This window comes from Rattus norvegicus, chromosome 4 (assembly GCF_021556685.1).
Source record: "Rattus norvegicus strain SHRSP/BbbUtx chromosome 4, alternate assembly SHRSP_T2T, whole genome shotgun sequence".
Lineage (NCBI taxonomy): Eukaryota > Metazoa > Chordata > Mammalia > Rodentia > Muridae > Rattus > Rattus norvegicus.
The window spans coordinates 8221931-8366109 of record NC_141537.1 but is presented as its reverse complement, the minus strand read 5'-3'; the positions used below and the strand labels follow the sequence as shown (position 1 = coordinate 8366109).

General features: G+C 47.0%; 2 protein-coding genes and 1 pseudogene across 9 annotated transcripts in view; 1 reads left to right on the top strand and 2 right to left on the bottom strand.

Annotated features, from left to right (window-relative positions):
* Dpp6 (dipeptidyl peptidase like 6) overlaps positions 1-45497 on the top strand; it is a 906096-nt gene extending 860599 nt beyond the window's left edge. For 5 of the 6 annotated variants that reach the window (XM_087656307.1, XM_087656309.1, XM_087656310.1 and 2 more), the window contains exons 17-26: positions 16439-16486; positions 29015-29113; positions 32586-32655; positions 34102-34296; positions 35356-35410; positions 38868-38979; positions 40487-40545; positions 41167-41239; positions 41335-41408; positions 43690-45497. In XM_087656307.1, the coding sequence (XP_087512433.1) occupies positions 16439-16486; positions 29015-29113; positions 32586-32655; positions 34102-34296; positions 35356-35410; positions 38868-38979; positions 40487-40545; positions 41167-41239; positions 41335-41408; positions 43690-43836 (932 nt within the window). In that variant the 3' untranslated portion in view covers positions 43837-45497. 6 annotated transcript variants of the gene reach the window in all.
* Positions 45498-58198: 12701 nt separating this feature from the next.
* On the bottom strand, positions 58199-109760 carry Paxip1 (PAX interacting protein 1). Of its 3 annotated transcripts, none has more exons than XR_015685509.1 (21): positions 109544-109760; positions 106928-107062; positions 101851-101894; positions 99585-99648; positions 93982-94095; positions 90397-91020; positions 84038-84770; positions 83588-83682; positions 80944-81039; positions 79912-80049; positions 79079-79200; positions 78128-78312; positions 77140-77183; positions 74375-74442; positions 72521-72623; positions 69948-70116; positions 68637-68737; positions 61127-61261; positions 60966-61041; positions 60071-60885; positions 58199-60021 (listed from the first exon to the last, which is right to left on the bottom strand). XR_015685509.1 is itself a non-coding variant. In NM_001107844.2 (21 exons), exons 1-21 carry the CDS (start codon positions 109622-109624, stop codon positions 58617-58619), a joined length of 3204 nt encoding a protein of 1067 aa, NP_001101314.2. In that variant the 5' UTR covers positions 109625-109738; the 3' UTR covers positions 58199-58616. The 3 variants fall into 3 exon arrangements, 2 of the variants coding, with proteins under 2 accessions (NP_001101314.2, XP_087513232.1); NM_001107844.2 differs by having other exon boundaries at positions 58199-58632; positions 60825-60885; positions 109544-109738; XM_087657106.1 differs by lacking the exon at positions 109544-109760 and adding an exon at positions 109288-109468 and having other exon boundaries at positions 58199-58632; positions 60825-60885.
* Positions 109761-112859: 3099 nt separating this feature from the next.
* LOC147994664 (high mobility group protein B1 pseudogene) lies at positions 112860-114973 on the bottom strand (annotated as a pseudogene).
* Between the last annotated feature and the right edge of the window lie 29206 nt (positions 114974-144179).

The following is a 144179-nucleotide window of genomic DNA, read 5'->3' as shown; positions in this document are numbered from 1 at the left end:
AATTTCCATAATTGTGGGGGTGTTGGCATCCCAACAGAGGGATGTAATCTCAGGCATGCAGTGACCTTCGAGAGGGTTTCTCCTGAGGCTCCTGAACTGTTGGCCCTGTTCTGACCCACAAAGCATGCCATGCCCAGTGTCTTGGTGCCACTTCTAGAACCACCTCTAGCCTGGTGCCTCTTCCTTGGTTCCCTTGTATAGAAAGGAGCCCTAGCAAGGGCCTTGCTGCCTTTGATCGACTCCTCACCCACACTGGCCTGTTCCATGCACCCTCAGACCTCACGAGGAGCTGAACCTCCAGACAACTGTCATGTGCTCTGAAAGAGCTGGTGTTTCAAAGAAACATCTGTTCTGTCACACTTTAACAACATGGTTATTAAAGCAAGAGGGAATTAATTACCATTGTCACTGTGTGTTCAGACCACACCGGTGCTTCCTCTCCACGGGACACTCACATGTGTGTTGTAAAATACTTGCCCGCCGTTACACACTGCTGGTTTTGCTCGAATCATCCCTAATTTCTCACTATTGTGATCAAATGGGGAGGATTGCAGGAAATGGAGATTTTAACTGCAGAAAAGAAAAACCGAAGGATAAATTTAAGGAGTGAGGCCTAGGCCAGCATTGGTGTACACATGCACATGTGTGTAGTTGCACATGTGCATGCCTACACACTCACCCCGATGCACGAGTATGCACGTGCATATCCTTGCCTGTATTTGTAAGAACGGTTATACTTGTTTCTTTGTCCTTTCTCCCTGGTCTTGGTGAGGTTTCTGTTTCTTTCTTTCTCTGTTTCATGTGCACATGTGGTGTGCACATGTGGTGTGCACCCGCGTGTGGTTGTTCGCATGCATGTAAACTTACTGAACTAGGAAGTGCAGTAGAGGGTGAATAAGGAGGTCTCCTATTACTCTATGTCTTAGTTAGGGTTTCATTGCTGTGAAGAGACACCATGACCAATGCAAGTCTTATAAAGGCAAACACTTCATTGGGGCTGGCTTACAGTTTCAGAGGTTCAGTCCATTATCATCATGGGGGAAGCATGGCAGTGTGCAGGGAAACTTGGTGCTGGAGAAGCCAGACATTCTACATCTTGATCTGAAGGCAGCTAAGAGAAAACCGGCAGCTAAGAGTTTCATACCGGGCAAGACTTGAGTGTGTGTGTGTGTGTGTGTGTGTGTGTGTGTGTGTGTGTGTGTGTGTGTATATATCAAAGCCCACCTCCAAGTGACACACTTCATTTAAGAAGGCCACACCTCCTCTAATAATGCCACTCCCCATGGGCCAAGCATTCAAACACATGAGTCTATGGGGACCATATTTATTCAAAGGACCCATACTCTATAATGAAGCATGGAGTCCGAGAGCTCTGCTAACAGCGCAGAGTGTTCAGGCAGGGTGTAAAAGCCACTGTGGCCCCTATAATTCTACACCTCCATTTATTCACAGAATATGAATATGAAGCACATGTAATTCCCACTTTGTAGGCTCCCTTTAAGGAGTAAATGACCTGCTATGTGCAAATGATCAGAGCAGTGAGTGGCACGCAGGGCACACAGGAATTCAAGGCACGGCAGTCAGTGCCTGTCCCTGTTGTCATTGTTTCTATGGCCGCAGCAAAGGAAGTACAGTCAGAATCTTACAGAGGAGGCTGGAGCAAATATTGAGGGCACTGGAGGGTCCACAGGAGAAGAGGGAAGGGAACTCTGGGTGGGAAAGGAAGATATCAACACGTTAAACACACAGCCCTTGCCAGAAGAGAGCCCGTGTGAGATATTTGTGAGCTATGGAAGCATCCAGAACCCTAATCAGAAGAGGCTATGTTACAACTGCAGAAGTCCTTAGGTGGGAGAAACGTGGCAGAGAGAGGATGTGACCATGGAGATGGGAAGCTTTCAGCAGGTAAAAGAGAGAAGGTGTGTGGAATCCAGCATGAGGAAGAGCGTGGAGGGCCGGCTGCCTTTCTCTCTAACGTGTTCCATCTGCAGCCCTGGGCTGTGTGCGACCAAGGGAAGGTATGATTGTGACTCCACACAAAATCAGAAGCTCCCTCAAAACATTATGAAGTTCTTTGTCAAATATTTTTTGTAACTAGTGTGCGGTTTGTGAGTGTGGACTCTAGTCGTCAACATCACATCGTAACCTTGAAAAGGACATGCCTGGATGATGTGGTTTGGTGTTAGGGTTGGGATTTAGTTTTTCAGAGACTGCATCCTGCTCCTCTTAGGCTGGCCCTTAGGGATAACCTTGAGCTCCTGACTCTCTTGTATCCATCTCCAGCGTGTGAAGATTACAGCCATGCTCCACCATGCTCCATCTATGTGGTGCTGAGAATGGAGCCCATTCTGTGTGCTGGGAAAGTGTCCTGCCAGCCACACACCCCGGGCCCATGATACACTTCTTCTCATCCCTTTGATGCTGGAAGGAAAAGTGCATGTCCAGTCATTTCTGTCAAATGCAGAGGTTTCTGGGGGTCAGAGTACCACCTTTCCTGAAGCCAAGTATGTTCCTGCCACTGCCGTGGGGACACCCAGTAAGCGGCCCAGGCAGGGTCCTAGTGACACACTGTGAAGACCTGGATTTATCCAGGCAGAAAACTTCAGAAATGATGCCCTTGCTGGGCCATGAGACTGAAGCATAGCACATGACCAGCTTCACAGGCTTGCATTCTCCCACTGGCTGAAGCCGGTCAAGGACTGATCCTCTTTGAGAGTAAAGAAATCATTGATTACCCACACTGGGTGAGCGGCCTGAGAGGCTCGCCTGTTGTAACTGGTTCACCCAAGTGAGCACTCCTCTCAGGATGCTGCTGACATTCCCACAAGGAGGGGAGCTGTCAGAATCCCTCTAAACCCACCATCCTGCCCAGGCCCGGGAAGAATGCACAGCCCTTTCCCCTTGAACTTAGTGATTGACAGGGTTACTTGTGGATTCTTGTCACAGCGTGGCCATTACCAAAGACAGACAGGATCTAGGATCTTTCGTGGCATGGAGGCACGTGGCTGGAAGCTGGGAGGCTAGTGAAGAGTCACCACAGCCACTAAGATGACTTGACCATGTGATCATTCCTGGGGAACACACACCACGGATGCCTCGGATGATCATTTATTTAACCGGATGCCATTGACCGGTGACGTACTGTAGAGGTCCTGAACATTTTTTCACGTGGAGAACAGTAGGCTGTGCTGTGCTCACAGCTGCAATCCCAACACTTGGGAGACTGTAAATTTAAAACCAGATGGGGTACAGAGAGACCCCCATCTCAATGATGAGGAGGAGGAGGAGAATGATGATGTTGCAAAGTTCCAATAATGATTGATGACCCAATGATGATAAATATATCATTGGGAATCAAATTAAGATGCAATTGTCTGACTGAAAATCAGCACTGAGCTAGAATACAAACTCTTCCTTTCTACAGTCAGGATCCCAGGATCTGTGAGACGTGAGTCAAGTAGCGAGCATTGTGAGCCTTCAGGGCCTAGAGGCCCCAGTCCAGATTTTAGTCCCAGCTCTTTAGGGGACAAATCAGACAGTGTGTATGCATTGGAGCACTGTCCTCTTCCGTTTGCCTCATCACAAAACTAAAAACTGAGTTCCGCCATCACACCCTGAATTCCATGTAATCCCTAAATATGTCACTGGGACCGACCAGGTAATGCATAGTTGATGTCTCAGCATGGAGGAGTTGGAGGTGGGAGGGTAAGTAGCCCAAAGGTATCCTCTGCTACATAGTGAGTTCAAGGCCAGCCTGGGCTACATAAGACCTTCTCTCAGTAAACAAAGATTTAATTTTGTTTCAATAAGTCTGTCAGGGTGACACGGTTTAAGCTCCAAGACTTAAATGCAGGGGATAAATGCAGGGGAGTCTCGAGTCTGGAAGCCTTTGTGAATCAGATTCCTGTAGGAAGCATTGAGACCCCAGAGTCTGCCGAGGCCCCTCCCTCTTAAAAACTTATTATTATTATTATTATTATTATTATTATTATTATTATTATTATTATTGTCTCAGTCGCTGGGAAGGCTTGCCTCACACGTAATTTTTGTACCAAGAGGCCACGTGCGGTGAGAATCAGTCAGCTTGGTGTAGCCTCTCCGTCATCCATGTGAAACAGCCCACCCACCCACCTCTGCACCCCCACTGAGCAGTACCTTCAGACTCTGTTTGCAAAACGGAATCACTTTCAAGTTCCCTGGACAGAAAATTGAACTGAAGCAAAGCTAAACGCTGTGGGGTACACGCAGGGGGGCTGGGGGTGGGTAGGGGTGGGGCTGGCACTAAATCCCGGGTTTGATGTCACTGATAACAAGACTTCAAAGTCAGACAGCAACAAAGCCCGTCTGTAGTGTTGACTGGGAAATACCGACTTAGGAACAAACATTTTAATTATCTGCCGTCATCTGGGTAGCCCGCTCGCTCCCTGTTCGTTAGGACGATCATATCACCTGGGTGTATACATTCTCTGCACCAACCATACATGATTCATGAGCTGGTAAATAAAGAGATCTGAAGTCTGCACACGGCAGGGCCCTTGCCAATTATCCCCAGCGGCCAGAACCTGCCTCCTTCGCCTGCGTGCAGCTGATCTTTGAATGCATTCATCAGCGCCAGCAGCACGCATGGGGTCACCTGGGATGCGAGAATCTCTATTGTTTACACAGTAGGAGGTTAGCGTCTGCGGAGTGATGTGTCAGAGCATCCCGGGTGCAGACGAGAGTGAGAGAGGAAGATGAGCTCTGTCTCTGTGCATGGATTGATTCCGATGGCTTCCCCTTAAGGTTCCGCGCCCTTCTCAGTCAAACCGTTTCTCACCTCTCCACCCCACCGGACAGGTCGCAAGCCGGTGCGCTCGACCACATGGGGCTGGAGTTCGGTAACACAAAGAATAGGTATTTTCTCTTTGCAAGTCTGTTGTATGACTCTGAATTTCACTTTAAATGGAGTCCAAATGCGTGACCTTCTGTCCATTAGCCAACATAATCTACCGCAGCATGGTGGTCATAAATTCACCTACATATTTGTCCCTTTTTGGAGCAATAGCAATCTGTAAGTCAAACATTTAACTTTCGCTAAAATAAGCTGTGGCTCTAACTAAAATTTTTGAAAGGTCAATTTTTCCTGTTCTCCTCTTCATAAGCAATGCTTAGAAAATACAATTTATCTCCTGATGTTGGTAACAAACGGTTTTGTTTGTTTGTTTTTTGAAGATTTATTTTATGTATGTTCTACCTGCATGAGTGTGAATGCAGTAAACTCAGAGGCCAGAAGAGGGAGCCACATCCCTGAAACTGGAGTTAATAGGTGGTTCTGAGCCACCATGGGGTTGCTGGAATTTGAACCCTGGGTCCTCTGGAAGAGCAGCCAATACTCTTAACCACTGAGCCATCTCTCCAGCTCCATTTGTGTTCTTGCTCCAAGGGGCACTGTCGATAAGGCAAGCTGAATTATCAAAGATGTAAGAAATGTTAGCATAGGGTTGAAAGAATCTTAGGTTCACACATGCTTGTACACGTGAGTTTATGACTGTGTACATACGGAGGCATACACGTGAGACTGTGTACAAATAGAACCCTCACATAGGAAAGACCTGGCCTCATGGACAGAGGGACTTGTAGAGAAATATAATTGTGTGTTTTTAGCCTCAAAATGGATGAAAGTATACAGTAGCAAGAAGATAGGCCAAGGAGGAGTGGAATGAAGCCCAGCCTCTCCCTCTGCCTCCATTGTCCCTCCAACTGAGGATTTCTCCTTCTTTACTTTTGTGTATTGTGTGAAGTATGTGTGTGTGTGTGTCTGTGTGTCTGTGTGTGTGTCTGTGTGTGTATATGTGTGTGAATGGTATGTGTGTGTGTATGTGTTGGGGTGTGGGTGGTGTGTGTGTCTGTGTGTGTGTATGTGACTGGTGGGTGTGCATGTGTGTATATGTTGGGATGGGTGTGAATGGTGTATGTGTGTGAATGGTGTATGTACAGAGGTGAGAGTAATGGTTTGTGTGTGTGTGTGTAGAGGTGGGTGTGGTATGTGTGTGAATGGTGTGTATGTATGTGTGTGTGATGTGTGTGTGGATGGTGAGTGTATGTGTATGTGGATGGTGTGTGTGTGTGTGTGTGAATGGTATGGGGGTGGTCTATGTGTGTGTGTATGCGTGTCAGTGGTGTGTGTGTGAATAGTGTGTGTGGATGAAGTATTGTGTGTATGGATGGTATGTTTGTGTGTGTGAATGGTGTATGTGTGTGTATGTGAATGGCATGTGTGAATGGCATGTATATGTGTGTGTGGATGGGGTGTGTGTGTGTGTGTGGATGGTGTGTGTATGTATATGTGGATGGTGTGTGTGTGTGTGTGTGTGGATGGGGTGTGTGTATGTATATGTGGATGGTGTGTGTGTGTGGATGGGGTGTGTGTATGTGTGTGTGTGAATGGTGTGTGTATGTGTGTGTGTGGATGATGTGTGTGTAAGTGTGTGTGTGTGTGGATGGTGTGTGTGTAAGTGTGTGTGTGGATGGTGTGTGTGTAAGTGTGTGTGTGGATGGTGTGTGTGTATATGGTGTGTGTGTGTATATAATGTGTGTGTGAAAGGTGTGTGTGTAAGTACACATGCACTGAGTGTACTGTACAAAGAGCCCCAGTTTTGGCACCCAATTCCTCCTGCAGTCACTCTCTCTCTACCTTACGTATCGAGGCAGGGTCAGAGCTTGCTGCTTCGGCTCCCTTAGCTATCAGCTTACTCCAGGGATCTCCTGCCTCTGCCTGCTGAGAGCCAGGATTGCAGGTGATCTGCCACTGCTGCCCCAGCACTTCATACACAGCTGTGCTGAGGTGTCTCCCCAGACTCTGGGCCTCCTCCTCCACCCCCATCAGGCTTGCCCATTGCTGTAGCCAGTTTGTATTTTAGAGGGAGATTCTCAATGTGGAACTGTTGGCCTTTGGCCAGAGCTGTGTGACACTGAGAAGATACCCTTGAGCACACATCGCAGCTTCATTAGTAACCCCCTCGTTGTGAGAGATGAGCTTAGGGTATGTTATAGGCTTCCTCCAAAATTGTTTGCATACAATGTTTTTACCATGTTCTTTCATCTCTTAGGGACGCAATAACACAGGTCTGGTCAAAGGACCAATTTGGGAGTCTTCTACTTGGTCATTATTTCTTAGGAGGAAATTCTTTATTTGAATGTTTTCCTAAAAGTCCACCAATTTTCAGAAGCCTACCGTGGTGATTTAAATGAAAATATCCCCCATTATCGCAGGCGTTTGAGCACGTGGTCCCCAGTAGGTGGCGCTGTTGGTTAGGTTTACAAGGTACAACCTTTACAGCAGGAGTACCTCATGTCGTCAGATCAGGCCTTGAGGTCTAAAGCCCAGCCCTGGGCTCCAAATCTGATGCCCTCTTCTGGTATGGGTCTTCTCTCTCTCTCTCTCTCTCTCTCTCTCTCTCTCTCTCTCTCTCTCTCTCTCTCTCTCTCTCATCTTTACTTAAGGTGTGCACGTTCTGCTTCCTGTGGCTTATGATGTGAGCTCGCCTCTCCATCATGAGGGACTCTCACCCCTCTGGAACCATTAGCCCAAATAAAGTCTTCTATAAATGGCCTTGGTTGTGGTGCTTGTATCACAGCAACAGAAAAGTAATGAATGTGCCTCCTACTCACCACGGAGTGGTGAAGTGGGCACTGACATAATCCACGGACAGCAAAGAGTGTAGCCCACTGATCTTCTGCAGGGAAGTTCAATGGCACTGTGGCCTAGATAGCCACAGAATGAGGGAACCTGACCACTCTGGGAGGAGCTGACCTCAGGCCATGTTATGGCCTACATATAGATATGTCACTCCTTCCTGGGTTAAAAAGCTTGGCTCCTAAGAGGTGATTGGACTATGGTGGCTCTGATATCAGCAAGTTCCTATTAATGGGTTTCCATGGAGGGAGATCTGCTTGGGAAAAGTGGGTCACTGGAGGGCCTCGAAGGGTAGGCCCTGTCCCTGGTCTCTCTGGTCTCCTGTTCTGCCTTTTCCTCTCCTCCTCTTTCCCTCTTTCTCTCCCCCTTTTTCCCTCTCTCCCTCTCTTTCTCTTATCTACCATGCGGTAAGCCAATCTGCTCTACCACACATTCCCCACTGAGGCCTCGGCATGACCCAGAAACAATGGAACCAATGAACTATGGGCTGAAACCACAACCCACAATAAACCTTCCTCCCCTGAGTGGTTTCCTCCAGTGTTTTATTACAGCAACAGTAAGTGATGAGCATAGGGCTGGAGAGATGGCTCAGTGGTTCAGAGCACTGACTGCTCTTCCAGAGGTCCTGAGTTCAATTCCCAGCAACCACATGGTGGCTCACAACCATCTGTAATGGGATCTGGTGCCCTTTTTCTGGTGTGTCTGAAGACAGCTACAGTGTACTCATATACATAAAACAAGTAAATAAATAATTTAAAGAGTGATGAGTATGGGTCAGGAGTCTGCAGGGGATGGAGAGGACCAGGTTGTAATCTATAGACATAGAAGGGAGGCCTTTAAATGTCATCTGTGTCTCCTTAATACAGTTTTAATTGTACTTGACTTGACCAGCCTAGGAAGCATACTACAGAATGACAATGACCCTGCTGTGACATGGGTCTCAGATCTGTAAATTAAGTCAGTGATTGGTGGCAGTTAGTGAGATTTGGGGGTACAGAACCACCATGACCTAAATTAAAAACAGGGCACAGAAAACAGTCTTTCAGACTTTTCATTGGCCCAATTTAAAGTTTGTACCTTGATATGTCGCGGCCAAGATGGCAGTTAGCAGACCATTCATTCATGCTAATTTGTTCAGCAGACTTTACATGTGCATTGCCCAGTGGCCTTCTGGGATGGGAAGTAAAGGAGGCATAGAACTGTGCCTGCGGTGGGGGTGGGGCTCAGTGCATGTGTCCTTTTGTTTATGTGATGTGGATATCACTTTTGAAAGTTATAGCTCAGCCTAGGTATTTACACACACACACACACACACACACACACACACACACACACACACATGTGCTGGCAGTACTTAAGAAGAACACAAGAGAAATACCCACAGCCAGGGGACAAAGAGCTAACTTCCGAGGTGGCAGTAAATTAGCAGCAGTGCTGTTGAAATGAGACTAAGGATAAGAAGCACATGAAGTCCACAAGGCATGTGACCCTGACATGTGCTATATAACAGTACAGAAGGCACACTGTCCTATTGATCTTCAGAGATACAACACAGTTCTAGTATCCTCTGTCTGTGCTGCATGACGGACTCTTGAGTGTACTTCTCTTGTCTGTCTAGGGGAAACTTTGTATCCTTTGACCAGCATTTCCTCCCACGCTCCCAACCCCTTGTTCACCAACATTCTCCTCCTCTGCGTCTCTGAGAATGTTTTCGTCTTCCTGTGTCTCTCTTATTTTCCTGAGCGTAATGTCCTAGCGGTGAGTCCAAGCCATCATGAATTACAGGAGTTTTAGGGAATAAACAGTGCTCCCATGGGACTATGCTGTTTTCTTTGTTCAATTCTTTAGTGATGGCCACTTGGTCTCTAGGTGTCTTGACTTATGTTGACAATGCTTTCATGATACAAGGATGCAAGTCTCTTTTCAGCTTTCTGACTGGGTGTCCTTAGTGTGCACACCCAGTAGTAGGATACCTGGGCCAGCTGACTGTTTTCTTTGTAAGCTTGAATGCGTGCTGGTGCTGTTTTTCACGGTCATTGTACTAATTTACAGTCTCACCCACAGTGTACAAGAGCTCTCTCTCCACATCCTCCACAGTGTGCTATCTGTGATTGCACCAATCTAGAAGGTGTGAGATGGTGTCTCGTTGTGGTTTTAATTAGATTTCCACAATCGATTTTCTTTTTAGTATTTTTTATGAAATAAAAAATCTGTCTGTCTTCTTTCAAGATATACTCCTGTGAGGACTAGAGAGTTGGCTCAGCAGTTAAGAGCGCCTGCTCCCCTTCCAGAGGACCTGAGTTCAGTTCTGAGCACCTATGTCTCCAGCTCACAACCTCCTGTAACTCCAGCTCCAGGGGATCGGTACCTTCTTCTGGCCTCTGCTCACAATCCCCACACATACACATAAAAGTAAAATATTTAGGAAGAAAGAGAGAAAGAAGGGAAGGAAAGGAAAAGAAAAGATAGGAAGGAAGGAAACAAGGAAGTAAGGAAGGAAGGAAGTCCTATGCCAAGGCTTGGAGGGTCATTTTTTTTCTATTCAAATCTTTTTTTAATTGGATATTTTTTTATTCACATTTCAAATGTTATCCCCTTTCCCAGTTTTCCGTTCATAACCCCCATCCCACCCTCCATCCCCCTTCTATGAGGACATTCGCTCACCCACCCACCCACCCCTTCCTGCCTCCCCACCCTGACATTCCCCTACACTGGATGGGGGGGTCCAGCCTTGGCAGAACCAAGGGCTTCTGAGAGTCATTTTTAAAATGTCTTTAACATATCTATATGATGTATGTACCCACATATGAAGGTCAGACATCAGTGTTTGGCATTTGCCTTGATTGTTTTCACCTTAATCTTTTCAAACAAGGTCTCCAAAGAAGCTGGAGCCTCATCAATTAGCTCACCTTCAAGTCTCCAGGACATCACTGCACACGGTCCACAGTGCTGGGGTTAGAGGCACTGCCACCACAACCAGGTTTTAATGGGTCTTGGCAATCCGCACTCAGTCCTCATGCTTGCACAGCCAAAGCTACCCAGCGAGTATCTCTCCAGCCCTTCCCTGTGTTTCCACTGAGAGTTTTGTGCCAATTGACGATACACAGGAAACCCCAAATCCATCTGTTTTCTCATGTTTTAAGCAAGGAGGGCAAGCCCAGTTCGCTATTAAGATTCAGTGGCATTTACAGGCATATATCCACATATTTTTGTGTTATTTTTATCTGTGCATTTAACACATTGGGCTGCAGAGATGGCTGTGTGGTTAAGAGCACTTGCTGTTCTTCCAGAGGCCCTGAGTCCGGTTCCCAGTACCCACACCAGGCAGCATCTGTAACACCAGCTCCGGGGATCTGACGCCCCTGGCCTTCCTGGGCACCTGCATGCATGTGCACACACTAACATACAGACAAACATGCCTACTTATAAGTAAAATAAAAAATAAAGCTGGGGTTTGTGGCACACATTGTTAATCCTAGCACTTGGGAGGCAGAGACAGGAGGATCTCTGTGAACCTGAGGTCAGCCTGGTCTACATAGCAAGTTCCAAGGTAGCCAGGACTACCTCAAGAGATCCTGTCTTAATAAAACAAAATAATAATAATAATAATAATGGAAAGTTGGCTCCACAGTTAAGAGCATTGGTTGCTCTTCCAGAGGACCCAGGTTCAATTCCCAGCACCTACATGAAGTCTCACAACTTTCTGTAACTCCAGTTCCAGAGGACACAAGGGCCTCTTCTGGCCTCTGAGGGCATGGCATGTACATTGTGCAAAGGTATATAAGCAAGCAAAAAACTCCATAAACTTACAGAAAAGAATTTTAACTTAAAAACTATGTATACATATCATACATATCATATGCATGTCCATAAACATAATAAACCCAGTGTGATGGCCCATCCTCCAGATTCTCAGGAGAATCTTTGCAATTTCAAGGCCAGCCTGGCCTACAAAGCTATTCCCAAGATAGCCAGGGCTAACTATATAGTGAGACCCAGTCTCGGAAACAGGTATAATAAATCTTTAAAAATATTTGCTTAAAATATTTTCATACTTTATAACATGTTTATAAGAGGAAATATGAAGCTTTTCTAGTTCCAGGTTTGTCATGGAGTTTTCATGTTTAGTGGTGGATAACTGTAAACCTGATAGTGAACGTGTAAAATCCCATGTGAAGCTCTTTAGCTTCGTGTCAAAGACTGCTCTAATGGTCTAGAAGTTTGTACAGTCGTGCAGAGTTTGGGTCTCCTTAATTTTGCATGTAATTTTTTATTTGCAACCTTTTTGTTTATATGTAAATGCAGCATTTACATATAAATGTGACAGATACACACTAGGGTATTCTAGAAGGTTCTAGGCTATTTCTGGGGGAGGGATGAACAGGTCCTTAGCTGTCACTCAGTCCCCCTCTTTACTATTTAAATTTCTGTTTAGAGACATGTATTAAAAGTCACCATTTAGAAAATGACACCTTGTCCAAGCTCTGTGACTTTCTCGCTGCATAAATGAGACAAAAGACTTAAAGCTTTCTCTACCGCTGTTCTCGTCTGAGAAGCGTCTGAAGTGCTGTGAAGATTGGAGTTGAAATTATTCATAGGAAAGAGTTACCAGGGTGCCGCTTACATGGTAGGCACTGAATAAATAATAATTGTTTTCATTATTAATAAGAGCGTGGGGCGTGCTATGTTTGCAGATGTTCTCTCTGTGCGTGGCTAACTCTTTATCTCTCAACGGCTGCCTTGCTCTCCGAATGGGCTCTGCAGGAAGGGATCTTGGAAGCACACAGTGTGCCTCAATGTCGAACCTGGCAGTCAGTGCTTACCTGCCTGTCAGGGGACAGACTCATGTTCCAGCAGCTTCTTTCTTTTAGGTAGGTGGTGCCAGAGGTAGTGAATAGAAGCACTGGCTACCTAGCTACATGTCAATTTTTGGCAAACAACAAATCATTTTTGTCAGCACCACAGGGACGTACGTATCTGTAGTGAAAAAGCCATCAATCGGTTCTCTGAAATTCACAGGCAACCAAGATGCCTTCGTTTTTTTCTGACCTGCCCATCTCTGGATAAGGAAGAGGCACAGCACAGGAGTGGGTAGAGAAGGGTCCCAAGAATTAAGAACAGCCATGTGGAAATTGGTCTGGAGGTTCCAGGACTGCAGTCAGCTGTGCAGGTCCTAGAAGGAATCACAGGGAGAACACTGCAGGCACCTATGTTTGTCAGAGCGCTCCATAGTGGCTGAGGCAGCCAAGGTGCCTACTGGTGAGTGGGTAAAGAGAATGTAGCATGCATAAGAGAGGGAAGCATTCTTCAGCCATTAAGAAGAAGGGAAGTCCATCACTTTCAAGGAATACGAAGACTGAGGTCATTAAGCAGTATAAGCCAGAACCAGAATGGCAAATACCACCACTTTTGCCATATGCAAAATCTAGGTTTTATTTATTTATTTGTCTCTTTTACTTACTCTTTGACAGTTTTAAATTTATTTGCAACATGCCTTATAAACATATCAACCCCAACTCCACCTCCTACTTCTCCAAGACATCCCCTAAGATATCCCCCTCCCACTCCTGGATTGTTTTCATCTTTGTGTGCGTGTGTGCATGTGTGCATGTGGGGGGAGGTATGCACATGTGAGTACAGGTTTCTCAGAGGGTCATAGGCATCAGATCCCCCTGGAGCTAGAGTGACAGAGCCAGGGTGAGCTACCCATCTTGGGTACTGGGAACCAAACTCAGACTCTCGGCAAGAGCAGTATACACTCTTTTTTTTTTTTTTTTTGGAGGGTGCAGCAAACTTTATTGATGGTATTCAAGAGAGAAGGGCGGGCTCCCTAGGCCCCTCCTGTTATGGGGTCTGGGATGGAATTGTGAGGGAGATGTTCAGTGTTGGGGGCTGAGTTGGGATGGGGACTCCTCAGCAACTGAGGGCCTCTCTCTTGCTCTCAGTATCCTTGCTGGGCTGGGGTGGGTGGTCCAGGGTTTCTTACTCCTTGGAGGCCATGTAGGCCATGAGGTCCACCACCCTGTTGCTGTAGCCATATTCATTGTCATACCAGGAAATGAGCTTTACAAAGTTGTCATTGAGAGCAATGCCAGCCCCAGCATCAAAGGTGGAAGAGTGGGAGTTGCTGTTGACGTTGCAGGAGACAACCTGGTCCTCAGTGTAGCCCAGGATGCCCTTTAGTAGGCTCTCAGACGCCTGCTTCACCACCTTCTTGATGTCATCATTCTTGGCAGGTTTCTCCAGGCTGCAGGTCCGATCCACAACGGATATATTGGGGGTAGGCACACGGAAGGCCATGCCAGTGAGCTTCCCGTTCAGCTCTGGGATGACCTTGCCCACAGCCTTGGCAGCACCAGTGGATGCAGGGATGATGTTATGGGCTGCCTCATGGCCATCATGCCACAGCTTTCCAGAGGGGCCATCCACAATCTTCTGAGTTACAGTGATGGCATGGACTGTAGTCATGAGCCCTTCCACGATGCCAAAGTTGTCATGGATGACCTTGGCCAGGGGGGCCAAGCAGTTGATGGTACAGGATGCATTGCTGACAATCTTGAGGGAGTTGTCATATTTCTCGTGGTTCATACCCATCACAAACATGGGGGCATCAGCGGAAGGGGTGGAGATGATGACCCTTTTGGCCCCACCCTTCAAGTGAGCCCCAGCCTTCTCCATGGTGGTGAAGATGCCAGCAGACTCCACGACATACTCAGCACCAGCGTCACCCATTTGATGTTAGCGGGATCTCGCTCCTAGAAGATGGTGATGGCCTTCCCGGTGATGACAAGCTTCCCATTCTCAGCCTTGACTGTGCTGTTGAACTTGCCATGGAACATGTAGACCATGTAGTTGAGGTCAATGAAGGGGTTGTTGATGGCAACAATCTGCACTTTGTCAGAAGAGAAGGCAGCCCTGGTAACCAGGCGCCCAATACGGCCAAATCCATTCACACCGACCTTCTTGTCTATGAGACGAGGCTGGCACTGCACAAGAAGATGCGGCTGTCTCTGGAACAGGGAGGAGCAGAGAGCAGCAGTATACACTCGTAACAACCGAGCCATCTTCTCAGCATCCTTCTTGGGCCTGGACTGCAAAGTCAACTCTCCAGATGAGGTCTCTGAGCCACACAAGGACCCGTGGGCAGATCCCTGGCCCTCCATGCCATGTAGACCCTGGAAGTAGGCAGAGTGCTGACAGAGACCCTGTGGATCCAAAGCCCCAACACTGTCGTTCCTAAATATGCATCCTATAACATTGATGTCACACACATGTACATGCACACACACACACACACACACACCCGAGGGGAGGGATGAGAACTAGCATGCCAGTAATGTCCAAGGCCGTGACATCACAGCCTGAATCCTGGTACCCTGTAAGAGAAGGCAAGCGAGTGAGTGAGTGATTGAGTGAGGGAGGGACTGACTGACTGACTGACTGACTGACTGACTGACTGACTGACCAGCCCTATGGTTGTGGGCGGGTGCACTTTCAGACTCGGTAGTTGAAGGCTTTCCACCAGAAAAGAGAAAGAGCGGCCATCTGATACCTGGGGCCAGGGAGAGCAACCAACCCCTGGGGACAGCTCAGCCTCCAGCAGGCACAAGAGTTGAGACAGCAGCAGAAGCAAGAGGGTATTGGAAAAGAGCTCCCCAGACAGCAAGCTAAAAATACATGCATCTAACCTGGGTCCTGCTTTTGCTGCAGGCAGCAGAGCAGTGAACCATTGGGTGGCTGAGCCAGCTGCTGTCCTAGGAGCTTTCTCCTAACTCCTGCACCCTGAATAGCCCTGGAGCTGAGCAGCTGCCAGTCGAAGGGGCTTCGTGAACAGATTCACATGTTCAAAACCCATTCCCACGTCCTGGAGAGTTTAGGAGAGTCTGGCAGGAAGTCAGAGACTATGGTGGCTTCCTTCCAGTGCTCTGGTGGCCTGCTTTTCAAGCTTGAGACTTGAGTAATATATACAGATTCCAGGAAGGCATTGTGGGGCTGCAGCTCAGTCGTGGAAATGAGGTTACAGGCCTTTAACCCAAATTCAATATTTTGCAAACTGGTGGCTTATGCCATGTGGTGATCTGGAAATGTGTACAAGAGTGATCAGTGGTGTCGGTCAGAATCAAGTGTTGCCAGGTTTTTGGTGTCTTGTTCAAAGAATCCAAGAAGCAAAAAGAAAGATGGAGTAGCCAAACCTTGATTGAAATGCTAGCATGCCAAGCAGGGACCGATTGCACACCCTGAAGAGGACACCACCATAACCTGGATTCTTTTCACTTTCCATGTTTACATGCACTTGTGTATATGAGTGTGTGTACACATGCATGTAGGGCCTGGGGTCGGTGTCAATTGTTCCTCCTTCTCCATTGAAGCAGAGACTTTCATTCAAAGCCAGAGTGTGCAGTATTGTTTATCTCCTCGTTCTGGGGACCCTTTGTGTCTCATCTGAGACAGGAATCATAGGCAGGACACCAAGCCCACAGGACCTTCATGTGGACTCCAGGGATCCAATATCTGGTCCTCAGTTCTGTGTAGCAAAAGTATCTTCCACACCTGTCAAATACCCATGTAGCCACCATGTGTCCCATCAAGAGGATCCTGGTAATGCACCTAGATGTGATGTTAGAGAGCCACGTCTTCTGGCTGCATTAGCCTCAGGACCCAGACAAACCTCATGTCATAAGAAAAGATTAGTTTCTTCTTGCACTCTAAACTAATGACCTGTTTTGTTTTTTCTCCTGTGATCTCTCTGCTCTTTGGACCCAGGCCCTGGCGTACCCACTGTTACTGTGCACAATACCACGGATAAGAGAAGTAAGTGTTGTTCCTCTTAAATCTTTCTGAGCTTCAGGAATGAAAACCAAGGTTTGTGAGGCAGTCTACCCCACCCCAGCTCAGGCCCCTCTGGGGGCCTGTTCTGGCTAAATAAAATGGTCATAAGGACCAATGTGACCCAGTTGAAGCTCTGGGTCCCTGAAAATATCAGGATCCAGAACAGCCTGTGAGCACTGAGGCTGGGTGGCCATTCCCTGGGTACCCCCCAGATCATGGCTGAAATCTTCTGGGTCAGCAGCCCATGACCCGCTGGATCTGAACGTTAGTCAGGAGGAGGCTTCGCTCTAGCCTCTTCTAAGGCCTGCTCTGAGAACAGGGCTTCATGGGTACTCAGAGGTCATCTGCCTGCAGGTCAGAGGGTCATGTCCATGATATGGAAGAATCATACTACAGGATGATTAAGACAGGGTTACATGGGCTAAACTATTAAGGTAAGGTTATTGCCAAAGTAATAAGAGTCACCTGAAGATCGTTAGAACCTTTGGGAAACCTGAGGGAGGGCCAGGATGGTGGCTATGACATAAGGGAGATGACGCAGCAAGGGCACAGAGGACATGGAGATCACTGCGAGTAGACAGTGGCAGGAACTCTTGCTGATGCTGTGGCCAAGCTAGGGAGATGGACATCAGTGTTAAGGATAAGGAGGTGGTCAGAAAGGCCAGGGGAATCAGAAGATTCTCACAAAATGGATCCAGCAGGAGGCTCACTGAGACTGCCAGGGCCCAAGGTCAAGACCCAGGTAAAAAGAGCTTGAAGAAATCTGAGTCAAATAGGTCTTCCAGAGCACGTGACTTCCGGAATTTTCAGCCTACAAAGGAACTTACAGGTTTTTACCAGACAGCACCTAGTGCAGGCTGCCACATGCACTGTGTTTGGGAAATCGGAATGCTAGATATGATGGATGATAAAGGAACTGTGCCCTTGGCCCCTGCTTTTCCCTGTCCCCAGGTGGCCCCATCTCTCCTCTGCCACCAAGAACCTCAGTTCTATATCCTGCCCTGGAATAAAATCAAACATACATGTAGCTTCAGGTCCAAACATTTGAAGCTGGGTAAAATAGATGCAGTTAAAGAGACAACACGTCAAATCGTGGGAGCAGTCTGCCAGGCCTGAGATGTGTTTAGAGATTCAGAATTCCAGCATGAGTAGTAAAGCCAGAAGTAAATAGGTGATAAGATTCTTTAAATGCAAAGGAAGTTGGTAGAATGTTCTCCCGGCATTCACGAAGCCCTGGCTTCAGTCCCCAGAACCTAAACTGGGTACGGTGGCACACACTTGTCACCCACACACTAGACAGGAGGAGCCATAATTTAAAGTTATCCTTTTCTACAGAGCAAACTCAAGGGCAGGGGATTGAGGCCAGCATGAACTCCATGAGGCCCTGTCTCAAAGAGAGAGATGGAGGGAGGGAGGGAGGGAGGGAGGGAGGGAGGGAGGGAGGGAGGGAGGGAGGGAGGGAAGGAAAAGTCTGAATGTTCTTGTTAGCATGGATGGGGGCAAGAGCTGAGAGGTGGCCGCGATGCTTGTGGGAGTTGACAGTCTTTCTGCCCCAGCCCACACCAGGAGCGGTGGGTTTAGAGTGAAGAGATCCTGCCCCCAGGCCTCAGCTCCAGCCTTACCTGGGGTTGTTCAAAGAGTCTGGGAGGTTTCAAGTCCTGGAGGTTCTTCGGTCCATGTCCCCTGCAATCTCTGGTGTAACTGCTTGTTGTCACCATCTACCAAGATGCTGCCCACCCCAACGGGCACACATCAGGGAAGAGACCTGGCTTTAGGGATGAGCTACAGCATCCAACACAAGTGGCCTCCGTGGATTCAACAACACAAGAAGTTGCTTCTGCTTAGCCCTTCCCTGATGTCGTCACTTAAGATCAGGCCACCGCCCTGAGTCTCTGAAGTGCCTTCCTTAAGAAAGCATGTGCAGGAGCAGGCCATGATGCTGCCGGCCTTTAATCCCATCCCAACCCAGGCAGAGGCCCGTGGATCTCGGAGAGTTCAAGGTCAACCTAACCTAATCTACATACTGAGTTCCAGAGCAGCCAGACCTACATAATAAAGAGACCGTGTCCCCTCTCCCTTCAAAAAACAAAAACAAAACAAAACCCTGCTAGAAGCCAAGTGTGGTGGTGAATGAACATCTTTAATCCCAGCACTCAGGAGGCAGAGGCAGGCCAGGTCTACAGGAAGGGAGAGTCCCAGGACAACCAGAAATACAAGAAAAACCTTATCTAGAAAATAAGAGAAGGGAGGAGAAAGAGAAGAGGAAGGGGGAGGGGGAGAAGGAAGAGGAAGAGGAAGGGAATGAGGAAGGGAGGGGGCAAAAGAAGGGGGAGGAGGGAGAGGAGGAGGAAGGAATGAGGAAGGGGAGAGAAGGAGGAGGAGAATGAGGAGGGGAAGGGGGAAGGAGAGAGGAGAAGAGGAGGAAGAGAATGAGGAAGGGGAGGGGAGAAGGGGGAAGAGGAGGAAGGGAATGAGGAAGGGGGGAGAGAAGGAGGAAACACTGTTGATTGTATTAAGTATTTGCTGAAATGTTGAAGGGGAAGAGGATGAGAAAGAGGAGAATGAGGAGGGGGAGAGGAAGAGGAGGGAGAGAGGAGAGGAGGAAGAGAATGAGGAAGAGAGGGGGTGGGAGAAGGGGGAGGAGGAGGAAGCAGTGCTGCTTGTATTAAGTATTTGCTGACATTTACGAGTTCGTGGGTAACTCCCTGATATTCTTTGAAGCACTCTCCCTCCTCACAGTCTGATGTTCTGCTGCAACCTGAGCGAAATAAGTGCTGTGGCTGCATAGCCTCGCCATGCCCCCTGCCTGGCTGAGCCACACACTGCACTAGTTACCTGAGACACCAGCCACTTCACCTGTGTGTGGCATCATCTGTGTCTACTTCCCCTTAGAGTCCACCTTAGTGACCTCACCTAAACACTGATCCTCTTTGCAATTAAGGCCACCTTACAGGTACCAAGAGTTAGGCTTCCTTGCCTAGCAACCGCAAGGCCCTGGGTTCGGTCCCCAGCCCCGAAAAAAAAAAAAGACAAAAAAAAAAAAAAAAAAAAAGAGTTAGGCTTCAACCCACCCACGTAAGACAACACAACACCTTCTCTGTGCAGCCCAGTTCCTACGCTGTTGGATGCTCCTAGACATGAAAACCACCCTACAGGAGTCCAGGAAAGAGAGCTTGTGGGCTGAGTGTGTGTGGTGTCACCAGTCTGTGCCAGTTGCACTGGCTAGAACCCTGTCAGGGGATGCTCTGGCATTCTGTAACTCACAACCATCTCTAACTCCATTTTCAGGGGATTCGGCGCCCTCTTCTGGCCTCTATGGGCACTGTACACATGTGGTGTACAGGCATACATGCAGACAGAACCCTCATACACATAAAAGAAAAATAAATAAATCTTCCTTCTTAAAACAAGTTTAAATCCAATCTGGGCTGTATTACAAGACCTTGTCTTTTAAAAAATGCAAACTGGTGGATGACAAGCACTATCTGTGTCTTGTCACAGGGTCCTCTTTCCTCCCTCCATGAGGGCAATGAGACAGGCAGGGTCTGCTCCATTTCACTGAGGAACTTGAGGAGGAGTTTGCAAAGAATCCTGCCAGCTAAGAAGTCATTTCTCCTAGAAGCTGCCTGTTCAGGAGCAAATAGTTCAATGGGAGAAGAAAGGAAGGAAAAGAGAACCAGAGGGCAGGGAGAAGGGAGGGGAGACTCAGAGACAGCCCCTAGCAAGCCACAGCAAACACTCCAGGGAACTCTCACGGCTTAGTGTAAAGTTTACATGTCTGAATGTAGTCTATTGAATGCATCAGTCTCAGGCACACAAAATGCAAATGGCTTACAAATAATTGTCTGAGTGATAGCCCAGAGCCCTGGCCCCAAGTGCCAGCCTGCCATCCATTCTATCAGATTCACCTGCAAGAGAAAACTGAGCCATGGGCCCCATCAAGTTTCAGAGCCAGCGCTGTGTCTAGTCTCCAGGTATCTGTGGGAGAGTGACTTTCTCCTAGCATGTGGAACTTGTAATGTGGCTGCTGCTGCTACAGCAAGCCACAGCCCAGCAAAACAGCACTTAAAAGGATAACCTTGAAAGTAATGCCCTGTGCTTGTCTCTTGTCTGTCAAACTAGTAACTTCTGGGTAAGGCCACACATAACTACTAGCCCTGGTCCCCTGGGCCAGGTCATAGCATCTTGTCCATGCCATGGTCACAGCCTCTTGGCAGTCTTTGTGCTGAGTGAACGATCTGCAGCACACCATGGATGTATGCCTCAGACAGGCAGAAAAACCCAGCCTTAGGGCTAGGTAGGGCTCAGATCAGTCACTTCCTTCCCCAAATTCCCAGAACACAGAACAGAAGAAGTGGAAGGTGAGGACCCGTGGGTGAGGATGTCCTCTGACCTCCACACATGAACTATGGTATGCACATACCCATGCTTATAGATGAACATATGGAGAGAGAAAAGGACAGTCATGAAAAATAATTATGATTAATAATAATGATGATGATGATGATGATGATAATGATAATAATAATAATAATAATAATAATAATAATAATAATAATAGCAGCAGCTCCAGGAGCAGTGTAAAGATGTGCATGAAACAGACTAGCACACAGACGACCTCACCAGCCTGGGTTCTATACAGTGAGGACCTACAGAAGCCCACAGAGAGCCACGTAGCAGCTGGATGCTCTGCTCACCCTCCAGATCATCTAGCTGGCGTCCTGTGGTCAGGGCCCCGCAGCCAGCAGCTTTGCAGCATGTGTCATGGACCATGTCCACCTGTGTGCATTCCTGGACTTCTCAGCAACAGTTAGGAGAATGGAGGCATGAACCTAGGTGGATTTCCCCAGTGCCCTAGGGGCAGGCTGCATTTCCGGTCAAATCAGTGTGATTCGTCAGAGTACTTTTCCTTTACAGGCCAGGAAAGTGTCCCCAACCCAAAACTCTAAAATCCAAACACTCCAAGGTCGAGGACTTGTTGAATCTGAACATGTTGGCATGTGATCGGCTGCAGTCACAGTATGGGGCCACTGGTAATACATCTGAAGTTGCCTTCAGGCCAAGTGGTTACCACGTCCACGAAACAAAAAGGAATCTAGTGTTCAGACTTGCGTCTCATGCCCAGAAATACTTTGGAACATGCAGAGGCCCTAAAATATAAAAGAAGAAATCTGACGCTTCCTTGTCCCTGCCCCACACTCCAGTGGTCTAGTTCCATAGCTGCTGTCTGCTTAGCGGAAGGGACCCAGGACCTCAGACCCTCATCACTGAGGAAAAGAGTAGCCTGGGAGACACCTTTGGCAATCTCTCTGCACGCCATCAGCTGAGGGAAGTTGAGTCCTTGGCTCCTGCACCTTCTACTGCTAGGCCAGGGTGTACAAAGCCCACTGGACTCCTTCCCTGTTGAGCATTCACCTCTGAGTTGCCCTAGAGCTTCTTTGAGGAAAGTCGCAGTCCAGAGCATTCAGAGGGGCAGAGTACAGATCATCAGGAGCAAGGACAGGTGGGTGTAAGCAAACTGCACGGTGCCTTCCCTTGAGCAGCCTGTGTGTCAGGAGCACAGTAAGGGGGCGGGCCCATCAGGAGGGCTATGATTGGATGACAGTGGGGCTCATCAATCTGTTTTAACCCAGCCCTGTTAGGAAAGTTGGAATTACTGTTACAGAGAGCTTGGTCCTCCCTAGCCTAGCCTCCCTGAGGATACTTGACTCTTCCCCCTTTAGAAAATCCTATCTCCAAACAGAACCTGTGGTGTGCTCACAGATGTGATGCTGAATAATTTAAAAGCTGCATCCTTAAGAATGTCATTATTGTGAGCACCAAAGGCCATTCATGTGTCTGTCACCATGTGGAGATGGAGAGAACAGCAGCAAAGCCACATCTGTCTGCCCCTGGTTCTAGTGTTCACATAGATGGCGGCACAAGACTATGGGCCCACGTGGGAAAGAGCTGGGATTACACTGTCCACACACCATGTCACATCTTCTGAGAGAAGATGAATGGGCTGAGGACATCACATGAGCCATGTGTGTGGACACCCACTCCTGCCTACCCATCCTGAAAGCCAGGTCAGGAGCCTCGTTAGGCTTCCCAGCTTCACGACTCAATCCCACAAAGACATCTTTCCTCCTTCCCCACATTTGATGCAGTCTATTTGGAGTTTGGTTGGTTGATTGGGGGGACATTCGTTGTTGTATTTGTTTGTTGCACATGCTTCTAAAAAATGTCCTACTCCCCCAGCCCTGCCAATTGTTTTTTTATAAAGGTTAGACCCATCCCAGCTGACATCTGGCAGTTGTCTCACTGTTCCTCTGAGCATACTGAGGCCATACCCACCTTCCCTACCCAGTATCGAGTACCACCCACTAGGCACAAACCACTCAAGAATGTGGAATACAGTTTTAAAGTGTCACTTGTCAGACTCCCCTCCAAGGAGACTTCTGGGCAATAGGGATAGGAAGGTCATATGGTAAAGAGGGCCCAAGGTCACTGCTAGTAAGGGGAGAGAGGGCAGGGAGGAGAGGAGGGGGTTTAAGAGCCACCTTGTGTGCTGGGGACCTGCTCAGTCCTGCTTGCCTATCATGCACAGAACTCTGAGTTTGGTCCTATCACCAGCATAGCATTATACTAGAAAGTCCAGCACACAGGGGGGTAGGGGCAGGAAGATCAAAAGTTCAAGGCTATTTTCAAGTTTATAGCAAGTTGAGGCTAGCCTGAGTTACTCGGGACCCCGTCTCTAAACAATGAAACAGAACCACCTTGCCCCTTAAAGTCCATGCTGACCATGGAAGAGGGTCGTGCGGATTTTCTGTAGCCCTTGGCTCTCAGAAACCTGGCCCCAGCAGAGCAGGGTGATGGCCTGCAGTAGATCTCCTTTGGCACAGAAGTGACCAGCCAAGTGGACACTCGACTGCCATGGCACCTGTCCCGAGACAGTGCCAGACACTTCCAGGCTGTGGTTACAGGATGAAGCCTGCTCTCGGGAAGCTGAGCCAGGTCTCAGTTGAGAGCCTGTCCAGTCACAGCCATGGAGAACTCTGATAGCAGGACATGTGTACAATGCACAAACACAGAGGCGGGCATCCCCTCTGTCTCCTGGTGCCTGATTTAGCCCAGCTCTTACAGCACACAGAGCAAGTTTGTATCTAATAGCTACAGTTTTCAAATATCTAAGGAGCGATTTGGTGGCCAGGAGAAAAAAGACAGCCAGGGGTGATGGTGCACTCCTTTAATCCCAGGCCTGGAGTCAAGGACAGAGGCAGGTGGATCTCTATGAGTTTAGGCCAGTGTGGTCTACATAGTGAGTTCCAGGCCAGGCAAGACTACTTGCTTAGAGACATCCCATTTAGATGTAAACTGATTTGTTAGATCAGTGGTTCTCAACCTTCTCAATGCTATAATACAGTTTCTCATGTTGTGGTGACCCCCAACCATAAAATTTTCATTGCTACTTCATAACTGTAATTTTCCACTGTTATGAATTGTAGTGTACATATCTGATACACAAGATATCTGATACATGACTTCTGTGAAAGGCCATTTGACCCACAGGTTGAGAACCACTGTCTTATGGTTCCCTCATATGTTTGAGTTGTTTTCTGAGAGCTTTTCCTGAAGAGAGAGCTGCATGGGGCTGGGGTGTGCCTCAGTGGGAGAACTTTGCCTAGCCTGCACACAGCCCTGGGTTCCAACCTAGGCACCAAACACAAAACCTGGGCCAACGATATTTTCACTGGGACACTCATGCCGTGATCCTGTGGAATCTGAGTTCACTCCTACTCTCATCTCTTCCAATGGATTTAAAACGCTTCTTCTTTAGCAGTCAAATCTTTGCATCCTTCCTTTTACCGTGTAAACTAATGCTGGCATTTGCCCCGCCCCCTTCCAGCCCAGCACAGTCTATGCCAAGGTCCTACAGGCATGAAATCATCTGAAGCGTTTTACAGTCCCTGTGTCTATAAGGTCACACTGAACTGTCACATGCCCACAGAAAGCAGCAGAACACACCACATACTGCCACCACCATTCGGTATAAGAGGGGTGATCTCCTCCAGCAGTGCAGCTGTGGTGTATGAATGGGCACCCCTTCCTAATCCCTGAACAGTGGTGAGAGGGTGTGCACATTCTCCTGCTTCTGTGTTAACTGGGCCCTCTAGGTTTTGAGGGTATCCTAAAACATTGGAATAGACAGATGAGAAGAGCTATAATAACTCCACTGCTTATTTTTATTTTGTTGTCTGTGTGGATGCGTGTGTGTGCATGCATGCATTTATTCTGCATATGAATCCGCACCTCACTTGGATGCTTGGTGCCTTCAGAGGCCAGAAGAGGGCACTGGATCACTGGCTCCGCTGGAGTAGGAGTTATACTTGTGAGCCCTGTGTGGGTGCTGAGAATCCTCTGGAAGAGCAGCCACTGCTCTTAACCTTTGAGCCATCTCTCCAGCTCCCTCTATTTTTTTTTAACTCCTTCCAGGTTATACACCAAAACAATGGCAGTTGTTATCTAAGGATAACAATCAGAGGTGTATTTATTTCAAGCTTAGTCGGGTCCATTGGCTGCTTTGTTGGCCAAAGGGCTAGACACCTTCTATGTTGGCAGGGAGTCCTTGCCCATCACCATGAATTGTCTAGGTTAACCCAGACTTGGTGGCTCCAAGTCCTCAGTGTGGAGCCCACCGGCTGGCAAGGGGGCCAAGAAGAGATAAGGCACTCAGAAGTCTGTTATCCTGTGTGTGAAGTCTTGATGGGAAATGGTGTGGGAACAAACACGCTGGCCAGAGACCTCCAAATCAACGCCACAAAACCTTCTGTTGGCTGTGAAAAGTCTTCTGAACCACAGAGGTGCACATGGCAACCTTCTGGGAAGGGGAAATGGCCAGCTTTGTGTGAGGTCTTAGCATAGAATCTTAGCTAGACAAATTGGCACATAACATACACCAAATGGAGAATAAGCCAGGTGATGGTACTCATACCCTCAGGGATGCCTACAGAGAGAGTCAGGAGAGACCTCACTTCCTGCAAACACCTCTCAGAGGGCATGGAGCACCAGCAGCTGACCAGTGTGCCAAACACAGTATCACCCTCCATGAACATAGTACCCCTAGTTGTTAGACACACACAGCCCTCATCATGATGTCCAGCATGCTGCTGGAGTCTGGAGATAAGACCACTCATCTGACCCTGCCTTCTAGATGCTCAGTGTCTAGCCAGAGAATCGAGGAGAGGAGATATGGCCCAAAAGAACAATCACCCTGCACCACAAACTGTCAAGCTGGATGTAACAAGGAAAAAGGACTCAGAGTAAAGAGAGGTCTAACTGAGATGTCTTTATACTTCTGGGTCTGTTCTTTGAGTTAACCGAGGGATGTAGCCCCACAGTTGATGGATGGTCTCTGCCACAAAGAGCAAGCACAAGGAAGAATAATGCATGGGAAAGCAATAAAAAAAAAGCCAGTGGGGGAGGAAACGGTACTGCCTGACCATCGGATGCCCACACAGCACAGAGCTACTAGAGAACAGTGTGGACATCTGTTCACACAGCCTGGAGTGTCAAACGTCCACAGGAAAGAAACCGAACCTAAGGGCCAGGAAGCCCTTTCCCCTCTAGGTCAGTTGCTTATGGTTTCCACTGCAATTTGCCCATAATTTCCAATGACTCGGCAGAGCCAGCGATTGCTCCAAGCCCCAGAGCCACATGGGAACAGCCTGCAGGCCACACAGCCAGGGGAGTGGCTTCCTGAGTCGGCATTTGTCTCTGTGGGCTCTCTGTGTCCAGATCTGATAACAGCTAATTCCACCAAATATTAGAGGGGCTCACATTTAATTAAGGAGTGGACATGTGTGTGCTGCAGCCTGGAGGTCCCTGCTGCCCCGAAGTCAAAAGCAGAGTCCTCAGGGAACATACCGATCTTTTCTTATATCTCCTCTGAGCTCCTGCCCTCTTTGAATGCAATTAGGGGAACAAATAAACTAGCTTAACTCAACTCCCCTGTGAGACCGCCAGTTCTCTGCTGATAAACCCAGTTGTGTGGGCAATCATTAAATGAGAAATCTAATATTTAACTAAATTTAATAGTCTGTTGCTTTGGTGCTCTTCTGCAGAAGGTGGGATTTCAATAGAGAGGAGCAAGCTATTCAAAGGCAGCCTGAATAGTCGCTGAGCGATTAGAAGTTGCTACGCCCCACACAAGGCCAGACTGACAGGGCTAGATGTGGGTGATGGGCATTTAGCTAGCTCTGCACTCGCTCTAGGAAAGCCTGGCTGGGTGGGCAACCACGCATATTTGTGATTCCCAGTTTGATCCGCTCCCTCCAGAATAGCGTGTAAGATTGCAGAGCGGCATTTAGAGCCAGCTCATGTGAATTACATTCAAGGAGAGTTGAGCCAATTGCAAGAGGCTCCGGGCACCGACCCACTCACACAGAGGAAGTTCCATAGGGCCCTGGTGGCACAAGCTGAGTGAGGTCGATGCACTCCTCTTTGCCGATTGCGCTGATACCCCTGAGCTCCCACGTTTGCAGCCATGTCACCTCCATCCGCTGAACACAGCCAGGTCCCTTCCCCACGCTGCACTTAGAACAATCACACACTCAGGCAGCGTGCTAACCATGGAAGGTTCCTCCCTGGTTGTCTTAGCTGGAACTGTGATGAAATGCCGTGACCAAAAGCAGCTCGGGGAGGAGAGGGCTTATTTCATCTTATAGCTCATCTACGTTAGCCCAGGCAGGAACCTGCAGGGAAAGACTGAGGCAGAGGCCAGGGGCCGGGGGGTGCTTACTGGCTTGCTCCTCACGAAGTACTCAGCCTACTTTCTACAGAACCCAGTACCACCAGCCAAGGGATGGCACCACCCACAAGGAGTTGGGCCCTCCCATACCAATGATCGATCACGAAAATGCACTGCGGACCTACAGAAGGCCAGTTTTATAAAGGCATTCTCTCAACTGAGGCTCCCTATTCCCACGTGATGCTGACTTGTATCAAGTTGCCATAAACCCAGACAGCACAAGGGTTATATGGGACCTCCATGAGCTGAAGCGTTGAGATGACATCTGAAGTTAGGATTCTTACACTAAGCTTGGATCTGGGACTATCAGTGAACCAAGTCAGAATCCCAGCATTCACCGAACGTTAGCTTCCATGTGCAATTAGTCTTTCAAGTGCCAAAGACTCTACGATCAATTTGTTGGATATTTGTTTTCCATTGTATTGTTGAAGTCACACATGGGACAGGGAATGGTTAACAGCCACCCCTCGGTTTTCTCAAATACCTCACAGAGCATTGGATTCCTGAAACCCCTGGAGTGCCTCTCAGTCCTGATCCATCTGTGACTGTCTTGGGAGGATAGCAAAAGGACACACAGGGAACCAGGGGTTGGAGGAGCTTCAGGCAGGAGCCAGGTTGGCTAATGTCTAAGTGAAAGCTGGAGCTGGATGACCATGTGTAACCATGGCAACTAAGTTGGTAGCTTGCCAATCATTTTCAGCTGCTTATCAGCGCATCACAGGCACAGGATCTCCCCCACCCCACCCTTCCAGAAGTACACCATCCCCGCTCCCACAGATGGTGGAGATCCTGGAGTCACACAATGCTGCGTTACCCACAGCAGCCATGGGTTAACCTCTGATGCCTTCAAGAAACATGACTGTGTGATGGTTTTGTTTTCAAGGGCTCATGAAAGACCCTAGCATTCTTCATAGCACCATGACTTTAAAACATTTTCCAATCCTAGCCTTCCAGGGAATTGGACAAGCTAAAGGCAGAGTCCCTTGAAAACAGTTCGCTTTTCCAACCCTATATGAAACCTTAAAGAAAGAAAAGGAAGTCCTGTGTATTTATTATTTATGAGATGATGAAATGGGGTCGCACAGCCATTTCAGCAGGTGAGCAAAATGGGCTTCCTCCCTTCCAGCGAACCAATTTCTGAGGTGGTATTTGTGTGTCGTAACCTGAAAATGAAGAACCATGCAGAGAAGCCACAACACAGTCACCCTAAGCACCTGCACGAGGGAGGGTAGGCCCTTGAAGTGCAAAACATTGCTCTTGGGACATTGCTATCTGTGACCATGGTCACCAACTCCAATCTCTAAAGACCAGATAACTTATAGGTTAAAGTAAGAAATCTGGGGATGGTGGTGAGGCTACAGTCTGGTGTCCTCTCTGCTGACGTTGACTTGTCATTGTGGCTCTCTCCTCCTCCAGATAAGTGGTATTGCTTTTCTTGAACCCAACAGACTTATAATGGATCACACCAGCGCCACACTGAAAACAGACGTGTATGGCAAAGGAGGTAGACAGATGGGGCGTAGAGATCTCTGACAAGCCCGTGTTCCTGATTTGATTTTAGGGCCCCAGGTCTTGAATGAGCTGTTGATATCTCCTCTTATCGATCTGTACAGCAGCAAGCAACCCACAGAGCTGCTTCTGGGAAGCAGTGTAGGAGGCCTGTGAGGACTCCCAAGCCCATCTAGACCCCAGAATCCAACGTGTTCTTTCCCCATTTCTAGGAATGTTTGACTTGGAAGCAAATGAGCAAGTGCAGAAAGCCATCAACGATCGGCAGATGCCTAAAATTGAATACCGGAAAATTGAAGTGGAAGATTACAGTAAGTTCTGCTTTTCTGCCCTTTGAAAGGTCAACCGTGGAGGCTCCAGCTCTACCCAGTGCCTCCCTACCTGGTAACCACCCTACCTCAGCTCACTATGCCCAACCTCAAGATGATCCGGTGACAGCAAAAAACAGAGTTCATGATTCCTCTCCTGTAGAGGGCAGGACAGAACCTCTCTTCTGATCACCATGTATGGGAGAACACCTCTGTCCTCTGTACTGTGCTGTCTTCCATGCCCAGTATCCTACCTCTGTGCTTGCTGTGGGCTGATGGGAAGTGTCCTTGTAACTGGAGAAATGTATCCTGAGGGTGTCAGCACTGTCCGAGGCTCCCTGACACTGACCTCCTCCTGCCTCTCTTCTTTCACACTCCAGCCACTGCCTCAGTTCAGGACGGCTGCCTCTGCACCAGACCGAGATCCAGCCTGTTTGCTGAAACGGGCTTGCAGCAGCTAGGAAGTTACCAAAACCTCATGTGCAACCCAGTTCAATGTGGCTGACCCTGGCATCGTAGCTGCCCACTGTCCTTAACCTTAGAAAAAGTCCAGTGTCCAGGAAGCCTCATCTCCTTTCTTCTCCTGTCTAGGTTCTCTAGCAAATGGGCACAGCATTGCTTAGTTCTTAGATCCCCAGAGTTCAGAGGTACCTAACATCCTGCATTCATATCCCTCTTGGCATCATTTCTGCAGTCATGGGCAGGCTTCAGTTCCTGGGAGGACTCTGTCTGATCCATAGTCACTGGAAAAGCTCTGTTTCCAGAGGCAAGGGTGGCCAGGCTTAGGGAAAGCAGACAAGACTCACTGGCTGTATGCCTTATGAGTGCCTTCTAGAGCCATCTCCAAGATTCCTGCATCTGCTGTGCTTGTAGGTAGTCTGGGCACTGGACTGTTGGCATGTATATATACCCTTCTGCTCTGCAGCCTAGAGATGATGCAGCCACCTGCAGGCTGTGCACTTCCAGGAGCAGGAAGCAAGGACCCCCCAAGTGGCACAGTGGGACCACACAGTAGGACCACACAGTGAACACAGTGGGACAATTCATTTACAACAGAAAGCAAATGGTGTGGGTGTTCAGAGAACAGAGAATGAGCCAAGTTGTGTAGGAAGGGTGCCTGCACGGAATCATGGGTTATAAACTGTCCCTTCTGTGGGCCTGGGGTTGACTTAGACATCAGAGCACCATCCAGAACACAGCTTAGGCAAGAATGAGCATGCTTTAGGGAGGCCACTGTGGACTCCCCTCTCACAGGACCTAAGTGAGACAGGACGCAACAGCAATGCACCAACACATATGATCCACCCCAGACACTCTCCAAAGCACCCCAGGTCCCTATCAAATTATGTGCGATCGCACTATGTCCACATATGCTTGTGTTGTCCCTGATGGCCAGCTCCATCCACCTCTGGAGTCAGTCACATGTGGAAACAGGCTGGGCTGTGAGTTCACCTCCCTCCAACCCACCCCAGATCAGAGGCCTCCTCTTGTCACTGCTCTGAGAAGGGACCAAGGGAAGAAATGAAGGAGGGTCTCGGGAGAGAGAAGAGTTTTAAAAATTGTTGCCTGAGAACGTCACAATCTACTCTGACCAAGAACTGCGTTTATGCTCTGAATATTGTCTCCAACATGCCACGGTGCCCTGCTGAAACATGTCCGTGCTCTAGGCTTTTGCAGCCGGGTGCCAGGGTGACTCACCTCCCTGTGAGGGTTCCTGTTCTTTGCAGCTCCCAAAACCCCCAACTCCTCATTACTCTGCCTACTGCTGTCACCCCATCTCCTTCACCTTCCTTAGGAAAGCCACAAAGGGCCCACAGGACATCACTAACACCCAGCCCTGCTCCCAGGCCTCCCCAGCACTGTAACAGGAGAGGGAACCAGGGAAGGCCACCATATCTGCCAAGGCAGGACGCTGGGAAGCCAGCCTTTGGAGCAAATGTTGACCCCTTCTGGAGACCCGTTGACAGTTTTGATTTTTATTTGTGCTGCTAGACAAGCCTTCTGAGAAAGTAGGTGGTGGTCAGAACAGCTCTCTCAGTGCATTCTTTAGACTTGCAGCTTCTTCTCAAGGTCCACCCTGCAGTGTAACCACATCATGCATTGTAGATATCTCTGTGATACCCTGCAATGCCTGCCTCTCTGCCAGTCCCTGGGCCACAGATTCAATTTGCAAGCCATTAGCAATCGGGCTGGGTCAATAATGAAAGGTTGTTTCAGAGCCGGCTGCCAGGGCTGGGGTGAGTCTTCAGAGGGCTGGGGGGACTGGGGTGAGTCTTCAGAGGGCTGCCAGGGCTGGGGTGAGTCTTCAGAGGGCTGCCAGGGCTGGGGTGAGTCTTCAGAGGGCTGCCAGGGCTGGGGTGAGTCTTCAGAGGGCTGGGGGGACTGGGGTGAGTCTTCAGAGGGCTGGGGGGACTGGGGTGAGTCTTCAGAGGGCTGCCAGGGCTGGGGTGAGTCTTCAGAGGGCTGGGGGGACTGGGGTGAGTCTTCAGAGGGCTGCCAGGGCTGGGGTGAGTCTTCAGAGGGCTGCTGGAACTGGGGTGAGTCTTCAGAGGGCTGCCAGGGCTGGGGTGAGTCTTCAGAGGGATGCTGGAACTGGGGTGAGTCTTCAGAGGGCTGCCAGGGCTGGGGTGTGTCTACAGTCACTGCACTAGAAAGCCACTAATTCCCATTTAATTGCCAGGCCTCTGGTAATCTGGCGTGCAGTTACTCTCAATAAACACATTCCCGCGGCAGCAGGAAGGCTTGCTGTAGAGATGGGATGAACAAAGAAAGAGCTGTGGGGTAATTTCCTGAGGTTTGATTCTTACCATCCCTGCCCATCCATCTCATGACACCAATGACCAAACCTCAGTGGCCATAGGAGCACAGCTATCCTGACTCCTCCCCTAGGGTTCTGTCCTTGAGGGTCTAGCAGGTCAGTTGAGTATGCTCTCACCTGAGCATGTCACCCACTTGGGTTGTGGAGCTGGCTCGGCAGTTAAAAGCACTGACTCTCTCCCAGAAGATCCAGGTTCAATTACCAACACCACAGGGCAGTTCACAGCTGTAAGTTTCAGAGGTTCCAACCTCTGAACGCCCTTTTCCGGCCTCTGTAGGCACCAGGCATCTATGCAAGCGAAACACCTACCCATACACATAAGATGAAAGGTAAACCTATCCACCCCAGTACATGGTGAAGCTGGCCTTTAGTGGCTTTCTATGTGGAATTCTGCCATCAGCAGGTACCTATGGGACCTGAGGAGATTCACACTCTTCTTGTGTAAGGTGAAGTTTGAGCTCCAGTCCAGAGATAGCCACAAAGCCGGTGACATGCCCAAAGGCCCACAAGAAGTTATTGTATACGCTCCCTCTGTAGACTTCCTACCTTTCCCTCCCACACGGCATCCACAGAAATGAAGAAACAGAACCAGGGCACACACTCGTCAGTCTCCTGCCCCAGCTGCCCCTGACCTGCCTATATTTTCCCTTTCCCCAGGCTTGCCAATGCAAATCTTGAAGCCGGCCACCTTCACTGACACAGCCCACTACCCTTTATTGCTCGTGGTGTAAGTATGACTGTCTCTCTCTCTTCTTTCCTTCCTTCCTTCTTTTCTTCCTTCCTTCCTTTCTTTTTCTCTCCCTCTCTCCCCCTCTCTTTCTCTCTTCCTTCCTTTCTCCTTCCCTCTTTCTCTCTCTCTCTCTCCTCTCTCTCTCTGTCTTCTCTCTCTCTTGTCTCTGTCTCTGTCTCTGTCTCTGTCTCTGTCTCTGTCTCTGTCTCTCTCTCTCTCTCTCTCTCTCTCTCTCTCTCCACATGCCTTCTTAAGACTCATCAGTACAAGAAGAGGGAACTTCTTCTTTCTTAGGGGGAGAAGTAGGGTAGATGATGTTATCTGTTTAGTTCTTAAGACAGATTGGCTTGTCAGCAAAGGACAGACTTTCCCTGTAGTTGCTGAAGACCCCTAGAGGTAGCAGCACAGTGGGGGGCCCCAGATACCAGTGGTGTGTTTTTATCATTGTAGAGAGATTGTGAGAACATTTCTGGCCTTAACAAGTATATAAAATCATGGCCCCATAAGATCGTATCATCTAGTGACATCTTCATATAGCTCAGTTTGATATTTACACACCAGCGTGTCCCAAAGGTGCAGTTCTCCGAACACACCCTCGCCCTTAACTGATACATAATAGTGACACAAGAGTGCCTCCCCCCGCCCCCACACACCCGTCTGTCCTGAACCTGTCCACAGCATGGGCTGCTTCCCATGGTGTAAATTCCCACTGGAAGGGCTTCGAAGCCACAGCATGGTGTCCTTAGAGGAGAAGGAAAGAGCCAAGTCCAGTGCCCCTCCCCCACAGTGAGAGCTCCCGGAGAAAGTGGGGAAGTCACTGGGCCAGCCTGGGTGTTGTTTCTTCCAACTTAACCATAAAGAAACTTTCTAAACCAAGGAGCAGCTGGAGGAATCCCGCATCTTGGGCACTCAGGTGACAGGCATTGGAGTGGGAGCAGATCAAACCCCAAGCAAGCAGGAAGAGCTTCACCATGTTGGAAATGCTCACCAAAGTTCAGGGGACATAGCTAAAGTGCTTGATACACCAATCAAGGGCCTGAGTTCCATCCCCAGAAATTATATTTTTAAAATGTAAGGTATGGTGACATGCTGCATAATCCCAGGCCTCAGGAAGAGAGTGGGATTGTCCCTGGACCTCTCAGCTAGGCCAGCCTAGCCCATGTGCTTGAGTTCCTGGCCAGTGAAAGACCCCAAGAGCACAAAACAAGTCATGTAGTGCCCGAGGAATAACACCAGAGTTGGCCTCTGGCCTACATGCATGTGGTGCCATAGGATTTGCTGAGGGGTATGAGCAGCTCACCCACCCTAGACAGCAGAACCAGAGGCTCAGGAGCAAACACAGGGCACCAGGGGAAGAGAAAGACACAGCTGCCCATGAGAAAGCTCCTCAGATGCGCTGTTTGCCAGCCACCATGCCGCACACTGAGAACCTACCTCTTCTAGGGATGGTACTCCAGGGAGTCAGAGCGTGTCAGAGAGGTTTGAAGTGACCTGGGAGACAGTGTTGGTGAGCAGCCATGGAGCAGTGGTGGTCAAGTGTGACGGCCGAGGCAGCGGCTTTCAGGGAACCAAGCTCTTGCACGAAGTACGGAGGCGGCTAGGCTTCCTGGAGGAGAAGGACCAGATGGAAGCTGTGAGGTGAGCAGCCATGCTGGCTGGGCAGGGGTGGGGCAGGGAAGGTGGAGAGGATGCTGTGTCTCAGCGGGGGCTGCACCTGGGGCAGGCTGGCTGCTGCTGCTGTCCACACATATCTCGTGCTTGCACTCACAAAGCCCTGTTCCCTTCCCTGTCTTCTGCTCTTACCTCATCCCATCTGACAGTGAGGCCCACTGACTCCTCCCTGTCATGGAGAAGCCAGGGAAAACATCCCAAGTTCTTTGGATGGAACCCATGAGCATGTAGTCCCTGGAGCCCCTTCCTCGGAGCTCAGGGATAAAAAAATAAGGGCTGTTTTTCTCTCATTCTCTAAAAGCAAGGAGTGAGCTCTCCAGCTGAGCAAAGACAACAGCAAACATGTTCTAGAAAAACATCATTGATGTCACTTCTCAACCCAGGAGCTCAGAGAGCAAGAGCCCAGCAATAGTTCTAAGGCTTGGCACCATCAGATCTAAGGGCAGATTTTCTTTGTGGAAGGAGAAGGTTGACACCAGCCCATCTCAGTAAATCCCTGAAGCTCTCTAGCTCTGAATGTCCTCTGCTTGCTCATATACTCTTGGAGCCCATGTGATGGGTGTAAAGTCCCCTGCATAAGGACAGTCACATAACCCAGCACCATATTGTAGAAGAGAAGATGGCAGGGAATGCAAGGGACGAGTCAAAAGGACTCTGGTGCTTCCGATGTTTCAGCTATCACCTGGCAGTTTCTCCAGAAGCCTCACAAGGGTGCTATACATTCAGAGTGTAAATACACAGTGAGCACCACATAAATAAAATCAATAAGCAACTGCATATAGAATCCCAAGATGGTTGGGGATTTGGCTCAGTGGTAGAGCGCTTGCCTAGCAAGCGCAAGGCCCTGGGTTCGGTCCCCAGCTCCAAAAAAAAAAAAAAAAAAAAAAAAAAAAATAGAATCCCAAGATCCTTCCTAATTTGAAGAAGTTCTTCACGCATGCTAGCGATCATCAATATAGCTCTGTAGACCACGGGCTACAGAGGAGGCTCACAGAAGCTCTCTTCCTTTCTCCCCTCTCCCTGCAGAACCATGCTGAAGGAGCAGTACATTGACAAGACTCGGGTAGCTGTGTTTGGGAAGGTGAGTCATGCTGTCTCCAGCCTGGGCATATGAGTCCCCGAGCACAGAGCCATGTAAGCCTCCTTGTGAGCCTTTTGAGATCACCTGTGGCCTTGGGGGAGGGAGAGAAAAGAGGAAGGGTTAGTGACTGTGGCTTTGTGGGGAGAGCTTATCTTCTGTCTTCGTCACATTGCCTGAAAGGAGGAAATAGGCCAGGATCTTGTCAGAGAGCTCCACTGAACTCTTCACTAATTCCCTGTGGAGCCTGGCAAGCTCTGATGGATACTCCGGGAGAGGAAGGAACAGGACCCAGGGTGTGGAGCTCTGTCTGTGTACAGCCACACTAATCCTCATGTTTTCTCTGATGGAAGGAAGGCTGTGGGTTCCCCACGGCTGAAGCACAGCCGTTTCCAACCCGGCAGTTCATCATGTGGCTTGGGCTGGCCCCTATGGGCTGTCATGGAGGCCCAATGATTGGAATCAGGTCTCCAAGGGCCACTTGTGTGGCCTAGTAGACCACCCTCCCCTCTTTATACAACCTAGACTGGAAACCCCTCCTGCACCTCCTGGCCCCTCCCCCTGGCCCCCAGCACAGCCCCTTCAGGGGAACCCAGCAGTCAGCATCAGAATACATACTACAGACTAGGGAGCATTGTATACTGGGGCCTGACAGCATTGCATGGGAGACTCCAGAAATAAGCCCAACAGAGCCCACCACTACTGAATTACTTTGTTCCTGGCTTTCACCAAACAAAACTACCTGACAAAAAGCAGCTTGAGGGAGAAATGATTTCTGTTGGTTTCTATGTTGGGGAAGCCATGGCAGCCATGGTAGTGAGAGCTAGAGTTATATGTCTGGAGTAAGGGTCAGGAAGAAGAGAAAACAGAGAGACTGAGGCCAGAAGGTTGGCTGTGGCTTTGCATCTAAACTGTGCTAGGACCCCAGGATCCCTTCTTCTTTAAAGAAGATACTCATGGCCCAGTGCCTGCCAGTTAGACTCATGTCTAAAAGGTTCCATGGTATCCCAGAAGAGTATTACTAGTTGGGGGCTGATGCTTAAAACATGAGCTTTAGAGTCATTTTATCTGAACCTGCAGAAGTGAGGCCACCGAGAGAGGCTCCAGTGGACTCTCTTCTTGGCTCAGAGATAGAACAGAGCCTGGAGATTGCCCCAAGGCTTGTTCTAGACACTCAATGCCTGTGTGGAGCCCAGAGCCAGCTGAATCACTGATAAACTTATTTGAGGGTCAATACCCACCACACCCCTTAGCCCTCACACACTGACTCCCCAACACCCTGGTGGTAGAAGTGAGGGAGTCAGAACCTGTGTCTTTATTAAGCTTCACTTTGTCCAAACACACACTAGTGTCCAGCTCGAAGGTGAGCTAGCCTGGCCTTTTTCCTCTGCCTCAGACAGTCCTGCTCACTGGGACCATGTCACTGTCTCTGGCCACAGGGTCATCTAGATGTCAGTGGGCTTTACCAGAGTGTAGCCCACTGAGTACACAGGCAGCCAAGCATGTCATGTGGAGAGGCACCATGTACCTACCGATGCCATCCATCCCCCACCCCGCCCCATCCCCAGCCTTGAATCTATCCTTCCCAGCTCTGTTGAGTGAGGCCACACTTCACTGAGTAGCCTGGGTCTGTCTGGGGTTTGTTTTGCTTTGTTCAAGCATGTCTTAAACAGAGGCTTTCTGCGCCTCCAACTTGGGTTCTCACTTCCCTTCTGTCCCATGAACCATCAACTTTTTATTACTATTATTGCACGGTATGGTCCTGGGTGCCATCGATCCTTTCAGTACTTCAGCTTTCTGTGGCCTTTCCTTTTGTTTCCTCATGAGTCTTCCTGCCACTTAGCTATATGTATCCCTTCCTTCCACAATGAGAGGGCTCAGAGCCAGAGAACCCTGTGCAGAAGTAGCTGTTCCCCACGGACAAGAGGACATCTGTGACTTGTATCCTGCCAGCACTGGCCAGAAGGGTTTACAGGAACATGCAGAGTCTATTGACAAAGCAATGGTACTTCCTGGAAAGTAATGTTCCGGGTGTGGTGTGCACATCTCTAACCCTGTCCTTGGGACTCTTACAGGGCAGGAAGGAGAGTTCAGGGCAGCCTGTGCTAAATAGTCCTGTCTACAGAAGTAGGAGAATGGGGAAGAGGAGGAGGGAGGAGAGAAGGAGAGAAAGAAAGTAGGAGGGAAAGAAAGAAGGAGAAAAGAAAACTGAAAAACTTTCATTATTATTTTAAAATATTGACAAGATTCTCCTGCCCTGCTTTAAAAGAAAAAAAACCACTACCACAGCACAGTATAACAACATGGACACACTATCAAACTAATGGGGAGATTGGCATGATGTGGATGTTACCCAGGCTTCATCAATTGTGAGGTTCTCCAAACTCCATGTTGCCAATGTCAGCACACCCAGGTTTGCACACATGCATACACATGCACATGTATTCATTTAGTTACATATGTGTACTTACTCTCACACATACATGTTTATCCAACATCGACATTTACACACTCATACACATATGTGCTCACATGTTCACATAAGTACACAGGCTCGCGATACACATACATACCTATGCAACTGTATTTTCAGCTGTATACCCATACATACATGCACACATGCACACTTGCATACATGTTCTTACGTTTCTTTGCTTATAGGGTCGCATATATACACAAGCTCACAAATGTTCACCTCTCTCTCTCTCTCTCTCTCTCTCTCTCTCTCTCTCACACACACACACACACACACACACACACACACTCACACACTCACTCATACACCCACATAGACAGTCATGTAAACCTTTTGTAACCTCCACTGTTCCCTGGTTCTGTCTGCCCATTTGTGCTCAGACAAGTGTCACATCCATCCCTTCCCCTTGACTCTTCTCGGCAGGCTTAACACTTAAGGGAAGCCACACAGTGATGGGCACAGCTTCAGCTAGGAGAACAAGCTGGGGTTCCCATGCCCAGCAATCAGGCCACATGGGTGCCAAGGCTCACTCTGCCTGCAGACACACACAAGGTTCATGAAGCCCTGAGTGACACCTGTTTCTCCAGCCCACCAGGAGGCCCCGTTCACCTTCTGTTACATCACAGAGACAGGCACTGGCTGTAAATGAGGAAGCAGGAAGGACAGCGGGCTGTCAGCTGGACTGCAGTGCTGGACACCAGCCTTCCTTAGTCACCACCCTAGGCAGGGGTTGCATCTCTGTCATTAGCACATTAACCTGGATCCCTGGGCACTGGGTCCTGAGAGGGGAGACTGTGTCACACAGGAAGCTGTTTAGTGTCTCTTTTACTGCCCAACAAGGATGTTTAAAGTTCAATTTTTTTAAAAAACTGCATGAACACACATGTTAGGGCTGGCCTTCCTGTCCTGGGGCCGCTTTCCTGCTGACTTGGGGAGGGTAACCCCCACTCCATGCCACTTTTCCTTCCTTCTTGTGTCTCCTAGGATTATGGTGGGTACCTGAGTACTTACATCCTCCCAGCCAAGGGAGAAAACCAAGGCCAGACTTTCACCTGCGGCTCTGCACTCTCTCCGATAACGGACTTCAAACTCTATGGTAAATGGCCTTGAGAAGGCCCAGGGCTGAGCTCGCAGCCTGGCTCCATCATCGCTGTGCCCAACAGCAAGCACCCCCCTGCCAGTGCGTGCTGACCCCCTGGGGCAGGAGGGAAGTCTCTAGTCAGTATGCAGAGTGGAGCTTCCCAGGAGCAGGACCAGAGCTGGGGGATAGGTTGTCAGGATGACGTTGTTGTGTGGTCCGACCACCTAGGGTAAGAGGGAGCCATCTGCCCAGGCAGATATGGCCCCAGAGTACACTGTTAGAGTCCTGGACCATGAGCTGTCCCCCTCTCTGGACATCCGTCCCTTTCTTTGTCAGTGTGTGGCTTGACAAGCAATACTGGACAGAAAGGCCTAAGTGACTCTGAGAATACATATCCTGTTCAGGGCTCCAGGGCACCAGGCTGGGAACCCCAAGGGACCCCATATTAAGTGGTGCCAAGAACCTGGATCCTTCTTGTCTCAGGTCTACCGGAGTACTGTGGGAGCTGATCTCTTCTTTGGGTGCCTCCTATGGATCATAGGCCCTTTCTTGGTACCTGTAGGCCTCATGAATCAGGCCAGAGTTGGGTAGGGCACTGGCCCAGCAGCCACTGAGGTTCATAAACCAGAGGTTGACAGCTTTAGTGCAAATTTCATTGGCCTTTCCATAAGAACATTACTGCTTCGATTCCTGATAACCTTCTCGTGAGAATGTTGTGTTATGTGTTGGGTTGTTCAAACTCAATGAGACTTTCTTAATTTCTTAATCATGCTATTCCAAATCTGCTTGATTCAAATATGCATGAATTGAACCACACCCACCCTTTTTTTCAGTGCTGAATATAGGACCCAGGGCTTCCTGCATGCTAGGCAAACACTGTCTCTGCCTAGCTCTCCAGCCCACCTGGGGCTTGATGAACCACGACTGGGAAGTCCCTTTCATTGCCCTCCTAACTCACAAAACACTGACACCCTGTGACACTGAGATGAGCTCTTCCTTTATCCCTGGTTGTCCTGGCAGAACAGTGCTATGGGGGCTCCCTCCTTCTCTGTCACCTGGCACACATCAAGTTATGTGCAGAACCAAGACCTGATGACTTAGAGAAACCCACCAGAAATGACACATTTTAAGCATCACACACACACACACACACACACACACACACACACACACACATGCACGCACTGTTTTGACTCCTATGCCATGACCCAGAAGATTTATCTTTTAACACCCAAAATTTAAGCCCAGAGTGGTGGTGCATAGATTTAAACCCTAGTACTCTGGAGGCAGAAACAAGCGGATTCTGGTGACTTCTGGCTTGCACATCCAGTTTCCCAACCTACTAAAACTGCAGTAATGAGACCTGGTCTCAAGACAAAACAAAACAAAACAAAAGGCTAACATTTGCCATGGCAGTGGCAGGGAGAAGGCCCCGTACTGCAACCTTAGTCCTTCCACTTGGGTTCTGCCCCAATGGAGCCCTGGAGACCAGAGATGACCCCTTCCCTCTGTCTCTGTCCAGCCTCAGCATTTTCCGAGAGGTACCTTGGCCTCCATGGACTCGACAACAGAGCGTATGAGGTATGTTTGACACACCTGCTATCTGGTAAGGCAGGGAACCAGTGACACTGGGCAATCTGCTTCATCCCACCCTTCCTCCTGCCCACGTCCAGCCACTCCCCCTTCCAAGGTTGTTCCTCTCCACCATCAAAACCTTGGGATCACCTTCCCACTGCCTTGAACTGGATTAATATGGTCTGCTCTTCTGCCCTCTGGCTTTGATGGGTGGGGCGAGAGATGAGAAAACCTGTGGAACCTCAGGATGTTGGGGCTCCCAATCCCCACATCGAGGACCGTTCCCCTGTGCCAGGGTAAACTGTGACCTATGCTTCTTACTGCAGCCCAGCCACCATGTTTCAAGCTATGAACAGGCAGAAGGCTAGCATCCTGTGGTCAGGCAGGACTCTGCATGGATAGAGGGACAAGCTTGTTCAGTGTCGCAGGATGACAGGATGGCCCTCCAAGGCCACCTGTGCTTGTCTCCTTTCCCCTTCTCCTGAAGGGAGTTGCTGGTTTACCATGCTGGAGTCTATGTTTCCCCTTTTCTCTGGGAGGCCTGGCATTTCCCTCCACTTCCCACTGCCCACCTGCTCCCTGACCCCATCCCTCAGCTAACCCTGCCCCCCTGTCCCACACATGCAGATGACCAAGCTGGCACACAGAGTGTCAGCACTGGAGGACCAGCAGTTCCTGATCATCCATGCTACGGCTGACGGTGAGGACAGAGTCCCCCACCCCCTCCCCTGTGCTGAAGATCACCTGGTGGTGCTGTGAGCTTGGGCCAATGTTTGCTTCTGTTTTCTTCTACAGAAAAAATCCATTTCCAGCACACAGCAGAGCTCATCACGCAGCTAATCAAGGGAAAGGCCAATTACAGCTTACAGGTACGAAATGCTGCCTGTTAGGTTCAATACTTAAAGCAAGGAGGCCCTTGTCGGGGGCTGGAGAGATGGCTCAGTGATTAAGAGCACTGGCTGCTCTTCCAGAGGTCCTGAGTTCAATTCCCAGCAACCACATGGTGGCTCACAACCATCTGTAATGAGATCTGATGCCCTCTTCTGGTGTGTCTGAAGACAGCAACAGTGTACTCATATACATAAAATAAATATTTTTTAAAAAAGGAAGGGGGGTTGGGGATTTGGCTCAGTGGTAGAGCGCTTGCCTAGCAAGCACAAGGTCCTGGGTTCGGTCCCAAGCTCCGAGAAAAAGAAAAGAAAACAAAAAAAAAAAAAAAAAAAAAAAAGGAAGGTCCTTGTCGTCAGTACAGGGCTGAGTGGGGTCCACAGCAGATCACCTAAGTCCCCTTCATCTGACAGCAACTCAGCTCTCTATACAAGTCACCACCATTCATTCCACTCGAGCCTCTTCTAAGTAGTGAGAAAGGCCAAGCCAGCATATGCACTCCCAAGCAGTGTAATGTAGGTGTAGGCCTGAGGTGCAGCATGGGTGGCCCCTGTGAGTGCGACCCAATCACCCCTACCACTATGGCTGCAGTAGAACTATCTGTCTCAAAGCCCAAACCCAGGCAGACTTCACTGTATCCATTCCTGCCTCCTCCCAGGGATGCATAGGGATGGTACAGGAAACTGTTCTCATGTCCTTCTTGCCCTCTGGTTCCTTTGATAAGACAGCTACAACCTCTTCGTCTTTGGAAATGCAGAGGCAAACCCCACACTGTCTCCCTCAGACAGTGTCTGTCTGGTTAGAGCACCCTGCCTGTGCATTCAGCATCTACTGCTCTGTGGCAGCCTTGTATGTGGGTTGAATTAGGAAGAGGCCTTGGCCTGAGGGTTGTTGAATGGTGTGGAGGGCTTGGTTACATTATATTCCAGGCTTCGATGCACTCATGATTTGTTGAGTACACTCTATACACATAATGGCACTTGTGCCTAGAAAGGGACTCACCTGGGGCCATGCAAGGCAACGCAACAGATGCCCTCTCAAGGACTCAAGAGTTTGCAGTCACAGCAAGCTACCTTACTGCCTTCTGTACATCTTGTGAGTTAAACATACATATTCCAGGCATTTTAAAGAAAAGATGATGTTACCCTCAAAGGCATGAGAAGAATACAGGATTCAGAATGAGACTGGGTCAGAGAAAAAGCAAGATTCCAAGTCAGGCTTGGCTTCTATGCTCATGCATTCAGGATTAGCACAGCGCTAACCTAGAGGCTAGGCTATGTCATTGCACTGGCCATGTACAAAAGAACCAGTCTGCATGGTGTATCTGTAGTATTCAGTTCTCACAAAACATTCTGAACCAGACTTCATTCAGTTGTCCTTCCCACATTACCTGGACCCAAGACACAGCCCAGTGAGTGTACACCAAGTCTGCATGTGAGGGTCCAGGAAGGAGGTGACCTGGGGCTCATTCCCATTCTCAGAGAACCACTTTAGCCAGAAGTCTGTTTTTTCTCTGTCTGTCTGTCTTCTGTTTGTATCTGTCTGTCTGTCTATCTCTGTGTTTCTGTCTCTGTCTCTGTCTATGTGTCTTTCTTAGTCTTTCTGCCTCTGTCTCCTTGTCCTTAGCCTTTGTCTTTGTCGGTCTTTGTCTGTGTGTGTCTGTGTATGTTTGTCAATATCTCTCTCTCTCTCTCTCTCTCTCTCTCTCTCTCTCTCTCTCTCTCTCCTCTCTCTCTCTCCCCCTCTCTTCCTCCCTCCCCTCTTCTTTGTATTTGTATGCGTGTGTGTGTGTGTGTGTGTGTGTGTGTGTGTGTGTGTGTGTGTCCCTGTAGCTCTCGAATTTTATCCTCAGGTTGTAAATTAGGATAAGTAGCTCTGGCCAGAGAGTCTGCTTAATGAGTTTTCTCACCCAATCCTTACTATACCCACTGCCCTTGGTGAAGGGAAGAAAGGTGCCAAGGGAGGAGCTCTTGGGGAGACCGATCAGGTTCTATGACCTGCTAGGGCTGCAAAGGTCACTGCAGCTAGACTTCAGAGTGTGGGCCCTGGCTTTTCCTACACTGCATATCCTCCATGCCTCCAGCAAATTAGTCTCTTAAGGAGAGCAAAGCATGGGTGAGAAACTGCTCTCTTCTCTCTTCGCAGATATACCCAGATGAAAACCTCTCTCTTCTCCCTTTGCAGATATACCCAGATGAAAACCTCTCTCTTCTCCCTTTGCAGATATACCCAGATGAAAACCTCTCTCTTCTCCCTTTGCAGATATACCCAGATGAAAGTCACTACTTTCACAGCGTGGCGCTCAAACAGCACCTGTACAGGTCCATCATCGGATTCTTTGTGGAATGTTTCAGGATCCAGGACAAGCTACCTACAGCCACAGCGAAAGAGGACGAGGAGGAGGACTAACCACGCTTGAGACCTAAACACAGACATGGCTCTTTCTACAACAATATGCAACTGAGGAATCCCCCACCACCACCCTCCCTCCAAGGGCAGTAGGAGTGGAGGTGCCGGCATTCCATAGCATGTGTCTCCATACCGAAGGCCATTTGGTGGTGGGCGCCAAGCTCCAGGTGGAAGTGGGTCAGCCTGGAACAACCCCGTCTCAGCAGCATGGCCTATTCCTGGCCCCCAGTGACTGGCACATCCCATGTCCCTCCCCCAAGGGACAAAGTGAAGGACAGATGACAGTGAGGGCACACTTTGAGACCCAGAAAACCGGCCCTTATGTTCAAGCTTTCTCTCTGTAGCCTTGAAACCCACCTTCTGCATTCACACACTGCATTCCTGTTCCCGCCTGTGAGTCCTGTCTGGCTTCCTGTCTGACAGAGCTGTGCTGTGGGAACCGGACCGCATGGTTGTCTCTGCAGTGCCTGGCCCCTCTCTGTTGTTAGAAAAGCCCCCACTGTTCCTATCTGCACCCAAAAAACAGGTCTTTCATGTACAAAGTAAGACTATAGCTCTGCCCATGGTTAACCTTGTAGAACTGCTTTGTGTTTTTCTATGGTTTAACTGGATACCCCACCGTCTCCACCCTGGACTGTCTCACTCTGAGTTTCTTTCTGTCTTTTGTTGTTTTACTTGCCATGTTGCTTGTTTGGATAAAGAGAGTTTTCTGGAACACCCACTGTCTCTGTTAAACCTGGGGGAGTTACTGCAGACACCAAGGGCACAGAGCACCCAGCAGCCCTCACTGAAAGCCAATCGGTGGCTCCTGAGTGGCGCTAGGACTCGCCTCTGGATCCACTACCCATCACATGTGTCCTTACAACTGCTACCCTTCCCCCTCAATCAGCTGTTCAGTCTTTTCAGGTGACATTTGCTTAAAAACCACAAGACAGAATATTGGGTTCCACTCCTAGGTTTGCCAAGTAAGCCAACGCCATGAGTATCCCACAGGCAGTGTGGGAGAACTCCCTGTCAGCACCAGCCCCAGAGATGGCTCCTCCCTCCTGCTCTGATAATGAGGTTGGTGAGTTTCCTCCAACCTCATCAGCCCTGTAAGATACACACCAATCAGATATGTGACCCCTGTCACCATGTATATTTTATTCCGTTGTATATAAAGCAAGAAACATGTGTCTGGCATCTGTGCAACCCACCCCCTCTGAGGCACTAACCTTGTGTTGAGCTTGCATGCAGACACCTCTCTGGCTGACCTGGCCTCTCCAAAAGTGCTAGTTTGAAGTATACCGATCACCATGACTCCCTCTTGGGGTCGTTGACGACCCGTATGTCAGTTTTCATTGTCCCAGGAACTCTGTCCTCAGAGACATGTCCATGTCGATTATTTTTGTTGTTGATGATGTTTGGGGGCTTTGGTTCTGTCCACATGAGCTTGGATCATTGGTTCTGGTTAGGTTGGAAGAGTTGCCTCCTGGGGCTTTCCATTGGCGAGGAGGGACCTCGTGCTGACAGACAGAATATGCTTTCACTGCTTCGACAGGTTTGGCAAAGCCCCAGGAGTCCTGAAAGGGGAGCCAACTCTGGCTGCAAGAAGGGTTGGGGGCCACAGGGATGTGGCATGGTAGCGTCTGTCATCCATGGAATAAAACATTATTTTACCACTCAGGTTGTTTTTTTCTTACTTTCCTCCATTGGCTCCTGTCTTAGTCAGGGTTTCTATTCCTGCACAAACATCAAGAAGCAAGTTGGGAAGGAAAGGGTTTATTCAGTGTACACTTCCACATCACTGTTCATCACCAAAGGAAGTCAGGACTGGAACACCTGGAGGCAGGAGCTGATGCAGAGGCCATGGGGGGATGTTACTCATTGGCTTGCTTCCCTTGGCTTGCTCAGCTCGCTCTCTTATAGAACCCAGGACTACCTAGGGATGGCACCATCTACAATAGGCTGGGCCTTCTGCACTTGATCACTAATTGAGAAAATGCCTTATAGCTGGATGTCATGGAGGCATTTCCTCAAGGGAGGCTCCTTTCTCTCTGATAACTCCAGCTTGTGTCAAGATGACACACAAGACCAGCCAGAACAGCTCCCATCAGGAATTGGGCAGGGCTTCAAGACATGGGTTTTTGGTGCAATAAATGAAGGAAATGTTTCCTTTTCCCACACTAGGCATCAGTAGCTCCTTAGGGAGAGTAGGACTTCCTATGTCCCTCCCACATCTATGACAGAATACTAGCAGCCCAGCCTTGTGCTTGTAACCAAGCTGCTGTGAGTCAGCTCTGTGTGTGTAACAGACATTTCTTACCTAGGAAGCAGCATTTCCCAGCCTCTCCATCCTCTGGCTCTTCTAGACATAGCTTCCATCTTAAATGATGTTTAAGATCATTAACCCTGGAGGGGATGACATAGAGACCTCATTTAAAGATGAGCACACAACAATGTCTTCTTCTCGGGACTCTGGTCCATCACAAGGCCCACAGCAAAAGAAGCTCCTCTGACCAAAGCCATTAGCAGCACTGACTTATGGGCATCATAAACAATGAGAAGGTAATTTAAGGCACACAGCATATCCATTTAGCTAAACAACAGTAGTAGCTTCCCAGCAGAGCCTCTGCCCACCCAGCCATGGCTTTTTACCAGGTTTACAGTATACGAGTTCCCTCTGGTGGAACCGGCCTCGGATACAAACAGAAAGTGGTTGGTCATCCCCTTAACAATCATGCCACTTTTACATCACTGAGCACATCTGTCCTGGCTGCGTGCTGGGACACAGACTGTTACTGATGGCCTTTCTCCCCCAGCAGCCTGCGCTCTGGCACTGTGAAAGCAAGCCATGCTGACAGTTCAACTCCAGCTCTATTCTGGCTGTGCCTAGAAACCAGAATGTGCAGTGTCTTTGGCAAAACACGTTTGAAATACTGACTGATTCCCCAATTGATATACGGAGAGTCCTGAATACATCGAGTAAAACCCATACACACTGGGGGCTGGGCACGGGGCTACACGTGACATCCCAGCACTTGGAAAGGAGAGAGTGGAGTCCAAAGTGCTTCTTAACAAGCTCAAGGCCACAGGGGGAAAACAGGAAAAGGAAGACAAGAAAGGAGAGAGGATGTGGAGGAGGGTGGGGAGGAGGAGGACAAGAGGGGCTGGAGAGATGGTTAAGACCACTAGCTGTTTTACAGCAAGATCAGGGTTTGATTCCCAGCACCCACATGGTAGCTCACAACCATCTGAACTCAGGATCTAGCACCCTCTTCTGGCCTGTGTGGGCACCAGGTATTCATAGGTTTCCCATACACACACGCAGGCAAGACACCTACACAGATTAAAAAGTACATTTAAAGAAAGAAGAGAAAGAAAAGAAAGAGGACTGGAGGGAAGGGGAGGAGAGGAGGGAAGGAGGGGAGGAGGGAGCAGGGGAAGGAGGGGAAGGTAGGGTGTGGTTCCCACCACAGGTTCTCAGAGCCTGCTCCTGCAAGCCCAGAAGGGTCAAGGAGCAGACATCGAAAAATGGGAAGTCTTCCACAAACCAGAAATAAAAGCACGAGGAGGTGGGGGGTTGTCAGGGACTCCCTGGAGAAGGTAACATTTAAGACAAGGTTGAGGCCAGGTGGGTAGTGAAATTACCCAGGAAGTGAGTGATGGCACAGAAGCCCCCTGCCCAAGAGCCCCAGTGTTGTCAGGGTGCCAAGGAAGTCAAGATGGAGGCAGGAAAAGAGCCTGGCCTGGTGAAGCCTCCCAAGGACATCCACCACAGCCTGTCTTACCTCAAGGGCCAGCACAGACCCCCTTCTGTGGACTCACCCTGATGGCGTTCGTGTGTGTGCGCGTGTGTATGTGTGTGTGCGTGCATGTATGTGTGTGTGCGTGCATGTATGTGTGTGTGCGTGCGTGTGTGTATGTGCGTGTGCGTGTGTGTGTGTGTGCGTGCGTGTGTGCGTTGCTGCTGAAGGCAGCTCTGCCCATCTTGCCATGGCTATGCTGTCTCCCAGCCCCACTTCCTTCCTTGCTGCCCCTGGGGAGTTAGAAATCACACACACACACACACACACACACACACACACACACACACACACACACACCTCTGCCTTACTGGCTCAGTCACTGAGACAAGGCATGAAACAGGATCCCTACAGTCAGCTCCCTAGAAGTTTTCTGTGAGGGCCCTTCCCACACTGGAGTGTAACCATGAAGCCAGTCATAGTGGAAGAGACAGTGTTCAGAGAAGGCAAGAGGCTCTACAGTTCCTGTGGACATCTGACCCTCCCTCCTGCTCCCTCTCCCACCCCTCTGTTCCTCTTGGTCTGACTCTTGCAATTTAATCTAGGTAACTCAGCTGCCATCTTGTGAAGACATCCCCATGACCCTAAGCTGAGCTCCGGTGACTATGAGGCAGGTAGATAAGGAGTGACCTTGAACAGGCACTCCCAGCTCCGTGGTATTTTGTGAGGGCTGCAATCCCCAGGACCAGCTTGATGCAGTTTCAATGGACCCTAGGCTGGAAACACATGGAAACCAAGTGGATCTCTGACACTCTGAAACTAGATCATAAATACATATTGTTCTGAGCTGACAAATGTTTACTCCAACATTGACACTCACCTTGAGTCCCCAGTGCAGGCGGCTATATCTGAGCTGCTTCGTGGGACCCAGGGATTCCCTTGACCTGGTCCTAAGACACCAAAGTTCTTGCCTATGCAAACCCTCTATGATTGTGCCATCTGGGTAGACAGTGGGAGAAGCTCTATGGCAGGACTGTCTGCACCCTGTGGCCCTGGCTTGCCCTTTAGTTGCAGACAGTTTCTTCTGTGTCAGTCAGAGTCACACAAGCCAGCAAAGACCTTGACATTCAGTTTTATATGGCTAAATGTCCCTTAATGGCAGACAGGGCTGGCTTCATTTCATATCAGTTAATAGAATCTCACAGCTCTGGGGCTGATCTGACAGCTGCTAGCAGCTACAGAGCCAGAGAAATGGCAGCCAGGCCCCCTCTATGTGTTCAGTGTAAAGTCAAGCCATGAATTCCCAAGATCGCCTGCCTTGACATGCTATAGCTCAGCTCCCTGTGATGTGTCACCCTTGCTAACTGGTATTTCTCCAGCCAGACTGAAGTCTTCACATTTCCCAGAAACAGTGTCACACATGACTGTCACAGAGAAAGAAGTGACCACAGCAAGCTAGCTGCTCTGTTCCACTTGTGTCTAAGACCCCTTAAATAATACATCAGATGTTACTAACTCCCTAACTGCATGGGGCCAGGGAGCCCCCGTGTTATGCTTTATAAAATGGCAGTGGTGGTGCTGGTGTGACAGAAGGGAACACCAGAGAGGGCCTGTGCTGAGGCATTCCTCTGAGTATCAGCCCTAAGACAGATTTGTTATAAAAGAGAGTTTATTTGCAGTAAGGGGACCTGGAGAAGGGGGTAGAGGCAGAGAAAGAAGGGGGAACAGAGAAGGAGAGAGAGACAGAGAGAGAGAGAGAGAGAGAGAGAGAGAGAGAGAGAGAGAGAGAGAGGCACCTTCTTATCTGTGAGCTAAGCTAGTACCTGGTAGTTGCCAGGTAACTGTTGGGTGGAGCCTAGAGGAAATGCTAACACATCATGGTTACTTACCATTGTCCTGAGTAGAGACCCCATCTAATGTGCATGGCTTTAAAAAACGACCCTGAACCATGAAAAGATCAGAGATGTGTTGTTGTAAAAATATAAAAAATTTAAAAAAGTATTGTTGTCTCTTACCTCACTGGGTCCGCACGGCGGTGTCGGTATCTATCTTGGCGGAAACACATCCCAGCCGCACACTTTGCTACACTCAAACCCTCACATAAAAGTACACACACGGGGTTGGGGATTTAGCTCAGTGGTAGAGCACTTGCCTAGCAAGCGCAAGGTCCTGGGTTCGGTCCCCAGCTCCGGAAAAAAAAAAAAAAAGAAAAAAAAAAAGAACACACAACACAATAATCTTTGACCCAATTGGTAAGATATAATTGCCCACTTAAACATACAAAGCCCGGTACTATCCATCCCTTAGGAACATTGATAACAACCTGTAAATACACAGAGCAGAATCTTTCGTCACCTGCCAAGGCTTCTCACCCTCTCCTCTGTCCTGTCTCCTTTCTGTTCCAGTCTCCTCCTCTTCCTTCAAACTTCTCTCCAGCCCATCCTTCCTTCTCCTCCAACGACAGGCCTCCTTCTATCCTGTACCTGCTCCTCACCTGTACTTTACAAATTCAATGGGGAGGTTCTGGTGAAGTCACCTGAGTTCTGAGTACGTGACTAGGTAGCTGTCCTTGGGGCAGTGGAATTAGCATCAAAATACAGATAACTCCAGGGAAAACCACAACAGAGATGTAGTGATCCCTGTGGACATACAATGAACACAATGTACCCCTGAATACCCCTAGCGTCATACTCAAGGGATTGAAGACAGTCTACAGGACCTTAGCCAGTTCTCACAGTGAGCAGAGGCCCAAACGTCTGTTTGCCAATAAAAATCCCTTCACGTGTTCTGTCGATAGTGGCACCCCTGGGCTTTGAGAACAGGAATATGTTACCAGCTGAGTGCACAGGCAGTCAGCAGATCATGGACCTGAGTTCTTCAAGGCAGATCTCTACCCAAGAAAGTCAATGGCCTACGAGCCCAAGCCTCATCCCAGCACTGGGATAGCATGGAGCAGGTCAGCACTGGGCGTTTGCTCAGCAGTACAAAGTGCCTTCTAGAAGAGTCAATAAAGCAGTGAGATGGCTCAGCAAGGAAAGGCCCCTGCTCTCAAACCCAAGGACATGAGTTTGTTTCCTGAACTCCCCCAAAGTCTCTGACTACACACATGTCTCATGCACTCCATAAACAGGCAAAACCACCTGCCCAGGATGAAGTCTCCCAGCTCACCGGACAGCCTGACAGAATGGTCTGGAAAGCCAGGTCTGCTCTGTATCACTTCTTTACCTTCTTACGCCTTCCTTCTGCCCAAACCCTCTGGGAAGCCTGCTCTGGGGGAACCTCCCTTAGGCGGCCAGAGCCCAAGGTCACAGTAGGGCTTTAAGTGAGGTATCAGTGGGTGGTGAATCTGGCCTCTCCACCCCTGGCTCTCAGACATGTGCTAGAGCTTTTCTCTGTCTTATCTTCTGACATCTGATCGTGATGCCCATCAGTGGTAACACTGGCGACTCCAGAAGCAGAGGGGTCAGGAAAAGCATCTAGAGACGCTTCCGGGGGTCTCTTGGACCAAGCCCCAGGCCAAATCTCTAGCTCTCCTGCACTTTGTTTATGTCTGGAACCATGAGGCCACAAGCACCCACGAAGCCACTTATCCCATGCTGCCTAGCTCCTTCCACAAACCATGCCCCACATTCTAGACCTCCTGGGAAGGAGGCAACCTGAGAAACACAGTTCCCAGTTGTCCAGCTGGCTTTCCTCCCTCCTTCCAGGCCATTCCAAGGCTCCAGAGACCCAGCCTTCCATGCAGAGCTGAAGGCTGTCCTGGGATAGGGTGGATATTCATGTTAATCTGGAGAGCCTGAAGCTGGGTCCAGCAGCTGGGCAGAGCTGCATAACCTTGCTGAAGTCCCATGGAAAGATGAGATCTTTATCAAATATCAGAGCCAAGTTCCTCCTTGGCAGATGATAATAAAAAGGGAGTGACTGGGCTAGAGAGAGGGCTCAGCTGTTAAAAAGCTCTTACAAAGAATACGTATGACTTCAGTCCCCACACCCACATGCTAGTTGTGGTGGTTTGGATGAAGATGACAACTATAGACACATACATTTGCATGCTTAGTCCCCAGCTGATGAACTGTTTGGGAGGAGTATGTCCCTTAGGAGGGGGCTCTGAGGTATCGAACACCAACACCGTTGCCAGTGCACCCCCTGCCCTTTCTCTCCCTCTCTCCCTCTCTTGGTGTAGAGTACTCAAGGCCCAGGTATGCCTGGAGGCTCAGCTAACTTTATGTCATGTAACACAGGCTAGAATCAGCTAAGAGGAGCAAACCTCAATTGTGAGCCTGCAGGGCATTTTCTAGTTAGAAGTGTATGGAGGTTGGCCTAGCCCATCATGGAGGGCCTGCCTCTGGGCTGGTGACCCTGGTCTATGAGAAAGCAGGCCAAGTAAGCCATGCTGATAAGCAGCACCCGCCATTGCACTGTGCATCAGCTCCTACTCCATTTAAGTTCCTGCCCTGATTTCCTTCAGTGATGGGCTGTGATGTGAAAGTGTAGACCACATAGACCGGTTCCTTTCCAACCTGCTTTTGGCCATGGTATTTTGTCACAGCAATAGTGATAAAGGTCTTTTCAGCCACAGATCTCTAGGGAAACCAGGAGTGTTAATTATGCAGGGGTGTGCCTTGGTAGAGGGGATAAAATGCTTGCTTTCTGCCTGCAAGGCTGGGAATGGGTTTTGTTGACACCCATGGCCTCGCTGCTGTCTTTGGAGGCAGACCTCTCCCAGAATGTTTATTCCAGACCCTTCCCTCCTGGACCTTTATCTTCATTTCACTGTTAGTAGAATCCATCCTTAGGGGAGATGTCACCAGTACTTTGTGGCTCACTGACCTCTATGCTATTGGTCAGAGATCATATTAGATTCTAGACCTTTAAGCTATAGAACACACTCTCATGGTCACATGTATTTTGTAAAGGAGTTTCTAAGTCGTCACGTCTAAGCTCTACTGATTACCTGGAATGGGACTAATGATGGACCAAATTGTATTGTTTTAAATATGCTGATAACATCTGCCCAGCATCACACTCTCCAAGCTGATCCAGGATAACAGATAATGGAGTCAGTCTGAAGAGTTTCCCTTTTCACCTCTGAACAGTTTGCTTCCCAGCCTGGACAGTTGCAGCCCCCAACCCCAACCCCCAGTAACCCAAGTTAAGGCAGTGACTGTCAGCCTCTGGTTTTGAGAGGAGAGATCCAACACTACTCTGTCATTGTGGACACTTCATCAGGGAAGTTCCCATTTCAAATGGACTCATCTCAGCCCTGAGTGGAGTGGGTCTGTATATGACCAAAAGAAGGGAAGGGTTCACGACTGGGTCCTGGTCACAGTGTGCTGGGAGGACACTGCCCACCGCAGGGAGCCCTGGGTCATCAAATGCGTGTGAGTCCCATTCTGCTCCATATCCTACAAGGTAACCAACTGTGCCCCACATCTTGTTTATCTCCCTTTGCATCCAAGGAAGGGACCCACCACAGCACTGTAGCCTCCGCTACAGAGAAGGCCTGGAGATGCTGACTCCTGGATCCTGAGGTGGGGATCTGGGGGCTAGGAGCAGATTGGCCTTCACAGGCAGAGGGCAATGCTCTGAGGGTCTGTGAATGCTGCAGCAGCCAGTCTCCCAGTAGCTAGCCAGGACCACAGAGAGAGAGGTTCAGGTTCTGGGAGCTGTCCAACGTGGACAACCGTAAGCTCTGAGGGTGGTGCTGTTCACACTGTCATCTGAGGCTGGCCAGCAGGTGGCAACAAAGTCCACACTCTGGTCAGGGTGGGTTAGGAGCAGGCAATGATGGTCCCAGGGCAAGGACATCTAGCTTTCAGAAGCCCTTGCACCCCCTGCCTGCCCCCACCCCAACCCCGGTGCTATTGCACCCAGACACAAACGCGCACACACACACACACACACACACACACACACACACACACACACACACACACACGCACACACAGTTTTTCTTACTAAAGCAGGGACCAGGAACCAAGGCTCCTTGGGAGAAAAAGATGGGTCTCAAGCAAGCCTTACTGGACAGGATCTGATGTCCAGGACATGCCCACAAGAGCAGCAACTCTCTGATTAGGTTTGGGCACAGTGCTGTGGAACTGGGGTGCAGCCTTGCCCCTGACATGTCCATCTCAGGAGGTCACTGGGATGCTCTGGCACATCAGGCTTTGGGACCCTTTACTGACTCATCTGCACTTAGATTTGCCTGACCACTACCTGCTCCAGGTCTCAGATGTGGCCGGAAACTGAAGAAGCCAAGGCCTCATCCAGACACCAGGAGAGGGTAGCAGTTGGGGCAGAAAGGTGGCCATGTCTGCCCAGTCTCTTGTCTATCACAGCAAAGTACAGCATGTCTGGGCTAAGCCAGTGGGAAGCTCACAGTGCAGGAGGCTCAAGTCTCAGGTCAGAGGGTGACCTGTGACCTGTGATTTCAACTCCTGGCTTGTAGTGTCAGTTGTCCCCCTATACTATCACATGGCTATCTTTCCGTATGTTACCTTCTCTTCTTAGGATCCCAATTAGAACTGGGTATGGTAGCACATGTGTTGCACTCAGGAGACAACAGGAGGGTTATGAGTTCAAAACCAGCCATGGCTGCAAGTGGAGCGATGCTGTGGGAAAAGCAAAAATGAAAGGATAGAACAAGTCTAAAATAAACTAGGTCCCATATAGCCCGGGTACCAACACTCCCCTGCAACTGCCCCTCTCTGCTGACTACAGTCTCATTCTGAGTTGCTGGGTGAGGATTCAGCACAAAGATGAGAAATCCAGGTCATCTGACTACAGTCACAAGGGTCTGATCCAGCAGGGGTTGCTGAGATGGTTGCAGCACAGCATGGCACATGCTCACCAGGAGACAGGATTTCGAGCCCTGGGAAGGGTGGACAGACAGGCTTGGAGCCTGTCTGCTCTCAGGCCGCACTTAGGTGTAGCCTTCCTTACTTTTATTACTTCTGACAAGGGGGACTCCAGTGGGCTCTGTTGGACCCCTCTTGACTATGTCCTGTCCCAGATTAATCTTTTTGGAATGGTTTTGATTCATTCCCTCCAAAATGAGAACTACTCATTATTGATCATTTTAACTCAAAATAATTTGATCAAATGCCTCCCAAACGTTCTAGTGGGATTTGGAACACACCTGTTGGGGGTTGGGTCTAATGCTTTGTCTTAGTTTGGCTCCCAAAATCACACAGGAATCTACTTGTCCAGATGCTGAGTGTCCCCGTCTCCATTGGCTTTTGATTAGTCAATAAAGTTACTAACAGCCAATGGCTAGGCAGGGAGACAGAGGGATTTAGATTTCCCAGACGAGGAACTAAGGGAAGAAGGGGCAGGATCAGAGTTCAGACTTAAGAGCTAAGGAGAAAAGTGTTCAACCAAGTGAGTGTCAGGGAAGCAGCCCCAAGGGACTACGCCCCGGATTGGGTCTGGGGTAGCAGAGATGAAATGTAGATTTAGCAAATATTAACTCGGGAGTATCAGGGGAGTGTGCTAACCCTGTGGAGGTTCAAGGTTCAAGCCCAGTCATTGGTTAAGGTATTTAAAATATAAAGTGTGTAGTGTGTGTGTGTGTGTGTGTGTGTGTGTGTGTGTGTGTGTGTGTCTTTTCATTCATGTGTCCAATGGTCTTGGGTGATGCAGAGCCATGCACACTCCTGCTGGGAACACGAAACAAACTTTAATAATTTACTACTACCCACATCCTTCTGTTGCTCTTGGGAAGTCTGTGGGTTGAAATAAAAACCCCATTCCCTTACATTTCTGTAACCAGAAGGCTGGTTGGTCTTACTAGACAGAAACCAAGAGGTCACCTCAGCATGGTAGTGCATGCCTTTAACTGTCTAGCACTTGGAGTTGGGGAAGAGGATCACAAGCTTGAGGTCAACCTGGGCTACACAGTTGAGTTCCTGTCTAAAACAAACAAAAACAAAACTGCAGAGGTCCACAGTCCGCAAAGATGCCAGGGGTCAGCTGTTTATCCTGGCCGTCGTCATTCCTCACACTTGTAGGATTAGTCATGTTCTGTCTGTCTGGCTCTGTCCGTGTGCCACCTCTGTGGGGTAAAAGTGTTTTGTGGCTTTCAGTACAGTGCCCAGAAACTAACACAGGCTAAACCCTCTCTCTTCATATCTTGGGCCCCTTTTTAGGGCACATGGGGTCCAAGTGGGTCACCTGAATAGCCCAGAATAAACTCACTTCCAGAACTTAGCCTTCACTCTGCTGGTGTGTCCATGTGCCACTGACACCACGTGGCCGTCATCACTTCTGTGGAATAAACTTGGACATTCCTTCAAACTAGTCTTCCTCCCACAGAGCAGCTAGCCTCTCTCAGGCATTTCCAAAGCAGAGGAGAAACCAGATTACAACAGGCAAACCACAAGCCTCCGAGGGTCCATGACAGCCTACCAGAAAGGGCACAGAAAACAAAGCAGGGAAGCGGAGAAAAGACGCACAAGACTCAGTACCCAGAAAAGCCTGACACACAGGACCCGGGCATTCTGATTTAAGATTAGCCAGAGGCAGAAGAGTGACTGGCAAGGGTGGACAGGATGTGTCACAAGCGAGATTAGACTCAAAGACACAACTTGGGTTTTCTTTCTAGCATGACAAGCAGAATCTTATTTAGAGGAAACTGCTCATCAACTAGACCGGGAAGACTGGCATGGGGGATCAAATTCCTGCTAAAACTGATGAAGGAGAGGCAGTGGGGTAAGTGGGCACTGGAGCAGGTCCATAATACAGGTAGCAAGCAAACAGGAGGGCTGGGGACGTGACTGCTGGCCATGTTTGAAGTCTCGGAGTCAACCCCTAGGACCACATAGGGCTGGCGAAGTAAAGGACTGCAGCTCTAGCAGCAGACGGAGGCAGGGAGGACCAGACTTAAGATTATCCTCCAGTGCACAGCAACCTTAAGGCCAGCCTGTGAGATCGACTTGGCCATTGTCCCCACTCGATCCCAGCATTCACATCTGCGCTGGCACATGCTAATGCTCACTCTTTGACTAAGTGTTTTTGAAGCAAGAGTCAAAGTTAAAGCTGATTGTGTCTATGGCACCAGGGACCCAGCAGCCATTGTGAAGCACGAGGAGGGGGTCTGAGAGCCTGGGGTGGGGGTGGGGCAGAAACTGCGAACAGGCTCACTTTAGACTTTAATCATTATTTCACTATACACAAATCCTTTGTGGTGGAACAGCACTCACGGGAGGTGCCTGGGACAGAGAGCTTCTGATGAACTGTGTCCCAATTTCCAGTAAAAATGTTTGAAGGAAACGAGCCATGCAGCTTCTACTAGAAACCTTGCTATGCGATTAGGCACTTAGTTTACACGTGTGGTGACTGTTCCTGACATACACTCCCGACTCCTGGAGAGCCAAGCTTTCCTCGAAACCCAAACCAAACCCGAATAGGCCACTCCCCCTTAACTTTAGCACAGTGAAACCATTCAGTAAAGGTTTGAACAGACACCCTGAGCCCTGTCACTCACCTTCCACCTACTACCTCTGGCCAGCGTTGTAAAACACAGGATTACAAGTAACATCGTACACCCATGATGACTGTTCACCTGATCTTCAAATGTAGCCAGCTGAGCATTAAAATGTGACTGGGGGGCTGGAGAGATGGCTCAGCCGTTAAAGGCTAGGCTCACAACCAAATATATAAAATGTGACTGGGGTAAGAGGCTGAAACTTTAATATAACAGAAAATACTTAACTGTATTTTAAAAGTGGGCAAAATACAATTTTTATTTACCTTTTGAGACAGGATCTTACCCACATGGCCCCGGACAGCCCAGGACCTGCTGTGTAGAACTGTGTCTCTGCTTCCGACGGCTGGCACTACAGATGTGCACCACTCTTGAAAACCCCACCTTTCTGATCCACTTCAGAGCAAGCATTTGTTGCACATCTTGCGCCTCCCAGCCAACCTCAGGCTCAGCAGCTGTGTGAGCCTGGGGCTCTGGACAGCTCCTCGAGTCATATTCCTTGGCAACTTTCAAAAGATGCCAATTGAAAGGTTAATCAAACTGGTCATACTTCTGTTAAAGAAACATCTTGTCCCCTGCCAGGTGACAGATGTCTGACATTCCAGAGATGCTGTTGAACTTACATCCACCTTCTTCCAGGGTCTGGGACACAGCACATGGCGTGCTGGCAAACCCGCTGTGCACGTACATAGAGCTCTTCTGCTCACCCCGATTCCCACCAATTTCCACACTCGGAGCTGGCTATTTCATAGTGACAACTTCCAGCAGATGAAGGCCAGCTCTGCAGGGAGTGTCTCAGGTTGCTCAGACGGACACTCCGCCTGCCGGTGCAGCTCTCTGGCCACTAGGAACGTCTCAGTTTAACAGAAGAATGTGTGTGCAGATAAGAACTATACAAAACAGTCCAATGGGAAGTCCCCAGAGATCAGGGCTGGCTGGGAGACACGTGGGTGGAGGACACGGAGACTGTGCTTTGGGGGCTCTGCCCAGGCTGGGTAAGTAAGGGTGACTGCTTATGAAGAAATAACATCAAAACTTATTTCTCCAGGAGAAGAGTTACTTCAAAATTATTCTGCTGTGGAATTTCTCAGTTTGTTGAAAATTATTTATGTTATGCAAAGAATAGGAAATTTAAATAATCACTCAATTCTACTAAGTTCAAAAGTACATTTATTTAAATGTGAGCAAGTTATCAATATAAAAGAAAAGTAAGAAATAAAAATAATCAAAGTACAAAACATCTCATATCTTTAACATCCATAATTTAGACAGCAAAGTCTTTATTTACATCATTTTTATTTGTAGATGAAATTTCATACAGCTTTCTGAAAACACATTAAAAACCTGGCAAATTAATCAGAAGACTTAATGTGGGCTCTTAGGCATATAATACAAACATAATTTATGTTTCCTAGAATAAGGTCACACATCTTAACACGATGCAGTTAGTATTTCATGTCTCCCTAAGGCAGAGCTGGAAAACAAGCCCTCTGCAGGGAGGGAGTCCTGGTTTGCGCTGCCAGCAGCTGCCCTTGTGCTCCAGGCTCCAGGCTAGCAGCACCAAGAGGCCATCAGTTAAATTTATATGTGGCCTTGTTGAGGAAAATGGTTTTTACACACAAGGCAGTGGGGTCACATTAAGCAGAGCCCCGTTGGAAGAGAGTTCTAGAGATCACCTCTTCCTGCATCCAAGTTACCTTGTCCTGCTGCAAACTCCGACACCCAAGGCACAGGCTCTCTACTGGACACATGGGTGAAGGCACCCTTCTTAGGTCATAGCTAAAGCCTAATCCAAGGCACATTCCTGGTTTCTTATCCCCAAAGCCACCACAAAAACATGTCCTTAAGAGAACTGTAATCTAAGTGTCTTATGAGGGCAACACTGAGGGCAGCAGTGGTGCTCAACACTTTAACGCTGCAATCCTTTAATACCTCCGGCTGTGGTGAGCGCCAACCATAAAAGTGTTTTCATTGCTACTTCATAACTGTAACTTTACTACTGTTATGAATTGTAATGTAAGTATCTGACATGCAACTCCTGTGAAAAGTTCATTTGACCCCAAAGGAGTTGAGACCTACAGGTTGGGAACCACTGGGCTACAGGAGTGGGGATGGGCCTTCAGCTGACCGATGAAACCGGAAAAGCAGCCCTACCAATGGGAAAAGCGTGGGTCAGATGTTCTGAGTGTAAGCAGTGCAAGGAGAAGTCTGGGAAAGATCCCACAGAACGTGCTGCGTAAAGACCAGATGTTACAGCACACCAGCCTCCTGTCGCTCCCCAGCTCAGTCTGCTTCGAGGAGGGTCCCTGCCAGACACTCCTACTGGCCACAAAGTTGGGTCTTCTAGCTCAATTTACTGAGTTCTCGGTGCTAAGAGGAAGTGTTTGGTAAATGCACTCAGCTGGGTAAGACCACACAGATGAAGGGCCAGGGACAATATCACTCTGACCTGGGGGCTGTTCACACATTAAAGTAACCACCCCAGCTGGGCACGGTGGCTCATGCCTGCAATCCTGGCACTCAAGGTGAAAGCAAGAGGATTCCTGTGAAGCCAGCCTGGGCCACAGGGTGCCAGGCCAGTTGTGTAATAAAGTAAAACCTCCTTTCTAGAATCTGTGTCATTCTAAAACTAATGCCTGAGATTTTCTGAGAGGAACTGTAAACTGGCAAACTTCTTTCCTGGGAGCCCGAGCCTTAGCTGTCCAACAGGTACACAGCACACCTGTGCCGTGCCCAGCACACCTGTGCCTTAACTACAATGCCGGGCCCAGCACAACTGTGCCTTAACTATAATGCTGTGCCCAGCACAGAACACCTGTGCCTTAACTACAATGCCGTGCCCAGCACACCTGTGCCTTAACTACAATGCCGGGCCCAGCACAACTGTGCCTTAACTATAATGCTGTGCCCAGCACACGAACACCTGTGCCTTAACTACAATGCCATACCCAGCATACCTGTGCCTTAACTACAATGCTGGGCCCAGCACACCTGTGGCTTAACTACAATGCTGGGCCCAGCACACCTGTGCCTTAACTACATTGCCATACCCAGCACAACTGTGCCTTAACTATAATGCTGTGCCCAGCACAGAACACCTGTGCCTTAACTACAATGCCATACCCAGCATACCTGTGCCTTAACTACAATGCTGGGCCCAGCACACCTGTGGCTTAACTACAATGCTGGGCCCAGCACACCTGTGCCTTAACTACATTGCCATACCCAGCACACCTGTGCCTTAACTACAATGCTGGGCCCAGCACACCTGTGCCTTAACTACAATGCCATACCCAGCACACCTGTGCCTTAACTACAATGCCGTGCCCAGCACACCTGTGCCTTAACTACAATGCCGTGCCCAGCACACCTGTGCCTTAACTACAATGCCATACCCAGCACACCTGTGCCTTAACTACAATGCCGTGCCCAGCACACCTGTGCCTTAACTACAATGCCATACCCTGCACACCTGTGCCTTAACTACAATGCCATACCCAGCACACCTGTGCCTTAACTACAATGCCTATCAAGCTGTGTCACTTCCTAACTCATGACTGCGGAGTGTAGAACAGCCCCAGCCATGGACTCCCATTAGTTTCTATGGAGTCAAATGGTCAAATCCTTCAACATCTACATAAGCCAAACAGGTCCTTAGGTGGTCACCTATAACAGCAAGAGAAAGGTCTGCAGACCAGAACCATCATGTCTGTTTTCAGCTTGCAAATGTGTCTCCAGCTTCCCCCGTCCCCTGTGCACCCTGCCCTTGTAAAGGATATGATTCGTAGTCCAGTGTCTGTGTGAGCACTCCAGTCAGAACAAACTCCGCATTGTGAACATCTGCAGGGGACAAACCAAAACTGTTAGGAAAGGCCACTGAGGACACTCGGGTCAGTGTAGGTGCAGGGAGCCATACCTACCTATCCCCCTGGCAAAGTACTCTCGACATAAGTGCAGGTCATTCTCACAGGATATTAAAATTATCTCCGACAGACTCTAGGAAGAGAGAGGGAGCTCATGAGTGAGGGAGAGAAGCACCCACGTAGAACAGCCCTGGCTTCCTGGAGCTCTGCTCTCTCACCTTATTCTGCTTGTGCTCCATGAGCTTCCGAAAGGACGGCTGCTTGGCTAACACCTTCCCCCCTGCACACTCCACAATTGCCTTCATAGTGGCAAGGCTTGGGCAGATGCCAGGGGTGATGTAAAAATACTTTGTCTACAAGGAAACAGAAACAGGTCTTTTAAATGTTTGTAACTGCGTGTAATTTTTCATGAACCTTTTTTGTGCTACAGGGCATCCGTGTAGCTCTGACTGTCCTAGAATTTTCTATATAGATCAGGCTGGCCATGAACTCCAAGATCTGTCTGACTCTGTCTCCGATTTAAAGATATGTGACAAGATATATACTTTTCTAGAAACTATGAAGGTTACATTCCCCACTAGCTCCCTATCTTTTATTCCCCTCAAACTCCCCGACAGAGGGGGTTAGCCGAACACTTCCCATATGGAATGTGGCCTATGGTCAGGAAAAGTTACTACATTTAGCTGCTGTGGTCATTCTGAACACATTTTAAAAAATGTGTTTATTTATTTATTATATATGTAAGTACACTGTAGCTGTCTTCAGACACACCAGAAGAGGGCATCCAATCTCATTACAGATGGCTGTGAGCCACCATGTGGTTGCTGGGAATTGAACTCAGGACCTCTGGAAGAGCAATCAGTGCTCTTAACCACTGAGCCATCTCTCCAGCCCCTAAACATTTATAACTCAAGAGTCTGGTAAGACATTGGTGTTGCACCCTTGATGTCATTTAGCCAAAAGCAAGACCAGAATTTCAGCTCTTCCCTGTGTCTTCCATTCTTTCTACTGCATGAACCTGAATCTGTGCCCACCCGAAGGCTACCTTGGAAATCTGCCCCCATCCCTGAGTCTGCTTCTATCCCTCACAAAGGGCTTTCCTCTCCCCTTTACTGAACACCATAGAAAATCATCACCTACGGAAGGAACAAAGGATCCTTCACAGAAATCTTTAGCTGAGTTCTACAAAGGAGTAAGTCACAGACTCCCAACTAACGCCCAATGATCCAGGTAACAGTATTACCAACACGACTGTTGATCAAGCAGTCGGTATCCAAATGGTATGTTCAACATTCAGGATGGATATTTGTTTCTACGACAGCTTTCAGCCCATCTGCTGTTTCCAGTGAAGATGATCAGAACACACATTTATTACACTCTTAGGAGAGTACATGATTTAAATCAGCCATATATTAGCTTGGGTTAGCTTAGGAAATCCAAGGCAAGTGAGGTTGATGATACATTGCTTCTTAAAAGAAGGCTAAACAAAGTACACAGTAGGACAGCAGTTTTAAGTCTCAAGTGAGCTTGGGTATATTATTAGCATCACTGTGAGGTCTAGTAAAAGTTACATTCAAAGAGAATATATTTTATCACCTGACATGGCCACAGATGCCACCTATAGCCATACTGTTTTTTTGTTTTTTTGTTTTTTTTGGAGCTGGGGACCGAACCCAGGGCCTTGTGCTTGTTAGGCAAGCGCTCTACCACTGAGCTAAATCCCCAACCCCATACTGTTTTTTATATACTGTGTATAGTTCATCTTTTTGTTATTCCAACGCTGATTTCCCTGCCTCTGGATCTTGTTTCAATCAGGACATAGCACTGTAATGCTTATACCAAGAATCTCCGACCTCAAGTTTGCATAAACGGTTCTTACCAGTTATTATTCTCTGCCTTGCCCATAAATGCTGATCACTCAAAGACTGGGTAGGATAGAGAAAAGGGCGGGTTGTCTGCCAACCAGAGCAAGAGAGGGAGATTGAGAGGGATCAAGAGGATGGAGATTTGAACCACGAAGAAGGGGTCTGGAGAGAGATCATGGAAACACACCAAAGAGCCAGATCGACAGTAATACGCAAGTACCGTGGGATGGGGCTGAGGTAGCCAGCCAGATGACCATAGAAGTCGAAGGTAGATCATTTAACGGCTCAGCTATTGTGGGGCAACTTGAAATAAATATTGTTTCTCTGTGTGGTTACTGGGCTAACACAAGGTAAAGAAATGTAGCTATTGGATTAATTACTGTTACATTTATATTAAAAGAAATTTCACTTACAGATCACCCCCCTCCTCCCAAACTTAACAGAAATTAGAACCCAAACTTACAGCTGCAAGATGTGCAGGGTAAAAGCAGGGTTAAAGTCAGGCTAGTGGGGTAAGAGGTCTGGTGTCTTTAAAGAAAGAAAAAAGAATGAACACAGACTAAAGCCAAAGCTTCCCAGAACAGCACAAGAGGAGGGTCAGGAAGACGGTTTCCTAGCCAAGGAGCAGGAGCCTCCAAAGAAATAGTATGAAAGATAGCCTTTTTCCTTTCAAAGATTTATTCATTTATTATATATAAGTACACTGTAGCTGTCTTCAGACACACCAGAAGAGGGCATCAGATCCCATTACAGATGGTTGTGAGCCACCATGTGGTTGCTGGGAATTGAATTCAGGACCTCTGGAAGAGCAGACAGTGCTCTTAACCACTGAGCCATCTCTCCAGCCCTGAGGATTTTGTTTTGTTTGTTTTTTGTTTTGTTTTTTTTTTTCTTTTTTTTTCGGAGCTGGGGACTGAACCCAGGGCCTAGCAAGCGCTCTACCACTGAGCTAAATCCCCAACTGCGTTTTTTTGTTTTTTAAAAAGCCCATACTGAATTTAAAAACGGAACACAGAAGTTGGGACTTCTCCCAAGGGTAGAACTGAGCAGTGGAGGGGGTGGAGAACCAGCTCCAGATTACTCTTATCTAGCTTTTCAGACCACTGCCTGGGACATATAGTTCAGACCTCCCGTGGTAAAACAAGGCCAGCTGCAAAAGCCTTGGGAAGCTCATGGAGCTGCTCTCTCAGGCCAAAAGTCTACCTAAGGGCAACACAGCTAACTAACTAGACCTAACCAAAGGGTCTACTAAGAGAGCTTGGCCAGACACATGCTGACCTAAGGAGCCGATGCTTTTAACCCCACAACTTCCCAGAGTGGGAGAGGAATTGGGATTTGGTAAGGTTTTCTACGTTACAGGTAAAAGGCAGAAACACGCCTCTTCTCTGTGAGCTGATAGTAAGGGGCGGAAGCCAAGTTCAGACAAAGAACAGACCTCCCAAGCAGATAAAAATGGTTTAAAAATTACAGTTTTATGCTGAAAACAAAAGGAGCTAATTAGCGAACATCATAGTTAGATATAGATACATTGGAACTGATAATGTTGAAGAAATAAAACACAAAGAGATAAAAATTACAGGCTGGAGAGATGGCTCAGTGGTTAAGAACACTGACTCTTCTTCCGGAGGTCCTGAGTTCAATTCCCAGCAACCACATGAGAATTACCATCTATAATGAGATCTGATGCCCTCTTCTGGTGTCTGAGTACAGTGTACTCATACAAATAAATAAATCTTTTTTAAAAAAGATAAAAAAACACAATAAAGACAATTTTGGCTCCATATAATAATATTCTATAATGGTTAAAGGGAGATGGGAGCTATGGAAGAAATTAAAACATGGCCATTTATAGTTATGGTAATAATGAGCTTTATTCTTATCCTAAAAAGCATTTTAGTTTGCTATGTCTTTTTAAAAAACAGGACCTTAGAAAAAAATTCACTGGGCTGGAGAGATGGCTCAGCAGTTAAGAGAACCGAATGCTCTTCCAGAGGTCCTGAGTTCAATTCCCAGCAACCACATGGTGGCTCACAACCATCTGTAATGGGATCTGATGCCCTCTTCTGGTGTGTCTGAAGACAGCTACAGTGTACTCACATACATGAAATAAATAAATAGCTTAAAGAAAAAAAGAAAAAATATTATGAAGCCTAGAAGAAACTTTGCTAAAATAAATCAAAAAAGAAGTTAATAAAATGTTAGAGATACAAAATAATAAAATATGGAAGCAAGAAATAGAACAACAGGTGCAAAGTTTTATAGACCAGGTTGAACAAAATACTAAGATAATAGAGACAAAAGAAAAGAAAAAATATGAAACACAGATATAGACCTTAGAGGAAAATTTAGAAACTTTATAATTAAAAATGAGGAAAATACTAAGATGATACAGACACAAGAAAAGGAAAAATATGAAGAACAGATACAGGCCTTGTAGGCTTAGAAGAGAGATTAGAAAAGATTATAAGTAAAATTAAGAAAGATAAAATAAGGTTAAAGCTTACTGCACCACCATCTAGTGAAAATTAGGGAGGTCCGCCACAGGTTGTTAGAGAACCAACAGCAACTTATCCAGCTGCCATACAACAAATGCCAGCAGACAGTGGCCACCTCAGGAAGAATTTAGATGGCATCCAATAGAAAGGCTGAACTTAAAAAAAAAAAAAAATGTAAGAATGCAACTTTAATACAAGAAATAATTCCTAAAGGCTTTAAGAGAAGTCTTAATTATGATAAGCAAGGTCACTTAATAAGAGATTAGGCAAGGCATTCCTAGAAACAATGTTTTATTCTAGAGAAAATCCAAAAAGAAGGTCCTGGCCTTCTGGAATGTGCAGAAGGTGTGGCCAAGACCTGTATTGGACTAATGAATGTGGATCAACAAGGGTCAAACAAGGGAACCCCTTGGCAAGAAATGACTGAATGAGGCCAAGAGGCATCAACATCAAATTCAAATCAGCCATGTCAGGTCAACCTGGAAAAACTCATCCACAGAACAACTAAATAATACTGCTCTGGCTATAAACATTAATAACCCAGACATCAAAGTCAGAGCAGTTTCAATAGATAAAGCAGAAAACCAAGAGAACAAAAGCTTAATGAATACAGGAGCAAATGTAAGAGATGCTTAATAAACAAAAAAAGCCTAAGAAATCTCCCAGAGACAGATAAAAAATGTTACATTGGAGAGAATATATTCTTGTTTCTACAGGAAAAGAAAAACTATGGATTCTATCCAAATTAATAAAAATCAGATTTGACAGAGGGACCCCCCCCCCAAGATCATAACTATAGAGAGGGAGAAGAGATCAAGCAGACCAAGAGGACATCATTTGCGGATGATTTCCTCTACATGGGAACAGCCCTGAAACTGGCTGAGACACAAAATGTCTTCAGCCGGAACTTCAGCTATATATACACAGCCTATGGATCTTGAGTCCTCAACTGTTAGAGATGATTAAGAAAGGCAAGTTACTGGTCAAACTCATGGTCATATCAAGTACTAGTTTAGTTAACTACAATAAATTGTTTTCAAGGTTATTCATGGGATGGTTTCAATATGCTTCGCCCAGGGAGTGGCACTATTAGGAGGAGTGGCTTTATTAGAAGAAGTGTGTCGCTGTGGGGGTGGGCTTTGAGATCCTCCTCCTAGTTGCCTGAGGAGCCAGTCTTTTCCTGTTTGACTTCGGAACAAGAAGTGGAACTCTCAGTTCCTCCTGAACCATGCCTGCCTGCATGTCACCATGCGTCCACTTGATGACAACGGACTGGACCTCTGAACCTGTAAGCCAGCCACAACTAAATGTTGTCCTTTCAAGAGTTGCACTGGTCACAGGGTGTCTGTTCATAGCAATGGAAACCCTAACTAAGACAGTCAGATAATTAACAGCTGAGAATAAACAATGTTTGACAATTCAGATATACTGTAGATAATGTCTTCAAAATTTTTGGACATACACAGAATATGACATTTATAATTATTTCATTATTAAAAGATCTTTTCACTGTAAGACCAGCCTGCTCCTGACGGCACTCCCATTGCACGTCAAAGAAGAAGATGTGCATCAATAACCTACATGTGGAGCTGCTTCAATCGTGGTGCGCTAAGCAAAGAACATGTCCAGGTTTCAACTGTAGAGAACTCTGTCCAGAAAGGACAAGTGGACACAGGAAGTCAACTAGCAAGCTCTGCTAAGTCACCTAAGTAAGTCCTTCATAACGCCAGCTTCAGTCTGAAGGCCGAAGATGGATGCTCCAACGTTATAGGGACAATACTGGAGTCTGTCCAGGCAGGCTGTTACCTCTGTCATTTCTATAATTTTTGCAAGCTGTGTCCCTGATATTCAGGTAATATTTACTCCTTCTCAGGTCTCTGATGGGGTTGAAGACTAGATAGTCAGAATCTCACTATAAGCTTAAATTGTTTAGGCTTTAAGATAATGTTATAAGTCCAAGAAGATGTTTTTAGGTTGATAATCCAAGGTAGAATAGATAATAGAAAATTTTCCTTAATTGCCAAATACTATTGACTGGACACTGTTAATGTATATCATACCTTATAATTTCATAATTGTTATAATTGTATTCCATTCATATTGAAAGAAAAAGAGCCTTTTATTGTACTAAAAAGGGAAATTGTAGAAGAGTATTTTGTGTATTGTATAGATGCAACACCTCTCAATTAAAGACTATGGCCTATGGCTTAGGCAGGAAATAGGAGGAGGGACATCCAGGAGGCAGAAAGAATTCTGGGACAGCACCGAGCACCGGAGATTTGCCCAGAAAAATGTGAGGAGATGAACGCATGGCACCTGAGCACAGCCCAGCCACGTGTCAGAATGTAGGTTAAGATACATGGGATATTTCAAGTAGATCCAGTCAGAGAAGAGCCTAGCTGATATGGCTAAGCTATTTGTAAGTATATTTTGAGTCTGAGTCTTATTTCTCATAGCATTGGGCTAGGGGAGGAAGAACCAGGGCGTAAACTTTACAGCCACTACAGAAAACAAACTCTAATGCAGCACAGCATTTGGCCACAGCAGCCTGCCCAGCAGCGGAACAGCAGTCCCACTTCAGCTACTATACACAGAAAAGGAAACCACACTTTCCTAGGCTTATTACAAAACTCTCACAGGAAAAGGTAAACATTTAGAAAACTCAGACCGTGGAGGTAAAACAGAATGATGGCTTCCAAATCATTCCTAAGAAGTTCAAAGACCAGATGATTCTTATTGACTACTTAGTTCTCTGATTAAAAAAAAAAAATTTACTTCCCAACTCCCCCAAGTCTTTTATCTATCAAATATTAAAAGTATACACATCTAAATTTTCAATTGAACATTCAGTGAGAATCTTCCCAAGGCCCATCTCTAGTGGAATCCACATTTAGTGAGAACACAAGCAGAGGCCTTCTAAGGTTTGTTAAAAGTCAAACACCAACAAGCTGGTTATGGCGGCCAATGCCAATAGGATTTGCTGAAGGAGGCAGAGGCAGGAGGATGGAGGTTTAGAGGTCAGCTTGGGCTACCCATAAAACAATCAAAAAACCTGAAACTCTTTTACCAGTTCAATTATTCATCAACAATTTTTTTCAAGAGTGTTTCTGAGACCAAGTATGGTGGCACATGACTTTAATCCCAGTACTCAGAAGACAAGAGGACTTCAGTAAGCTGGAGGCCAGCCTGGTTTACATAGCAAGTTCCAGCCAGTCTGATCTACACAGTGAGAACCCATCAATATCTATTAGATACACTACATGCCCTTGCAGAAAGAGTGGCCATGAAATAGAAAGGACAGTTGGGTGACCCTGTCCATCACTACTGTCATGTCTACTTGCTCTGTGGGGCTCTCTTTACCAGCATACCTTAAAGAGGGGAGAGACGTGGGCTCGCTTCAAGGACTCCTCCAGACTGAAAGAGAAGAGCACTTCTGCCTCAGCATCTCGCAGGATGTAGTTCTGCTCATCTGGAAAACAGAACAGTGCGTGCTCTGAAAGGTGCACCCTGTGGAGAGCCAGGTCTACACGCAGGCAGGACATAAAGCCCACAGCTACACTCAACATGTAACTTGACTCTCACTAGACTCATCTGAGAGGAAGGATAATTGGCAAATTGTTCCTAGAAGATGGAGCCGTACGTAAATCTGTAGGACATCTTCTTTATTAGTGTTTGATGGGGAAGGGCTCAGTGTTTTGTGGGTGATGCCACCCCTGAGTCTGGGGTGCTACAAGAAAGCAGGCTGAGCAAGTCATGTGGAACAAGCCGCAAGCAGCACCCTCCATGGCTTCTGTATCAGCTCTAGCCTTCAAGTTCCCACCCTGCTTGGGTTTCTGTCCTGTCTCCCTTGAGTGACGAACAGTGATATTGAAATGTATGTAAACTAAACCCCTTCCTCTCCAGGTTACTTTTGGTCATGGTCATTGTAGCAACAGTAATGTTGACTAAGACAGATTATGTCTCACTTTGTTTCCCTCACTTCCCTGGAAAACAGTCAGACTATAAGACAGACAAATGCTCTACCACAGAGCCACACTGCAGCTCTCAGTGTAGCTAACAGGAAGGGCTGTTCTGTGTACAGAGCGTCCACAAGCTGCTCACCAATGAGCTTAAATGAGAATGTGGCCATTCTTGTCTACTAGGTGCTCTTGTCTACTAAGACTTTACGGTGCAATGGGAATTCATATCACAGGTGAATTTCCAAACGGAATGTACTAAGAACAAAGCCTGCAGTCTGCGTTTTCCCTTGATGCCATTCAAAGACTAAACCTTTACATCTTGTCAAAGAATACAAAGTTGTCAATCAAAGGAATCCCTATGATAGGGGAAACTTATGAGCTTAATTAAATAAATAATAGCAAGCAGTTAGAGAACAAAGTAGACATATACTGGGATCAATCCAAGAAAAAGTCACAGCTTCACCAATGAGAACGAGCACCCTTAGCCCAGCAGTAGCCAGGGATACACAGAGAAATCCTGTCTCAAAACAACCACCAACCAACCAACAGAAAAAAAGAGAGAGAGAGAGACAGAGAGAGAGAGAGACAGAGAGAGAGAGAGAGACAGAGAGAGAGAGAGAGACAGAGAGAGAGAGACAGAGAGAGAGAGAGAAATGGGGGGGATTGGGAGGCAGGGAGGAAGGGAGGGAAAAGAGGACCCCGGCCCTGCCCAGCACGAACCGATAAACATCTGGCGCTTGAAGCACTCCTCCAGCCAGTCCGGAGTCACGATGTGCTTCACCACAGAAATGGCCGTCAGGAATTTCACTGTGCGTGTCACCTTGCTGGCAATGAGGTGAGTACACTTCTTCGTGGACTCGGCAACTTCCCCACCAAGAATGTACAGCTTCTGGAGCCACAAACACACCAGAAAGGGAACCACATGTCAGCAGAGTGTGATCTATGGGACTGTCACCTTCCTCAGCTGCACTTAATGATGGAAAAAGCAAAGCACAAAGTACCTCCAGTGGCCTCTCAGTAGTCACCCCGCAGGTGCCTGTGTCACAAACAAGTCCTCAGACATCAGTAACTGCATCTAAAAAGCCCAAGCTCCTGGGCTCCCCACATTAGATACTCTGCACTAAAAAGAACCCATGGAAGCACATGGGCCCCATCTCCAGCTAACGGTGGTGCAATGGGCAACTGAGGCCTGCACACCTGTAACAGACACCATGCAATAGTCCTGCTCAGATAACAGCAGTGGTAGCAATTGCTTCCTTTAAACAAAAAAAACAAAAACAAAAACAAAAACAAAAAAAAAACAAAAAAAAAAGTGGGTGCTGGCAAAATGGCTCAGTGGGTAAGGACAGTTGCCATCAAGCCCGATGACAACAGCAAAAGCCCCATTCCTGGAACCCTCATGGGTGAAGGAGAGAGCCAAACCACACAAGTTGTCCTGTGATCTCCAGATGTACACTGTGGTACACATACAACACCCTGCTCCCAGCACAACACATAGAAAGTCCACAGAAGAAATAATTACATTGTACATAAAAAGTGTATGACTCTAACCACATGGTGAATTTCTGACCTTCTTCCACCAAAACTACCATTACCAGATTCCATCAATCCCCCCCATGTTCTCTCAAAATGTGGATTTACAAATGTTCTATTATAACCATCTACCTCATCCTATCTCAGGGTAGCCTCTTTCTTCACCAGAGACCTAACCATGGGAAGACCATGTTCTCAGAGAACCTAGAGGCCCAGTGCCCTTCAAGCCTCTCTACACTCAGCTATTAAAAACAATGACTTCATGAATTTGGCAGGCAAATGGATGGAACTAAGAAATATCACCCTGAGTGAGGTAACCCAGTCACAAAAGAACACACATGGTATGCACTCACTGATAAGTGGATATTAGCCCCAAAGCTCAGAATATCCATGATACAACTCACAGATCATATGAAGCTTAGAAATAAGGAAGACCAAAATATGGATGCTTCTGTCCTACTTAGAAAAGGGAACAAAATAATCACGGGAGATAGAGGGAGGGAGGGCCCTGGGTGGGAGAGGGGAAAAAGGGAGGGGGGGAGGATCAGGTATGGGAAGAGACAGGAAAAAAGTCCAGAGGGTCAGGAGAAGGAACAGAAATATGTAGCAGTGAGGGGTAGGGAACTCAGGGTCTGGGGGTGAGGGGAGAGGGAACCATGAGAAAGTCCCAGATGCTAGGGAAGCAAGGTTCCCAGGACCCAACAGGGATGACATTAGCCGAAATACCGAACAGAGGGGAGATAGAACCTGAAGAAACCACCTCCAATAGATAGGCATGACCTCCAATGGAGGGATGGGGCCACCCACCAATCTCAAAAACCTAGAATTGTTCCTGTCTAAAGGAAACGCAGAGACAAAAAATGGAGCAGAGACTAAAGGAAAGGCCATCCATAGACTGCCCCATCTGGAGATCCATCCCATGCACAGACACCAAACATAGACAGTATTGTTGATGCCAAGGTTTGCTTGCAGACAGAAGCCTAGTATGGCTCTCTGAGAGGCTCCAACAGTATCTGACTAAAACAGATGCAGATACCCACAGCCAACCATTGGACTGAGCACAAGAACTCCAAAGAAGAGTTAGAGGAAGAACTGAAGGGGATTGCAACCCCACAGGAAGAACGACAGTATCAACTAACTGTACCTGCACCCCCCCCCCCCAAGGCTCCCAGGACTAAGCCACTGACCAAAGAGTATACATGGAGGGAGCCATGGCTCTTGCTGCATATGTAGCAGAGGATGGCCTTGTCTGGCATTAATGGGAGGGGAGGTCTTTGGTCCTGTGGAAGCTTGTTGCCCCAGGGTAGGGGGATGCTAGAAGGGTGAGGCAGGAGTGGCTAGGTAGGTGAGTATCCTCTTAGAGGCCAAGGGGAAGGGGCATGGGATGGAGGGTTTGCAGAGGGAAGACTGGGAAAGGGGACAACATACGAAACGTAAATAAATAACCAATTAATAATAAATAATAAAAAAATAATAAAAAACATTCTCATGGTCCAGACTTTTATGTTAACAAAAAAACCTAGTAATGAACTATAAAATGGCATTGAACAAGGTGACCTCTAATACTTTATAAACACTATCAGAGGGGCTGTGACAGGCTGCTCCTGAACAACTGCCAGTGCCACCTCAGCAAAGAGGGTCCCTCATGCAAGCTAGCCAAGCACTCGCATCCCCCAGCTAACACTATGCTAATAAATGCCTAGTGTAAAGTAAAGTCAGGCAGAGAGGACACTGCTGAAAACCTTTAAACACAACTTCACCTTAATGTACTGCTGAACTTGAACAGGCTCAAACCCGGTAAAGAGCACGTATGGCGTCAGCTCCGGAGTCAGCTTCTTAGTGGGGGGAGGCAGGTCTTCGATTCTGTGATGTAAACACACAGGACAGTGGTGACTTCAAACAGACATTCTTTAGGGAACTGGGACTTAACAAGCTTTAGGAGTTTGAGTGTCGGGGTAGAGGGGGGCGCTCCTGTGGTGGGTAAAGGTCCTTTCTCTCCCACTAATTAACAGAGTTCCACAACAACAGATGCCATCTGAGACATCCTGGAGAACCAAGCATCCAGGTCATTCTTGATAAGAACCATGCTCTCAGGTAGACAGTGGTACACACCTCCACTGCCAGCACAGGTACAGCCAGCAAGATGAATTCAAAGCCAAGCTCAGGTACACAGTAAGTCTGAGGCCAGCTGGGATACATGAGACCTTTCCAAAAAAACTAAGAAGCCCGCCTACACTCCCGGTCACTGTGGTCCAGTAGTACTTTGGGAAGCAGCATTAGACCCAGTGTCTAAGTCCTGAGCTACCAACTTGCCCCAGTGTCCACTGTTCACGCTAATATGCATGTGCCCAGCAGTGTCTACTCTTCACGTTAACATGCATGTGCCCAGCAGTGTCCACTCTTCACGTTAACATGCATGTGCCTAGCGCAGTGGCCACTCTTCATGTTAACATATACTTTTAATATTTTGTAGTAGGGCTGATGGAACCCAGAGCTTTGCCATACCATGTAAGGGCTCTACAAGTGACCACCTCCCAATTCCCCTATGTCAAGCTTTTAAAAACATCAAATGCCTCTGTGACTGTTGTTAGATGCACAGTAACACCCTGAGAGAGTGTCCTACTACTTCTGTACAGTAAAGTTCTAGCCCTGTCTTCACCATGGCACACTGCAAGACAAGGTTTAACTACAAGTCTTGGACATTCACCTTCAATGTTCTCAGATCTTATTTCCCAGTCAGTTTCTATGTAAACATGATGGTCTGGAAAACTTTCAACTTTATCCACAAACCCGACTTTTCTTCAGCTTGTGTGTGGGTGTGGGGAGTGAGGGAAGGAGGAGAAAATGCCCCTCAACAGTCCCCTCTCAGCAAGCACAGTGTGGAGCCAAGAGGTCTTGAGCATGCTGAGAGCAGAGCCTCCCCTCCTAGCTTGCTTCAGTTCAGTGTTGCTTTTCTCTCAGGAAGACAGGGCTGCTCACCAGCTACGCTACCTCCAGATGACCGAAGAGCAGACATGTAATAACAGCCAATCAGTACAGAGTGCCAAGCACAGAAGTCACTCAGAAGTCTGCTCTTTCCCAGGGTGGCCTCCCTGAGAACTGGAGAACCCAGTGTGGTCCAGCACAGTGCACTTGGAGCACTACACAGGGGCAGACTGACTCCCCACAGCGGCTGCTGTTTCACACATGGTTTGGGCAAAGTTCAGCTTGAGAAAAAGGTCCTGGTTTTCATTTCTAATAAGTAAGAAACATGCTTAATCACTGAGTCAAATGAGACAACTGTGGTATGTCATGTGGCAAAAGTAAATCCTTTTAAGCCCACCATATGGTTATGTTTAAGAGTGTTTTACCTGCATGTGTGTCTGTGCACCATGTGCATGGCCCAGTGTCTGCAGAGGACTGAAGTTACAGGCAATTGTGAGCTGTCATGTGGGTGCTGGGAACTAAACCCAGGTCCTCTGCAAGAGTAGTCAGTGCTTTTAATCACATCTCTCCAGCCCCTTGAATACAAGTTATTATGCAAACTCTCAGAAACATGACAGTTGGCAGCAATGTTCCCAAGCCAACCTGGAAAGGACAAATAGAGTGTGAGGGACCCGCCCTGCTGCACATACCTGGCTCTTTTAGAAGGCTGGATGTTGGCGACCTCATTCGGCTTCAGCTTAGGAGGTAATCTTATACTCTGTAATTGACATGTTACGTACTCCAGTCAGACAATCTCTAAGAACAAAGGCCTCCAAAGACATAACATCTGCAACACCCTCTGCCCCAATCAATGGAAAGCCACTGCCCTCACTGCCAGAAAAAGTACTCAATCAAAACGCCTGGGTGGGCCAGGCCGAGACCCTGCCCTTTCCTTTCTCTCCCCCTCTAGTCACCAAATCTTTGGATACTTAAACATGCCTGCCATTCCCTTTATTTCTCAGAACCCTCAACATCAATTCCCCATCTTTAAGTACTCTGTGCCACCCTGGAACATGACAAACATTCTCAGCACCAACACATCTCCCTAAAACAAGACTAGCCTTATCCAGAAGTCACCTGAGGCACAGCAGATACCAGGTGACAATCTGATCAACAGTGCTGTTATGAGCAAGGCGAGGTGCTAACCTTCTTAGCAAGAGCCTCAAGAACCAGAACTAGCCCAAGTTCCTTCAGCAAGGTTCAAGGCCAGCCTCCACAACTTAGTAAGTCCTTTTGAATACATAAAGGGTGGGTGCAGAACCACTGCCCAGCACATAACACTGGCTCACTCTCCATTTTAAAAGCACCACATGGTAGCTCACACTTTTTTTTTTTCTTTTTTTCCGGAACTGGGGACCAAACCCAGGGCCTTGGGCTTTCTAGGCAAGTGCTCTACCACTGAGCTAAATCCTCAACCCAGTAGCTCACACTTAAAATCCTAGCACTGTAGTTATCTCCAGGTATACATCAAATTCAAGACCAGTCTGGGCTCTATATGGGACTTGTCTCAAAAAGCAACCAGAGTTGGGGGTGGAATAGCGTGATGCCTCTCTCCACCTTGTTGTCACCTTTGGTAGTTGGGAGAGCTGGCCCAGCCCCTCATAGGCTGCAGCAGTTGGGAAAGTGGACCCCACACTTCGGCTGGGCAGCAGAGTGGAGCTTACTCTGGAGGCATGAGTGTGGGTGAGTTACCCTGCCTCTCGGCTTCATAGGGTGGCTAAGTGGTGGAGACATGGTCCTGGCTGTTCAGATAAGGGAGGGCTGGCAAGCTGACCAACTCAGCTGCCACCCAGGTCCTGATCCTAGACTCTTGAGTTGTCCCACCCCAAAAGCTGTCATCTGGGATTAGTTGGGCCCTGGGAAATGGCCAGTCCTGCTGATGACAAAGGGCAGAAAAAGGATGTCCCACAGGAGTCCTGGTGAGGATCCAATAATGATGGTGCCACAGAGGCCAGAGATCTAGAACCAGACCAATGACTCACTGCAGTGAACATCTGCATGTGAAGATTTGTGGACAGAGGGTACACTGTGGGGCACACTAGTTTCTATGAGATGATGTCTATGCTTAGTTGTTTGTGTGTGTGTCTTTTATTTGGGAGGGCGAGGTTGCAACACTGAAGGGCAGATATGAAGGGACAGAGAGATGAGCAGGACTGGGGTGCATGATGTGAAACGTGCAAAGAATCAATAACAAGTTAAAACAAACAATCAGGAAGTGTGTATGGAGGGGAGGACGGGAGGGCCTGTAAGAATCAGGTCAGGAAGAACTTGGGCTAGTCTTCTAGGTATGACAGGGCCACTGCACCCATGAACTCACAGTAACTGCAACTGCAGGCATAAGAGCTGTCTACACAAGTTCAATCCAGTCAACACTCCAGCATGGGGAGAGGGGTACTTCTAGCTAAGAAGCTATTGACAGTTGACGGTTTCTTAGGGAGGGAGATCAAGTTTTCTTCTCTGGTAGACTGACCATGCCCATAGCCATGCAGATATGGGCAGTGCTAATTAGACTCAATGAGTTATTTACACACACACACACACACACACACACACACTGTAGCTGTCTTCAGACACACCAGAAGAGGGCATTGGATCCCTTTATGGATGGTTATGAGTCACCATGTGGTTGCTGGGATTGATCTCAGGACCTCTGGAAGAGCAGTCAGTGCTCTCTACCTGTGACATTTGTGTATGCTTGGCTCAGGGAATGGCAGGATTAGAAGATGTGGCCCTGTTGGAGTAGGTGTGACACTTTGGTTATCAGTTTTAAGTTTCTTATTGTAGCTGCCTGGAAGTCAGTCTTCCACTAGTGGTCTTCAGATGAAGACGTAGAACTCTCAGCTCCTCCTGCACCATGCCTGCCTGCATGCTGCCATGCTCCCGCCTTGATGATAATGGACTCTGAACCTGTAAGCCAGCCCCAGTTAAATGTTGTCTTTATAAGACTTCCCTTGGTCATGGTGTCTGCTCACAGCAGTAAAACCCTAAGACAACCTCTGAGTCATCTCTCCAGCAGGAAATGAAGGGTCTTCAATGAGTAAACACTAATACAACAAAGCCCAGGTCTTCAAGCCTTAAAGGTGAGAACCATAGAGAGCCCCTAACAGAGAATCAGTAACTAACAACTTCCAGAATACTCTATATCCCGAAGGAGCTCATCAGAATATCCAGTATGATATGGCCCTACCCAAGAACCCTCAGGAACACTCCCCAACAATAGGGAACTTTGACCTGCCCTGGGTGTGGCCACAGTGGGGTGTGGGAGATGACACACAGGAGTGGCCTCTGTGTGGTGTGGGGGGTTACACACAGGAGTGACCCCTGTGGGGTGTGGGGGTGACATACAGGAGTGGCCCCTGTGGGGTGTGGGGGTGACATACAGGAGTGGCCCCTGTGTGGTATGGGGCTGCCGTACCATCAATAGCTCTGCAGTCACCTTCACTGGGGTCCTCCAAGCATCTGAAAGAGAAAGATGTCATCTTCTACACTGAATGTACACAAAACCATGCTGTAAGCCCTTCTTAGGCAGGGCACCTAAATACACCAGGCCTGTCTACAATACCTTCCCGGGCAGTGTAGCTATGGTACTGCAGCTCAGGTTTCTAGGACAGGTGACTCATCAAGGGTATGCACCGTGTGGCCAGTAAGACCCACAAGGACCAATACACAGGTGCTGGCCACGGGGGACAGTTTGCCCCGTGCAACAAAATGGATCTGAGGTTAGATATGCACTGAAGTCCCAGGCAGTTCCTCACGACAAACAGCTACATGGTGCCAGGTGTCCATTAGGACCCTGAGCAAGGTTTCCCATGATCAAACCTTTATAAAGCAAAGTGGGCTTCACAGGGGAAAGTCAAAACACTACCAGAGAGATGTTCAATTTTGAAAGGCAGAATTAAAACCTAGCATTGTATATTTACACAAACATCAATTTTAAAGATAAATTTAAAATGTCTTTAAAAAGCTGTGCTGCGCTGGAGAGATGGCTCAGCAGTTAAGAGCACTGACTGCTCTTCCAGAGGTCCTGAGTTCAATTCCCAGCAAACACATGGTGGCCCACAACCATCTGTAATGAGATCCGATGTCCTCTTCTGGTGTGTCTGAAGATAGCTACAGTGTATTCATATATATAAAATTAAAAAAAAAAAAAAAGCTGTGCTGCATCTTATGCCCCTATTTTCTGTGGGACAGTCTCCCACTGAGGAGTTGTATAGTATCAAAGGGCTGACAGCACACAGGGCAGGCCACCGGCAGGTACTGACAGTGAGAAAAAGAGCCTCTCAGACAAACCCACAACCACACTGTTTGGAACTCGGGCAGCATGGGAGGAAGAGCAGCTCTGCTGAGGGACTAAAGGAAGCAAGGGTGCGCACGGGTTCAAGGGCACGTCCACTGTCACTAACCTAGAAGACTCAAGACCAAGTGTGGAGTGGGCACGAAGGGGTCCGGCAGGTTGAAGGCAGTGTACCGGCTGTACTGGACTTGCCGCAGGGCCTCGAAGTTCCCCAGCAGAATGTCCCCCAGCCACTGTGCATTCACACACGGGATCCTCCACTCTTTGGCCTTCTCGTACTTCAAGCCGCTTGGTCTTTTTTGTGAGACATCACATTTATTCAATGTTAGTGTCATCTTACTATGAATTTTTGTCTATTTCCAAAAGAGCTAATAAAACTAATAAAAGTAGCAGGCATGTTTCAGCAAAACTGCCAGTAACCCAAGCTGGAGGCCAAGGGTACTTAACCCTGGGCTCCAACTGGGTCAGACTTTGATTTGACTCTATTCCTGGTATCTAAACTCATCAACGCAAGTTCTATGATAGCATCTGTTCACCTAGTGAAGTCTTCACAGGTGCTATGCTGCAGTACTGTGAATAGCAATGCCTTTAGAACCACAGACAGAGGCAGGGGTGGTGGTGCACCCCTTTAATCCCAGCATTCCACCAGACAGAGGCAGATCAAGTTCTGTGATTTCAAGACCACGATGATTTACATGAGAGTTCCAGGACAACCAGGACTACTTAGAGACCCAACTTCAAACAACAACCACCCAAGAAAGACTCAAGGCACTGAGGAGCAGAAGGGCAGTAGGAAGCTGGGAAGGCAGCCACTCAAGAGCCTTGGTGGCCTTCTTTTCTGGATGCACACTTGACCATGATGTATTAAGGAAGGATTGCTGTGCTGCTGAGTGTGCTGGCGCACACCTGGGATCCCAGCAATAGGGGCTGCGGGCAGGACATTGCTACAAGCTGGGCTTATAAGGGGCCATGCCTCCCCAAACAAGCCAAACCACCCACTATCTCTACCTCCCTCTCCTTTGGGCAAGCAGGATTGAGATGGCTTCCAAGCCCAGCTTACTCTTTACAGATGAGGACTGTGTTGCTCCGGCACAGGTACCCCGTGTACTTGGCACCCGCCAGGTATGCCATTAACTTCAGGTCATCTCTGTCATTGTCAACAAATCCAGTCACAGAGATAATCTGGGGAGAAAAGAATGAATGAGATACAACACAAATGGCTCTGACTACCCTGTCACGACCCTACAGCATCAGGGGGATGTACTGGCACTGTCATCTCCCTCTCTCTTTTTTTTTTTTTTAAGATTTATTCATTTATTATATATAAGTATACTGTAGCTGTCTTCAGACACACCAGAAGAGGACATCGGATCCCATTACAGATGGTTGTGAGCCACCATGTAGTTGCTGGGAATTGAACTCAGGACCTCTGGAAGAGCAGTCGGTGCTCTTAACCACTGAGCCGTCTTTCCAGCCCGGCACTGTCATCTCTTAAAGCATCTCGAGAATAACTTCACGGATGGACCATGAAGCACACAGCATCCTCGAGGCAAGAAGAGACAGGGCTCCACTCAGGGCAGTACCTCTGGCCTCTCATCTGTGCAACAGTGACTTCAGGTTACTGTGCTGAGCACACACTCGGCAGCTCTCACCTTCCTCCCTGATCCAGGCTCTGGGTCCTACGGCACCAAGTACCCACAAGTACCGACTAAGTTCTATCCAAGAGTGGGTGACTCGCCCTAGGTTTTGAAGTGTCAGCGAAGTAAAATGACATGTGACATGTCTATCTTGTGCCAGGCACTGCTATCACAGCCATGGCATGCAGGAGTAAAAGGCAACCCAGGGGTTGGGTCAGAACTGTGCAAAGTCAAGCAGGAGAGGGGATGGCCTCACATGCTGTGAACAGGGTTTGCCCCCGGGTGGGAATGCCACAGGGAAATGCAGGGCTCGATGAGGCGGCATCAGCTTCTTCTTCTTCAGCACTGTGTTGAGCCAATGCGCAGTGACACACCGCTTTCTCTCCCGTAGTGCCTGGCAAACAAAACAATTGTGTTGTCTCTAGCTCTTTGCTGTGGGCCTAGGCAGAAGACAGTTGGCTTGCACATTCAGGGCTGCCTTCTCAGAGCAAATGAATTGAAGATTCCACCTCTCCAGGGGAATCTAAGACTCCCAGGGCACCTACACGTTTCATGCACCCACAAAGAAACACACACAAGATTAAAATTAAGCCTACCATAGTCAGAAACGACACAACACAACCCCCCTCCCCAAAGAGACACCCAATCGCCTGCTTACAAACACATAACACCCTCTTAAAATTAACCACAGATGAGGTGTGCAGTACAGAGAAGGCAACGGGACCTAACAGGGCGCTCCTAAAGTTGGTGTACATATACGTCAGCATTCATCCGTCAACTCACAAGAAGAGTTTGACCAAGAGAAGAAATGAAAACTTCGGAGGTAAGAGGCGATGCTGGGAGCTTACAGCCCAGGGTTACTGTTTGGTCTCTTGGGTCTTCGCATCAAGACCCTTGTACGTAAAGCCCCAGATGGGACCAAATCCCCACTTTCTCTGCCCATCCCCTCTCTACTGCCCTAAGCTGCCCACAAACTCTCAGGGTGGGTTTTAAATTTTGGAAGCAGGAAACTTCTCTAGAAGAGTCTAAGAACTTTGAGATGTCTGGATGTAGCTCATTTGTCTAGCACGCATGATCTTCGGTTTGACTCCCTATACCACAAAAATCCTGGCACAATGATACATGGCTCCATACTTGGTAAAGATAACGGGACCACAAGCTGAAGTCTTGACTCTGCTACACGCTTCATTCCCGGCTGTTGGGACCACATGACACTGTTCCCAAGTAAACACGTGCCGCACATAACAATGTGGCTGGCGTCCCCCAGCCAGGGTGGCCATGTCCTTACCTGTGCGTACATACTGCTGACTTGACTCTCGCAGAGTAGATGTGTGCATCGGCTAGTGAAGGTGGGGTCCACAGTGCCACCATGTGCCTGGATTATCTACACAGAAGACCCAGCAAATTGTCATCACTCAATTACTCAGGCCACTACCACGTGTGATCTCTTTTTTCTTTTTCTTTTTTCTTTCTTTTTTTCAGAGCTGGGGACCGAACCCAGGGCCTTGCGCTTGCTAGGCAAGTGCTCTACCACTGAGCTAAATTCCCAACCCCCTACGTGTGATCTCAATCCAGCCTGCTATGAACAGAAGGCAGATGTCACTCCGCACTCACACTCTCCCCCGCACTCTCGAGTACCACTGTGCCCATCAGCCATTTCACAGAAGCCAGCAGCTCCTGCCTTCACCTGCTTCCCACTGCCTGCGTTGTGTCCTGACAATAGGAATATATTTGTGAAGATATTCTAATTCACAAATGCTACTTCACTGCTTTCCAGTCTTAAACATTATCCACTGATGTTCCTGTGTGAAGGCCAAGGCAGCCAGGTGGCCAACAACTCCCACGGCGCCCTAAGACAGATGTTCTTCCTAGTGTGGGTTTTGTTTCCTGGTGCTGACCATGACCTCATCCCACCCTCCACATCTGCTGTCTTGAAAGTATCTCACTGAACCTCATTCCTAAACTCTCCACAGAAAGGTGTTTTAAAGTGTGTTTTCAAAACACATACTCTCAGGGCTTCCTCCACACCCTGCTCTTAGTCTTGTCACTCAAAGAAGAAGGGAAGGCGTCACTACCGTACCATGGCCACTTGCACAGCTGGAAGGCCCCAACTGTGTGAGGCCCTGGCTAGCCCAGGGCACAGCAAGCCCTCCCTCCCTCAAGCCCTTTTAGGAGAGTTACCCAGGAGGGAAGTAGAGCTGTCCCTGGCTTCCTTAGCTGGAGGAAACAATCTCCACGCCTTCCTTGTCTGACCTGCCAACTCTGGTTCTGTTTCACCCAAGAACTTAGCTGCCATGTACCCCCTGCTGCATTAGTGGCTTCTAAGTAGAGGTCTCTGAGCTAGACACCTGTACTCATTCTCACTCAGCTCCCACATTCCTCTGCTGGGCAGGCCGCAGAGCACTCAGAAATCACCACCCTCAATCGAGCTACAAGCTGTGCTGAACCAGAGACCATGTCCTGGCCTTGATCACAGTCTCCCTACACCAAGCCCTCAATCGTTCCTGCTCCAGTACTGCTCTTCCCCTACTCAGTACGACAGTGTGTCCATCAGGGGAAGCTATTCTGGACAGCTCTGTTCCCTTCTCTGTCCCAACTCCATCACGTGGTGTTGCAGGGCTGGAGGCTTAGCACAGAGGTGGACCTCTTATTTCTTGAGAGGAAGAGAAGGCAAAAATCAGAGAAAGACCAAAAGGCAAGGCGGCTGCCCCTGTCATCCTTTGGAGGCTGCAAGCAGACTTTAGGAAGCCAACTGACTGGGAGTGCAAAAAACCTTGTGCGACACACAAGAGGCCCTGGGCCTAGTCCGCCACACCCCACAAACTGGCTGTGTAGCATGTTTTAACCAAGTGGCTGAAGGAAGTGTCCTATCTCTGGAGTTCAAGTTCTAGAGCCTCTGCCTCAAGCCAATGAAACCCCAAACTTCACTGTTTCATGACTTCGGATTCATGAAGCCTCTCAATGGCCCATTCCAAAGCTCCCAATTCTTCCCCACTTTTCTGCCCCTACAGCCCCAACACCCTCTAGCTCTCCAACCCTATCCACCCGGGGAGCCAAGTCTATGCCTTACCACACACCTCAGATCTAACTACTCCATTCACCCCTTTCCATACTGCTTGTTAGGAAAATCCAAATCCCTCTACTATTGTATCTAAAATGGTATTGGAAGACAGACAGCCTTTGTCTTTTGCTCTCCCTGACTCAACAACTGCCCAGGACAAGACTTGATGAAAGTCCCCATTAGTGCCGCAGGGGCACCTTTATCAGGCTGCTCTGGCTGGATCGTCCCCTCCTATCCTTGCTGTAAGTCCTCCTGTGAACACATAGATCACCTCTACCAGCTTAAACAAGCCCCGTCCAGTGCTGCTCTATGGACATCACCGCCCAGCTTGCTTCTGTGCTGTCGGCTTGCCCATCCTCTCCCAACTCAACATTGCTGTCTTGCTGTACGCTTGGCATCTGGCAGAGGCTTAAGCACCAGCAATGCTTATAGCAAACAACACTTCAGCTATGCTTCTATCCTAAACTTGGTTTTTATCTAAAAGGGGAGAGGGAAGGACTGCTCCGTTTTGATTTGTAGCATGATTGCAAGAAAGACTTTTTGAAGTTTTCTTTTTCATCCATAAAAAAGAACGAATTAAAAAGAAAAATATATGAACTACCATTTCACAATTATACCAGAAGACAGTTACATGTAACCATTACCCCTGAAGGAATTTTAAGAACCAGGAAGCCCAACACTCCATGTGGTACCTCAGTATCAGAAGTACAGAACATGATGGGCACCTCCCATGGAGGCAGCACTGATGAGGGCACCCGTCCCTGCCCACCAAAGTGCACACATGGACGCTGTTACATGAGGCCAGCCAAGCAGGCGGCCATCCAACCCAGTCAAGCACACAGCTCCTGGCCAGCCGGCTCCCCCAGCTCACCCTCTTCCAGGTGGCCAGCAGCTGCTTGTCCGACATCTGCTCGGGATAGTCCGCAATGGCAAACACACAGCCCAGCAAGAAGCTTTCTTCTGGAACTAGAGGAACAGACATGAACACAAATTAAAAGTGCATTTTGATGAGTTTAGTTTGAATCCATAATCTAACTACCTCTGGAATGTTGCTACAAATATACTGTCTAAAAACTAGATCATCAGAAACAAGACATAATTTAGGTCTAAGCACTCAATCTCAGCATTGCTCCTGAGGCATCCTTGATGCTCTGACCACTGCTCCTCACTGCAGTATGTGCAAATGTAAAGAACCCTAATTGTCTCACTGTAATGCCTGCTCGACAGGTATGAGACTCACACTCCACGTGCTAATTATCTGACAGGCCCCATGCTCCTATGCAAGCTTGTAACTTGTGGGAAAATAGGAACCAGTACTAACTCTCCACTGCTGGGTCATGTCCAAAAAGCTGCTGCTGCTGCTGCTGCTGCTGCTGCTGCTGCTGCTGCTGCTGCTGCTGCTGAGGTGGGGGCTGCAGGGGCAGCTGCAGGGGCTGCTGGGGTAGAACCTGGTGTTGTAGTGCCTGGGACGTTTGGCTCAAGTGTGCTGCTTGATTCTGCATCTGCTGCTGCTGGTGCAAGCGCTGGAGCTGCTGCTGCTGTTGCTGCTGGAGGAGGTTGTGCTGCTGCTGCTGCTGCTGCTGCTGCTGCTGCTGGAGCTGTGCTAACTGGTGCTGCTGGAGCTGTTGCTGCTGCAACTGATGGAGCTGCTGCTGCAGGGCATGCTGCTGCTGAAATGGCTGCAGTTGCTGTTGAGGGCGATGCAACTGCTGCTGAGGGTGTAATGGTTGCTGTGGAAACTGGAGCTGCTGCTGAGAGAACTGATGCTGATGGACTTGCTGTGGGAACTGATGTGATGGCGGCTGGGGGTAAGGCTGGGGCTGCTGCTGCTGCTGCTGCTGTTGCTGCTGGAGCTGCATGATCTGGGGCTGGAGGTGCAGGGCTGGGTGCTGCTGCTGAGGCTGCTGGGGAGGATGGTGCTGCTGCAACGTGTGTGTCTCAGGAGCACCTTTAGCCTGGCCAAAGAGCACAGCACTGGCACTGGGGTGTCCCTGCTGTACATGTGCCACCTGCTGCTCTAGGTTTTTTGTGGGTGCTGAAAGGGATTGTAAGATCTAGAAAACAAAAAGAGGGTCAAGTTGCTACTGATAATTGCTGAGAGGCACTACCCACTCCTAGGCGAGTAACAGTGCATTCATGCAGCTGATATGCCCAACGGCTACAAAATGGGGACCAGACAACAACATACTGCTCTCACACGTACACTTTGTATTCAACATCCAGAGAGCAGGACACTGAATTATAAAGGAGAAAATGGACTAACAAACACAGGAGATGCTCTGCAGCTGAAGTGTTTGCTACCTAAACCTAGCAACCTGAGTTCAAGTACTGAACCCACTGTAGAAAAGACAAACCCAATCCCTCCCCCACCCTCTGCCCCGCCCACCACCACACACACACACACACACCCCACACTGGGGGCACTGATTCACAGAGCTGCTGCACCTTAAAGAACGGGGACAGGATGGCAAAACAAACAAGTGGCAGTATTTGGTGTTTTACAGGCCTGAGCAGCCTGGGCAATGTCCCCAGCAGCCCCCCTCTACTGGTAGCCTGGCCTGCTTCTGACTAGGGTGCTGTGGAGAGTGGCAGCTTTGGCTCAAGCCTCTCCATGGCAGAGCCATGTTCTACCCCTCCTGCTTCTAGGAGTTACCTCTACTCAGGCGGGGGATCCACTATTACCACCAAAACAACTCAGGCCGCAGCTATACCCAGCATAGCTCCTGTTCCTCCCACACTGCACCTTGCCCCCAGGCAGTGGATGTAACACAGAAAAGAGATGGAGGGACTCTAGCAAAAGGTGTTCTTAAAGGCAAATGTTAGCTGGGCTTGATGGTACAGACCTGTAATTCCAACACTTGCAAAATGGAGGAAAGACCATCAGGCATTCAAGGTCAGCCCTGGCTATACAGCGAGTTCAAGGCTAACCTGAGCTACACAAGATAGTATCCTCAAATTGAATTGTTAATATTGTTGTGGGGGGGGGGGGGGAGGCTGGACAGTAGGCATGCCAGCCTGACAAACCAGAGCTCTGTCTCCAGAACCCACATAAGAGCCAGGCACAGGAGGAGCGCATGTACCTGAGATCTTAATGCACCTACAGGGAGAAGGAACCAGGACAGCCTCCGACTCGGAGATCCACCTACCTAAGACTAGAGAAATCAGGAAGCTCGTAGGTCACACAGACTAGCTACACAGCAGTGAACAAGAGAGACTCAGTCCCAAATAGGACCAGACACTTAACGTCTTGCTCTGACCTCCCCATGAGCACTAGCACAAGCACATCCACACACAAGGATAAACATGCTCCCTTTAGTAGCAGTATATTAAAACTGGAGTGAAACAGAAAATATCCTCAAGCTCACGCAGTCTCCAGCCTACACAAAGAACTACAGGCAACCAAGGACAGCTGAGAGCCATGGTTATCCCATACCAAACATGCACACATACAACAGCATACAGACTAAGCGGGTTCTCTTCATCTACTTAGGTGTACACACACAAAGATACGTAACAACAATGAATGGAAAAGAAGTCATGAATCTGAAAGACAGCAAGGAAGGGTGAGAGGGTTTGGAAGAAGGAAAATGATGTAATTATATTAAAATCTCAAAAAATAAGAATAAGGCTCATGAGAGCAATCTTTCTTTGCTTTTGTTTTGTATGAATTCATAGGCAGCACCAAAAACAGGACTAGAATGGATGGCTTCCTGAGAAATCATTACAGCTGTTGACTCTCCTTCCTCAAACAAGGCGAGGCAACAGATGGGACAGACACAGCGATGGACGCCACATGAATAGGCAAAGCAGCCATCTGCTACACTGATGTCCTCTGCACTGACAACCCATCCACAAGGACCCTGAAGAGAGGCCTCGCAACACAAGAGCCGCTGCCAGGACAGGCATGGGAATCTGCAGCCAGGCAGGCCCTCTAATCCAACTTCTGGTTCTAAGAAATCAGTAGAATACAGCAGACTTTGGTATCTATGTGGGAAGTCGTGTGGTAAAATGGAGGAAGGAAGCCAGTGTGGTGGTGCACCTGGGGGGCAGAGGCAGGTGTATCCCCACGTTCAAGCCCATCCTGGTCTACAGAGTGTGCTCCTGTACAGCAAGTGCTGCAGGAGAAACTCTGCCTCGAAAAAACAAAAGGGAGAAGGGCAGACATGATTCTGCCCTGGGCAATCTGCACAAGCAGCAGCAATGGGGAGTCAGGAGGGCCTGGCCAAGGAAGGACAGCCATTAGCATCAGTGGTGGAGACAATCACCCTCCCTCCTATCTCCTCTGCCCCAAGCAGAGAGCACAGCAATTTGAGGCACCCAAGGGACAGTAAAAGTCCCAAGAACTGGCCATGTAGCCATGCTACCTAAAGTCACTCCCCTCCTTTAGACAGCACCACCCAAGTTTCTGCCGGAGTATAAAAAGCATTTCGGTGTACACCACACAAGCCCTAGCTAGGACACACTTGCCATCAAACAGGAGTCAGTCACTTCCCCTCCACCTGGATCAAAAATCAAACTCAGTCTCCCTTGTTTAACACTATTACATTCATTTCCTGCACAGTGGTAAAGACTCTCAGCAAGCCCCACGTAGTTTCCTGAACCTGCTGCCTTTGCTGTCACTAGCTGAGCCAGTTCTACTCTGGAGCCCGTGTCAGAGAGACTCCCGCCCCTCAGATCTCTTCAGACATCAGTGTGTGCCTAAGTCCAAACAGACTTAGGAATCCCACACTTAAACCTGCATCTCTGTGAACACCAGCAGGAGACTAGTGACCGAGCAAGCCTGCGCCTACCGTGAGAATGGGGGAAGGGCAAAAGCCCATGCTTTCAATGTTGAATGCATGGCTGCCCCCGACAACTTCTCATGGGAGGGAGGGAAGTATGGAGACGAAGGCCTCACACTTCCACCTAGTCTCACACCAGCGGAGATCTGTTTAATCAATAGTTCCAAGTGCTTACAGGGCAAATCCACCTGTGCAGCCCAGGTCTGCTCACCAGAGCTTGCTCACCTTCTAATCTCTCCTCCAGTAAGACCTGAGATCAGAAATGCCAGTCCTCTCTGCCTCTAGCCTACTGACTAACATATCCCTTCCTTCCCTCTGTCCCTAGGCCCACTAACTTTCCAACAGCCTTCCTGCTGTCTGTCCTCCACTGCTCTCCTAAGCCCCATCCTCTCTGTGGCTGTGGGGCCACGTGGCTCCTGCCTCCTGGACACTAACATGCAGGAAGGCAGGGTGATACACCCTTCAGACTCCGGCTGGAAGCGCACCTTCTGTCCAGGAGCCCCTACCCCCAAGCATGCTCCCCACAAGCAGACAAGCCTGCTGTGTCAGCTCTGAGGCCCCTCAACTCCACAGCTTCTCAGACACTAAAATGCTGCGGTCAGTCACAAAGGCATGTTCCTGGCTTGTGAACAGTCACTTGACCTCTGGGAGGGGACAGAGGTAGTCAAATAGGCAGTAGTGGGACCTTGAGCTACCAGAGGTTCCACTCCTAAAGGTGCTGCAGTTTCTGAGCACTAGGCCAGTTTTTTGTTTGGTTATTTATTTCATGAGAATGTGCCTCCCAAGCCCCACATGCATGTCTACACAACACGCGCACGCAGGGACTGCTGAGACCAGAACACGCGTGCATGTCTACACAACACGCGCACGCAGGGACTGCTGAGACCAGAACACGCGTGCATGTTTACACAACACGGGCACGCAGGGACTGCTGAGACCAGAACACGCTTGCATGTCTACGTAACACGTGCACGCAGGGACTGCTGAGACCACAAGAGGGTGGTACAGATCATGGGACTGGTGTTACAATGGCTGTAAGGGACCACATGAGTGCTAGGAATCAAAGGCAGGAACTCTGCAAGAGCATGTAGTACTCTTGACCACACAGCCATCTCCAGCCCCAACATGGCCAGTTTTCACCATATAATCACCAGCAAAACCCCTAAAGTACAGCCGGTAAGGTGAACCTTGGAATCTGGGCAAATGTACCAAATTTTATTTTGACCAATGCCTGTCAGTTAACTATACACTTGACACCTCCTAAGGGCATGGTCTAGACTCTGTCTGGACCACTTCCCTGTCCACCACTCTCCGCAGGGCTCTAGCTGGCCCCTCGGACCTTCCCTCTCTCCAGCGTGAGCTCTCTTACTTCCCATGTCACGCCAAAGCTGTGGTTGCCAACCTAACCTAGTACTGGTCACACCAATAGTACTGCCTTCCCCCATTCTCCTCAGACCTGGATAGCCCTCCTCTCTCTACCCTGCCTCGGCAGCTAGCTGTTTTCTTCCCAACACGTAAGAATGCCTGCAGTCGCCTGGATCTGTTCCCTCCACTGTGTCATTCACGTTAACTTTACAGACAAGGTTTTCAGCATCTCTAACAAACAGGGGCTTTCTTAAAGCTCTTGCCATAATCAAACCCTGTACATGGTTCCTTTTTTTTTTTTTAGGTTTATTTTACGCATAAGTACACTGTCTTCAGACACACCAGAAGAGGGCATCAGATCCCATTACAGATGGTTGTGAGCCACCATGAGGTTGCTGGGAATTGAACTCAGGACCTCTGGAAGAGCAGTCAGTGCTCTTAACCGTTGAGCCATCTCTCCAGCTTGGCAAAATGATCCTTATCGTCACCTTCCACCCAGGCCATTCATAGTTCCCTATATCCCCTTTAAATGGCACTGGGTCCTACCTCAGGTTTTTACCACAGTTGAAAAACATTAAAGGGTAAAAAACAAAAAACCCAAACATTCCAGAGCAGAGAAGTCACCACAGACAGTTCTTGAATGGGAGGAATTGACTGCCTATGCCTGGCTGCTCCCAGCATGACCCTGGGCTCCTTCCTCTCTTGTTCTGTCCTACCTCATGCATACTCTGCTCTCTAACACTAGAGAGCAGTGTGTGCCCTTGGGCCCACTCACCTCCCTGTCCACATCATCTTCCCTTGCACCACCTCTAAGGGTCTCTGGTCCTCACCCCAGCAGCTCTCTCAAGTCTCTACTGCAGAGCAATGTCTGCCCGCTCACCAGGATCCACTCTAGCGTATGTTCTGGCCTCTATGCACCTTTCCCTTTTCCTTCCCCTTTTATCTTCCTAGGTCTTCACACAACACCTGCCAGACTTCAGTTCACTGCTGCTCGAACCCAGGACGCTTCTCAGGAAGGAAGTGCACACCCCTCCCTGTAACCGTCTAACAGAGCCCCTGTCTGTCTCCCGGAACTCTCATACCATCCAGGCAGTGTCTCATATTCTCAGAGGACAGCCAATCCGCACCCATTTTGGGCTGCCACCTAGAACTCTGACCTTGGTCCTCTCTACACCTGACATTCAAGCCTGACTGATATCACCTCCCTTATAAGATTTTTCCTGCTATCGGTGTGACTTTGACACTGAAATACATAATAACATGCACCAACAGAGACAACATACACAGACGTGGGTCTTCAGGAAACTCACTAAGTTCACTCCTAAGAGAACACAGTTACCCTGCCAAGCCATAAGGCCTCATGGAGCGGCTAGCAGGTATTTGGTTCCCTGCTTGCCCAAATGTCACCAGGTGATTTATACCTGTTTAACATGACTGTAAAGAAATTCCCACAAAATGGGACTCATAAGTAACCTGATCTGAAGGGTCACATAATCCCACACATGAAGGCAGCTTTCAGAGTCCCAAGACTTACATGTGCAACATTGGATGGCCGGCTGATTTGCTGGATATCAGCGTTGTTTGTAATGTTTCGCAACGTCCGGACAGCTGGGCTCCAGGTCCCTAACATTTCCGGCCGCTCAGAACTCTGGAGGTTTTGTCCAGCGGCCATCAAGTTACCCCGCATGTCAGGAGGCAGAATGTCCCCTGGGACAGGTGGGACATTGGCACACAGGTTAATGAGTCCCGGTCCTTTTCCCTGAGGCAGCCTGTGCTGGGCTGTGCTGAGTGGCGGGGCTTCAGCGGGGGCCCAGTTCAAGCTGCGCTCCTGCTTTTCAGGGGATGAGTCAGAAGAGTCATCAAACATCAACTCCCCTTTGGATACCTCAGCCCTGGCCTTGGGAGAGCACGGCTGGTCAGCAGGGGAGGCCTCCGCAGAGCTGGCTGCACTGGACTTGTCAGTGCTACCCTCGTTCTGAGAGTCCTGCTCCTCGTTGTCTCCCTCTTCCTCCTCCTCCTCCTCTTCCTCCTCATAGATGATCAGACGTGGATGGTAAGAAGCTTCATCCTTCCTCCTCTTCTCAGACACACAGTCCAGGACCCAGTCAGGGGTAACAATCTTAATGCTTGTTCTCTTGACAGCACGCTCGTACTTCTCCTAGGAGTGAAGCATAACATACTAATGATGCTTGCCACACTACCCAGAGGGGCAAAACCCATGCCTGTTGTGAGTGACAGCTCTAAGAGGCACAAGAAGGAGTCTTGACTGTGGTGGGAAGTGTACAAGACTTGGTTTAAATGAACTTTTATAGGTGACATTTTAAGAACACACAGAGAACTAGAACTCTTATGGGAAGTAATAAAGTGAAGAGCTGAAATCTCTGTTTATACACACTCATGCTTTTGCTGAGCTGGCAGTCCCGGACGGACAGTCTGACACTCAGTAAAGAACTGTGGGCAAGTGCCTTCATGTCAATGCAATAGGAATGGTCGCAGGGGTGGGAAAGCCCTTCTACCCCCAAGAAGTTAAACATACAGTAAGAATACAACTTAAAACCAACACGAGGGGACAGGATATGATGTCGGCATTAACTGCCAACCTGGCTCCTAGGAGGCAGGCATCTGGGCACCTCTGTGAGAGATTATCAGCTATAACTAACCCATATGAGAAGTTTATTGATTGTGGACAGGACGGTCCACACAGAGGCTCCTCGACAGTATGATGGGAGGACAAGCTGAGTGCTGACACGCATGCACTTGACCGCTCCCATCTGACTGCACACAACGTGACTGGCTCCCTCAAGCTCCTGATGCTGTGACTTCCCTCCCATGCTGGAGTTTCTCCCTTAAACTGCTTTTGCCAGTCTTTTCGTATAGCTACAAAAAAAGGTTAGCGATCCTGACAGGAGCAGGATCTGGGAATGCCTCCCAGGTAGGCTGTGACTGTAGCATCTGCCTAGTGAGGAGGGCAGACAAACACAGCAGTCAGTGAGGGCCAAGAAAAGAGGTAGAGGCCTGCCTCCTGGAAAGCTTCTTGAAGAATCAAAACGAATAAAAGTGTCTTTTTAAAAAAAAAACAGTATGTAAGTACTGTGCAGTCAAGTCACACCCCTTTGCTTCTCCCTGGCCAATGCACAGGGCCTACACTAGTGTCCACACCCTTCACAGAGCACCAGGTCAGAGCAGCAGGCTGCAGTTTATGCTGGGGTAAGGACTGCAGCAGCCGGGCAGAGACGGTAGGCTGGAAGATGCTTCCATGCCTCCGGAAGGCAGGGCTCTGTAAAACAGTTATTCCTTACTGGTGGAGATTTAACCCCAGAGTCCACTCCCAACTGGCTACTTTGCAAAGTGGAAATGAAGGAAAGAGGACAGGATGGGTCCCTCCATGGCATCAAATACTAGAAATTCAGCAGGTATTTTACCGGGGTCGGTGGAGGGTGGAAGGGTGGGGATGGGGTTAAAAGATCTAAATTCCTAGCCAGGTAAGTGATATACACACCTTTAAACCCAGCGCTTGGGAGGTAGATGCAGGCAGATATCTGAGTTCAAGGCTAGCATAGTCTACAAAGTAAGTTCCAGGACAGCCAGGGCTATACAATGAAAAAGCAAAACAAAAAGATTTGAATTCCTTTGCATACAAGTTTTAGGAGGTGGGGATGCAGTACGGGTCCTTGGTGGGTCAATTACCTTTCATAGAAAAAGTTTCTTGCAGTAATGAGGTTTAGGCCAGCCAAGGCCACACAGTGAGACACTGTCTCAGGCAAAGTAACAACTAAGCAAAGGAAAATGAGCAGGGGATCGCCAATGACAAAAGCCTACGGCTAACAAGTGAGTTGGTTCCAACTGCTTTGCTCTAAACATATGTATGTACACATCTGGAGAGCAAACAGCACTGCAGTGCCCAGAAACAGATGCCAAATGCCTTCCTTCCTCGCCCACCCATGAATGTCCTCTGTTCTGACATGCACACTAGAATTCGAGTTAGTGCCTCTGTTTTGACTTCTTCCCTTCACAGTGCTGAGGATGGAACCTAGGGCCTCAAGCATGTGAGGCGAGCACTCACCACAGCCCAGAGCAGTCCATGCTTCATCAACAGCCACAGCAGAGGGTACAAACCTGCCCATCTCCTGCTGACTGCCCAAGGTGCTGTGAAAACCCAGGTTCCCTGGAAGAACTGCAAACGTCCCTAACCACTGAGCTGTCTCTACCCAGTGCCTAACCACAGACCTGTCTCTCTAGCCAGTGCCTAACCACTGAGTTGTCTCTCCAGCCTCCAGGTAATTCTTAAGTTAAGTAAATACGTTGGGCTGAAATTCAAAGACTTAATAATCACAAACCCACTGTGATGGCTATCTTGACTGTCAACTTGACTACATCTGGAATGAAGTACAATCCAAAAACCAAGGGGCACACTTGTGAGATTATTTTTGCTTGGTTTGAGTGGGCAAATCTACTTCTGGTCTGGAACTTTGAGGTAGAAGACACATGCCTTTGGTCTGTTAATCTGGGCTACACCTTCTACTGGAAACCTATATAAGGACATGGAAGGAAGTTTTTGCTTTTTACTTGTTTGCCCTGCCTTGCTAGTGAGACTATTCTTTCACTGTCGTTAGAGCCTATATCTTTGGAATCAGAGTCTACAAAAGACCAGCTGAGACATCCAGTCAGAGAAACTTCTGGATACCTGGGTAGGCTCATAGCCTACCACTGTTGGATCCTGTGAGTGATGTATTAAGTTCTATGTATCTATTTACCTGTCTACCTATCATTTATCTATCCAGCTTCCTGCCTGTCTATGTATCCATCCATCCATTTATTTCCATCATCCATCTATCCATTTTCCTGTCTATCTATCCATCTATCCATCCATCCATCCATCCATCCATCCATCCATCCATGATTCATTCTATAAGTTCTGCCATTCTGCACAACCCTGACAAATATACCCATCATATCCACATATTTCCTCGTGAAATTTAATTGTAATTTATAATCTCCCATCTGTTATGGCAGAAACTAAAATAAGCAGCTTCTGTACACAAACTCCAGTCACTGCAAAGAGCTCCCATGATTCCTGCACCTGGGTGACCTAGGAGGACGGTGCATTTGCAGTGCTTACCCCCTTCGGCTCTGGGACAATCAGGTGTGTGCACTTCTTGTTAAGGTTTAGCTGGCAGCTGCCCCCGTGGAACGTAACCAAGGCCCACAGGGCACTTCTGTCTTCAGACGACACCTGGTGGAGCGAGAGACAAAGGCATCACCACACATGCTACTGTGTCTCCATTTCCACTTTATTACACGGTGGTGTCCACACAACACGCTTATTGCTGGGCTCCTGCCGTTAGTTGGCCGGAAGATGCTCATAAGAAACATAAGAGCAGCTTGTAGCCACCCTGTTACTCACAGCAGCTTCACAACAGAAGCCATTTGCCACGTCACCACCTGAGCATAAGCACCTCCCAGGACTGGGGACAAGCTTGCCTTGCAGATACAAGACCTTGGACATGAACAAGATCCCAAGCACAACAAAATAATATTTAAAAATTCCCATCCATGGTCAGAGAAGATGCTCAGCAATCAGAGCACAGGTTGCTCTTCTAGAGACCCAGTTCAATTCCCAGCACCCACATGGCTGCTCACAACCATCTGTAACTAATACCAGGGGATCCAACACCCTCTTCTGGTCTCCATGGGCCCCGCACACATGTGGTACAGATACAGAGATACATGCAGACAAAACACCCAAACATAAAATAAAAATAATTCTTTTTAAATTCCAACTGCACATCAAAGGCAATAGAGGATTATGGTCTATAACAAAAATAACACAAAATTCTAAAAAGGGCAGAAAGATATTCCACTTTCCATCATTTCTGAAAATGTTCAAACATCAAAATAATATTTATAGGGGCTGGTGAAATGTTCAATGGGTAAAGCACGTGTTATGCAAGCCAGATGGCCCAAGTTCAATTCCTGCCCACATGAAGGCAGGAGAAGTCCGCTTCACACAGCTGTTCTTTGGCTTCCATGAGAGCTTTGATACCTGACCCCCCCCCCCACAAAAAAAAATCATAAAATTTTTATGTCATAATTACAAAGAACTCCCTCAAACTGGTAGCAAATCTTAATTATGACATGGATAAAGTTCCAAGCTAAAAACCCAGTGAGTGGAGAGCCAAACACACACATCCCATGGTGAAGCCTGAAGCATGAGAAGTCACAGGCCTTGTGATTCACGGAGATGTAAGGCTCCAGCACTGCGGCCCGCTGCCAGTGTTGCCTGCCTACCTGGCTACTATGTACCAGAAGTTGTGTCACAGGTCTCCCACACTAACCTGACCATGACGGTGACACACACAACTTGCCACCAACCCCAGTGACACTCATAAAACTGTAAACACTGGCACCTGACACCCTAGTGTATCAGCCAAGGTCCAAATCCACCCACTGTCAGACACTGGCCTAAGGCAAGACCTCTGGGAAAGGCCAAACTAACTTTTAAAGGATAAAATGTATTCTGAAAGGCAAAAGAAACACTTAATCTTATCTGGCATCAATGGGAAGGAGGCCCTTGGTCCTGTGGAGGCTTGATGCAGTATCGAGGGGGGAGGCTAGGGTGGTGAGGCAAGAGAGGGTGAAGTGAGTAGAAGAGCACATTCAGAGAGGCAAAGGGGAGGGGATGAGATGGGAGGATGGGGGGGGGGGTTCTAAGAAGGGGAATATCATTTGAAACATAAATGAATAAAATGAGTAATTAAAAAAAAGAAATGTAATGCAGTCATCACTTTACGATGAATTACACAGGCACATGAGTCTCTTCTGGCTAAATGTATTTTAGGTTGAGGTTTATGGATACTGAAGAAGCCTGGAGTTTGTCTCTATATTTGCTTCAAGTACTAATAAACAGCTGACTTCTTCATGCCAGCATGTGGCCCCCGAGGATCCAACCTTGTGCAACCACTCCTAGGGGCTGTTGTACATTCTACACTGCTCTAACTACTCAGGAGCTTTCTGAAGTCATTCTCAAGTCAGACCCTACTCTATTCGAAGCCTCCTGCAGCGTTTGGAGAAGGAGGTTTAATTATCTGACAAGAGCACTCCAGTGACTCACATACAATCTTCGCTTAAAACCAATGGAAAACCTAATCCAGATGTAGTCTTAGCACTTGAATGGCCATGTCCGACACACACCTCACCAGGCAGGGGAAGCACTGTCTCTGATAACCACCTCCTGTCAGCTCAGAGCATGAGGTACTGCACACACCCACAGCAGCTCAGATCTTTGTAGCAGTGAGAGAGACCGGCCTCCACACCCACACACCAGCTACTGGCACCTCCTGGTCGGTCAAGGGATATGGATGGGGGTATTTCTATTTTCATTTTTACACTTTTCTGTAATTTCCAGGTTTTCAAAAGCCACTTCTTTAAATGGGAGAAAACACTTTTTAAAAAGCCTCTTTCCAAAATCACGTTGGCTCTCATGCTTCCCTGCCCCCTTCCAGGATCAGGCTAGCCCCAGCTCTCCAGCTGAGCCAAGGCAGCCTATCCTGCCTGGCTCCTGTCCTAGACACACGTAAATGCCACTGTCAACACACTAAACCACCTATACATGTCAGCTTTCCGCCTGTTGTCACTCCACAGAATCCCGGCAAGCCAGCCGGGTGTACTGCCCACAAGCTGACAATCTGCTTTCTTGTCCCACTGTCCTCCCAAAAAAACTTGCTCCCTCGCTACCAACTAACTGCTTGCAGCTAGGCATGGTGGTACACGCCTGTAGCCCCAACATCTGAGAATGGGGACAAAAATGCAATGCTATCTTCAGTCTCTGCTGCCTTCCTACTGCTATGAAGCGATAACATGATCAGGTCACTTCCAGGGTGAGTCCATGAGCATCATGGGGGCAGCAGGGCAGCAGGTGGGCAAGCTGAGGAGCTCAAATCTGCCCCAGAAGCACAAGGTAGAAAGACTGGTGTGGGCACCTGGCGTGGGTTTTTGAAACCTCAACACCCATCCCCAGAGACACAACTCCAAAAAAGACACACCTCATCTCTTAATCCTTCCCTAACAATTCCACCAACCAAGGACCAACATTCCAATATATGAGCCCCTGGAGGTTATTCCTTCTCAAAGCCCCACCCTTAGCTACACAGCAAACCTGAGGTTAGCCTGGACTACATGAGACCCTGTCTAAACAAACAAACAACAAAGAGAACCCTCTCGTCTAGTCTCCACCCACAAGAAAGGCAGCCCAGCCAGCCACCATCCTCACTAAAGACTAAGGTCCCCACAAGTTAGGAGCCACATGAGGACCCAGTGCAGCCATGAAATGTGGCTGACGTGCAACTGCAGCCTTCTCACCCTGAGCTGCAGCTGAGCAAATTTTCCATCAGGCTCCTGACTTCCTCTCCAAGATCTTCCTAGCCCTCCTCCCCACCTCTCCCTGAAGACTCCAGAGGGACTGTTAGCTCTTCTCAACGCTCCCATAAGAAAAGGGAGCGGCCTCTGGGACCGAGCAGCCCTCAGCTCAGGTGGTTGTGCCTGGGTGTGGTGCATGGACTCATACAATTCTTGCTGAAAGGATGCCGAGCCATGTGGCCATCTCCACGAAAGGCAGAGTCTGACCCTGAGGGCAGTTCACTGTGTTGTTCCCCAGCCCTGCACTTTGTGTTGTAGCACACCAAATTCCTCCATGTGCCTGCCTGCATGCAGCCTGTTCATTTCCTGAGGGATGAGTTATACTACAATTAGCATGAGCTGCACACTGCATATGTGTTCACATAGCTTAAAGCACATTAACATTCTTTAGCAACCATAAACTATTAGTGTATATAGTAAGCTGACACTTGCTAGACAGTCTTCCTTTCTTAAAAAAGTTCTTTTGTCAGGAGTGGTGGTGGCATCTCTCAGAGTTTCACCTTCCAGTGCACACTGGGGTCTTCAACAATGCTCAGGAAGTGACTAGTGTGACAGATACCAAGATCCATCAAGGTCTGCTGCTTATAAATCTGTTTTTTTCCTACTCGACTTGCTTGAGGATATATGATCCTGCCATGATCTTGAGAATGCAGGTTACTTCCCAGAAAAACAATCTGCCTCTGGAGGCCCCAAAACGACACCACCCACCTCTCAGTGCCTGGACAGGCTCTCTGGCCATAGCCACATGGTGCTATGCAGAGATGGAGACATGGCCACTTCTCTGGTGTTGGTTATAAAGCAGAGACAGCTGCATGGAAAACAGTAGAGGCTGCCTGTACCCAGAATCACCGGCATTATAACCTTGCACATCGACCAAACCTTAATGACTGTCCTCATGGAAATATACATTTATATAAGGGGAGGGACCCACAACACTAAAAAGTGAAATTAAAAGAAAAATAAAGAGAAAATAAAGCTTAAAGAAAATTTTACAAATCTCGACAAATTCCTATTAAAAAAAAATAAGAGTGTGGCAACTTTAATAATCTGCATCAAACTGATGCAGCAGAACAAAAATGAAGCCTTTATAATTCCACAGATTTCTAGAATTTACAAGACAGAGAAGATGAAGTAACTCCAGATAGACTTACTTACTCATTGCCTGGACAAAGGAGGGGTCCCTCAGACTGGCAACGTCATGTGGTAAAGGTTAAGTCTAGCCAACAACCTAACAGTGGCAACCCGACAACCCTGATTCCCAACCTGGGCAAGGCTGAGGGGAGAGGGAGGCAAAGGCCAAGGCCTCTGCAGCTCGCAAGCACCCTGCTCTGCTCCTCTCTCAGAGGCCTGAAGAGAGGGAAGAAGGGCAGTCCCTCAGACCTGCCATCACAGGTCCCAAGGCTGAGCAGTGGGAACTACTGACAGGACCCTCCGGGTGAGGGCAGGGCAGTCTCCATTGCACCTTTTCCTCCCTAGTCACTGGGAACCAGGGGGCGGGGTAGGGGCCCTCACCACTGCACCTTCTCCCTAACTCCCTCCTTTTAGCACTGTTTAAGGAGTGCCACCCTTATTTGTGACAGCCATGTTACAGCTTGGGCTCTTGTCAGAACAGGACACAGCTACAAGGGTGTACTTTAAAGCAAAACCCACTTTCTCAGGACCCCAAATTAAGCACCATCACCATTCAGTCCTCCGTTTCCCATTTGCCCTGGTTCATGTGATGCTGTGCATCCCTGTCACATGCAGTTAACACCATGCCTCACCGTTACATGCGTCTGTAAATCCTAAGTCTCTAACTAGTGTGTGCATATGACGGGGTCCTTCAGCTCCTCCCTATCCCCATCTGTTTCTCTTGTAGATAACGTGGGCACGGCCATCCTCATTCCACACTTCTCCACACATGGAGCACTGCAGTCCCCACACTGCTAACCCTTTCAGTTACACTGACTTTGCCTGCATCTCACCAGGACTGAACGCACTGTTACCAGCATAATAAGCAAAGCGCTGCTCTTGTTATAAAATGTCCACCTGACTTGATGAGCTAATACAGACTAACACACTCCTTGGAGTTATCTCTCTCTTATTCATCCTTATTAAATCCTTAGCCTACAAGTCTGAGTGAAGCTTCTCATCTTCTAATGTAAAGTATTATTCATATTCAAGGTTTAAATATCTGCTATTTCTTTACATTATGTATGTCTGTATATTTTATAGTTAGACAAGGATTCTAGGGAACTTGTTAACAAATAGGCCATAGGTCCAAGCGCATGAGTGCTCAGAACCATCATAGACAATAATCATGCTTACCTGAGAAAGGCAGGCAGTGAGTCCAAAAAAAATCTGACAGGACTCTGGAGAGAAACCATTGACTCTGTCGGACAGTTATTAAGATTGCAATGAAGTAAGGTGAGCACACTGGACCTTCGCTACCACAAGCCCTGCCTTGTCCACTAGGGCAGGCTCTGCCACTCCCTCCCGCTCGTTCATTAGAAAGTGAGACAGGCTGAAGATGACCAGAGACGGCAGAGCAAGTGGGAGTAAGGTATGAAAGGTAGTAAGTTTCAGCAAAGGGCATCGCAAAATCCAATCTACTTACATCCTAACCAAGATGGACACCGTGTGTTCACAGGGAAACTTCCTGACTCCCAGCAGCCACCTAACTACGCACCACAGACAGATAGATATACAGGGACAGAGACACACGGACACACAACCTAGAGCAATGCGCAGAGGACATCAGAATGCAGCACCAAGGCTATGCTATTCCTACAAAGGGCTTCTTCCTAGCCAGAAGAACCTGTGGGCTCTGATCTCAGGCAGGACAACTCAGGGCCCCAGAATCCCTAGACTATCAATCCCAAGACCTTCCTAGTTCGAAGGTTGACTAGAACATGCATCTGAGTTCCTTCTGGGATCTTCCGTGCTTCAAGCTGATAGAGCAGGTCTCCAGAGACGGGGAGTCTTCAACACATTGGAGTGTCCAGGGTTCAAAACGAGTGGAAAGGACCTACTCAGATAAATGGGCAATGAACAGACTCGACTGTAATTGCTGCGTTAGCCTCCCCTGGCAGGTCCACTGACAGATCCTAACATGGGTTATCCCTGCCCAGAATCAATGGAGACTCACTCCGGCACACAGCCCTAGGCTCTATTACCCAAGGCCTTTCCACGGTGACACCTAACTTCAAGGCTACTCTCTGAAAGATGGGGGAAGACACCAATAAACCTCAGGCTGACCACCACCCAGTCTCCGCTGGGCCTGTGTTCTGTTGCTTAGGCTTCTTTATGCCAGACAGGTAAGAGCTCAATTAACCTACAGCTTCCTAAGGACGACTAGTACAAAGAGTCCAGAAAAGATACCAAGGACAGAACCCTTGACTCCATCTCAGAAAGGTCCACCTTTCCAGGGTTGGTTTGTCTGTCTGAAACCTATGATTATAAAGAAAGAATGAATAAATTAGAATCTCTGAGTCAGAACTGCATCCTCTAAGAAAAACCACTGATAGGAAGGCTTAAGCATCTAAGGCCCTCGGTAGTGTCTCACTTTTATCTGAGTTGAGTCCCTCTGCTCGGTCTTGAAAGGAGTATGTGCATTCAAGAGCTGCCAGGCCCAGCAGGTGAATGATGGACGGTGTCCATCCCAACCCCTGGCCTCAACTCAGCATCAGTACTGGATGGCAGAAGTGATTTCCTAAGTCAGGCTCTGCTCCGACCGCCTCGCAGTGAAGCTTCATCCAACAGTGAAGCAGAAGCTAGTAAGCCTCCAGCAAGAAACAGCAATGGAGAAAAGTGTCCCACTTGGGACACAATACAGGACCCTGAGCGTGAAAATATGACACAGCTGACACAGGGAGGGAGGAAGCTGCACAGGGTAGAGTGAGTTTGCTTTTGGTTTGGTTTTGAGACAGGGTCTCATACAGCCTAGGCTAGCCTTGAATTCTCTTACGATGCCAAGGATAAGCTTCAACTATTGATCCTCTTGCCTCTACCTCCCAAGTGCTGGGATTATGGGCATGCACAATTCATACAGCGCTGGGGACTGAGGCCAGGACCTAAAATTAAGATAGCCCTCTATAACTGAGCTGCATCCCATAACCCCAGAATAGGGTCTTCACCATTCTAATTTTCACCCCAGAGCAAGTGCTGGGTAGAAAGTGTAGAATAATAAACTTCCCATGAATCTAACTGAAAAGATGAACACAGGCCTTCAAACTTGGAACTTCCTCCTCATGTCTGAGTCATTCATACTTCTCACCTGATTTAGAATTCTAAGTCTAATCTTTGTCTAAATAGACATAAGACTAAGAAGACCTGCAACTCAAGGTCCTCGCCACAACTGCTAGTCACAGCTTTTTGACGCAGGTAATGACGAGGACCAGGTACATACCATTTCATACAGGATAGGAAAGAGTAGGGGCAGAGGGGCAGAGGAAAGGGCTGGCCTCAATCATGAGCCCACCAACTCACTGTTTCTTAAACCCACAGCTATCCCCCAGAACCCTACTCATGAGCCCATTACTTCACTGTCTCTTAAACCCACAGCTATCCCCGACCTTATTGCACAAAAGGATACGGCAGGAGAGTGCCACATTGCACGGACAGAGTCACCCAGGAAGGCTGAAAAAGAAAAGAATTATACAAATCAAAAAACATTCACAATCTGTGACCAAAATGACATGACTTCGCTAGTAGTTGCTTTTGGAAATCACGAGGCTCTCCTGTGACCTACTACAGACACCCACCTGTAAGCATGGTGGCTAGGTAGCAGCAACCAAAGATCATGTGCCCAAGTCACAGACCCCAGGCCCAGAGTGAAGCGGCCACCGCATTCCTTAGGATTGTGACAGACAGATACGTTTAGGTCCACAGTTTTACTGCTTTTCACCCCACCCACCCAGAAAAGAAATAAACAAAATTCACAAGATTCTGGGTTGATTTAAAACCAAGAATATACAATATGTGCAAAAAAACCTTAAAAACAAAACAACAACAAAACCTCTTCTAATCTTACAAATTCTAATCTTTGCGTTCATTACAAGGTAGACTGAGAGCTACCTGTGTGTACTTTATATTCTTGGAGAATTAGTTCAGCTTTTAGTTCTAATCCAATTTTAAAACTTAGAACAACTGGAGCTGGAGAGATGGCTCAGCTACTAAGACCACTGGCTGTTCTTCCAGAGAACTCAGGTACAATTTCCAACACCCACTTGGCAGCTCATAACTCTCTTTAATTCCAGTTCCAGGGGATCTGACACCCTCACACAAACATGCAAACAAAACATTACTGCACGTTTAAAAAATATAAAAAAATAAATAAAAAAATTGTTCACCTGTTACTATTCTAACTCTTATTTCAAGAAACAACAATCTGAAAGTTTATTAATGGCCCCTGTTAGCCAGCTTACATCTGGAAGCCTGGACAAATGAAAACATCTATACTCAATGTCTCACTACTGAGGCAGCAATGTAGTCAGCAAGATACATTTCACATCTATGCAGAGATGGTGCAAGACAATGGGCAGTGAACAGGGAGAGTGCAGTCTCTGCTCTCATGCTGATCAGTAAGAAAGAAACCATGGTCAGGTCTACCTTACTGCCTTCAGACCCAGAGTGTGTCCTATATGGCATTTTTCAAGTTACCTGTGTGTAACTGTTTTTGTTTTGGTTTAAAATAGGCAAAACTCTCACATACATAGCAAAATAATTTTTAAAAACATTAAAGTGGGAATCTGGTTTTACGAGACTCAGTTGTGCCATGTCATATGAAAGGATGCTTTGCTAAAGCAGACATCTGAGAGAATGTTTTGCTAAGAACAGGCATGTGGCGTTTTTCTAGAATCTGTCTGATGAAGGGCATATGATGCTTTGCTAGACACTTGAGAGGACATGTGACTTCAGAAAGAATTAAGTATAACAGACAGACAGTGGACACTATGGCATTGGTTTGCCTTGCTTTTTTCTCTGATCTTCACATAGAGAAGCGCACCAAAGAACTTCTGGTGATATTCTGGCTGCTTCTTGCCAATTGGCAAAACCATGCAGTTTCTTCCAGATCCAGCCGCAGCTGCTGATTTGTGTTTAGTGTTTTCCTTGTAGATTGGACTGCTAACAGCAAAGATTGGAATCCACCCAAAGAACTACTTCTAAACAGGTCCACGTCCCTCTTGTCCTATTAGCCATCTTCCTCCCCTATTTTGGTTGGTGGGCTATTAAGGGAGGCTGAAGGGTTAAAGAACCATAACTAAAGTAGGTTTTGAAAAATCTAAGCCTACAGTTAATATCAAGGCTTGGTGGTTTGAATTAAGAATGGCCCTCATAGATTCATATATTTCAATGTTTAGTCATCAGGAAGTGGCCCAATTTGAGAAGGATTGCAGGTGTGGCCTTGTTGGAGAAAATGTGTAGCTTTGAGGTTTTGCTGGGTTTTTTTTGTAGCTGTTTTGAGACAGTTTCTCTGTGTAGTCCTGGCTGGAACTCACTCTGTAGACCAGGCTGGCCTCAAAAATCAGAAATCTGCCTGCCTCTACCTCCCAGGTGCTAGAAGTAAAAGTGAGTGCTACCAGTTCTGCAAGCTCACCCAGCCAGGTGAGCGCACGCTCGCTCTCTCTCTCTCTCTCTCTCTCTCTCTCTCTCTCTCTCTCTCTCTCTCTCTCTCTCCCTCTCTCTCTCTCTCCCTCTCTCTCCCTCTCTCTCTCTCCCTCCCTCCCTCCCTCCCTTCCCTGAGCCCCATTTCTTCCTACAGAGCAGGACGTAGCTCTCAGCCACTGTCACCATGCTCCTCTCCACGATGACGATGGACTAACTCTCTGAAACTGTAAGCATGCCCCCAATTACATGCTTGTCTTTCTCATGGTGTCTCTTCAGAGCAATAGAACAGTGACTAAGACAGAAGGATAGGCCAAAGAATGTGCCTGCCCCTGGGAAACAGACCTCAGCCCCTGTCAGCTAAATCCACATTCCAGCATCGGCATGGGAACAAAGACAGCCTCAGCTCAGACTCACAGGGTAAGGTAGGAAGTGCCCCAAAGACTCAGAAACAGGTCAGCTCTGAGAAGCTCCATTGCCCTGTGACAAAACACAACAGTTGCTGACTAACGAGGCACTGCCACACATAACAAGGAGAGAGGAATGCTGACATGGATCTCCTGTTTAAGAACTAGAGCCAGAGTACGTAGAGTGGGATAGGGCCCAGTCTGCCACAGCCCTACCACGGCAGGTCTTAGAGATGCAGCAGATACTGCACACATGCAAGACAAAAGCAGGCTGCTCCACTCAACCTAGAACTTTGTAGTCACAGGATGAAGCTGCCTGCACTGCTGGCCATAACTCACTGATCCTATAGACAGTGATATCTGGCAACTTCTCCCATCTTCTCAGGTGCACCCAAGTTTCTTCCTTCTGTTCATTTTTCTTCACATGTAAGCAGTTTCAGCAACTTGTATTTGTCTTTTGTCTTGGTGCCAAGGATAGAACCTGGGGCCTCATGTATGTTGAAATACTACCCTGCCTCCAAACTACACCCTTAGCCTTATGAACAAATGTGTATGTAGTGTGTGTGTGTGTGTGTGTGTGTGTGTGTGTGTGTGTGTGTGTGTGTGTGTGTTGGGGTGGGGAATGTGCATTCAGAGGCCAGAGAAGGACATCAGGTATCCTACTCCAGTCTCCACTCTAGTTCCCTAAAACAGTCTCTTAGGAAACTTGAAGTAGCTGGTGGTCAGCCAGACTCAGCAATCCTCCTGTCTCCAATCTCTCTTAGTAGTGAGACATACATGGCCACAGTTTCCCATGTGTGCTGGGGATCAAAACTCAGGTACTCATGAAAGCATGTTCTGTTACCCACTGAGCCATCTATCCCTCCAGCTCCAATTACTAAACCATGGGATAAGCTATCTTCCATAAGAATTTTACCCCAGACACTAAAGGGGTGTACAAATGTTTAGTGCTGGGGTGGTTTGTGCACTACGTACTCAGGCACAGATTGCTGTGCTGACATCTGGTGCAGTCTGGACGCTGATACTGGGATGATCATTGGAGCATCTGCTGTCTCAGTGATGTGGAAAGACCGATTGGTTTTAATACAGTACTGATCAACCAATAGCTGGGCAGGAGAAGAGAACAGGGTATGACTTCCAATCCCAGTCAGCTTGGTGGGGGGAGACCAGGACCCCCCCGCCAACACACACACACACACACACACACACACACACACACACACACACACACACAAAGAGAGAGAGAGAGAGACAGACAGACAGACAGACAGACAGACAGAGATTGATTGATTTGGCCCTAAGAGATCACCATGATCACAAATGGGATAAGAGAAGCCAGATGGCAGGTCATGGGCACGCGGCTGGGTAGTAGGTTGCCTTAGATTGTAATAGATGAGTTATCTGCCTAGCTATAGTGTCAGAAGCCTTTTAATAAAAATACCAGATGTCTATGTCATTATTTCAGAGCAAGGGCAGGCATAGAAAAGCCACAAAGATATACAATTTATTGCAAGACAATCTTGGGGTCAAATGTGATTAAAATCCATCATTACACTTAGTGTGGCAACAGTGACCTAGGCCCCAAAACACATTTTTAAGGTAAATCTTTCAGAGCCGTGTAATCACTTTAACATACAATGGCCAACAGAAAGCAAGCTCACAGAAAGAGCAGGCTGAGATGAAAACTGAAGGAAAGGCCTTTGATGGCGCACAGCCAGCTTCAGCTTCAGCATGCAGCAGTAAGTGAAGTGCCCAGGAGCCATGCTGGGCACCAATCTTCAGAGACATAAGGGGCCTGAGCTGGCAGCCCAGCTCAAAACACATGTACTCGTAAGCAATGTGACCACCATATTTACTGCTACAAAGGAACTGTCTTCTGACGGTAGTTTACTGACAGTATGGGTCAAGAGCCTCTCTATGACTCCTGAGGCTGACCACCTGTCAGGTTCATTGTTAAAGGTCAAGTCTATAAGACGGCAGAGTTTTTCAGACCCCAGAAACTGGGACAACACCACGTCCAACAGCCAGCCAGGTCTCAACACCTACTCTGACTTGGCCACCTCACTTCTAACTGCTATTGTAGAATCTTGGCTTCTTATGGTACAGCACTGAATAGTATGGAGAGGGTGGTGGCAGCGGCGGCGGCAGCTAGGGCCACAGCAACAGTAACATGTTCTATAAAGACCCATAGTACAGTTCACAGGGCCACAAAAGCTGAACAAACTGTTCGCTAGCTGAAGCCGTACCCACAAGGCAGGCAGAACAGTCCAGATGGCCAGCAGGAAGACAGCTAGCACAGGGACCCTTACCATGGGAGACGAGGCAGTTAGCAGAGCAAGGGCTTCCTCCCTTCAGCTCTAGAGTTGGAGATCAGGACCCTGGTCACCAGGACAGGACAGTGACCTATAAGAGGTTTCTGGAACCAAACATGCAAGCCATGTATCTGACAAGGCAACAAAGCCTACAACTGTTTTCTGGGCTGGAGAGTTGGCAGGAAGTGACAACAAGGGAGTATTCCCAAAATGTCCAGGGGTACTTACAGTATAGCCATAGGACAGAAAGTCCCAAAGTTAAGGCAGGTGACTGAAGTTTATGGGCTTTGTTTACCTGATGATATTTAGCAGAAAGCCCAGTGCAGAGGCTCAGGTTTCTACTTACCTTTACAACGGGCAAGTCAAAGACCTCACGGGCTTCTCCCACCTCTGGGTTGTCACCATCCTCCGAAATGATGTGAGAGGCCAGAGCGTTGTAGGAGACTTCCTTGGCTTTCCCAGCTTTAAGAAGCTGAATAACCTAAGGAAAGAAACAACAGCACAATCAATAACAACAAAGTACTATACTGCCTTCCTAATTCAAACAAGTCATGATTAACTACAATAGAAACACTTAATAAAAACATACCCTGTCCTCTACAGAGAAGCCTTTTCTTGAATGGAAAAGCCAATAAAATCCATTTGGACAATAAAATGTAGCAACCCTGATTCACAGTCCAAGTTACAGAGATGGGTGGCCAGCTACCCCTGCTAGTGGCCCTCCAGACAGACAGCACACACCAGCACCTGCTGAGCTGTACAGAATACCTGTTCCGGGTATCCAACCCAAAGGCTGACGACTGGTTCCACTACAGATAGTAAGTTCTGGACGCAGAGACCCACCAGGAGAAGCCTAACCTGTAGATGCCTATCAGGCAAAGTATATACACCAAGGGAGGGCCTAGCAGGAAAACTCAGATTCAACCATGGTCAATGTTTTCTTGGGTGCTCTGCATAACAATCCTTCCTTAAATCATGGAAGGATATCACAAAGGAAGATAGCACCACCAGATCTTACAGATGGACAGCAACAGAAGAACACTCGTTAAGACACAACTGTGAGCACTCTGACAACTTTAAGAGGCAGGGCACTAAGAAACGTCAGCAGCAAACAGAACAGACTTACCCACACAGTAACTAGACAGGGTATAGGCACGGCAGAAAAGCCGAGCAGGAAATGCTGGCATCTCCCAGAGGGATTGACTGGAAGTAGAGAGGAAGGGGCATTGCTGGGTTTCAGTGTGGGTATACTACTCTTTGGTCCTGTGTGAGCGGGTGAGAGACTATCAGTCACATGGAGAGAGGACTCTGGCTCTCCAGAGATAACCTATTAGAGGTGGCAGTCAAAGTTCTGAGAGTCAACATGGCAGCCACTAGGATGTCAAATGCTGAGGTCTTGTCAGGAATACATGGAGTAGCGCCAGAGGAGAACGACTGGACTGTGGTATGCGGGCCGGAGTCAAAACAGAGCCAAAAGCAATGCAGTCTAGGATGGTCTGCTAAGCATCACTAAGAACTGGAGCAGCCCGGGAAGTCTGTTCTTGATGCATGGAAAACCAACAGCCAGCCACAAGCCAGCTTCCCTGCACCAAGTATCTTTACCTTCATCCACAGACGTCATCCACTTGCTTCAGCCTCACATTACTCAGAAACACGTACACAGCAAGCTCTCCCCAGCCTCCCCTTCTTGGGTCCCAGTGCTTTCTTTTCATGACAAATTTCCAGAAACAAGTCTCACTGTGCTCAACACCTTCTATCCACATTCACGCTCCAGCTCCCTGGAGTGGCCATCAAACTGTGAAAACTCAGGTCTCACACAGCAAGGACACCCAAACCTTCCCAAACTGGACATTACTAATTCCACCTCACAGGAACCACCTTGTAACTATGCGCAGTGACCATCAGGACACATGCCAAGTATACATATGCCTTTAACGCCTAGAACACACAGTCCACACAAACAACTTCTTGTATTCAATATCCGCTTATTTAAGACTCAACACCTCCAGCACCTCCACCTGTTCTATTTGTAGGACTCAGCATTCAAGTGCACTCCTCTGCAGCACTCCGTTTACCAGGCCCGATGCCCAGTCTGTACTGGGGTGCTCACCACCTGTGAGCTTCCTCAATTTGTATTACAAAACTCAAAGAATAGGTGCCCTGGCTCTAAACCTTTCTGAAATACACACTATTTCAGAATAGAAAGCTTTACAAGGGGGATTCTTTTTAAAGCACTCAGATTTCACATATAATTGGGCAAACAGCTCAGTTCAGTGTGTACTTGGTTTCAAGTGACACTTAGTCCAGGACCCTTCTAAGAGCCCAAATCCTAAAATGAAGTACAAGAAAGGGTAAGAAGAAGAAAGGTGGTGGTGGTAATGGGGTGATCAGTACTAGAAAAAGTCTGCTATAAGCACGCGACGGAAGACCCAACGGACCTCGGTTACTAGGATACAAGTATGAGTCTCTGGAAGGCCATGCTCAGTGACTCTTGGACAATTCCTTCCTTAGGACCCGTTTAGCTTACATTATGAGACACCGAAGGCGACACAACTGCAAGCATAGTTTAGGAAAAGAAATGTTTGGGATACTGTCCTGAAGATACCACAGTCCTGAAGATATCCACTGTCCTGTGGATGGATCCAGATTCACGGTCACACGCACTTATTACTGTGACCGTGTAAGCAGGGTACCTTCCATACCTACCGTACAGTCCACCCTTAGGGAAAAATCAGGGACCGGGAGGGCAGGCCCCTAGGCAAGGGACACGCTCAGCAGGGCCCCGCAAGATGCTCGGCCGGCGAACGCGCTGGGTCGGTGCTCGCGAGACCCTTCCCGCGGCCCTGCGCGGCCCTGCGCGGCCCGGCGTGCCCCGCGGCTCCGGCCTGGGGTCCTGCAGGGCGCGCGCGCGACGAAGCGGGGAGGGGGACGGCCCGGCGGAGGGGCCCCGCGCGGGCGGTACCTGCGGGTCGATGTCTCCCACCGCGTAGTACTTGACCTCGCGGAACAGCTCCTCCGGAACTTCGGGCGCCGGCTCCGACATGATCGCGGCGGCGCGGCGGCGCCCGGCCCCGCGTCACCCGGCCCGCCGCGCCCAGCGTCGCAGCTATGCCAACTGCCCGGCCGCACAGCCCGGCCCGCAGCCGCAGCCGCACTCCGACCCGCGCCCCCGCCCGTCCGAGGCCCGGAGCGCGGGAGCCGCGCGCGCCCTGAGGCACGTACCACCGGACCGGACCGGCAGGGGAGCATGTGGGACTATTCCACCTTGAGCGCCGCACAGCGCTCCTTCCACCATCGCGTCTAGCATCAGAGCTGATTTTCTAAAACAGTTCACACAGCATCTGGCAGCCTTGCCCCCGCCGAGTTTCCGCGACCGAGAAGAGAAGTCACAGAGACACTAAATCCCCCGCACAGCCGCGGTGGACCAGCCAGAGGGCGGGGCCTGGGCGGGACTCCCGTCACCCCGCGCGGCCACCTGGCAGCGCATGCTCGAAGGGGCGGAGCCTCGGTGCGGAAGGCAACCCGCACAATCGAGCGTTCTGAATTCAGCTGTCGCTGCTACGGCTGTTGTGCTGTCCACGGTCCAGCCTAGAGTCAGGCAGACCCTGGCTAATGGTCAGTTTCCTTCATCCGCCCCTTTCACACCTACTGCGGCAGTCGGCGGGGAACTGATCTTCGGTGATGCAGCTTAAGAGCAAAGTAGGAGCCGGCGACTTGGCTTAGCAGGCAGACACCTACCACCAATCTGAGTTCGATCCCTAGAACACACGTGGTGACAAGCATAAACCGGCTCCAGCAAGTTGTTTTCTGACCTTTCCACTCACACACGTACACACTTACACACACACTCTAAATAAATGTAGAATCTTTACGTGTATTGGATTTCCCCCTACATGTATGTATCTGTACCCGGTGAGTATCTGGTGCCCACAGCGGTCAGAAGATGGCTTCAGGATCCTCTGGAACTGAAGTGACACAGCACGTGGGTGTTGGGCACCAAACTTTTGGAGATGCTGCAAGAGAACTAAGTGTTCTGAACTCCTGAGCGCTCCAAGCCTCCGTCAACATAGTTCTTAAAGGTAAACAGCAAAATTCATAAGAAATTGTCTTCACAGATAACTGTAATAAGTATGGATGTATAAAGTTACAGGAATGACAATGACAGCTGAAACTGCCGTGGTGCCCTCGCAGAATGACAAGTCCTGCACTCTTGACACTGCTCTTTAATCAGGCTTTGTGTTTTCTGTGACCTTCATGCAGATTAAGTGTTGATGTTCTTATAATCTCAAACGAACCCAGAGCAGAGCCACTTTGTTTTACAGCCATCAGAAAATAAGCACTTTGCTTAAGCTCATACTATTTGAGTAAATAGTGATTTTTCTCTCTCAAAAAGTTTGATAAATTTGAGTTCAGTTTAAAAAAAAAAAATGGCTTGGCAGTTAGGATCACTTGTTGCTCTAGCAGAGGACCCAGATTTGAACAGCGGACTCACAGCCACATGTAACTTCAGTTCCAGGAGCTCCAATATCCCTCTGGTCTCTGAGAATACTACAAGCACTGGGTGCACAGACATACAGGCAAAAAGTGAACATGAAACTAGAAACAAAATAAAGGTAGTACTGGAAACATTCAATCCCTTCTACCATGAGAAAGCAGAGTATTGAGACAGTATTTTCCAATGACTCTTTGGAAGTCAGTAGTGTGTGTACACACGTGTGCTCTATATATGAATGATGTATGTCCATGAATTCATGAGAGCTTCCAACTGTCTGTACCTCCACTTCCAGGAGTTCTGAGGCCCTCTTCTGGCAACCAAGATCACCAGGCACGCAGGTGGCTCACTTAAAGTAAAAATCTTTAACAGACTAAAAATACATTTTGATATTGTGTACAGTGTTTTCATTTTGTTGTTCTGTTTAGCTGACTACATACCCCATAAAGTTAGGTATTATTAAGTTCAATTTAATTTATAGGCTGTAGCCTCACTTCTTATACTTTATATCATGACTCCATTAGGGGATAGGAAAAGAACTGGCAGCAGTAGAAGGTTTCCAAACATGCAAGGGTCAAAGGCTATTTTTAAAATGTGTGGTAAATCCAGGGTGTTTCTGGCTATGCCGGGTGTTGTACCATGAGCCGTCACTGCAGCTTCAGTTCTGAACGTACAACACGTTCATTCTGATACTGTGATGCAGGGCCAGCAAATGCTGTCAGAACACCTCAGCTCAGATTCATGCTGTCCCCTGTGAATTCCAATGTGTGTACTGTACATACAGAATTCTCTGCTTGTACACAAACACAGTGGCTTAATTACAGGAAACACTTATTTTCCTAAGTAATCCATGCCTGTCAATACCAGCAACCAAACGTCTCCTCTTGTACTCAGGAAGACCCAAACAATAATTGGGAGCCCTGAGCTGTGTCATGTTGCCTACTGTCAGCTTAAAAAAAAAAAGAAAAATATGGGGGTTAGGGATTTAGCTCAGTGGTAGAGTGCTTGCCTAGGAAGCGCAAGGCCCTGGGTTCGGTCCCCAGCTCCGAAAAAAAAAAAGAACCAAAAAAAAAATATATATATATACATACACACACACAAGTGTGTGTGTGTGTGTGTGTGTGTGTGTGTGTGTGTAATTTTATAAATATATAAAATCTGGTGGAGTTATAAGTGGTATATATGTAGGTGCTAGAAACCATACTGAGGTCGTCTGCAAGAGCAGCAAGCTATGCAAAGTATTGAGCCACCCCTCCAGGCCCCCACCACTCCTGACGTCTTTTTTTCTGACCTGAACTTTATTGATGGTATTCAAGAGAGTAGGGATGACTCCCTAAGCCCCTCTTGTTATGGGGGTCTGGGATGTAAATTGTGAGGAAGATGCTCAGTGTTGGGGGACAAGTTGGGACAGGGACTCCTAATCTTTGTGAGGTTTCCTTTTTAAATTTTAATTTTATTTATTTATAAAGTGTACGTGCATGTTTGCTGTGTGAGGGATTGGGGTCCCTTTCTTTTGCTGTGATAAAATGCCATAACCGAAAAGAATCTATAGGAGGGAGAATCTCTTTGGGCTTATGGTTTTAGAGAGAATCCAAAATGGCGGGGAGGCACAGCCTTGCTCACATCTCTAAGCACAAGCCAAAGCAGAGAGAGTAAAGAGGAAGGGAAATAGGACTATAAACTTTTTTTAAATTTTTTTTACATTTCATTTTTTTTCTTTGAAAGGAGTGAGTTGTGTACAGGGGCGTTAAATGCTTTATAAATAAGAAAAAAACTGCACTTATCATCAATCATCTTCCTCTTCCTCCTCCTCATCTTTCTCTTCCTTCTTTTTCTCACTTTTTTCAGCCTTGACCACCCCCTTTTTCACTGCATCAGGTTTTCCTTTAGCTCTGTAGGCAGCAATATCCTTCTCATACGTCTCCTTCAGCTTGGTCGCCTTCTTCTCAGAGGGCTGTTTGTCATCCATGACAGTGCTGTTCCACATCTCTCCTAGATTCTTTGCAACATCACCAATGGATAAGCCAGGATGCTTACCTTTGATTTTTGGGCGGTGGTCAGAACAGAACAAGAAGGCCGAAGGAGGCCTCTTGAGTGCATTGGGGTCCTTGAACCTCTTTTTGGTCTCCCCTTTGGGGAGGATGTAGGTTTTCATTTCTCTTTCATGATGAGCCTTGTCAGCCTTTGCCATGTCTTCATATTTTCCATTTTCTTTAGCACACATGGTCTTCCACCTCTCTGAGCACTTCTTGGAGAACTCTGAGAAGTTGACAGAAGCATCCGGATGCTGTTTCTTGTGCTCCTCCCAGGTTTGCACAAAGAATGTATATGAGGACACTTTGCCTTTTGGGTTCTGAGGATCCTTTGCCCGTGTTTAATTGGTTTTCCTTGGTGAGGCACAGAGTTGCCCAGTGCCCGTCCGGCTCTCACTCGGGCTCTCTCTCTATGGAGCTCAATGCAATCAGGGTATGAAGTCTTAAAGCCTGCCAGACTGACACTCTTGCTCCTGAAGGTTCCATAACCTCCCTAACCAGCATCATGGGGGCCATGCCAGAGCACACATAGCACAGTATGTGTGTAGAGGTCATGTGTGTAGAACACATGGTATGTGTGTAGAACTGTGTTGTTCTCTCCTTCCACCTTTATATGTAAGCTCCATATATGTAAGCTTCAAAGATCAGGGTTGTACAGTGAGCATCTTTATCCTCTGAGCCATCTGCCTGGCTCTTTTTGTGAGAACTCTTGGTTCTTAGCCATCAGGGATAAGGGAACCCCTTTGCTTGCCATTTCTTACTTTCCTCTGTCTTTCTATCCTGCCTCAGTTTCCCCCTCTAAGACTTTGACCACTCAGTCTTAAGGGTTATTATCAATGACTGAAGTTCTATTTCCTGGGGGTTCCTTCTGTTGAATAGGAACATAGGGTCTACCTATTCAAACTAAAAGTCTCCACCTGCCTGATCTAATTCAGATAGAAAAGGTCCTTTCTCGGCTTGTTTCTCTTTTGTGTAGAGGAAGGCTACTGATTTATTTGAGTTAATTTTATACCCCACCACTTTGCTGAAGGTGTTTATCAGGTTTAGTAGTTCTCTGGTGGAACTTTTGGGATCACTTAAATATACTATCATATCATCTGCAAATAGTGATATTTTGACTTCTTCCTTTCCAATCTGTATCCCCTTGATCTCCTTTTGTTGTCTGATTGCTCTGGCTAGAACTTCGAGAACTATATTGAATAATAGGGAGAGCGTGGGCAGCCTTGTCTAGTCCCTGATTTTAGTGGGATTGCTTCAAGTTTCTCTCCATTTAGTTTAATATTAGCTACTGGTTTACTGTATATGGCTTTTACTATGTTTAGGTATGGGCCTTGAATTCCTATTCTTTCCAGGACTTTTATCATGAAGGGGTGTTGAATTTTGTCAAAAGCTTTCTCAGGATCTAATGAAATGATCATGTGGTTTTTATCTTTCAGTTTGTTTATATAGTGGATTACGTTGATGGTTTTCTGTATATTAAACCATCCCTGCATCCCTGGATGAAGCCTACTTGATCATGATGGATGATTGTTTTGATGTGCTCTTGGATTCAGTTAAGGGGGGTGATTCTTGATTACTATGATCACCTCATCTCCCATGAGAGTCAAAGTCATGCTCCAGGTCAGCTTGGCCGGCTGACGGGGGCTTGTCCCTCAGGCCCTCGCCTGGGAGAAGGATTAGGATCAGGATGATTCTTGGCAGGAGAAGGAGTTCCATTTTTCATAAGCCATCAAGTGAGCTTGATCTTTAGAAGATTTTCTGTGCAGAAAATGTTCCAATCTCTGTTCCAGGATGGATGGTCAACTGGGAACAGGCAGGTAACTGGCCTTACATGAGAGGTGTATATCCAGGCTGCAACTCCGTCCATCTTTATAGCCATTGGCATGGTTAGGAGGACTATGTAGGGGCCCTTCCACTGGGTTCTGAAGACTGGGACTGGTGCTGGAAGACATACACAGCATCTCAGGTTTGAAATTGATGGGGTACTTCCATAGTCCCTGGAGCATAAGAGCAGACAAATTAGACCAGATCTCTCTCTCAATTGTCTGAAGGGCTATCAATTTCTTTATGAGTTCATGGTCACCTCAGTTGGTAATTTCAAGGACAGGTCCAGAAGCTACCAATGGAGTAGGATCCTGTGATGGTTTGCATATGCTTGACCCAGGGAGTGGCACTATTAGAAGGTGTGGCCTTGTTGGAGGAAGTGTGTCACTGTGGGGTGGGCTTGGAGACCCTCCTCCTAGCTGCCTGATGATGCTCAGTCTGTTCCTGGCTTCTTTGGCTGAAGATGTAGAACTCAGCTCCTCCTGCACCACGCCTGCCTAGATGCTGCCATGCTCCTGCCTGATGACAATGAACTGAACCTCTGAACTTGTAAGCCAGCCCCAATTAAATGTTGTCCTTTATAAAACTTGCATTGATCATGGTGTCTGTTCACAGTATTAAAACCCAAACTAAGGCAGCCTCCCATAGAGAATCTCAAAGGGGGTCAAGTTCAGCTGGTAAGGGGTGTTCCTGGCTTGGAACAGGGTCAAGGGAAGGAGCACTACCCAGTCACCAGCAGTCTAGAATGTCAATTTCGTCTAGGTCTCTTTTAGAGTTCATCTTTTCTACCTGTCCTGAACTCTGGGGATGATATGCACAATGGAGTTTCCAATTAGTCCCCAAGACCTTAGCAAGCCCCTCACTTACCTGAGATATGAAGGCTGGTCCATTATCTACCTGATCCTAGTACCTTAGGTGCTCCAAACCTGGGAAAAATCTTCTCTAGTATCTTCTTTGCTACCATTGTGATGGTCTTCTGTTTGGTGGGGCAGGCCTCCACCCATCCAGAAAAGGTATCTGCCAAGGGTGTAGATGTTGATCTTTTTGCCAGCTCCTAGATCTAAGGCCTTGCTTAGTGCAATTAGTTCCACTTTCTGGGCTGACATTCTGGGGGACAATGGTTCTGCCCAGAGCACATGTTGCCCATCTATCACAGCTGCTCTGGCCCTAGGCTGCCCATCTAGGAGAGAGCTGCTGCCATCAGTGAAACTTCAGCATTGGGCTGAGATCTGAGAGATCTTTCTGCCACCTCTGGCCCTCTGCCAGGGCCTTTTGCTAACAGATTTGAGCTTTCTTGGCCAAGGTTCAATAACCCAACTTGCTCAGCTCTATCAGCAGCTACTTAGTGCCCCTGAGACAGTCTTCCTCAGTCTCTGCTGCAATTAAAAGGTCATCCACATATTGCAGAAGGGTCACCTATGGGTTGGACTCATGGTAGATGGCAAGCTAACGATGTAGGGCCTCATCACAGAGGGTTGGTGAGTTCTTGAATCCATGGGGCAGCCTGGTCCAGGTGAGCTGTCCTGTGATCCCCTTCTTGGGATCTTTCCATTCAAAAGCTAAGTACTCTTGGCTTTGGGGAGTCAAGGTTCGATAGAGAAGGCATTTTTGAGATCCAAGGCTGTGTACCAGGTCCTGGGAGGTGGTAATGAGCTCAGCAGGATGTAAGGATTAGGTACTGTGTGGTGTATGTTGGCTGTTCGTCAATTTACCTCACACAGGTCCTGCACAGGGTAATAGTATTAAGTGCCAGGTTTCTTGATGGGCAGGAGAGATGTATTCCATGCTGACTGACATCTCCTCAGGATCCTCAAGTCTAGGAGCCTGTTAATGTGAGGCCAGGTCCCCTCCCAAGCCTCCTGTGACATGGGGTACTGGTGCCCGGATATTAGGGTAGCCATGGCCTTTATCTCTACATGAGTAGGGGGCTGGTTGGTAGCCTTCCCATGCCTGCTGTTTCAGTCATGACCTGGGGATACTTTTGGAGCCACCAGTCCATGTTTTGGGGTGTCTCCTTTATATCTCAAACAGTTTGTATTCATCTTCCAATCGTATGGTCAGAACCTGTATAGGTTCCCCCTTGGGGCCAGTGATGGTAGGGCTCTTCAGGAAGAAGTGATCTGAGCACCCATTTTAGTAAGTCTCAACCAAGGAGTGGGTAAGGACATTCAGGTATGACCATGAAAAAGTGGGATACCTGACCCAAACCTAGATCAACAGATCTTTGGGTAGCCCATGAGTATTGTTTAGTCCCTGTGGCTCCTTAGACCCAAGAATTTTTCTTGGAGAGGGGCCCCTCTGATTGGAGGATGACAGAGTATTGTGCCCCTGTGTCCACCAGAAACTGGGTGGGTTTCCCCTCCACTTTCAGAGTTACCCTGGATTCAGGGAGGGGCTCTGAACCCCATCTCCCCTAGTCATTCTCTTCTCCCAAAGTTAAGACTCTTTGGGTCTGTGAGCTATTTTCCTGCCTTCTGACCCCCTCCCCCTGCTTTTTCTTGTTGGGACAATATCTAGCTCAGTAGCCATGTTCTTTGCAATAGGCGCACTGCTCTGTCTTAAGTGGAGCTCTCTGTCTCCTCATTTGTGGCACTCTCCTGTTTTCTCTAACAACTGCTGTCAGAATCTTTTCTAATTTTCTATCTCAGTACTCTTCTCTTTGTAGTTCCCTTTCCTCTGCCTCTTTCTGTTTCCTCTCTTCCTTTTCTTCTTCTGATTCCCTATTGTGGTAAATTTTCTCAGCTACCTGTACTAGTTCCCTCAAAGACTTATCTTGTAAGCTGTATAGCTTCTGGAGCTTCCTCTTTATGTCCTTCACAGCCCAATCTACAAATGCCATAGTCAGTGTTACCTATGTTCCTCAGCTCTAGGATCATAGGGTGTATATTGGTGGGAAGCCTCCATAAGTCGTTCTAGGAAGGCAGGAGGCATCTCATACGGGTCCTGCCATACGTCTCATACTTTAGTCAAATGAGAGGGTTGTTTTGCTTGCGAACTGCCAAAAGAGCCTGGCAATAGACTTTCAAGCGCTCCTTACCCACTGCCTCTTTGTAGTTCCTCCTGATTGGGAATCCTTTGTCTATGTCAGCAGGGGTCAGGATTGGGAGCCCCATTATTTTCTAGAATGTTTTTCCTGACCTCTAGGAGTATCTGCTCCTTCTTCTTGGTGGTAAATAGTACCTTCAAAAGCTGCTGACAGTCATCCCAAGTAGGCTGGTGTCTGAAAAGAATGGACTATATGAGGTTAGTGAGGCCCTTGGGGTTATCTGAGAAGGGTGGATGCTGAGCTTTCTAGTTACAGAGGTCAGAAGTGGAAAAGGGCCAGCATTGCATGGCCTGATTCCCTGTTGCATCTGCAGGCCTGAAGGCCTTCAGGGGGAGGGCCACAATGGTGTCAGGGGATACACCTCCATGTCCCCATTACAGGACCTGCATCCTTCTCTAGGGGCACAGGGGCTGGGATCTTCAGAGTTGGCTTCTGCTTGGGGCCCCTGAGGGACACTCAGGGCAAGAGTGAGTGGATACAGGGGAGGGGGATCAAGTAGGAGGAAATCTACACTTCCCAATTCCTGGAGAACTTCTGTCTTCTTCCCCAAGCCAGACAGTGGCTCAGGCTGAATCTTAAAAGTCAGAACCCCACTACGGAGAAAAGGACTGACCCACACAGGGGCGTTAGTTATAAGCTTTTCCTAGACATTTATATAGGGGACCTGATCCAGGTGACTGGCAGATCCAGACCCAAGCCCTGGGATCTTATGCTTGACTGCTGTGGTATAGGGAAGTCAAATGTCTCTTCCTGGGGCCGATCAACCCAAAAAGCTGACCACTCAGACATACACAGGGTCTGGAGTTTCTTTTTCTTTATGTCTACTGACAAGTTGTGTGAGCGTCTCTGGACCTCATCCCAATGCTCCAGTCCCAGGTCCAGAGGGGTGGTAGAACTTTCTGTCCCACATCTAAAATTTTTATCAGTCCAAATCCAAGAACACAAAGAACAACAATTAACACAGAGACAGACCACTCGCTCCTTCCATGGACAGAACAGACAGATTACCTGGTGACTCAGTCATCTCACACTGGATCCAGAGTCTGCAGAACCTGGTGACTTGGCCAACTCGAGCTAGACCCAGAGTCAGCTTTCTGAGCCTTCCTGATGCTTGCAAGCACAAGCCAAAAGCAAAACCAGAACACAAACACAAAGACAATACAGAGGAGACACAGACAACCATCATACCTGCTCAAGCTGTTTCCTCTGATTCACTGACCTCCTGTGGGTCTCCCACAGTGGGTGAGTTTCCCAGCCAATGCACCGAATGTGAGGCTCAAATTGGACAGCTGCTGGAACCCTTTGAATGAGACTCACAGAGGCAGTGATCAATGCAAAAGCAAGAGGAATTTTATTGTTTCAGTGCATTGGGGCCACCCTACTTCAAGAGGGAGACAACTGTGAGCAGATTCTAACAGGGAGTTATATATCTTTGATAAAGGCAGAATCCAAACAATAGTAGCTAGGCAGGGTACTACTGGTGGGGCGAAGCAACCTTCAAACTGACTCATGGCCAGTGGACTGTCTGGGACTTTCCAAGGGGTGGGTTGGGAGTCACAGATGGCTTTGTTTGGCAATTTGGCTTGTAGTTGTCCCAGGAACTAAACTAGTCCTACCCTTCCATGAAGGGAGGGGTCTTTGTGTTGCTAGGTTTGTGGTGGAATTTTCCCACTGGCCTTAGATTAACCCCAACTCTGGCTCTTCCAAACCAAGGCTCAGTGCTCATCTCCCACTGTCTGTGGGGGTCATACTTACACTCCTTCACCAAGCGTCCTTTCACGTGTTGGCTCTATCCAAGCGTCCTTTCACCTGTGTGCCCCAGCAAACCATAATTTGACATAACCAACTTTCCAAAGAATTAGAAGTTTCCTTTTCAGGTCCAATCTTGAAGTTGGGAGGATCCTCATTTTGTAGTGATCTGGATGATGTTATAATCTGAGAGCAAACCACATAAGCAGAAAAACTTAGAGAAGATTATGCCTGGAGATTATAACTGAAGGCAGTCTGATGTCACACAGCCTGGGTCGAAGGGAACACACTCAAAGCACGCTTTAAAAACGACACAGGCTTTGGCATTGTCAAAGGTATTGCTTTTCTAGAATGGTTGTCTCCATTATCTTTTTGTTTTTAAAGACTTATAAAACAAGCACACAGATTTTGTTTGTTTGTATAGAATTCCATGTAGCCCACACTGGCCTCAAACTTCCCATTTAGCTGAGAATAATCTTGATTTTCTGATACTCCTGCCTTTACCTCTCCAGGGCTGAGATTATGGGCATGTTCCATAATGCCTAGTTTAGGCAGTGTGCTGATAAGTGAACCAAGGAGTTCTGTGTATGGTAGGCAAGCATTCTCCCAGCTGAGCTGCATTCTTAGCTCCTGACTTCATTATCCTAACTTCTGATATTACAGCAACGTCCAATAAACTTGATGAGGTGGGGGCAGACTTGCAGCTTTGAAGGTGAATGAGAATAAAACTGTTGCTCTGAACTGCATTTTTCTGTACTCAAAAGCATCTGGTGAAATTAGTGTGCCAAGTGATAGCATTTGTTTAAAATAACTGGAATGGACCCATGTGGGTTGGTGCACACCTTTAATCCCAGCATTTGAGAGGCAGAGACGGGCAGATCTCTGTAAGTTCAAGGCCAGCCTGGACTACAGAGCTAGTTCCAGAATAGCCAAGGAAAGCTATACAAAGAAACCCTGTCTCAAAAAAATCAACAAATAACAACAACAACAACAATAGAAATGGTTAAGTTAAACATTCAAATTTGGGCACACAAACTTTGTAAGTCTTAGCAGATTGGCCACACTTAATTTCTGTTTTGAGACAAGGTCTCACATAGCCCAGATTTGCTGTATCTTCAGCCCAACAAAATTTATGCTAGTGCTTATGAGTTTCAGGTACAGGAAGTACCTGCTGAATCAAGAGAGCCCTGTGCTTGGGAAGAGCTTCTCACTGTCCTGTGGATGATTCCAGACCCTAGGGAGACCTGTCTGGTCAGGTGATGACTTCAGAGAACTGTGTTTGTACATCTCCATACTATGTAAGTCCCATGTAGTATGAGACTAATCTACAAGGCACAGAGGACTTAAAGTACAGTCAGTTGGAAGAGCGTTGGCCTAGCATGTAGGCAGTCCTGGGTCAAGCCCCAACACTGCATGAAACTGAGGTGGTGATATAGGATCCTAGCACTTGGGAAGAAGCAGAGGCAGGATAAGGAGTTCAGGGTCATCCTCACCTATATATTGAGGCCAGCCTGGGATAAGACCCTGCTAAAATAAAATAAAATAGGCCTACAGAACTCTAGAATTTCTAAGGGGATGGCTGCTTAGACGTATTAGAGCCTAGAAACACAAGTTTCAATGGCAACACAGAGGACAACCTTGTAGTTGGGTTGTGGCTCTCAGACTCCCTCAGAGGCTAGTACAATACAGGGCAGGATGGTTCACACAGAGGCATGGACTTTGTTGCTAAGTCTATTCCCAACTTCCCTGTGGGTGCAGGAGTCAAATACGAGTGAGCACAGCTGGGAACACAGACTGCGACCATTAGGGAATGGGAACATGTATTCCATGCTCTAATGTGGTCTCTGTTTGAGGAAGTTTTTACGGTAACAGAACAAAAACATAAATGAGCCACCTTTTAAATGCACTGGTAGACAACTGAGGTAGACAGTCACAGGAAGCTGGGGATGCTGCCATTGGCCTCATGCTATCTGAGGTATTCTCAGCTTTGGTTGGTGGGAGTGAGGAGTCTGCACATTCTACAGTTTGTCATAGGTCAGGTATGGAGGAGGGCAATACGGAGGAATAGCTGGCCCAGGATATCTGACTCTGGCTTTGCACATTCCAACTCCACAACCACTGGTCTTCTAACCAGTTGCTCTGCCTGGCAGGAGCAGAGGCTTGATTCTTCATAGGACTTTGGTTCCCACCTTCAACTGCAGCCTCTGGACTGATACTTTGAGGCAAATAAACTCACTACACCTAGGCAAGGGAATAAATCTCTTATCTTGTCCACTATCATAGACAAATGATTAGAGGGGGACCCAGAGAATTTTAAGTGATGTGCCCATAGCCACAGCAACCAGGAGTTTGAGTTAAACCTTTCTTCTTGGAATTATTCAAACATTTTCTTTTGAGAAACCTAAGAAGGAAAAAGGTTTTTAATTTCCATAAAAGTAGAAGTAAAACAAATGCTTGGAAAATATCTTTATGATAGATAAACCTCTCTAGGCTTCGAGAAGTCAACCATGCTATTGCAGCTGACAGAGACTCCTTTCTCAAAATTGGTTGAGATGAGAGAGAAAATTGCCAGGACTAAACTAAAAAAACTTCCTGTCTGGTGTCAATTTTAATTTTCTGATTTAATTAGTTTCCTAATTAGAAGGGTTAAATTAATTAACCTCATTATTTACTATATATTTAATGATTTTGCCTCTGGAGGGATTTACTTCATTTTCAATAATTGGAAATCTCATGACAAGAGGGAATATTACCATATCTTACATTTATTGTTTTAGTATGAATGTCCTGCCTAGAATGGGGGGGGAGGGGGGATTTTAGGAGAGCAATCAGATGCAGCCAAAAAGGTGGCTTCCTGTTTGTTTAGAAACATGGCATCTGTAAAACTTAAATTGAGGCTCAATTGTTCCTGTCTATTCAAAGTTCAACAGAGCACACCCTTCAGTTAGAGCCAAAGAAACCTTATACCATAGAATCCTTTACTAAAAGAATCCTCTTCTATCAGACTTGATAGCATACACCTATAACCACGGCTAGTAGACTTGATGAGTTTGAGGCCACTGTGGTCTATATAACAAGTTCCAGGCCAGCCAGGGTTACACAGTGAAACCAGACCAAGTCATTTTTTGCCACTCTCTGTCACTCACCTCTTTACGGTGTCCCTCTCACATTACAAATACTCTCTCCCCACTAGACTGCAGCCCTGAATTTTTCCAAACCCACCTAGAGCCACCTTATCCCAGGCTTGGTTTCCTCTGAAAGAAACCAATCTCACCTTCTCTTCTGACCTAAATGTGCCTGTTTGATGGCACATCTGGGATGCATGGAGACTGTGTTGGCCCCTCATCTGATCACACAGGAGTATGAACAGTTGATAAACAGTAGTGCCCCACAACATGAATCAGAGATGATGCCATAGCCAGGATTCCCATTGCTGTGACAAAACACCAGAACAAAAAAGCAGGTTGGGGAGGAAAGGGTTTATTCAGCTTACACCTCCATGTTGCTCTTCATCACCAAAGGAAGTCAGGACTGGAACTCACGCAGGGCAGGAAGCAGGAGCTGATGCAGAGGCCATGGAGAGGTGCTGTTTACTGGTTTCCTTCCAATGGCTTGTTCAGTCTACTTTCTTATAAAACCAAGAACCTCCAGTCCAGGAACAAAACGACAGCCACGGGCTGGGCCCTCCTGCCCTGGTCACTAATTGAGAAAATAATTTATAGTTGGATCTCAGGGATGCATTTCTTCAATTGAGCATCCTTCCCCTCTCAAATTGACACAAAATTCAGACAGTACAGATAACTAGCTCAACCAAGTGTGAGATAGCAACTCCTAGGTTGGTTGCTGTGACGTGTGGCACCTAATACCTAGGGAATGAGGGACAGTGGATAAGTGTGTTTTGAATAAAGCAGTATGACTTCTGCATGCTTTTTACTTTGCTTTTGAGGCATCATGGAAGATAATCATTATTTATTATGTTTAAGACTTAACTCTTCTATGGAGTTGTTTTGTTAGTGACTATTGAATTGTACTTTTAAAAAGATATTGATTTTGTTACTTCTCTCTGTGTGTATGTGTGCGTGTGTGTGTGTGTTTGTGTGTGTGTGTACTGAACTATCTTGCAATTCAACGTTAAGATTTATTTTGTTTTTATATATGTATATGGATGGTGTGAGCTGCTTGGTGTGATGCTCTTGGAGCTAGAGTGGCTGGGAACTACCCCAACTCAAGGTCCTCCAAAAGAGTGCCGGACACATCTAATTGCCAAGCATTTTCTCCAGCTCCTGAATTTTATTGTGTAGATTGGGAAATAAATTAAGAGAGTTTGGGGATCCTGTAGACTTTTTTCCTTTCCTTTCCTTTCCTTTCCTTTCCTTTCCTTTCCTTTCCTTTCCTTTCCTTTTCTCTCCTTTCCTTTCCTTTCAAGATTCTGAAGTCACTCACTAGTGATTTTTCAAATCTGCATGTCAGGGGACAACAGTCCTAGACACTATGGTGCAGATGGGCTAGACTTTGGACTAATAAAGCTTTGTGCATAGTAACAGATGTGGCTAGTGGGCACTGGCTTGCTGACAATGATTGAGGCTTCCAAGGTCACAAACCAACAAGTAAAATAAACAGAAATAACACCCAACAGGTGTCGCTCACCCCACTAGGACCAGTACTGAGTGGAGAGCACTGTGTTTCTCTGAAATAATCCATGGACTTCGGGAGGTCTTTTGGAATGCTTGACCATCCAGAAGATGAGGGAATTCATCTAATTAATTAGTCAAGACTTTGAAATCCGCAGGGAAAAGGACCTCATATTAAGTGCACACTATCATCATAACAAATATATTCGTGGCACTTTCATTAAATTTTCTCTCAGATCTTGAGAAAACGTATCTCCTGGCTGCCAAGAGTTTCGTCTTAGCATAATTAAGAAGCCTCCCCAAGTAGCCAGGTTTCAGTTTGTGGTCCTCAGTGGGGGATGATGCCAGCTGCTGAGACTTGGTGGAGCTGTTTAATTTGAGGCTTATTAGTTCAACCCAGGTGAGAGTGAGTAAGCTTTCATGAAAATTGTTCATGGAGTAGAATATACGAATGCCTGTGGTTAAGCAACCTCACGTAAAAGGAGCAATGCTATTCAAAGAAAAGTGAGAAGGTCCCAACACAATAAACATGAAGATTCACATGTGTCACAACATTAAAAAAACCTTTTTAGTTACAAACTGGGGTGTCTCAGTATTTGGTAAACATATTTTAGTTAGGTTTTTTTTTTTAAAAATCAGGTTTCTTTATTGAAAATAGATTTCTTTCTCACATAATATATCCTGATACCAGATCTTGTCCCTTTACCCCCTCCCTCTACTCCTCCCAGCTCCTCCCCGCCTCCCATGCCATATAGATCAGAAACAAATGCGTTACTAAAGGCTAATGATAAAACACAACAAAATAGAATAAGATAACACATGAGAGTATGACAAGACAGACAAACAGAAGAGCCCACGAACCTATGAGAAGGCACGAGAATCAAAGACCCACTTGTACACACAACCAGGAATCACATAAAAACATAAAGTCATAACACACACACACTGAGGAGCTGGTGCGACCCGTGCAGGCCCTGTGCATGTCTCTTCACCCTCTGGGAGTTCACATGAGCTTTGCTCAGTTGACCGAGAAGCCTCCTTTCCCCGCTGTCCTCCATCCCCTCTGCCTCTTACACACTTCCCACCTCCTCTTTCACAGGTTCCCTGAGCTCTGAGGCGAGGGATTCGATGCAGACGTTCTCTTTAGGGCTGAGTGTTCCAAGGTCTCTCATCCTCTGCGTAACATCTGGCTGTGGGTCTCTGTGTTTGTCCCCGTCTGCTGCAGGAGGAGGTTTCTCTGATGATAGCTGAGCAAGGCGCTGATCTATGAGTACAACAGAATGTCATTAGGAGTCATTTTATTGCTACATGAGTTTTACAGTAGTGTCTGGTTTTACCTTATGTCCCTGAGCTACTTAGTCTCTGGTTCTTGGTCACCCAAGCAGTGTAGGGATTGGGTTTCATCTGATGCCGGCTGATCTCTCCCTCCATTGCCCTAGCATACCTTTCATTGCAAATCAGAGGGTTTGGGGGTGGCTTGGTGGTAGTGTGCAGAGTCTCTTCCTGTGACTGATGATAGAAAGTAGGCGTGAAGGCTCTGTGTGGGCACCACCTTGACTTCTCCATGTTCAGTGAGTTGTGTAGCTTTGTCTTCAGCAATGGGGCCTTCCTGTCAGTGTGTGGAGAGCAACCTACAGTCTTATCAGCAGCCTAAGTTGTTTGGGGAATTTCTATGAACCCCTTTAAACAACAACTCAATGAGATGTAATCTTATCCTGGTACTGGGAGCTTCATTGGTAACAAGAAATGGTCAGCTGGAATTCTATCTCCCCCGTTATTTGGTGATTTCGTTCAGTGTACTGGCTAGTTTTGTGTGTCAACTTGACACAAGCTGGAGTTATCAAAGCAAAGGAGCCTCAGTTTTGGAAATGCCTCCATGAGACCCAGCTGTAAGGCATTACAGCGAGTGGTCAAGGTGGAGGACCCAGCCCATTGTGGGTGGTGCCGTCCCTGGGATGGTAGGCTCTATAAGAGAGCAAGGTGAGCAAGCCAGGGGAAGCAAGCCAGTAAGTAACATCTCTCCATGGGCTCTGCATCAGCTCCTGCTTCCTGACCTGCTTGAGTTCCAGTCCTGACTTCCTTTGGTGATGAAACAGTAATGTGGACATTTAAGCTGAATAAACTCTTTCCTCCTCAACTTGCTTCTTGGTCACGATGTTTGTGCAGGAATAGAAACCCTGACTAAGAGATTTAGATTGCCTTTACTTATGTACATATTTTAGGAAGCTTCTACTGTATTAGGCTTCCATAGTATCCCTTAAATGGCCTTTAACTTTAGCTGTCTCTCCCCATATTCCCTCTCTTGTCCCCCTCTCCATTCCTCCTTTTCACTTGATCCTCCCATTCCAGTTACCCCCATCCATCCATGAACATATATTCTATTTCCTTTTTAGTGAGATTTATTTGCACCCCTAGTCCTTTACTCTATACCTAACCTATGTGGTTCTACAGACTGGAGCTTGGTTATCATTGACTTAACTGCTAATATCCACATATTAGCAAATACATTATCATATTTGTCTTTCTGGGTCTGGTTACCTCACTCAGGATGATTTTTTTCTAGTTACATCCATTTGCTTGTGAATCTCATGATTTAGCTTTTTAAACAGATGAACAGTACTCCAATGTGTAAATGTGAGACATTTTATTTATCAATTTCTTATGTTGAAAGTTTCTAGTTTATTTCCAATTTCTACCTCTTATAGATAGAGCAGCAGTTAGCATGATTGAGTGTCTCTACAGGAGGATGAACTGTCTTTGGGGTATATGACCAAAAGTGGTGGTCATAGCTTGGGTTTTATTGCTGTGAAGAAACACCATGACCAAGGCAACTCTTATAAAGGCAAACATTTAATTAGGGCTGGCTTACAGTCTTAGAGGTTTAGTCCATTATCATCAATGTGGGAAACATGGCAGCATCAAGGCAGGCCTGATGCTGGAACTGCTGAGAGTTTTACATCTTCTTCTGAAGGTAGTCAGAAGACTGTCTCACAGCAGCTAAGAGGAGGGTCTCAAAGCCCATGCCCACAGTGACACACTTCCTCCACCAAGGCCACACCTCCCAGTAGTGCCATTCCCTGGGCCAAGCATATTCAAACCACCACAGTGATATGGCTGTAGATCTTGATGTAGATCAATTTCATTCTTTCTGAGGAACTGCTACACTGATGTCCATAGTGTCTGTACAAGTTTTCACTCTCAGTAACAATGGAAAAAAGTTCTATTTACTCCACATCCTCACCAGAATGAACTGTCACTAGTTCTACTGATCTTAGCTATTCTTACACGTATAGATGGAATCTCAGTCATGTTGATTTCCCTGATGTCTGAAGATGTTGAATATTTCTTTAAGTCCTTCTCAGCCATTTGAGTCTCTTATTTTGAGAATTCACTGCTTAGGTCTGTACATTATATTTTAATTGGTTATTTGTTTTCTCGATATCTATTTTTTAGTTCCTTATATTTTGAATATATTTAGCCCTCTCTCAAACATGTAGTTGATAAAAATTGTTTCTTATTCTGTAGGCTACCACTTAGACTGAATAATGGATGGTGTCCTTTGCTGTGCATAAGCTTTTCAGTTTTTTGAGGTCCCGCTTATTAATTGTTCATCTTAGCACCTACACTAACTGTTCTGTTCAGAAAAGTAAGTGTGGCCTGTGCCAATGAGTAAAAAATGATTTCTCACTTTCTCTTCTACAAGATTCAGTGCATCTGGTTTTATGCTGAGGTCTTTGATCCATTTGGACTTGAGTTTTGTTCAGGGTGACAGTTTTGGATCTGTTTGCATGTTTCTACACATGGTCATCTATCAAACATTCCCCCCCCCCCAGTTTGTATTTCTGGCTTCTTTATCAAAAATCAGGTGTCCATAAGTGTGTGGATTTATGCCTGGGATTTCAATTCAATCCCATTGATCAAGTTGTCTGGTGTGTGTGTGTTTCCAAGCTGAAAATTATCCCTTAAAGACCTACCAATCCATGAGCATGGGGGATCTTTCCATCTTCAGGTATGTTTTTAATTTCTTTCTTCAATATAATAAAGGGATTTTTTGACCATAAAGTCTTTCACTTGTTTGGTTAGAGTTTCCCCCAAGATATTCTATCTTATTTAAGGCTATTATGTTGTTTCCCTGATCTCTTTCGCAGTCCATTTGTCATTTGTATACAGGAAGGCTACTGATTTTTGTGAGTTAATCTGCATCCATCTGCTTTACTAAAAGTGCTTACCATCTATAGGCATTTCCCAGTGGAATTTTTAGGGTCACATATATATTATTATATCATCTGTAAATAAAGATACTTTGACTTCTTCCTTTCCAGTTTGTATCTTCCTGATTTCCTTCAGTTCTCTTATTGCTCCAGCTAAGACCAAGTATTGAATAGATATAGAGACAGTGGACAATTTTGTCTTATTCCTGATTTTAGTGAACTGCTTTGAGTTTCTTTCCATGTAGGTTGATGTTAGCCATGGACTTGCTATAAACAACTTAAATTATGTTGAAGTATGTCCCTTTTATCCCTGATCTCTCCAGGACTTTTATCATGAAGGAGTGTTGGATTTTGTCAAAGGCCTTTCCTGCATCTAATGAGATGACCATGTGACTTTTATATTTCAGTTTCTTTATATGTGGATTACATTCATGAATTTACATATGTTGAACTGTCCCTGCATCTCTTGCATGAAAGTCTACTTTATCATGGTGAATTATCATTTTGATGTGTTCTTAGATTTAGTTTGCAAGTATTTATTGAGACTTTTCATCTATGTTCATAGAAGAAATCAGTCTGTAATTCTTTGTTGTGTTTTGGAGGGGGTATCATGGCAACTAACATCTCACAGAATGAATTGGGCAATGTTCCTTCCGTGTCTATTTTGTAGAAAATTTTGAGGAGTATTGGTATTAACTCTTCTTTGAAAATCTGATAGAATTCTGTACTAAAACCATTTAGGTCTGAGCCCTTTTTGGTTGGGAGATTTTTAATTACTGCTTCTATTTCGCTAGGAGTTGTAAGTCTGTTTCAGTTGCTTATCTGAGCTTAATTTAACTTTGACAAGTGATATATGTTGAGAAAATTATCCATTTCTTTTGGATCTTCAAGTTGGTGGAAGATAGTTTTGTTTTGAAGGATAGGGTTTTAAAGTATGTTCTTAGAATTCTCTGAATTTCATTGGTGTCTGTTGTTATATCCCCTTTTTATTTCTAATTTTGCTAATTTGTAATTGAACTAACTATGTTTCTCCCTCCCTTTTAGTTATTTTGGATAAGGTTTTGTAATTCTTGAAATTCTCAAAGAATTGTTTCATTCTTTGTTTCTATTTTATATTTATTGCAGCTCTGAGTTTGATTCTCTCTTACTGGCTTCTCCTTTTGTGTGTGATTTCTTATTTTTGTTCTAGATCTTTCAGGTGATCTGTTAAGTTGCTAGCATGAGATCTCTCCAATTATTTTATGAAGGCACTTTGTGCTGTGAACTTGCATCTGAGAACTGCCTTCATTGTGTCCATAAGTTTGAGTATTTTGTCGATTCATTTTAATTAAATTCTAGATAGTCTTTAGTTTCTTTCTTAATTTCTGTCTTGACCCATTTTCATTTGACGTTGGATTGTTCAGTTTCTATGAGTTCATAAGCTTTCTCTTGTATCTATTATTGTTTATATTCAGCTTTCATCTCTGCTGATCAGATAGAATGCATAATGTTATTTCAATTTTCTTGTATCCATTGAGACTTGCTTTTTGTCTGAGTATATGGTAAATTATGGAAGAAGTTCTATGAGGTTCTGAGAAGAAGGTATATTATTTTGTATTCGGATGAAATGTTCTACAAACATCTGTTAGGTCTACTACACTATATATTTCTGGCTGTCCTGGAACTCACTATGCAAAACAGGTTGTCCTTGAACTAACAGAGATCCACCTGCCTCTGCCTCTGCCTCTGCCTCCCAAGTGCTGGAATTAAAGACAAGAGCCATTATGCTTGGCATCATAATTTCTCCTTCTACTGTGATTGAAAGTTCTGTTGTGTATAGTAGATTGGACTGGCATCTGTGGCCTCTCAGAATCTACAGCACACACACACACACACACACACACACACACACACACACACACACAGCATAGAAAACATCTCATCATGGAAGCTATAGAATGTCAGTATGTCTCACAGTAAACCCTTCTGTCTACACATCTTTACTTACAATTGTTCATTTCGATAAGCCATTGGTCTGGTTCAAGGTCTCGGGCTTCCATGACACCATCAGTATTTGATCCTCACTGGGACTCCTTCAAATCATCATGTTCTTGCCCTGTGTCATAGAGATCTTACAGCTTTGGACAGCAGGACTGTCTGTTTCTCATGTCTCTACTGTTCTCTGTTGGGGTTTAGTCTGTTGCTATGTATTGTAATGCTAAATACTACCCTGGTTGTCCCAAGGATGAGGAGATCCTCATGTAGATCAAGCAATTCTATGTAATATTGCTCCTTAATTTACAACTATTGGTTGAATAAAGATGCCTACAGCTGATCTACACCCAGAGCTGGGGTTGTACCACAGCCCTCAGACACAAAACCTGCCTTTAGAGAGCTGGTCTTCCAGGAGCACTGTCCCTCCTAAGCCTACAGCCGAAAAGTAGGACCCCACTTTATCTCTACTGACTATCCAAAGACAGACCCACCAGGAGCATTTTGCTGCATTGAGGAAACACAACTCAATGACAAAGACAGACATTGGGAAAATTTTTTCCAAGCAATGGTTCCAAGAGACAAGCTGGAGTAGCCATTCTAATATCAAATAAAATTGACTTTCAACCAAAAGTTATCAAAAAAGATAAGAAAGGACACCTTATACTCATCAAAGAAAAAAAAATCTACCAAGGTGAACTATCAATTCTGAACATCTATGCTCCAAATGCAAGGGCACTCACATTACTGAAAGAAACTTTACTAAAGTTCCAAGCATACATTGCACCACATACAATAATAGTAGGAGACTTCAACACACCACTCTCATCAATGGACAGATCACGGAAACAGAAACTAAACAGAGACATAGTGCAACTAACAGAAGTTATGAACCAAATGGATTTAACAGACATCTATAGAACATTTCACCCTAAAACAAAAACTATATACCTTCTTTCAGCACCTCATGGTACCATCTCTAAAATTGACCATATAATTTATCACAAAACAGGCCTCAACAGATGCAAGGAGATTGAAATAATCCCATACGTACTATCAGATCACCATGGACTAAGACTGGTCTTCAATAACAACAAAAACAACAGAAATCCCACATAAACATAGAAGCTGAACAATGCTCTACTCAATGACAACCTGGTAAAGGAAGAAATAAAGAAAGAAATTAAAGAATTTTTAGAATTTAATGAAAATGAAGGCACAACATACCCAAACTTATGGGACACAATAAAGAAGTGCTAAAAGGAAAACTCATAGCTCTGAGTGCCTCCAAAAAGGAATTGAAGAGAGCATACACTAGCAGCTTGACAGCACACCTGAAAGCTCTAGAACAAAAAGAAGCAAATTCACCCCAGAGGAGTAGATGGCAGAAAATAATCAAACTCAGAGCCCAAATTAACAAAGTAGAAACAAAGAGAACTATACAAAGAATCAACAAAACCAGGAGCTTGTTCTTTGAGAAAATAACAAGAGAGATAAACACTTAGCCAGACTAACCACGGGGCACAGGGACAGTATCAGAATGAAAAAGGGAGAGATAACAACAGAAACTGAAGGAATTCAAAAAATTATTAGATCCTATTACAAAGGCCTATACTCAACCAAACTAGAAAATCAGGATGAAATGGACAATTTTCTAGACAGATATCAAGTACCAAACTTAAATCAGGATCAGATAAACCATCTAAACAGTCCCATAATCCATAAAGAAATAGAAAAGTTGCACTGTGTCTCTGGTTTTTTTCCTGGTGAATAAAAGCCCAGGAGCAGATGGGTTTAGTGTGGAATTTGATCAGACCTTCAAAGAAGGTCTAATACCAATACTCTTCAAACTAGTGCACAAAACAGACACAGAAGGAACACTACCCAAATCATTCTTTGAAGCCACAATTACTCTTATACCTAAACCACACAAAGACCCTTCAAAGAAAGAGAACTTCAGACCAATTTCCCTTATGAATATTGATGCAAAAATACTCAATAGAATTCTCAAAACTGAATCAAAGAACATATTTAAATGATCATTCACTATGATCAATAGGCTTCATCCCAGGGATGCGAGAATGGTTCAATATAGGTGCGATGGATTGCATATGTTTGGCCCAGGGAGTGGCACTATTAGAAAATGTGGCTTTGTTGGAGGAAGTGGGTCACTGTGGGGGTGGGCTTGGAGACCCTCCTCCTAACTGCCTGGGGATGTACAGACTGTTCCTGGCTTCCTTCGGGTAAAGATGTAGAACTCAGCTCCTCCTGCACCATGCCTGCCTGGATGCTGCCATATTCCCACCTTAATGATAATGGACTGAACCTCTAAAGCTGTAAGCCACCCCCAATTAAATGCTGTCCCTTATAAAACTTACATTGGTCATAGTGTCTGTTCACAGCAATAAGATCCTAACTAAGGCAATAGGGAAATCCATCAATGTAATCCACTATATAAACAAACTCACTGGAAAAAAAAACACATGATCATTTCATTAGATGCTGAAAAAATATTTGACAAAATTCAACACCCCTTCATTTTAAAAAGTTTTCAAAAGATCGGGAATTCAAGGTCCATACCTAAACATAGTAAGAACAGTATACAGCAAACCAGTAGCCAACATCAAACTAAATAGAGAGAAACTTGAAGCAATTCCACTAAAATTAGGGACTAGACAAGGCTTCCCACTCTCTCCCTATCTATTCAATATAGTACTTGAAGTCCTAGCCAGAGCAATCAGACAACCAAAAGAAGTCAAAGGGATACAGATTGGAAAGGAAGAAGTCAAACTATCACTATTTTCAGATGATATGATTGTATACTTAAGTGACCCCAAAAATTCCAGAGAACTCCTAAACCTGATTAAAAACTTCAGCAAAATTGCTGGATGTAAAATTACCTCAAACAAATCAGTAGCCTTCCTCTATTCAAAGGATAAACAGGCTGAGAAAGAAATTACGAAAATGACACACTTCACAATAGTCACAAATAATATAAAATACCTCGGTGTGACTCTACCCAAGCAAGTAAAAGATCTGTATGACAAGAACTTCAAGTCTCTGAAGAAAGAAATTGAAGAAGAACTCAGAAGATTGAAAGATCTCCCTTGCTCATATATTGGCAGGATTAATATAGTAAAAATGGCCGTTCTGCCAAAAGCAGTCTACAGATTCAATGGAATCCCCATCAAAATTCCAACTCAATTCTTCATAGAGCTAGAAAGAGGAACTTGCAAATTCATTTGGAATAACAAAAAACCCAGGATAGCAAAAACTACACTCAATAATAAAAGAACTTCTGGGGGAATCACTATCCCTGACCTCAAGCAATATTACAGAGCAATAGTGATTAAAAACTGTATGGTATTGATACAGAGACAAGCAGGTAGATCAGTGGAAAAGAATTGAAGACCCAGAATCAAATCCACACACCTGTGGTCACTTGATCTTTGACAAAGAAACTAAAACTATTCAATGGGAAAAAAGACAGCATTTTCAACAAATGATGCTGGTTCAACTGGAGGTCATCATGTAGAAGAATGCAAATTGATCCATTCTTATCTCCTTGTACAAAGCTCAAATCCAAGTCAATCAAAGACCTCCACATCAAACCAGATACACTCAAACTAATAGAAGAGAAAGTGGGGAAGAGCCTCAAACACATAGGCACAGGGGAAATTTTCCTGAACAAAACACCAATGGCTTATGCTCTAAGATCAAGAATCGACAAATGAGACCTCATAAAACTGCAAAGCTTTTGTAAGCGAAGGACAGTGTCAATAGGACAAAATGGCAACCAACAGATTGGGAAAAGGTCTTTACCAATCCTTCATCCAATATAGGGCTAATAAGACTTTAGACCCCAGAGAAACAAATAATCCTATTAAAAATGGGGTACAGCGCTAAGCAGAGAATTCTCAGCTGAGGAATATCAAATGGCCATGAAGCACCTAAAGAAATCAGGGAAATGCAAATCAATACAACCCTGAGATACTACCTCACATCAGTCAGAATGGCTAAGATCAAAAACTCAGGTGACAGTAGATGCTGGCGAGGATGTGGAGAAAGAGAAACACTCCTCCATTGTTGGTGGGAATTTAAGCTGGTACAATCATTCTGGAGATCAGTCTGGAGGTTCCTCAGAAAATTGGACATTGCACTACCTGAATACTCAGCTATACACTCCTGGGAATACACTCAAAAGATGCTCCAACCCATAACAAAGACACGTGCTCCACTATGTTCATACCAGCCTTATTTATAATAGCCAGAAGCTGGAAAGAACCCAGATGCCCTTCAAGATAGGAATGGATACAGAAAATGTGGTACCTCTTCACAATGGTGTACTACTTGGTTATTAAAAACAATGACTTCTTGAAATTCTGAGGCATGGATGGAACTAGAAAATACCATCTTGAGTGAGGTAACCCAGTCACAAAAGAACACACATGGTATGTACTCACTGATAAATGGATATTAGCCCAAAAGCTTGGAATAACTAAGGAAAAATTCACAGATCATATGAGTCCCAAGAAGGAAGACCAAAATGTGGATGCTTCATCCCTTCTTAGAAAGGAGAACAAAATACTCACAGGAGGAAATACAGGAACAAAGAATGGAGCAGGGACTGAAGAATAGTTCATCCAGAGTCTTCCCCACCTGGGAATCCATCCTATATGCAGCCACAAAATCCAGTCACTATTGCTGATGCCAAGAAATGCTTGCTGAAGGGGTTTGCAGCACCATAGGAAGAACAACAATATCAACCAACCAGACCCCACCAGAGCTCCCAGGGACTAAACCACCAACCAATGAGTACATATGGAACAACCCATGACTCCAGCCACATATGTAGCAGAGGATGGCATTGTCCAGCATCAATAGAAGGAGAAGTCCTTGGTCCTGTGAAGGCTCATTTTCCCAATATAGGGTAATGCCAGGGCATTGAGGTTAGAGTCAGTGGGTAGGAGTGGGAGCATCCTCATAGAATCAGGGGGAGGGGGTATGGGAGAGGTGGGAAAGAGGATAACATTTGAAATGCAAATACATAAAATATCCAAGAAAGGGGTTGGGGATTTAGCTCAGTGGTAGAGCGCTTGCCTAGGAAGCGCAAGGCCCTGGGTTCGGTCCCCAGCTCCGAAAAAAAGAACCAAAAAAAAAAATATCCAAGAAAAATAAAATTAGAAACATCATTACAAAAAAAGGAAGAAAGAAAGAAAAAGAAAGAAAGAAAGAGAGAAAGAGAGAAAGAGAGAAAGAGAGAAAGAGAGAAAGAAAAGTGCCACAGCTGGGCAGAGGAGAGGTAGGTGGAGTTTCGGTTCCCAGGCTTGGGTTCTGATGTCTTCTTTTCCATGAGAAAAGTGGAAGGAAGGAGAAGACACCATACGGTGGGTGAATCATGAAAATATGACCATGAGGGCTGGCCAACTGCAGTTAAGAGCAGTCACAATGAAGCATGTAATTTATAACGGGGTTATTGAGAGGGAAGTACATACTAATAGCTTAGGGTAGATATTTGCCCAACTCTAGTGCTTTAAAAAGGTTTAGTATAAATATAAAAGTCTTGTATCTTTTATCTGGTAGCTGAATAATCAAAATCGGCGTAGAAAACAATGATTGGAATTAAATATTTACCATAACAGTTCCCTGATAATGTAGATTTTGGGTGGGCTAATCTAGAGCCCTATATCAGGGCCTGGGTCAGGGCTAGTCAGATAATGCTCTCCTTAATCCACACCCCCAGGGCGAGCTCTCACTAGGCCACCCAATGCACCGTCTGCAGGAAGCAGGGTCAGCTCCTCTGCTCTCATTTCCTTGGGGCCTGCTCACCTGGTCCCCCCACCCCCAGCCAGCTCCACTGTGGTTCCCAGCCAAGCTGAGGGACTCATTTTCCCAAGTGTGAGGTTTAGGGCCCACTCTCCAGAGTGCTACCGCTGGTGACAGGTGGGGCTAGCTCTCATGAGCACCCCAGTCAGTGAGGGATGGGGCCAGTTCTGCATTGCCTCTGAACATGCACATGGTTCCTGGTGTGGAGTCCCCATGTTCTCTAGTGGCAATATGAGCCTCAGACATCCACACTGACCCCTACAGCTGCATAGCCATGTACCTAGACATGGCCCTCGGCAGCAGCTTGAGCTGGCAGGGACCTCACCATGGCCCCGGGTGGCAGGGCTCACAACAGGCTACTCTTCTCCCTCCTCAAGTTTCCAGTTTCATCTCTCTTCATAATGCTCAAGCTGCTCCACTTCTCTTTCTCTCCCATCTGTCCTCCATGTATTTCCATATTGTGGTGCCTCCTGCTGCAGGCTAAGGACGCGGCGGGGGCCCTGTGTGACATCCTCTATCAGTGCACGGCATAGCGGCAAACTGTCTATGGCCCCACATGTATCGTGCTCTGGAGGGCGGGTCTGTGGGTCGCATGGCAGTTGAATGGTCTCTGTCTTTCTCCTTCTTTCCTGCATTGTGTTGTGTTAGACGTGGCTCTATGTGTCTATGGCTCACCTGTGCTATGTGCTGGAGGGCAGGACAGAGGACATTTTTCTCTGCTCACACTGCGTGGCCTGGTAGAATGCAGGTCTCTGTCTGTGTTCTTTCTCCTGTGCTGTATTGTCTGGATTTGACTCAAGTTGAGTTTTATGTGTCCTAGGCATAACAAAACTTTGGCCACCAAGCCAGGCATCAGGCTAGGATGAGCAAAGGACTGCTCCTGACTAATAGAAGAACAGCAGCAACAAGCTATCTCTTTGTCCATAGCAGCGCTCCTCACTGATGGGCTGTGATGTGATAATATAAACTAATACACACCCTTTCTTCCCCAAGTTACTTTTACTTTTTTTGCTGTCGTTTTATTACAGCAGTAGAAACTCTGATGGAATGGAAATTGGTACCAGGTCATGAGGTGTTGCTGGGACAGACCTGTTCTATTGTGGCATTTGAACTCTGGGCTAGAAAAGCCAGGGTGCTCAGAGCTTAATGAGCTGTTGTGGGAACTTAGGAGGTAATGCTGAGAGCATCACAGTAGATGGAGGCCTGGTTTGGGAGGTTTTGGAGGGAGGCAAAGATTTTACTGGGGCTGTTTGTGAGGTAGAAAATCTAATTTGGCCCTCACTTCATGAGCAAGGGTCAGGAGGAAGTCTCTCCCCAGATGCAAAGCAGCTCATTCCCATCCCTTAAGAACACGCTACTCCTTAGAAAGCCAAAGGGTAGTGAGAAAGTGACAACTCAAGAGCATTGTACTGTAGGACAGACCAGGAAGGTCACATTTAAGACCTAAATGTAAGACCTCAAATTTTCACACACTAGAAGAAAACGAGAAGTGCATTAGAACCTTAGTATCAATAATTGGTCTTAAAAGTTAGGACTTGAAAGTACAGGCAATAGAGGCCAAGATTGACAAATAGGCTACGTCAATCTAACGTGTTTCTTTACAGCAAAGGGAGTGCAAGTGACTGACAGTGTGGAAGAAGCAGTTGCAACCTTCTGGCCTGGCAAGAGATTGATTTCCACAACATAAAAGGTGCAAACAACAATGAAGGGAAGTGGGACAGTCATCCAAATAGACATTTCTAAAAGAAAGAAGTGAACACAGCTAGTAAGGATATTTTTAAAATCTAGGCATGGTAATACCTTTAATTCTAATACCTGAGAGGAAGAGTCAGACAGACCTCTGTGAGGTCAGTCTGGCCTCACAGAACAGAGATCCAGACTAGCCAGGGCTACATAGTAAGACCTTGCCTTGAATAAACAAAAATATCTTTTTTTAGTGTTTTTTTCTCCATCTTTATTAAATTGGGTATTTCTTATTTACATTTCAATTGTTATTACCTTTCCTGGTTTCCAGGCAAACATCACCCTAACCCCTCCACCTCCCTTTCTATATGGGTGTTCCCCTCCTCATCCTCCTCCCATTACTACCCTATCCCCAACAATCCCGTTCACTGGGGGTTCAGTCTTGGCAGGACCCAGGGCTTCCCCTTCCACTGGTGCTCTTACGAGGCTGTTCATTGCTACCTATGAGGTTGGAGCCCACAGTCAGTCCATGTATAGTCTTTGGGTAGTGGCTTAGTCCCTTGAAGCTCTGGTTGGTTGGCATTGTTGTTCATATGGGGTCTCAAGCCCCTTCAAGCTCTTTCAGTCCTTTCTCTGATCCCTTCAACGGGGGTCCCGTTCTCAGTTCAGTGACTTGCTGCTGGCATTCGCCTATGTATTTGCCATATTATGACTGTGTCTCTCAGGAGACATCTACATCCGGTTCCTGTCAGCCTGCACTTCTTTGCTTCATCCATCTTATCTAGTTTGGTGGCTGTATATGTATGGGCCACATGTGGGGCAGGCTCTGAATGGGCATTCCTTTAGCCTCTGTTCTACACTTGGCCTCCCTATTCCCTCCCAAGGGTATTCTTGTTCCCCTTTTAAAGAAGGAGTAAAGCATTAGCATTTTGGTCATCCTTCATGTGTTCTGTGCATCTAGGGTAACCAAGCATTTGGGCTAATATCCACTTATCAATGAGTGCATACCATGTGTGTTTTTCTGTGATTGGGTTACCTCACTCAGGATGATATTTTCCAATTCCATCCATTTGTCTATGAATTTCATAAAGTCATTGTTTTTGATAGCAGATTAGTATTCCATTGTGTAAATGTACCACATTTTCTGTATCCATTCCTCTGTTGAAGGGCATCTGGGTTCTTTCCAGCTTCTGGCTATTATAAATAAGGCTGCTATGAACATAGTGGAGCATGTGTCTTTTTTATATGTTGGAGCATCTTTTGGGTATATTCTCAGGAGTGGTATAGCTGGGTCCTTAGGTAGTGCAATGTCCAATTTTCTGAGGAACCTCCAGACTGATTTCCAGAATGATTGTACCAGTCTGCAATCCCACCAACAATGGAGGAGTGTTCCTCTTTCTCCACATCCTCACCAGCATCTGCTGTCACCGGAGTTTTTGATTTTAGCAAAAGACTATCTTTTAAAGTGCTCAGTGGTTGGAGAAGTGCTTCAGTGGTTAAGGGTGCTCTCTGCTTGAATAGAGGATCCCAAATTGGCTCCCAGCACCATATAGGGTGGCTCACAATCTATATATAACTCCATAGGATCTGATATCCTCCTCTTCTAGCCTCTGAGGGTACCTGCTCTCACATGTATACATCCCCACAGAGGTATACATGTATGTGGAGAGCCGCAATAACATTCGCCACCACAAGATGGCGCTGGCTTCCACTGCGCCCCACGTGGAAAGCCGGGATAACTTTCACCATTACAAGATGGCACTGGCCTCTGCCGCGCCAGCCGACTTCCTTTCAGGAAGTTAACTGTGTGCGCATGTGCAAGAGTGCCTTCGTGCCAGGTCTTTGCCCACTCCGGGGCGTGCCTAATGAGATCATGGGTAAGCGACCAATCAGGTGTGGATGCGCCGCGCTAGGGTGTATATAAACCGCGCCATGCCGGCGCCCCGGGCCCTCTCTCTAAGATACAATAAACATTTTGGCTACAGAAGGATCCGTGTGTCCCCGCGTGTTCTTGCTGGCGAGAGGTCGCGTGGGACATCTGGTGCCGAAAACCTGGGATAGAAACGCCACACCATCGCCAGGCGCCGAGAGAGGGGTTCTCCGTCCGCAGAGGGAATTCAGAACTGCAGTGTTTTTAAGGTAGGCTCTGAGAGACATGTTTGGTCTTGATCTGTTCCACTTCTATCCTCTGCTAGAAGGTGCGGCGGAAGTTTTTATTATCGTTTTAGCAGCCTTCGTGCTTTCTCTTTTGGTTTTTGATTTCGTGGCTGCCGCTAGGCACCGTCAGAGGTCGCGCCTAGAAGATGGGAAATGCCGCCCAACTGTGGTGGCGGGACGGAGAGTGCTAGGGAAGTTACAAGGCAGCATGTCAGAAACAGAGTGGGATAAAAAATTAAAGAGCTCAAGGAGAAAAGATAAATATAAGCAGACAGACCCTTCCAAAGACTTCAGATCTGAGGAAGCGAGAGGTTGGGGAAAGAACGCCCCGGGAGAGAAAAAGGGAGGAGTTAAATGGAACACAGTATTTTGGGAGAAAAATTTTGTCTTTGTGCTTGTAAAAGGTGTGATTAGGCTCTGGAAACTTCACAGAGTCATACTGATCAGATTTGATAGAGGTAGACCGCCTGAAAAATTTACTCAGGAGAATCAAACAAAAGGACATCTCAATGCCCATGCACAGCTTGATGGAGTTAATGTAATTGGGTTGTGAGTGAAATATTCAGGACTGTGTTTCACTTCCATATCATTTGTGAATGTCAGTTGTGCTGCTCAGATATCCCGTAATATATCTCAGTATCTTACAGGAATTTGTTTCAACACGTTGATGGACTAGTCCAGGAATTGAGACAATCCATCGTCCATATCAACTCCACTCGAGTGGATGGTCACCGTGGAAGTGGTGGGAAAGGGGAAATCCTACCTCTCTGCTGACTCCTATTGGAACCTGGGTTCCTTTGCTGGGACACCATCTAGTTTTTCCTCTTTGTCTAGTGTCTGTCCTTGGTGCACCAAGCTGTCCATGTATGTCAGTTTATGTCTGTGGTTTTTGTTTCTCGTTGGTTAAATGTTTTATGTTTCGTGTTCAAAAGAGAAAATGGTAAAAACTTTATCTGCTGGTCGTTCACACCTTGATTTGGTTTTAACTCGTTTCAAAAAAGGAACAAATGAATAAAAAACAGTTTCAATCGGCCTTTAGAGCCCTATACCTGTAGCCAGGAGTCTAGGTCAGCTGGAGAAGATGCCCGGGGGGCTGAGCGTCTGCACGAGCTGATCTTAAAGGCACCAGCAGCTCCTCAGCTTCTACGGTATTAAAACTGATAGCTGTTTCTCTTAGAAAAATCCCTGACTTATTATTTGACTCAACAGGTGACAAGGTGCTTCTCTTAAAATCATAGCTTAAAAGGTAAAAATGGTGCTTGGTCTAAATATTAAAGACATGTGTAGCCACTTCAATTTTGTTTCTGATTGGTTTTAAATGTATAAATATGCTCTACATGCCTTGGTTATGGACTATTGGCTTTTAAGTTATTGGATATGGTTAAAAAGTTATAATATTGGTAACAGAAAGTTGACATAAAACTGGTAATTTGGATAAAGTCATTCTAGACAACATGTGGCATGAGCCAACCTAGGGAAACAGGTCTAAATTGAGATAATATTTTTATGGAATTCTTACTCTAGAAACCAGGCTTCTAGAAGAATTTAGGACAATGTCTCTTTGTTGAGGTACTGGAGACTACACCATCGTGCATTCATATGTAGGAATTGGCAGTCAAACTTTGTAGCATGAAGGATAGACTCAGTGTTTTGGAGACTGGATTTTGGAGACTAGGTTGTTAGAGGTTGAGTTTTGCTTTCCAAAGTTGTGGTTTGCCCTGAAGCTATCTGTATTTTGATGCTAATTCCACTGCCCCAAGAACAGCTGCCTAGTCACATACTCAGAACTCAGGTGACTTTCCAAAGTTGTGGTTGTGCTCTGGTGTTAAAAGGAGAACTTAAAGATTGTGATTAAGGATTGCCAGTGTTACATTGACTAACTCAAACTTATTTGTAATTAAGAAAAAAATCAAACAGGTAGAGATTGTTACAGGATTTACAAAGGATTGATGAGGTTTTGGAACTTGTGAGAGAATTACAGCTTGTTTGCTTACTCCAACTGCCATTTCAAGATAGATTTAGAGGATCGATTGTGAGTTTTCATTTCGTGAGCTTGCTTATAATTTTAGAGAGCCCATAAGGTGATATCATTAGAAATGGCTAATAGCCTTATATTATGTAATTTTGTTGCTTCTTCAATGTAAAAAGTTAGAACTTTGAATCTTTCAGTGTGTATGAAAATTTTTACTACAAACCTTTGCTCTCAAAATGAGCTTTAATATTTGGGGAGTAGCTGTTACACTACTCCAGAAAAGAATATTTAAAACTAATTTTAAGCTTCTAAGGATATGTTAGTTGGCCAAGTACCTCACCTTACCAGAGGTCTTAACTTTGTTATCCTCATTGGAGATAAAGCTTCAGTTGTGTTAATACAGAATTGTAGGCTAGAGTCATGGAAGTATTTTAAAAAGAAACCTGGTAAAACATACCTTATTCCAAACAGCAATTAAATTGTTTATTAAAAAATACTGACATTTGGCCTATTATTTATACAAAATTTTCAGGCAAAGTTGATAATTTTACTCTTTACATGCTTTTGTATTTACTGTAAGTTTGTACATGCTACCCATAGAAAATGCGCTTAGTGTATTTATAGGTGGTTCATCTAATGAAAAGGCTACATGTATGATTGGATCACTTGTTTATTCTCGAGTTTCTGCTGCTTCAGCACAGATTATTAAATTCTGTGCTTTAGCCACTGTTTTTAAATCAAGCTTTAAATTCATATACTGATAGCCAATGTGTGGCTTGTGGTTTACAATTGATTTCAATTACTTAATGCTTTACTAGAGACAAGTTTTCTACATGAATCAGTGAGTGATGATTTCAGTGTGAATTGTCTGACAACTCACTGTCCTTTCAGTGCTCTGGCTCAGACAACTAAACAAAACCATAGACCCAGCTCTTTAAAATGGAGTTTTTTAATGGAGTTGATATGAAAAGAGGAAGACTCCATTTGCTTACTTTCAATTCCCAGCCTTACCCTGCCAGCTCAGAGATTTCTATTAAGACTGAAATTAGACAATATTTACAGGATTTGGCATTTCTAATTAATGCTTATGTTTAGGTAAATAAAGTTTGTGAGGTGCTAGAGAAATGGCTTAGTGATTAAGAACACTAAATACTGTTACTTTATAGGACATTAAGAACTCAAACTGGATTGCCTAGACTCCTTAACAAGGGAGGGCAATGATACCAGACAGATTATAGGCCTTACATAAGAACAATTAGTCAAAAAAATCTTATTCTTTATATATCTAAAACAATAATGCTAGAGACAATAATTTGGTATACAAGTCAATTTATAAATACAAGTGCTCAGTGTCCTCAATTTAATCCTCGAGGACTTACCTTAATAAATAATATCTTTACTATATCTTAATAAATAAAGAGGGGGAGTTATCCCTGTATGCTAAATAATCTCCTTTTATTTCAATTTTAAAATTTGTATGCCAAGGAACACTCTGAGTGTTTATGGCACTCTACAACTATACATACTTCTGACTAGGTGAAATAGAAAGATGCACATATTGGCATGATCCTGTTCAGATATTTTATATGGGGAAGAGGGAATGTTTGTGTTTTTTCTACAGGATGCTATAAGAGTGTGCCAGCTGCCTGAGTGACTAGTGAGACTTGCTGATCCTGGTTGCATAAAGATTCAGCTCTCGTGGTTCAGGTCCCTGGAGTCATTCCTCTGCCCTGAGAGGAAGATGGAAGATTCCCCCTCATCCTTTGTCATCACAGAGATTTTGGCGTTGCTGCAGTCAGTGTTACCGCTGCGTGTGTCCCGTCCCACTGTGGCCTGCTCTCTGACCCTCTGTGCACTGCTGCTTGCTGGACAAGACTGGACTCCAGCCGTTGCTGCCCCCCTCATTCCCCTGGTGACTCTTGCTGCCTTAACTGGTGTTGTCATTTTGCAGTCTATAGCTTCACAGGAATGCCACCTGCGTAAAGCTGCTGTGGACTGGGGAA

Excerpts from the sequence above, each read along its gene's own strand:
- Paxip1 (NM_001107844.2), bottom strand. The coding sequence starts at position 109,624 with ATGTCGGAGCCGGCGCCCGAAGTTCCGGAGGAGCTGTTCCGCGAGGTC. Across the intron at positions 81,040-83,587 it reads TGCTGGCCACCTGGAAGAGG|ATAATCCAGGCACATGGTGG; the intron begins GTGAGCTGGGGG and ends TCTTCTGTGTAG. Across the intron at positions 70,117-72,520 it reads AAGTTCAGCAGTACATTAAG|AAGCTGTACATTCTTGGTGG; the intron begins GTGAAGTTGTGT and ends TTGTGGCTCCAG.